Raw genomic sequence first — 121,265 nt, forward strand, 5'->3', positions numbered from 1 at the left:
ATACTGTTTTTCTCAACAGTTTCTTACTGTATAACCTATGTACAGTAAGTTACAGTAGATTTAGATGTTGTCACAGTATTATGTTGTATTTTCAACAGTTATGTACTGTGCACACAGTTGACAGTATGTTACTGTTGATTTTCAATGCATTCTGGGAAATTATCAGTTACTGTAAATCTAAATACAGCAGTGCAAATTGACCGCGAAAAAAACCACACACAATTCCGCAGGAAAAATTGGTATAGCAACGTTATTTTTAGGCTACATAAAACATTTTCAGGATCGGGTGAGCATGACAGTATTAATTTCTGTCAGTGGGGGGTGCATGAGAGCGCATTTGAGTTTGAACGAGTTTTTCTTCTGTGACTGTCATGTCAGTGCATCGATCGTGTCTGTTTCTGCCGACCTGGGGAACTTCGTCATCTGGTAAGTAATGAATCTTATTATTTGTATGCATACATGGATTCTAGCTAATTATTAACTTTACAGTTATTAGCTGACCACGTATACGGTCAGAATCATCTAAACATTTTGTTATTTACCATTTTAAGTCGGTGGAAGCGCCTGCGGGTAACGTAGCCTACATTTTCATAGGGTTGGGAATTGAAAATCGAGAAATGTATCCTGAAATCGGATACCCAAGGTTAGGATTCGGATTATTGTTATAAAAATTAACATTACGATTCCTCTTATCGATTTATTCGCGCTTATTTTCGTGTAAATCACTATTTTCTTTTACTCGTCTGTGAGGACCTGACTATCAGCCAGTAAACCTTGTGCAGTTGCGCGCTCATATTTACCTCAGTCTATCTGATGGAAGCGCTCAAAAGTGTGCATTTTTGTCCAAAGACAAAGCTAGGTATGTCATTTACAGTATTGTCAGCTATAATATCGTAATTGTTGTTTTAACTATGTGCAAACTGACTACTCATTTGAAGAGAAAAAAACGACGCCTTGAGAGTCAAGCTTGATAGTTCACTTCAAAATGAAAATTCTGTCATCATACTCACCCTCAAGTTGTTTCAAACCTGTATACATTTCTTTCTTCTGCTGAACACAAAGGGAGATATTTTCATAACCAAACAGTTAACTGGATCCATTGACTTCCATAGTAGGATAAAGAAAATACTAAGTCAATGGGCCCAGTTAACTGTTTGGTTACTGACATTCTTCAAAATATCTCCCTTTGTGTTCAGCAGAAGAAAGAAATGTATACAGGTTTGAAACAACTGGAGGGTGAGTATATGATGACAGAATTTTCATTTTGAAGTGAACTATCCATTTGGTCCGTAAGAGTTGTTGTTTTTTATTCAGTTGGAAAATATTTATATATTTACAGGTTTCAGGATAAATCCTGAAAATTCAAAATGCACATCACAGTTCCAGGGGAGCAGAAAGAGTGGGAAGGTTGTTCGGAGGAAGAACATGTCTTTGAATTCACACATCTTTCATCAGGGACTTTGCAGAATATGACTGGCAAAATCATTAAGGTAAGATATATTAGGGATGTGCAGCGGAGCCCATATCGGTAGAAATTATTTGTGTCTGAATCTGTATTTAGAAAAATCCAAAAAGGGCGGAAATGACTTAAACCATACATTTTCTATTCGATTCAAATAGATTCTTAGGGTCACGATTTGATTCAAAAATCAATTCTCTTTTGAATCAAATTAAAATTTGATATATGCATAGATTTACATTTGATCATAGATTTTAAATATATTCTATGCATATATCAAATTTAAATTTGATTCAAAATCGAACAGCATAGAAATAAACAGCAGCTACTGTTATTCCCAATCGAGTGGGAGTTATTTAGTTTAAATTATACACACCTCATATCTGGCCCGCTGCCGCTCAGCGTTCATACACGCATCTTTTTCATCATTCAAATTAGTGAGCATCAAGTCAACAGACATATCTATGAAAGGAACTGACTATCATCAGGATCTGGGTTGCGTTTACCAAAAGCATCGTAAGCCTAAATTGATTGTAGACCATTGGTGGTAATTGTTAATTTAAGGTTACAATGCTTTGGGGAAACGCAGCCCTCATCAGTGGCCGATTGTTTGGAGTCAGAGATATAGAATAAGGGCCATTGCATTCTCAATATTTATTACTTTAGCCTCTGATACAGGACATGTTCATGCTCTTTTATAGGCGGTATTTGTTCGTTACCACAGAAAACCGTTTGCGTGTCCATGTTGAACGTGTTTCTTGTATGTAAAAACTAAAGTAGCCTACCTGTACATGGAAAGATCGCAAGAAAAGTCTGAAGTGTGCTTGACTAACTAAACATTATTTAAGACTATTTTCTATTTGTTTAGATATTGATATGAACTTCTGTAGTCAAGTATAAGCTTCATTCATAATGCTTCCTCTGTTTCAAGCTTGTGCACTCTCTAAACTGTCCTTCTTTGAAACAACATCTTCACATTATTAAACATTTAGATAGATTTTTGAAATGTGTAAATCGGTTTGAATCCGCAGAAGATGGAATCGTAATTCATATGTGAATCGATTTTTCCCCCACCCCTAATATAGTCGATATATGTATATCCATGTATGCCACACAACATGCAAGCAGTATATCCACCTTATTTTTCAACTTCAAAAGTGAAGTAAGCTATTTTCTGTGAATGTGCGAGACTTCCGGTTCATTAGCCGCTATAAGGAAATAAGAGATGAATAACAAATGCTGTAAATGATAAAAATATTTGTGCCTCAAACTAGTGTTTACAATTATGACAAATTCAATACATTAAAATAATAGGGTAAGGAATACCAGTTTGCAATATCAAGAAGCATAACAAGCTTTTGTGTACAGTTAGAAATAACTGTAAGCGTATGAAACCGGCCCACTCTTCTGTGAAAAATAAGGTGGATACCATAGGCAAAAAAAAATCCCCTTAAAAGGTGTTGATAATGTGATTTAGTTTTTTTTATTTATTAGTTGAATGTTTAGCCTCTGATTGATTTGTGCTTATCATTTCTTGCAGGATTATCAGAAGTGCTGTCGCTGCTCTTCCACTTTTTTCCGCACCTGGCCTTCATCCTCACCTGTTCTGCTTTCAAGTTTCTATTTTACCTCTTCAGGATAATTTTTGCATGAATTGAAATACATGAATTGTTCACTGATTTTAATTATTAATGATAAATTGTTCATTAGTCTTTTTTTAAAACAGATTTTTATTGTTGTATTATATTACATTATTATTACTAATGTATTGTTTGAAAATACACAATAAACCTGGTTGTGCAGTTAAATCTTCAATTGTTCTTTTTTCTATTTCCCAGTAACAGTTAAAATAATATTTCTACGGATTTTCTACATATTCTACAGGTTACACAGTAGCACTATAAAATAAATAAAATAACATTTCATAACTGTATAATACTATACAGTATTATTAAAAATTAACGGTGTAATACTGTAGTTCAACATGATAAAAAAATTACAGTAAAATAATGTATTTAATTTTACAGTATGCTTAACACTACTGTAGTTAGTGTTACAGTAATTTTACTGTTGAATGAAATACAGCAACTACTGGATAATTGTTGCCAGTAAGTTACTGTTAATTTGACAAGAAATTTTTTACAGTGCAGAACAATATTGTGCGTTGGTGTGGACGATAATATAGTTATCGTTATAGATCATTCTTGGTGTAATTGGCAGAATGTGATTTCACCAAGTGCAACATGTTCCTGGATCAACATCTTTGTTGATCCTGGAACAACATTCCAATCATCCAATCAGATTTGAGGGACAATTTTACAATTTATGTCAAGTTTAGGCTTACACCCAGGGTTAGGTGCTTCTCCATCAGTGTTATTCACTTATCATTTCCCTCTGATTTTAGGGATAACTTATGGGTAGGGTTAGGTTTAAGGGTAGGGATATAGTTAGGATAAAATGTTCGGACAGGAAAATTTAGGATCAACGAAATATGTTGACCCAGGAACGCGTCTAACTCGCCAAAATGAACTTGCGTGTAATCGGGCCTTTAATCAGCAAAACTCAATCTTTAAAATTCTTATTTATATATTTCCACATGGTTCATCAACATTGTGACCTCTGCCACCTCTCAGTCCAAGCATTTGCAGTCTTTGTATGGCCACGTACAAATCACTTGTATTGCACAAATCACAAATGATTTCTATGTGTAGCTTCTCTTTTTCCTGCCAATTTGAGAAGCTTTTATTCCACTCAGTTGCAGTTGTCAGTCAGGTAGGTTTACTGAGGCCTGTCCCTGCTGATATCTGTACCTGTCGGTGTAAGGATGTGCGTGGGTTTCTTCGGTGAGCCATTAGCCAATGGAGCGGAAAAGCAAGACGAGGGCGACAGTGACCGCTTACGCTGAGCGTGCATGATGGACTGCTCTGCCTCTCGACTTACTCTCTCATGGTTCGATGGAAAAAGTAATCGGATCATGAAGTTTGATCGCAGCTCTGGCTGCGCCTGTAGTTCTGATATTGAGCCTCACCCGTTCTGTCTCCTCTCAGCCCCTTGTGGGTCTCAACTTTCCCCTCTGAAAGCTTCACTCGGTGAAGTCATGCATTCTCCATCCCCACCTCTTTACCACAGGGCCTCAATGCCCCCATGCATAATTCAATGGAGTTTTCTCAGGTCACAGGGAAGTTCACCTTGGTATGAGGTGTTGGCTGGATGAGGCTCTTCGTGGAAAGAACATCTAGTCTGAGATCAAACGTTATTGAGCCTGTCACTCTGCAGACAAAAACAGGAGCGGTTTCACATCAGAGCAAGCAAAAAGCACTGCAGATTCCCGAGGGGGTTACTTAAAAGGTAAAGCAAAAAGCAATGAAAGTGGATGACAACATGGACGTCACATAAGCGCTATGAGTCAACAGGGCACTTTGCTAATGGGAAACATTCTATTTTCGCACCGAAACGCTCAGGAAGTACAAAGACAAAATCTTCATTTTGCAAGGATGGAGGGACGGCCTTTGTGACATCAAGAAATAGACACCCACTGTTTTGGCTCTTTCACTTTCTTTAATTTGCAGCAAATCGTTTCATTTGTTGGGGAATTACCGATGGCATGTAGGAAACTGAGTGGACAGACTCATTAAATGCTGACTGTGAATGAAGCGATTGATTTGCATTAATCTGTTGGGAGTGAAATTTAATGGAGCTCTGTTCTTTCATTTGGGAAATGACAAACACGACAGTTTAACTAATGGGAAATATAATCTGTTGTTTGATGATATCAGCCTTTTTCTACTGTTCTTCGTCCTGCATCATGCACTTAATAGCCAAAATATCCTTTTCAGTTTTTGGATACAAATAATGAAATCTATATCCATGTTGCTGTAAGCACATAAGCTGTTTGGGATCCTATTCCACCTAAATGTCTAATATATTTTAGCCGCATGGTGGAAGATCAACTTTAAGACTATATGTCACACAACATTTTTATGGACACTGCAACTGTTGTAATATGACTTCACATTCTGTGGCATCTCTTTCCAAAACATAATTCAACATATATCCAACATGTAAAAATATGCAATCTATTCCACTTTACTGCAGTCCTGCAATATTGCAGATTTAACATTCTGTGTGAAATTGTTGTGACAAGGCGTCTAAAAAAGCGTCGTTCATGGCAAACGTTCAAATATGTACGTCTAGCATATTTGTAGAAAAACAATTCACAAGCAGAGCAATGGAACTCAATAAAGAACAAGTTTTGTGTGGACCGCCATCTTGATGACTAATTAAATATACACACCATATATCAAGCATTTATGAATAAAACTACTACCAGTTTGTGTTTTCTGTGGTGATTCTGAGACAATTAAAAATGGACATTTGGGCTAAAATGGAAGTCCTCATGCAATCCAAATGTATGACTTGCTTTCATATCAACAAACCATCAACGCAGGAATAGCACCTCAGAGTTCAGTCACTGAAGCACAAGTATTTAATTAACAAAGGCTTTATGGGCCATGTGCCTCCTCAGCATGTCAGTAAATTAGTGGAGAAGGGTGAGGTCCATTTTCAGAGTTCATTTGCAAATTTTTAGTTGCCTCATACAAAGAACTTCATATCCAACCTGATCTACTGAGAAAACATATTTTATGAGGTGGCAATTTTGTCAATTCCTACGATGTGATTTGTTTGGAAACAAAATGTTTTTAGAAAAAAAAAAGAGATTAAGATCCACCCCTAAACTCAAGCCATGGGGTGTGAGTAGTTCACAAGTTCTCACTTACATATAATCAGAAGGTTATGTGTATTTGGCATGCTGTCTGAGGGGGAGGCTCTGACCTAAGTATTTGGCCTGAACCATGGGATACCCCCCCTCATCCCAAGCTGGGATAGGAATAGTTTGGAGTGAGGGGATGGGGTGGTGGAGGGATGCTGGGACGGAGGTGGTCTGCTGTATATATTACCTCCTATCTGCTAATTGACTTGATTAACTGAACGTTCTCCTCCGGGGCTAATTTGCTTGATTATTTGAACACGCTCCCCCCGAACTTTGTTGATAAAACATAATTTTGTACAAAGACGTATGAATGAGATTGCACCAATTCACGAAAATCCCACGAATTGCTATAGTATTATAGTGTCACATCAGCTATAATTGTAATGTTAAATCACTGCTTGTGAAAAATCAAAGCTTTTTTAAAACAATTTCAATGTATAAATCTGTGTAAACTCAAGTCTGTCTCGTTGCAAACCGAAAGAATTAAATATGACTGGTCCATTTTTAGCATGATTTATTACCTTAAAGAGGATGTCTCAACATGTTATTTTATTTGGCAACATTGCCAAAGCTATAGGAAAAGACAATAATCAAGGGAATAGAAGCTTTTTACAAGGGTACAGGTCCACGGGTCACAGAACGCCATGTGCTAAAACCATGATGCTGCTAGGACATCACAGACTTGTCAACAGCAATCCGGCTGCTGTCACCGTCCAATAAAACCTCCATGAGGCTGACGAACGAGCGTGTCAGCGCAGCAAATTAAAGTGCTCTGACCTCATAGGAAGAATCCTTACCTAAAAATACCAGTGGACTGTAATTTAGAGGGATGGGTGAGGTATGTGTGTTATTGCTAAAGTAGACTGCGTATGGGGCATTCATCATCGTCACATTTGATGAGCTCCAGTGCTTGGGCTGCATTTGATGGATGGGAGCATGTAATGCCAGCAGGGCGGGAACAGGAAGTAAGCTTAGGTGTGTCACTTTGAGCTGAGATTATATTACTGTCAGTTTTAAAATGACTAATGAATCACAGCCTCTGTTTTAAAAAAAAAAAGAAAAGCTCCAAATCATGCAGTAACCTAAATATATAAACAGTGTTGGGGAAAGTTACTTTTTTAGTAATTCATTACAATATTGCGTTACTCCCTAAAAGGTTACTAATTGTGTTACTTAGTTACTTTGTTTTTATTAACAAAAAGAAAAAGGGTTGGACTTTATTTTACAATATGTGCACTTACATGTAGGCTACTTACCTAAGAAAGTGGGCAATACAAATGTTACTGCTATTTAATTAAAAAAATTATGGTAACAATATTACACATAATATTTTTGAGTACTTAAGGCTTTATTTCTTTCATGGAATCTACCTGAATAAATCATGTAAAATCCCCTTAATTATTTAGTCTATGATACAATGAATTTAATATTTTTAGTGAAATATGCCTTTTTATTTTAAGTTGACGCTCAAAAGTGTGAATTAGAGTGAATGGAAATAACCTGTTTATATTTGACTATGAGATATATTGTATTATCAAAAGACCTTCACACAGCACATACCCAATGTACTAGCATTATAGGAAGTTTTTACTTAATGTACAAAGCAACATGATTCAGTGTATCAATATATGTAGTAACCTTACTATAAGCCCTACTCTTCTGCACAATGGTAACGATCAAAACTTCAACATCATAGAAACTCTTTCAAATGTCAAACATAACTGACCATTAAACATTAACAGATGTTTCCCTTTACTCAAAAACACATAAAATAACACTTAATTTCACTAACAACTAACAATGGTGTCTCTAAATAAAACCACATAATTGAGCTAATTCTCTTAAAATAAATTGGTAGCCCTTTTTCCTTAATTTTATCAGCTTAATCGGTTCCTCAATTCAAGCCTCAAAATTGTGTGTTTCCTTAAAAAAATTACGAAAATGCATCTCTTGGTTTTATTAGGGAAATGTTCTCAATATTTTCTATACAACACTGAACCACAATTTTCTTAATATATAATATAAACAATATTTTTAATTATCACCTTCATTTTTTTAATGAAAATTACAAGACCCATGATTAATTTTTTACAGTGTACATGGTTTAAGGTTAGGTTTAGGGGTAAGTTCAGGGTTAGTACCTAGTTATTACTCAGTTGTTATCATTACTATAATAAGTACATACATGCGAAACAGGACTGTAAAATAAAGTGCAACCAAAATAAGTTCTATTTCTGGCAAATGTAAAGGCACTTTCACACCAAAAGTGAAATGAATAAGCCTCAGGCTGAAGGAAATGCACAGTCACGGCTGTACAGTAGAGGGCGCAGCTCAAACACACCACCTGTGATGTTTATCTAAAGTCATTTTTGCTTATGGTTGAATTAAATCATCGAAGGTCAGCAGCAAAGCGAAGGTCAGCAGAGCCCTCGCTCTGTGTGTGTATGAGTGTGTGAGCGGGCGCGACTCATTATCGCTGCTGATGAGCTGATCAGCGGCGCCTGATTCTCATGTTAGCGTCCTATTTATTGTCTGTGATTTCGTCCTGTCTTTGTCAGATCGTTTGAGGCTTTCCTGGGATTCACATGGGAGATTTGTGCTTCTCTGGTTCAGCGTTTCCTTGTTCGTGTTGTTTCTCGTTTCCCGTGTTCCTGGAGTTTCCACTGGATCCGCGTTACCAGTTTTGTCCCGACGAGTATGACCTGTATCTTCTATCTGTTTTCTGAACTGTTTACAATAAACTGTTTCATTCACTCGCATTTGGATCCTATTGCCTTCTTACGTTATAGACACTGACACAAAGTCATTGCTTAATAAAGTGAGATTAGGTAGGCTACATACAGTATATTTGTATTTTTTTTGTATTAAATATTGCAGGTTGGAGTAATATTCTGATTTTGCATTTCACAGTTTTTATTAATTTTGAGGAGTACTGAATCTGTTTTTGTGCAAGTGAGATGAGTAGATGCTCACATTTAGTCTAGAACTACAATATCCATCATGTTCACACAGCACACAGGAGTATTTGCATTAAGGTAACAAGATTAAATTATAATGGTGAGATACACAGATCCTTTCCATGCAGAAATATCATCTCTCATTCTAAATTTAAAACATCCCCAGAGCTTAAAACCACAATCAAAGTCAATCCAATTCCTCACAAACCCACCTGAGGCTCCATTGTGGGACTCGTGACTGCGCTCAGAGACGGAGAGGCTGAAAGGTTTGGGGTTTTTTAATGAGATGATAGGTACTAGTAAGAACTGGCAGGACCGACTGCTGCAGACACACACCTGTGCCCCGCACGGCTGGTCTCATCAGTTTCTATTGACCCAGTTTAATTGGCTCAAGCAGGAGTTAGTGAGAGAAAGGGACTTCTGCATGTATTGATCCTGCAACTTCAAAATTCTCACACTAGCTTACAGCCCAATGGGTTTTAAGAAGGTCATGTGTAATGTCTGTGTCATGGGTTTATTTATTCGGACAACAACAGCAACAGTGGCGAAGGATATAGAGGGTTAACTCCAGTAACAGCTGGTTTCATTACACACCTGATCATAAAAATTCTCACAACTCTGCTACTCCAATATATTGAAGATTTTGATTCATTCCATCTACTCAAATCCTCAAGTCCAAAAAGTATGAACATGGTTAAAAATATGGCTGTGGGAATATTCAATTCAAATGTATGAGATTGAAACAAATTGGATTTATTGATGATAAATGTACATGGTTACTGTAATTAAAACACATTCAGTTTATAAATACTAAATGACCTGTTTCAGTTATGTATGACTGACAAATATGCATCACATCAAGTTTATTAGTTTGTTAAAACAGCGTAATCCAAACAAATGGAATTTTTTTTGTGTAATGCAAATACATAAATCTTACATTTGTTCCCAAATATTCTTTTAGAGGTCAGTGTCATTTTACTATTATTTATTTATTGTTATAGTAGTTTTTAATATTTTGAATTAGCTGGCAAAAAGAGAACGGGACAGAGCTTATAATAAAGGAGAATCAACATTGGCATGGTTTTCGGAGATGGCAAGAACAGAGATGTTGTAAAAGCAACGCCGAAATGGCGTTTTCATTGCTCAACAGGTGATTAAGGTATTTTATTGAGCATATCAATTGCCATATGGCGCTCTTCATTGTAAAGCATTATCTAATGTGTAGGTTTAAATTCTTCCGCAGAGTCACGCAGAGCCAAAGCACAACCAAAACAATGTTCTTCCACAAAATGCTTTTTTTTTTACCGCTAGATGGTCAAAAGTTACATAGTGCACCTTCAACAATAACAACGGTGGTGTTTTTTTTAGCTATGTAGGCTCTTTTGAATATAGATTGAAAAATCCGGACATCTTTGGGGACGTCTGGTCGTTCTATCAGTTGAAGAACAGTTCATAAAGACACATCCCTTGACAAATGACCAAGATTTGTTTAAAAACATTGATTAATTCTGTAACTAACTAAGCAAAGCTTCACCAGTACATGCATTTCCTATAATCGGTTTCCCATTTTAGCCTTTGAATCCAGCAGAACTCTCTGTAAGATGAACTCAAACCAGATCTAAGTGATAATGCTTTACTTTATCACAGAACCCAAGTTATGAAATAACATTTAATTTCCAGGGAAATATCTTATCTTCCCACTCTTTTTGGTTATATAAGTTGAGATAAGTCGACTTTGGGTGGCTAAACAGTATTCTGCTGGCATTGCACTCTGGACAGAACGACAAGCGCACAATGATAATGTGCCAGAGGATGAAGAGAGAGAGTTAATTGGGTTTGCCCTCTCTCTTAGGGTGCATAGATTAAGAGGAATCATAAATTAACAGACCCATTGAGTCTTAATTGTGGCTGGTGAGTGGAAATCTCACCCTCATTATGGCCTCTGTGCCTTTACCCTGGTGATCATCATTCAGGCTTCACACAGAGATGGCTAAAGGTCATGTATTTCTGCCAAACAATAAAGAAATTCATGAGGGTGAAGAAACTGCCTATGCTTTAATATGCAAAACTTGATGACAAATTGCTGTATTATTTATATCTGATCATTCTACTTTCCATTAATCAGTTAATAAAGGTGACTTGTGACTTTGGAACAGCATTTTCATATGCACAGATGATATTTAACTATCATCTGTTTAGTAGACATAAGAGTCACATATTACTGAACATATTCTTTTAAATTTTAGTAGCTCATCATGTTTAGTTGAATTTAAATAAGGTGTGTAACTGAGTAATTTGTTTGTACAAGGCTGCCCTCTGGTGTATATTTCTCTGGTGAGGGATCACAGTTTTTTATTGAATACACAGTTTTTTATTGAATACACAATTTCGACAAATGCCTTAAATTAACATATGACAATTACAACTTATTAGAAATTATTAGCAGCCCTGATTAAAACAATTACATTTTAAGATTCATATTTATTTTTAATTAATTGAGAAAAATATCCATGCATGATTTCCCAAACGATTTCTTCACCATCACAGCATTATTTTAAACATTAAATTTAAAACCGTTAAAAGAAAATTCTTTAAATAAATTTCATGTAGTTTTTCCACCAAAGTCAAAATTAATAATTAATTAGTGTTTCATAAAATTGTTGTCTGAACAACAGCAAATTCTGTCCTGCTCCATCTGAGACTTGGCCATTTTTCTCAGCAGTAGGATGTGTTCGGCGAACTCTCGCACGACCCCGCGACCCGCCGCGCACTTGCATGAGTATTTGGCAGCATTGAGCGCCACCACTGGGGCCTCCAGGGTACTGCGCTCAGCCCTGGGTACTGCACTCAGCCCTGCCCGGCTCAGGCACTTTACATCTGGCTCATCGTTCCCTGATACAAAGATGTTGGGACACAGATTTTGAGAAATATACTCATTTTCAGGAATATGTTTAAAGGGGCTATATGTAAGAATTTGAATGTATTAATCGCTATTTATATTGCCGATGTGTGAACAGATTCTAACGAAATGAGACCTTCCCTGACTTTCTAGGTTGTCTATGAAAGACTGATTTTTATGTGAAGGACTCTGGACGTTTTTACCGGGAAAATCAAAAGGTTGTGATGTTAATGCGCCCTTCCGAGAGCCTCATTCAATGACAAATAAAATGAATGCTTATACAACAATCAGGATAATGCAGAAAGAGCTATTCTGTAATGTCAGTGTGTCATGCAAAGAAAAGGGATTAATTCAAACTATAGTTTCACTATAGACTATACAGTCTCAATAAAATATACTTTATAATCAAACTCTCATAACAGTCAAACATATCCACATTGCCCTGTCGTTTTTGTTATGTGTTTATTTTGTTATTAAAAGCGTGCAGCATATATTTACATATTCATCTAAACGCCGCTCTCAGCAGTGTTGGATATTCGTTAATAGTATTACGCTGCAAAGGTGTTTCCAACTTTTCACTTCTTATCGAGGAACGAAAAAGAACTTTGTCGTGAGTATATAGGGGCCTTGAATCATGTTGAATAAGTCGCTTGTATGTCTTACGTGTGCGAGCATGAGCAATAAGTTGCTAGCTGCAGTTCTCTTAACGGCCACCGGTGTAGTTAATAACAAGAGTTTCTGAATTCTACATATAGCCCCTTTATGACATTATTAAAAGATAAAAGGCTTCAGTATTCATAGTTAATATAATCTTTTGATTCTGTATTATGCACACCGATTTTTCCGAGACACCGTGTTGTTACTGATTATGGCATTCAGCTGATGTAACTGGGAGAAACGGAGAGCTCGACTCACCCAAGTACGCCACCTCTTTCCACTCAAGCCTATCCTTCTTCATGAATTTCTCCACCTCTTTCAGTATGTCCACATTCTGCAGGACGCGGCAGCCCATCCTCTGGGAGATTTTTTTAGCTAAGGTTTTTGTTATTGGGTTTTGTTCTATCAAAATAACCTAAAGGAGACGAGGGGGGGGGGGGGGGGGGGAACACACACACATATACATTATTTATAAAACATAAATAATTGACAAATGTAATGGTTAATAATTTAATAATAACTGAAATATACATGTATTAATTTCCTTTATTTAATATTACACTTTAATCTTAGTCACTGTTTTTTGTACATGTACAGTATTGTGTACTGCTGCTAAAATAGAATCAATGTATTTAATTGTGCATAAATATTTTTATTTTTCAATTCACTTCAATTTATCGTTTTCTCTTCATTTTCATTTATCATAGCATTTTAATCATTACTTTCTTAGTTTTTATTTTTGTGTACATGTACTGTTCCTAAAACAGAAACATTCACTGTATTTTAACTTTAGTTTTCATAATATAGAAGGCATTTTTATAAATGTCTTAAGCCTTGAATTTTTATTAATAAAGGCTTAGAACCAGTTTATTTGTAGTGCACTGACAATAGTTTTATACAATTAGTTTATTAATTAAATTAATAAAAAGACAAAAAGACCTTGAGATATGTTTGGTAATTGTACCTGAATGAATTTAAAATTAATTTGCTATATTTCAGATCAATATATTTGTTTTCCTTAATTTTAATTAACCCTAACTTTATTCTCATCTTAATTATAAATAATTGATTTCCGTATAAAATAATACTACCATCAAAAACATCTTTTTTAATCAATGTAGAATGTGCAACTTAAAAATAAACAGATTGGAGCTCTGCTTGAGGACAAGAATTAAAAACCAATGCGATATGATGAATGTCCAAAAAATGGAACCCACAGACTGTTTTGAAATGGGGTTGGATAAATATGTTTTGCTTTTAAAACTGTGTGTGTGTGTGGTTGGGTGACAGTTGTAGGTTACAGTTTGACAAGAGTTTATAGTTTGACAAAAGCACAATGTTGTATTTTATTGCGAGTGTACACAAATAAGTAAACACTTTGCAGTTTGAATGATGTCCTGTATTAACAAAATTACGGATTATGTTTTTATGTTTCCACTTTTTATGTTTCCACATCGCGCCCTCGCCTCTCACACTCACACATAGCCTGACTTCGTCATACTCATATTCTAGTCAGAATTTGAGTCTGATACTGCTTTATAAGGCTTTGATTATGAGGCGTGTCTTAACCGAACCAGGAAAAAAAAAAAAATCTGCACTCAATTGGATAGACCTACAACCAATGAGAGCAACGCAGTAAGTCAACTACTTTGCATAGCACAGTTGTCAACTACAGAACTCAAATGCACGCACGCTGGAAGAAGTAAAATAATGAGTGTTGCTTCTTTTACTTGGTCCTCTGAGTGCGACCAAAGGAGAAACCACAACGACCACAGGGTTTTCATTGCGTCCCATCTTCTTAGTTACCATCGGAGCCAGCTGATAAATTAAACTTTTGCCGAATCCCGTAGGAAGGACGGCAAACACATCTTTCCGATCAACAAATGCCTTGATTGCAGTTCTATGTTCGTCTTTTAAAATGAATGCGCTGTCGATTTCTTTTACAACGGACGCGATAGCGGAATCTCTACATCTCAGTTCTCCAGCTGCAGTCATCTCTGAGGGAAACCAGTTCAACCCAAGCGCTCTTTGATAACGTGATGATTACGTCCCTGCAGATCATCTGTCCATCATCGTATAAAGCCCGCCCTGGCAATTTGATTGGCCCGACGATTTCTGAACCGATCATAATTACTCTAGATCGGGAAGTTCGGTCTGGACTTGCTCCATTGAGGAGTAATTATGATCGGTTTAGTAATTATGAATGGCGAGCTCAGTAGACGCTGACGCTGTGTGCTCAAGATTCCGATTGGCCAAGAGAAAAAGTGCTAAGATTCCGATTGGCCCAGAGAAATGTCAATTATAAGAATTGTCCAGGCCATGAAGGGCAGCCTCCCCACAATTTTGCAGGTCTGATATTAACATTGAATAATTTAACAATTTTAATCTACCCTTCAGCATAGATTTGTAAGTGACTGTGTTTTGATGTTAAAATACTCAATGCATTTCCATGTTTCATATTATCACTGAGTTAAGTCTGTCTTTTACAAGTATATCAGTTTCCATAGAAACTGTCAAAAATTGCCAGTGCCGACTGTATTTCAAGTCGTCACGGCGGGGTATTGGGTAAAGTTTTCAATTAGCAATAATCGCGCCTCGGATTAACCTCATAGGCTACGATACTGCCACTGCGCAAGGATAACTATTTAGAGGAGACATCTGAGCACTTGTGCATCTGAGCCCTTGTGATCATGAATGGTAAGACCAGCAAAACTCACTAAACATTGTCAAACTGCACTACACTACACACAAACTGTTCAAAAATCGCTGTTTTAAAAGTGAAATATCAAGTTGTGCATTTTATAACAAAGTTTTGTTATATTAAAAGGCAAAAACAAGAGGCATCCCAGATGCATGATGGGATACGATGGGGCAAAGACAAAGGAGGGGGTGTATTGTTGTGTGGGGGTTGGTTGAGGTCGGGGGTGGGTAACAAATTGTTGCCAAACAAGAATCACCTTCACTCCTTCTTTCATCAGCATGTTGATGCCGGCCTGGTCTCTAGTGTTGATGGACACCAAGTCATCTCCATTTGCTGAGATGTAGATCTGCCCATCTGTCAAACATCCTGACACGTCACACAGCAGGAGCTTCACAACTTCAGGTTTGTCCTTACCGAAGTAACCGAACCTTTATCACATATACACACCCACACACAGTTTGCTTAAGTTACTCTGTGCATTGTGGTTGTTTGCTAACAAGTTGCTTGGGAACTTGAAACACAAGCCTATTATTGGCAAGGCTTCACATTAGAGAGACAGCTACACATTACGGGTTTATTTAATTACTTAATAATGTAATTATATGTCATTTATAGGCAGCTGCAGGCAATAAAGTATTGTTTTTGTTTTGTTTCTTCACCTCAGCACTCTCTGTTCAGCTACGGGCCAGTCTATGTCAACATCAATATCCACACTGTACTCTGGGGGCATCTCAAAGCAACTCGTTTTTCCACCCTGTGAAACGCAACACAACACAATCACAATCTGATGATTAAGGATACGGATAATATACTTTCTTGCCTATGGATTTTTATGTCAGGCTTTTAAAACCCCAAATTTTACCTGAAGAAGCCCATTTTCTATGAGATCTTTGGTTGCGAAGTAAAAGGAGCCATTTTCACACAGCTCTCCGGCCCAGGCCTGACGGCAAGGCCTGCAAGCTGGGTCCAGGTTCAGCGGTTTAGTAAAGACTTCCCCTGAAAAGAAAGAATTGGCGGTCTGTAATTTAAATATATGGTTAGAGTCCCCAACATGCAATAAATTCAACCTTAACTACAAGTACACTACCGTTCAAAAGATTTAGTTAATTTTTAACTAAAGTCTCCTATGTTAATAAATGTAGCGTATATTCAATTAAAATACAGTAAAACAGTAATGTTGTGAAATGTATTTGCAATTTAAAAGAACTGTTTTCTATTTTTATATATTTTAAAATGTAATTATTCCTGTGATGGCAAAGCTGAATTTTCAGCATCATTACTCAAGTCTTCAGCATCACATGATCATTCAGAAATCATTCTAATATGCTGATTTGCTGCTCAAGAAACATTTTATTATAATCAATGTTGCTTTCAGGATTCTTTGAAGAATAGAAAGAACAAAAGAACAGCATTAATTTGAAATAGTGATCTTTTGTAACATTATAAATGTCTTTCCTTTTGATCAATGTCTTGAATCCTGGCTGAATAATAGTACATTAGATCTGTGAACATTCACAGATTGCACTTTAACAAACCTCCTTCCTTGACCTCTTCCCATCGAAAATTGTGTCGCCGGACCACAGAGAAGACAGAATCACAGCCTTGTTTGGTTATGAGCTCCAGAGCCTTTTGGAGATGTTCAGGGTGCAGACATGGAGACGTGGCCTGGATGTTACAGATGACATCCACATCTGTGCAAGAACATTCAATTTCACTTAACCACTCTCCCATTTATAGCCATTTAGTGGATTTCTGAGATCCAACATTTACTTTTTACACACTTCAGACAATCAGACGTTAAAGGAGAATATTGCTCTAAGGTCTAACTGTGAGAATGTTCCCTTTCTCTCTAGATTTTGGAAAACAGGCAGAATCTAGCAAGGTTTTGAAGCTTGCAACCTTGAGGAACAAGCTGTGCGTACTCTTGATAAAGTCCTGGGAATAAATATATTGAATCAGACTCGTAACATGGTAAATATCACAAACAGGTTCTTTTACTATAAACATTCTTCTGCATCATTGCACGAAAATGTATCAGCCGCAGAGTCTGTTTTTCTGGTTTCATTCACAATGCAAATAAAGACATTGTGGGTGAAACCGTCCTGGTATGCAGCGAGAAGTATGATCAACATTTAAACTGGGTTACGTGGCAACTTTCCTGTTTCTATCTTTGTTGCTTGACGAGTGGACACACTTGTTCTACAAGCTCTAGATACACCCCGTTTACAGAACTGAGTCATTAGCCATGCAATGGAATTTAACTGCAACAGAACCTGCCTGATTTCTAACCTGGGTGTTTACTGCTGAACTCCTGAATGGTCTCCAGTGAGCTCGTACAGTCTTTGGACACACATGGACTCCTCGTGTGCACTTCAGCACCCCAGGCCTTGGCCACTTTCGCAATATCTTTATGATCAGTGGACACCCAAACACTGCAAAAGCATGCATAGGACACATATAGTAAGAAGCACTGCTATACAGTACAGCCAATCGCTGAGTAACGTCACGTCACAATCAATAGTCTCACCTATTGAAGACACCAGAGTCCCGCGCGGCTCTGATCACCCATCCGATCAGAGGAACGCCTGCCAACATCTTGATGTTCTTCAGAGGGATGCCTTTGCTTCCTCCACGGGCGAGAATAAGAGCAGCGATGTGTTTTGAATCGTCCAAATGGACTTTTCTTCGTTTTGAGCTGGAATTGTTCTCATGGCTGTCTTTTTGCCGCTTTCTCTTAACGTTAGCGCTAACGTTACCGTTTTCCTTTGCCCTGGCCATTTGTGTTGAAAATCAATTGATATTTCCCTGTTGTAACGTTACAGACAATCAAGCAGTTAAAGCCTCAATTTAATCCAAACGGGAGCTGCATGGCGTTACTTCAATTCCGATGAAGTTATCTTATCTACTCTTCTTCTTCTTGTTGTTATTTTACGGCGGTTGGCATCCAACTTATTGGTGCATTTCCGCCACCTTCTGCTCCGGAGTGTGGAACAGAAAATAGGTTTGCATCCTGCGGTGGACATCCAACCCAACCACATCCAAGTGTGACGTCAGAAGCCACCACGCCCATGCCCAAATTGGACGCATTCTCATTAACATTTAAAAACAGGAAGAAGCATCGAGAAGAGAAGACTAGAAGACGAAGGTAACTGCGAAACAAAATGCACAAAACACACTTGCGGTTTTAGTATTTTAGTAAACACTGTTCAACATAATACGGATGAGTTGTATGAGAATGAGATGTTACCTGTTGAAAGCAGCTCTTATCACTTTAATAATAGTTTGTAATGAGGTCAGTGCGGTGCGGCTAATCACTTGACTAGCATTGTCAAAATATCGATGTAATTCGAATCAATAAGGTTTGATGATGTTGTTTTAGAGCTATGATTTATCTTCAACTTACATATTTGGTCATTTAACTCCCCTGTAATGTCTCAACTGAGTTGTGTGTTACATTTGGCTGAGTGAATTTCGTATCAGTAACTACGTTAGATTCTCAACTGAGAATTTTGTTTTGTATACTATTACTATTATACTATACCAACTAACTGCATTATTATATCACCAATGTCATGTTGTTATTTGGATTAAGGGTAAATATGAAAAATATATTATTTCAGTGCTTATGTGTGACGTTACATCCTGTAAATCTTATTCTGCTTGTAAAGAATATGAGATTTGATTGTCACTCTGTCAGTTGTAAATACTCCATATTGAAAAAGTTTGAAGTTGTTCTGTCATTGCTTATATGCAAAGAAGTTATACATGTTTAGATAATGTAATGTGATGATAAACTGTTGTAATATGAATAAGTTTTATTATTGATTCATAGTAAATACAGTGACAGCAAGCCAGCCATCACATCAGCAGACTTTCCTAACTATATTATACTTCTTTTCAGGAGTACTACAATTTTGAAAGCAAGTGATTGTTTGCCATGTCGGTAAGTAAAAATAAACTTTGGTTTGTATCCTAATCAAGTTAGCGTACTGTTAACTGTCGGGCCAAAGGTTTGTCTGAATTGGAATTAACAACTTAACGATAGCTAGGTTAAAACGTTTTGGTCTGATCACTTATCACTTACAACCCTAACTTATCACTTCAAAGTAACTTGGTTGAGCAACCGAATCATTTCACTACATCTTACTTGATAACTCTGTGTATGTGCCAAATTATCTATCTATTCTAGATTAATGGAAAGATCACATAATTATTGTCATTGTCATGTTTTACAGCATCCTACACATTTTCAGTTCAAGCCTGATGCAGATCAATTCTGCCTGGATGGGTGGTTCCAATGTCCCTGCTGCAGTTTTATGACTAAAGAGAAATTCTCATTTTCTATTCATCCATTGCAGGTCAGAGTAGATTATTAATTATTTTTGCACAATGCCCAGTGCACCCTTTTGTTACTGATATTTCTGTTAACACAACAGTGACTGTTCTCTGAAAACTATTTCAGTGAAGTGGAAGATTTTAACCGACAAATTGACAAACAATTGAGGAAAGAAGGGAGACCATTCAATTGATAGGTGTTGCTCTTACATTTACACATTTGGAGTTTGGAATTAGACGTCAGTAACATGAATATTCTATTTGACTTTCTCTCTCTACAACTCCAACATTTCATAAGTGTTAAGTGTTAAATCAGAAATAGACATTTGTTTAACATGTTCAACTGAAATATATATTTCTCTCTCTCTCTCTCTCTCTCTCTCTCTCTCTCTCTCTCTCTCTCTCTCTCTCTCTCTCTCTCTCTCTCTCTCTCTCTCTCTCTCTCTCTCTCTCAGAGTTGAAGCCATTCTTGCAGCAACTGGTGGAAAAGGGGATCTTTTTGGTGCTTTTGTTCTAGCACAAATAATTTTGTTCTTTCATATAATATAAATAAATACATGTGTATATATAAATAAATTCATGCTTGAATCATTCTCGAGTTTTGCCTTCTGATATCTGGCCATATCATTTAGTGACTGCATATGCTGATTCCATCGTTATTTTACCTGATAATGAGCAAATTAGTTAAACTTAAGGAGGTTTAACAATATACAGTATAATTCAAGAAACTAAGACTCACTCAACTTTTTCAGTTGTTTAAGGATTGATATACATTTTTTATTTGTTTTGTGTAAATTAAATTTTTTCAAAATGCCTCTGATACATTTTGAATAAAAAAAACACATTTTATAAAAATACTCCTGAGATTAAATGTCTTTCGAACTATGTATGCACAAACTAAAAAACTAGGGTCCTGTAACCGGGGTCCTAAAGCTGCAGCCTCCGATTGTGCAGGAATATACTATTGATTTTAAGTAGTATAGTGAATGTGTTGCTATGAACAACTGTGACATTGGTTATTTTAACAAAAAGTTATCACACTTGCATAGATGGGTCATTTTAGACCCATGTGATGTATTAACTTGATGTATTAACACAAAATATTAAATAAAAAATTAATTTGTGACCAAGATATTTTGAACTATGATGATATTTTGATATGTTAAACTCATAAAACCTGTACAGAAGGTGAAGCGAGAGATTAACTGTTTTTTATGTATTAGAATATTGTGCAAAAGTTCATTTATTTCAGTAATTCAACATAGCTGTAAGCCATAATCATCAAATTTATAACACATAAAGGCTTGAAATATCTCACTTTGCATGTAATGAGTCTATATTATATATTAGTATCACCTTTTAGTTGAATTACTGAAATGAACTTTTGCACGATATTCAAATTTTTCAAGTTTCACCATATTGGTTCTTTAAGGTTTACATAAATTCCATTCTGCTGTTTTATTATTTGATTTCAAAGTCATTTGCTATAACAGGCATTAACTAATAAGTGAATTCTTAATTTGGTTGTAAAAATGCAATATTTCTATAACCACATAGAAAGAAATGTAAAAAAAGTTTACATTTATTTTTTTTATTTAGAAGGGGTAACTATAAGTGCAGTTTGGATCCCATATAATTAAGAAAGTGACAAAAACTCGTTTTAGTTTAAGTATAGATGCTCCCTTATACGTTTATAATAGCAAAACCATGATTATTTATTACCATTTGTGTAACAGAAATACAAGAGAAATACAAAAATATCGTTTTAAGGTACATTGTTTACTTGTACTACCATGTCATTAACTTACAAAACCAGTGAGCAATGCTCACTGTTAAGGGAGTGATTGTGATTTAGACCATTCCAAGCCTGCCAAAGCGTCACAATTTAACTGCACCAATAATAGCGTCACACTTCTATCCAAATAACCTCATCTTTAAATCGAGTCACGTGCCGTATTTGGACATGGGCGAGGCTTCCGACGTCACACTTGGATGGGCGTGGCTTCTGACGTCACACTTGGATGTGGGCCGGGTTGGATATCCACCGCAGGATGCAGCGAGCTGTACTTGACTAAATCCCCCTCTCCCACTCACACACACACCTCCTCCCATTCATTCTGCATGTTAATAATTTTAATAGTAATAACAACAATTATTATTACCACCATAATTACAACATCAAAATTTATACTTTAACCCTCATCCATACTACCTTTATTTATATTCTATTAAAAACCCCTATTTCTCTTAAGAAAGTCATACGAATTCTAGTCTGAACCCTATCACTACTCAATAACCCTTTTAATGTGATGTTCTGAACTCCCATCTCCCTCAGCTTATTCCTCATCATCTCTCTCTGTGCTCCATACCTACTACATCTCAAAATTATATGCTCTACAGACTCCTCTTCCTGGCATCCTTCACACAATCCAGTATTATGTTTCCCTATTAACTTAAGCGTTTTATTTAATAAACAATGTCCCATTCTTAACCTAGAGATCACAATTTCTTCTCTCCTATTTCCACTTCCAACCCTTGTTTCTTTAACTTCCCTTTGAATTTGATATAAGTGTCTCCCTGTCCTCTCTCTATCCCACATTTCTTGCCACTTTTGATTTATTTTCTCCCATATCACACTTTTAACTTCTGCTTTACTAATACTAACTTGCATTTCTATATTTCCTTTTGTTAATGCCCTTTTTGCTAATTGATCAGCCATTTCATTCCCCCTTATCCCTACATGTCCTGGTACCCATATAAACGTTACTTGTCCACCTTGGTTAACTATTCTTGTTACTGACTGAAGTACTTCCCACAGAATATCTTGACGACTTTTGGATTTGAATGACCGAAGACTTGTTAAAACTGCTGATGAATCTGAGCATAACAATACTTTTTCCTGTGCCGTCCTTTCTACCCATCGTAATGCAATTAATATAGCCAACATTTCCACTGTATAAACCCCTAATTGATTAGATGTTTTCCTATTGATTCCTGTTCCTTTATCTGGTATCACCACCCCTAATCCTGTTGCTTCCGTCTCTGGATTCTTAGCTCCATCAGTATAAATCTGTATATATGTATTATATTTTTCCAACAACCGATTATTGAACAGTCTTTCTAAATTAATTTCCTCCTGAGCCTTCCTTTTTTCCTGTAACACAAACCAGTCTACCTCTGGCCAAACTATCTTCCATGGCGCAATCTCTGGATAAACTATCGTGGGACTCATCCTCAAATTATACACTTGTAGTTCCTTGGCTATTTCATTTCCAATCCGTCCAAAATTTTCCTTTAAATTTTTCCCATACTCCCAGCTTTCCTGCAATACTGCCTTAGTGATATGTGAATTATTATGTCCTTTTAAACCAGCCCAATAGTTAGCCATTAACTGTTTCCTCCTTAAATCTAGTGGTAATTCTCCCATTTCTACCTGAATGGCTGCTACAGGAGTTGTTTTGACCGCTCCACAGCATATTCTCAGGGCCTGAGCCTGGATTACATCTAACTTTTTTAACTGAGACTTAGCTGCCGATCCAATTACTACACTTACATAATCTATCACTGATCTTCCCCTCAGACATCTCATCACATTTATCACTTTTTTCCCTTTTTCCTCCATTTTTCTGATATGATCTGCAAATGTCAATCGTGAATCCAAACTTACTCCTAAAAATTTAAAAGTTCCAGTCCTCTCTAAATCTCTTCCATACATTCTTAACTTTATGCCTTCCTGAACTCTTTTCCTAGTAAAAAAGACAGACTGCGTCTTTTCTACAGAAAATCTAAATCCCCAATCAAAACCCCACTCCACAACTTTATCAATTGCTTCCTGTATTTTTCTGACTACATAATCTATATTCCTTCCTCTCTTCCACAACGCCCCGTCATCTGCAAACAAAGACCTTCCAATATCTTCTGGAACTTTTTCAAATATATCATTGATCATAATTATGAAGAGTAATGGGCTTATCACACTCCCTTGTGGTGTACCATTTCCAACTATGTATTGATTTGACATGTCTGTCCCTATCCTCACTTGTATTTTCCATCCAAAAAGAAAATCCTTTACCCAGTTAAATATTTTCCCTCCAACACCCATCTTATTCATTTTGATTAATAACCCCTCCTTCCACATCATGTCGTACGCTTTTTCAATATCAAAAAATACCGCTATTAAAGTCTCTTTATTCGCTTGTGCCTTTCTTATTTCCGTCTCAATTCTTACCACAGAGTCTATTGTGCTTCTTCCCTTCCTAAAACCACTCTGACAACTAGCCAATAATCCTCTTTTTTCTATGGCATGGGTCAGTCTATCTACTATCATCCTTTCCATAATTTTACATAGATTAGAAGTTAAAGCTATCGGTCTGTAACTAGTGGGTTTTGTCGGATCCTTACCAGGTTTTCTTATCGGAATCACTACCGCTTCTTTCCAGGCATTTGGTAATTTTCCTTCCTTCCATACTTTATTATATACCTCAAGCAACTTCAACTTTGATTTTTCTCCCAAATGTTTTAACATGATATAACAAACTTGATCTTTCCCTGGAGATGAAGGTTTTGCTGTTGTTATTGCTCTTACCATCTCTGCCAAAGTAAATGATTCGTCTAATTCATTTTTGGTATCTTCCTTCCTATTTAATGTATGAATATGCTGATTAAACGTAATCAATCTTCTCCTTCTTCCTTCTTCTTCCAAATTTTTTGAACTATGTACCTTTATAAATGATTTTGCCATAATTTCTGCTTTCTCTTTGTTGGAAACTGCTGTTACCTCTTCATATGACATAACTGGGTAATCCCACTGTCTCCTGTCTCCCCCCATCCTTTTAATCATTCTCCAGACTTCTCCCACTGGAGTAGATCTTATCTACTCAAATGAACCATAAAGCTAAAAGGCTGCTACCCACGTCATCAGTGACGTTACCGTAATGACAGTGAAATAACGAACACTTCATATTTTAACTGTTTGTTTATTGAAATATGTAATTGTATGGTCATTACATTATACAGTCCTGATCCGAATAACTTGGAATAGGGAATAAACATTAAACAATTAATATGCCTTCATTGAAAACGTATTGATTCGGATAATATAAATTGCGCGAAATTCCGATTAATTACGGTACTTTCGTTTACAACAAGAAAATCGTGTTCTAAATCAAACATAATAAAACGAATCATTTTATTGTCAATAAAGTGATTCCATTCAGAGAGGAGCTCATTTGGTTATTTCATTAGTTTATTAGCAATTTCCTGGATTTTATTAAACATTTAAAATTCAATTTGTTTGGTCAAGTAGTTGAAGTAGGAATACTTTTTAAAATAAAAGCTATCTTTTACGCAATCCTATGTTACATTTAATTTATTCTACACAATTATCAAACACCTTAAAAAACGGTCACTTTCAGTTAAAATAGTAAAGTAGGGATAATTATTTTTTTAAATTACGTTTTCTATCTTTTATTCACACATGTTTCACTTTATTTATTAATTTTCTTATTTTCCACATTTTTCACAATATGAAATAGCTTTAAACAGTAATAAATAGACTTCAATATTTTAGTATAGTCAAGTGGGGATCATTATTTGTTTAATAGTAAATACAGACCTTAATTAATTAGTGGAGTAGAAAATCATGTTAAACTAATTCGAAACCACAACAATACCGTCTATTAAAATGATAGTTCATCCAAAAATGAAAATTTACTCTCCCTAATGGTGTTCCAAACCTGTATGAGTTTCTTTCTTCTGTTGAACACAAAATATATAAAAGAACAAAGTCAAGCAGTTTGATAGGCTTGGCAGTATTGACTAGCCTGGCTCCGCCCTCCTACGCACTTCCGCTCAATTTTATTTTCCTTCAGTACTACGTCTGGGATTGTGCTGTAGACTTTGGTTTCCAGAAATAATTTTTTTACCGGTCCAATCAGCGAACAGAGGGAGTGGCTGAGAACGATGACGTTGATGTAGCGCGTCAGTTTGAGTTGGAGTTCAGTAATGGCAGCGGAGAAAGACGTGAGAAAATCTATTCGGTCCGTTGTTGCAAAACTGCCGAATATCCAGAAGTTAAAGCCCGAGCAAGATCAATGTTTGCTAAGTGTTGTTGGTGGCCATGATTCGGGAAAAGTTTAATTTTCCAGCTCACTCCGCTAGTGGTGAATGAGTTAGCTAAGGCGAACGATAGGATGCAAAGCCGATAGTTGTTGTCGTCTCTTCTTGTTGCACTAATGGAGGACCAAGTGAGGGAGGCAGAAAGGTTAGGAGTTGGTGCTGGGCAGCTCGGCGTGCACGATGATCACTGTAACGTTACAGCATTTGCGGCAGATCCGAAACGACCGCAGCGGCGTATTGTTAATGATTACACCCAGCTTCGACAGTTGATTGAATACATCACTGTCATTAGTGTCAAATATACATTTAGAATTTAGAATTGTTCCTTGAACTCTTAAATTCGATGAACAAAACATGCAGCTCTCGTTGACAGACATCTTATTCTAAACATAATCCTCTGATCATTCGGACTTGTTTTTTTTTATTGCTTAAAACAATACACAAGTAATAACAGAAAACATTATACAAAAACAAACAAAAAATAATAATAAAAACAAAACAAAAATAAAACAGTAGGGGGATAATATAAAATAAACATGAACAAGTTAAGAGAATTACATGACACTGAAAAAAGGAAAATAATTACAAACAGATAATGTTTTTAAGGCTTTTTTTGTTCTCAGACAACTTAATTGAAAAGAGGTATTTTTAAAATTCTTTCACAAATATAAGAAAGAGAGGTTTAGCATTTAGATATTTAGATTTATGAATATGGAATTCGGACTTGTTCTTTCCAGCCGGTTTCGGCGCATGACATACGTCACGACCACACGTTAGCGATTGGCTATGGCAGATCCTGAGTGACGCTGGGCAGATCCAATAGTTTTGAACTTTAACAGAGAACCCGCCTACAAGGAAGTAAACGTTTCTCAATGGAGCGAGGCCAGACTCTCTGTACAAATGAAATGTACGAGAGTCTGGTAGAACCAGGCTAAGTATTGACTTCCAGAATAGGAAAAAAATACTATGAAAGTCATGCCCACCGTCAACTGTCTGGTTACCGGCTATTTAAGAATATATTATCTTTTGTGTTTAACAGATGAAGTAAACTCATATAAGTTAGCTTTGAAGGAGGTTGAGTAGAAGATGACAACATGTTCACATTTAGGATAAAAAACTTTACCTAATAAAATAAAAAACACTCGTGCATTTTTAAAACATTTCTCATTGATTCATTTTAGTAAAGTCTGTTTTTCACCAATTTAATCAGTCTCCGTAGAGACCGTCAAAAATTGCCAGTGCCGACTATATTTCAAGTCGTCACGGCGGGGTATTGGGTAAAGTTTTCAATTAGCAATAATCGCGCCTCGGATAAACCTCATAGGCTACGATACTGCCACTGCGCAAAGCTGACGTTTTAACTGCCAGAGAGGGCAACTCATCGAACAACACAGGAGTTTCATCAACGGTAAGTGTGTTTACTGTTCCCTATCGCGCGAACAGGGTCGCAGTGGACTGGGATATGTAATCGAAATGCTGCAACAAAAGTAAGTCATAAAAAATATGCGTTTTTATTTACGTTTTGAACAAAAATATAGACTATTGGTTACTCTCGCGCAGTGCATGATGGGATATACAGCAGTTTTTAAGCACACGCGGAATAAAGTGCCTCACATTCTTTACGAACATACGTTTTGACATACATGCACAAGCGTACATAAGTCATTTTTCTCTGCAGTCAGTGGTAGTGCAATGCAGTGATCCCTCGTTTCTTTATCACATTTATAATGTGCAACCTTGCTTTTATTGTCAAAACTGCAAGTGACCACCAGAGGGCGGTATTTACTCTCTTAAAACAATTATTCCCCATTGACTATAACAAAGCTGGCAAAGCTGAGCAAATTTTATAAACAATAGTTAAAAGCGAATTTAACATCAAATTCGCCGGTAAAGTGGGACAAATTGTCCTTCGAGTTGTTGCAGATGATGATCCATTAGCTTGCAATTGGAATTTCATGCCTAACGTTAACTTACCTATATAAAAATGTTGGGTACAATATAAAACCTGGTTGTATGTATCTTCATATCGTGTGATTATTCTAACAATATTATACTGAACGTACGTTATAACACGTTTAAGCAGTTCAGAGCGTTAACTTTTGGTCCATCATCCTCACTAAACATTCGACTTAGCCAGTTGTTCTTAATTATACACAACACAAACATCAAGCAAATTAACATCAACAGTCGTCTGATGTTTACCCGCCTTACTCTTAGATAATCGACGTTTGAGATGCTCTTGCTAAACGCAGTGAGGAAGTTTGAGGAAAGTCGTCTACCGTTTACGTCTGTAATTCCACAGTACACGCACACCACCAGAGGTCGCCACACATGCAGTTTTACCAGTTCACCACCAGAGGCCGCCACACATGCAGTTTTACCAGTTCACCACCAGAGGCCGCCACACATGCAGTTTTACCAGTTCACCACCAGAGGCCGCCACACATGCAGTTTTACCAGTTCACCACCAGAGGCCGCCACACATGCAGTTTTACCAGTTCACCACCAGAGGCCGCCACACATGCAGTTTTACCAGTTCACCACCAGAGGCCGCCACACATGCAGTTTTACCAGTTCACCACCAGAGGCCGCCACACATGCAGTTTTACCAGTTCACCACCAGAGGCCGCCACACATGCAGTTTTACCAGTTCACCACCAGAGGCCGCCACACATGCAGTTTTACTTGTTCACCACCAGAGGTCACCACGAACACTTTAAAGTTTCACCAGCAGGAATCAGCATCACAATCATTCTTACATGCAAGTTTCACCTAATAGTCAGTTGGTCACAGTTTCAGTAACTCTACATGTTCACTGTTTTGCTCTTGATTATTTTCTTGTATCATTTCAGCTTTATTGATAAACTTAATTCATGCATTAGGTTACATTCAAACTAATTGAAATAAAAATCCCAGAGGAAACCAGATGATTTATTGAGCACGTACCATTTATTACAGAACAAATGAAAAACTGTCAAGTTTAATTAAGTGCGAACCATATTGTCATCGTCCATAGTACAATGGTGTGATTATTAGCTACTTAATATGCTCTTTGAAATAACACATTATTTGAAGATCAACAATTATAGAAAACCATCCATTATAGTGTCATAAATGCCTCACGTTGCAACATCATATATGATCAAAGAACAGAAGAGAACATAGAAAAGAGCATGACAAGGACTTAAAGAAAGACAGATGAAAAGTGCTAGCAAGGCCATTTGTCATGTGACAGCCAGATTTGGTCCACCCTCGGGGGTGAGGAACTGCACTTTGGGCACGGCGAGTGCCGAATTGTTGCGGCGCATGGAGTTGCCCTTGCGCATGGAGTTGTTCCGCCGCATGGAGTTCCTCTTGCGCAAGGAGTTCTGGTGCGACAGCTCGCTCTTCTGGAGCGTCTGGATCAGGATGGAGGGCTTCTCGTCCAGCTCGCGGGCGCTGCACTGCGGCGTGGCCACTTTGACCGTGTTCCCGAACTTCGAGTAGTCCACCGAGTACACGCCCTCTTCCTCGGTCACTATAGGCAAGAAGCGGTGGCCCCACTGGATCTCCTCGGTCACGTACGAGGTGCGAGCCTGAGTGGTGATGCCCGTGGTTTCCACAACACCTTCCAGGATTACGATGACCTCCAGGTCGCTACACTGAAGCTCCATCGCTGAGAGATCGTACAGGGGACTGTCCTTATCGATGACGTGACAGATGATGAGAGGCGCTAACAGGAAGATGCTGTTGCTGGCCACCACGCTCTCGGTCTGGACGTCGATCTGGTGGATGGGTATGATCTCGCCCTCCGGCGTGGTGGTCTTTCGGACCACCTGGAGGCGCACGGCGGCATTGATGATCATGCTTTTGCGCAGGTCTCCCACCCGGATCATGAAGCACAGGCGGTTGTTGCGTACGGCGATGACGGCATACCGGCTGAAGATGAGGGTCTCGGCGCGCCGGTGGGACTGGGCCGTCTTCATGAAGATGCAGCCCAGCATGACGGCGTTTATTATCAGGCCGATGATGTTCTGTAATATGAGCATGGTGATGGCTGCCGTACACTGCTCCGTTATCATACGCCCTCCGAAACCTATCGTCACCTGCACCTCGATGGAGAAGAGGAAGGCAGAGGTGAAAGAGCTGGAAAAGATGAAGAGGAGTCACAGTTTAGGCTCCTAAAATGATTCAAATACGTTTCTATCTACATAGAACAAAACAACCTATAGTCATTTTTTTCTCTAACAATACCGTCCAATATCAGCACAACACACATCAATTGTCAATTTGAAATTTTGATTATTATTTTTGAATGTGTTTCTTTTTTTATAACTACATAATTTGACAAAGGAAATAAAGAATGACTGTCTAAACGTTGTAGTAGTAATATGTGTATATGTATGTATATATATATATATATATATATATATATATATATATATATATACATACATAATACATAGATTTAATAAACAGATGTATCTCAGTTTTATATTTTCAAAAACTTTCAAAAATGTATAAATGTAATAACATTTATGCAAGAATGAAGAAGAACGATTTCTTATATAATTCTTTATTCTTTTCATATTTCCTTTTCAACAAGATCTGCTTTATGCTGTACTTTTAAACTTTTAAACTTACTGCATTTACTAGAATGAACTTACAATACATCTGATTCCAGTCGTAAGTTTGCCATGATAAATCTGATAAGAGTTTTGATACATAGACATGTTTGGAAAGTCTGAACATCATTATAGTCTCCATCTGCACACACGTCAAGTCAGACTCTTCTGATGTCTGTCACTTAACATCATTTTGCCATTGACCAAAATGACTTGAGCACACTTACTTGACATTGGTGACACATTGGTCTACGACAGGTTTACTGTTTGTGTTCAGATCCCCGTGCGCAAACGCCACCAGCCACCAACCCATAGCGAACAGCAGCCAGCTGCACAGGAACGTCATGGTGAAAATAACCAGCGTGAAACGCCATTTGAGATCCACCAGAGTAGTGAAGACGTCCTGCAGGAATCTGCCCTGCTCGCGGATGTTCTTGTGGGCCAGGTTACACGCGCCACTCTTGGCGATGAAGCGCGCTTTGTTCACCCGGTCCCTGAACACGGGCTTGCGGGGAATCCGCGAGACGAGCGCCGGTAGCGCGAACTCCTCAGGAATGATGCTTTTACGCGGCAACATTATTTGGGCATGTCACTGCAGACGCTCAGGAATAAAGCCTCTCCAACGACTGTCAAACGCGCAGTTCCAGTTTAATAACCATCCTGCCCTCTAACTCTACTGAAGTAGCACAAACTAAAGTAAAGACCGTTTTTACGTCTATCAGTGTTCTTGTGTGAGTTCATACAATAAACTACATAAAGAGCAGAACACACCTCATGTACCGCTAAAAGTCTTCAAAAAAGTATCTTTATGATGATTGTGCAGCGCTCTTGACGCACATGGGCGGTACATGATGACTGTCCTGCTGCCTCCGAGAAACATTCACTCTGCAGAGGAGAGTCTTTTAAAACTTCTTTAAAAGATTGCATTATTTATATCCGCCCTTATTGTATAGACTGGAAAAAAGGAATATACTAAATCATACAAATCGAAGTAAAACGGAGTTCATACAGTAGGCCTAATAACATATTAACAAATATGATATAGGCCTATGCCAGTCACAAAATAATTGCAGGTCAGGACATTTAAAAAATGTGTAAATTTGTACAATTTGAATGTGTGTATCTACATAGTTCTGCAATGTGATGTAATGTTATTGTAAGAATGCAAGGGGTTTCAAACTGGGGCCCGGAGACTCCTAGAGGGCCGCAAGAGGGCGCTAGAGAGCAAATATATTTTACTTAATAAAAATATATATATTTTACCTTAAACTTTTAAACTTTTGTTTTAGGGTTAACAACTCGACACACATTTACTGAAATTCTTATTATTGTTTTATTCTGCTTTTCTGAGGACAGGTCGAAAACCATCAGATTAATCTTGAATGTGTTATACTGAAAGCCCTAGTAGAAAGCCCTTTTAACAGTAAGAAATAATAATAATAATAAAAATAATTATAAACAAATGCACATAGTTTGCAAAAATAATGATAATATTTTCTTCTATGAGACGCGCATCTTTTTAAGAATAGTTGAATCTGTCTATCTATAGTTTTCTTTGGCTTCAGTGCGTTTTCACAATTTAAAAGGCAGTTATTTAAATGTTATATTTAGCCTTTATTATGTTTCTCACACATTATACATGGGTTTCTGTATATAAGAATATATAGCTGCCTATATAATAAGAATGGGGCAAGATACCATATTTAGGAGCCTTTGGCATCAAAACGGAAAGTTCAATGAAATAGCGAAAATGTGAACAGAAGGGGGCGCTGTGTAGCAAACGATTTTCCTCTAAACAAGGGACTGAAAGGTAATACAAGATCTTTATGTGTGAGGGATAGGGTTGGGTATCGTTTGGGTTTTATCCGATTCCAGTACCTACTCGGTATTTTTTAAACGGTTCCGGTGCTTAAACGGTTCTTAAATCGGTACTTAAGAAAATGAAACCGCACACACTTTATCAAAAAATAATACCCTTTAATTTACAGGGCCAAACTGGACACAATATTAACTTAAATCTTTAAACAATATAAATACAAGTAACATATGGTAATAATAAAACCAATATAAAATAAAAATTCATATTTACATAATATCAAATGAAACAATATTGTATCAAACAATGTAATAATACTGGAGATTAATAGAGATTACTAGCAGGCAGAGCTGCCAACTCTCACGCATTGACCGTGAGACTCACGCAAATGACCCTTTTCACACAGAAAAATCGCGGACAAAGAGGACACGGACAGACAAGACCGAGAAGGTTACTTTTGATATGGAACAAATCCACAGCTGTCAGATTCTGTCAATATTTTTACGAGATTCACACAATAAATAACGTTTTGGCTCTTTGAAATGTGACAGATCGCTGTAGCGCGTCAGTTCAAACGGCACGTGATACAGCAGCCTACTTAGCTACGCAGCGTTGAGTGAACCTATGAAAGAGAACATCTCTGGTTACTGGTGTAACATATCTCTCAATAGGGAACGAGACGCTGCCAAGCTCCTCGCGCTGCCGACCAGCTTCCTTTTTCGGCAAAGAAATCTGAGGAGCAGATGGCGCGCGCGCGCCAACATAGTATGACGACGTAAGTGCGTCGATGCGGCGCCCGCGCCATCAGCCAATGAATTGGCTTGATTCTATATGGGATTCAGACTATCGGCACACCCAGAGGGCGTTCTGACACGTAATTTTACACGTGAAATGCAGCCAAACCTTGCGAGAAAGAGCGCGCTTGCGAGACAGAAGAGACTGTGCTCCAAACTGTGTAGCACACGCACGGCGGAGAGAGAGAGAGAGCGAGAGACCTTTTGTGTGTGCGTGTGTGCCTAATGAAGTTAGGCACCGAAATCAGGCACCGAAATTTTCGTTCTTATTCGGTCTGGTTACTACCGTTTACGTCGGAACCGGTTCCCTATTGGCACCGAGTTTCGGTACCCAACCCTAGTGAGGGATCTCATTAGTTTAATAATAAATCAATTTAATTATTTACATGTAGGCTTTTCAGTATGACCATCTATTGCTTGTTTGTAAAATTGAGCACCATGAACGTTAACTATTTTTGTAGGCCTATATGTTCCTTTTTACATTTTTGCTATTTGATGAATAGTTTTCTGTTTAGTAATTGTTTTACATTTTGCTTAAAAGTATGCAATGGCACTCAATAGAGATAAGTAAACACACAAAGCAAATTTTATTTTCATTTCATGTGTAAAAAAAGAAGTTAGGCACACATTATAATGCAGTTAAATGCTTATGGTACAAAAGCCATTTTAATTACATATGTACATTTAAAGCATTCCATCATCATGACTAGCATGCAAATACCTGAAATTGCAATAAACTTAGAGTGTTTTTGATATAACAGACTGAAATGTGTTGCTGTTGGCTTCGCAGTGAAGTTTGACGTGGTGTTTACACATCACCGGATTGTGTAAAGCGTGTCAGCTGCTGTTTTACGCACATGGTTGGATTCACAAGATACTGAAATATCACTGCTGAAGTGTGACATCACAGCTCACCGCAAATATTCATCAAATCACTGGCCCTGACAGTTAGTGTGCAATGAACGGAAAGATTTCCCACAGTGGTTACAGCAAACACAGCAATGCATCATTTCACTGCTGGGACAAAGAGTCACTTGCAGGCTGTTGTTTAGATCATCTTTGGCTGTGACTTCCAGAAAGCAGAGCGTTCAAATAAAGAAAGCTGAAGGTTAAAAGGCAAAAGTAATGTGAGGGTAGAGACTGGCACTCCATTAAAGGGAGATGAGGGAAACAAATGACGGTGTGTGTGTGTGTGTGTACAATATATCGCTTGGCTGTACAGAGACTGCAGGCTCATTTTGACATCCTCATAATAAAACGTTAGGAGAGAAAAATCACATTTGAAATGATATTTGAACTTTTAGTGTAGGCCTACTTGAAAAAGTGTAGGCCTATATATCTTAAAACGACAATGTACCTTTTATAGTGTGTGTTTTTAAATTGGGTTATAGGGTGAGCCTCATGAGAAAAATGGCCAAATCATAATTTCACATCAATATGTATTGCATGAAGTAAAAGCACAAGTGTCCTAAAAATTACATTTTAATTTTAAAATCATAAAAATCATATTTCAAATAAAAGTGGAATGGTCCATATTTTTTCATTGAATTTAATTTGAAAAATGACCTGCGCATTTCTTGATAGTTTTCATGAAATTCACCCTATTTGTCTTTTTGTTTAGGAGCAAATGTTTAAAATGTTAAAACCCCTGAAAATAAACTTTTGGTTAAGTAATTTGCATAAAAGGAATACACTAAATATAAAATATGATCAGTTTTGTATATAGGGTGTGAATATCACATTAGGGTTGATCTGGTGGACATTGCAGGACTCCCAAGAAAGTGAGGGCTCGCGATTCTCTCAAGAGTGCTTTGGGGAGCCAGCTATATTTGTCCTCCTTCCCTTAAATCTGTATCAGCAATGCACTTCAGACAGACAGACAAGAGCGTCAGGCCTCAACAGGACAGACATGCTCTGTACAGTGTTTGTACTAATCAAAACACAGTAGATAAATACTTATTGCTTAAACATTTCAGAGTACACACATCATTACTTAGAAAAAGACCGGTAAGGTAACAAAATGCTAAAAAAAGAGTCCAATATACTGTGATAGGGATTCATATAAAAAGATAACAGTTCAGAGTCCGTGTGAAGTTGAGTCCTTTCCGATGCCTGCGCGGCTGCGCCAATGCATTGGCAAAACAATGGCTGCTATTTTTGTTTATAAGGCCAAATGTGGTATAAACTGATGTGGTGATGGAGATGAGTGGATCTACATGTCGGCTTTGACAAAGGATGCAAACAAGCTGTCCTCTTGTTCCATGAGAATCTCTGGTTTTCCGTACTCCATGATGCTTCCCCTTTTCATCACAATAACTAGATCAGCCGTCAGGATAGTGTGGACACGATGCTGTGGAAAACAGGCACACTCAAGCAGATGTGTGCAAATGCATTTTGATTAAAACAACACCTTAGCTGTTGAAATTACGTTTAACTTATCCATTTTTGTTGCTCAAGTCACTGCAGGTTTCTGTAATCAGAGTAAAACATCAAGCTAAAAAAGCATCCCGACTTAATATATATATATTTTTTTATTATTTACAGACCCTGCTGTTAATAAGCCAGAGTGTTTTCTTAGGAGACCTATTTCATTGATATCTCTCAGGTGAGAGAATTTTATGTAATTTTCCCCCAAAAAAGGCTTGCATCTTATCTTTATTGTGGCTATTTATACTTTAAAAAAATATTTTTCATACCACAAGACTGTGTTGTAAGTGAACAGCAAAAGAGCTAAAAGGTTACTAAATATTGTGAAAAATAAATGACGACAAAATTACAATCTACACACTTTCATATACATTTTAACTTAAATTTAACCTTCATGTTAAAAAAATGCTAGTCAAATACTAGTCTGTCACATCTGTTTTAGGTTTTATTTCATGTTCATGTTTTCATGTCTTTTATTTTGAAATTCATCATAGTTGTGTTTCTTGTCATGTGATTCCCTGCTCCCTCATGTGTCTTGTTCTCATTGGTTTATGGTCTTGTCATGTGGTAGTTGTGTCTTTCCATTGGTTCATTGTCCTGATTGCTTTACAGTGTGTCTTGTTCGTCATTAGTCCATATAGACTTTATGACATCTTTAGAATTGTGTCTTTGAAATTCCGTTTTTGGGGTAACTGTATAATTCTATGGCATTGCTGTCGAAGAGTAATTGGCTGGTGAAGAGGATTTACTAGTAGAGTTAACTAGAGTCATGAGCATTGTAATGTTTAAAGTAGATGTCATAACAAATGTCAGTAGACTGGGAAGATTTTAAAACTCGCGGTTCATTCATAAATCCTTAAGATTTTACCTTCATGCTGTGGAAAATTGCTGTAACATTAAGTACCCAGCAGTAGCATTGCTACGTCTACTTTAGGCTACACGTTCCAGAAAGCTAGACAACAGACTATGGAAACAAGACACATGAGGTAAAAGGAACCAATCGGGACATGACATGTGAAGCAAAGGAAGCACATGAATATAATACATTTCAAATAAAAGTCATGAAAGTTTGAACATTGTTGTGATGTGACATAGTCAACCTGCTTTAGAATAGGGTTAGTGGCTGTGAGCTAAAATGTTCTAATAGGGCGCACACATAGGAAGCTCTTGGTTACCAACCAATGAACCAGTGCGTAGGTGCCAAGGGGGCGGAGCCTAATCACGGTTACTTGTGCGTCCGGACTAAGATGCTGAAGAGGCTGTCCTCCTGCGCCAAGAGGTTAGGAGCGCTGTCGCACTCTACCAGAATCCCAGAGGAAAACACCAGCACCTGCTCCGCCTCCAAGATGGAGGAAACCAGGTGCTGTGTCAGAGGAAGAGAGATGGGTGGACAAAGGAGAAGAAAGAGAGGGAAAAGGGGATGAGGGTGAGGAGAAGAAAATGTGAGGAAAGCGTAGCAAAAACAGCAGCAGAGAAGATCATGCATTTATTCAAAGCTCAATGTCGTTCTGTGGCACTTTAAAAACACTTTTTGCATTTTTTTACTGGATGCATTTTAAGTGACACAAACAGAGGCAGAAATACTTGTTTGTGTATCTGTGGCTCTGAATGACAGTTTAAAGTACAAATGTCAGACTACAGTGGCTGCAGGCTTATACTTATGATGCAATATGTTAATAGCAAGAGATTGATAGTAAACTGATTGTTAGAAGTAGAAGTCGAGACCAGAGAAAGGAGTTAATATGTCAAAGCCTGGCAAGCATTAACAGTCCTTATCCCTTTAAAGGTGTATTTCTGTATTGTTTTGAATATTTCTGTGTTTTCATATAGACCAGAAAACACCCCCCCCCCCCCCCCAAAAAAAAAAACAGGTTGATAAAGGGTAACTTACCGCTATGGTGACAACTGTCCGATCAGCAAATGCAGTCATCACCACTTTCTGAAGAATATTTTCCTGTTGAATTAGCCACAAAATAATTTTTAGTACCAAAAATGTGTTTTTTCAACGATATTCATGGATTCAAAATGTCTTAGAGTCAAGATGAAATCAAAATTGACCTTATTTACTTTGATACAATCCAATCAACTCACAATATTGTACTTGTGTTGAGATTTAAAAAAAAAATTATATATATATATATATATATATATATATAAATCCAAGTTAAACAAAACTCTATGGGGCGGTTTCCCAGATAGAGATTAAGCCTAGTCCTAGACTAAAATGGCCCTTTAAACCAGATTAACAGAAATCTGCTTTCTCTGTCATGGTTTTAAATAGTCCTAGATTTAGTTTAGTCCAGAGTTTAATAAACTGATTTCCTGGAGGAAGACTAGAGTTACTCCAGGACTAAATTGAGGCTTAAATTAAACCTACCAGGAGGCAGGTTTAACTTTAGATGAACTGTTTTAAAGAAGACGCATGGATTACTTGGACACACACGCACGCACACTAATATATCATTTAAACATTTAATTTGGTTTTAAAACCATTGTATCGGGTTTCTAGTTCAAATGTGATTGGTTCATGTTAAACTAACTCGAAATGGACGCTCTTTGACTTCACTTGATGTTTTCATTTTGAAAGATGTTTCAATCTAATAACTTGGGCTGCGTTCCAGTCCACTTTTAGACACGCACTTGCGAACTTCCCTAAGCACTTCCCCTCGGGGTAATCCCTGCCGCCATTTTGAAGTGCGTTCCACTTCGTGAAGTGGACGAGGGAAGATTTTTTTTTTTTTTTAATTTTGACCGAGGGAGCGAGTCTACTTCATATGTACACTTCAGGCAGCTCCTTAAACCACAATGCAACACGATTGTGACATCAACGCATATTGCGTTTAATTTACCCCACCACAAACAACTCTATGATATATTAATTATAAAAAAATAAAATAATTTGCAACGTAAGCAATGACGTACATCCGAGTGAACGAGGCGGAGGGAAGTTAGCGAGTGACGGGCATGACAATTTTGGACTGGAACGCAGCCCCAGTCATACAGGACTTTCACTTCCCATCATGCTTTGCACAGGGCTGAATTGGGAGAGTAAAATTTGAAATAAAGGGATATTTTATGCATTTTTTTTAGCAAGATTAGAAAACGGAGAGACTTATTAATGTTTAATGTTCTATTATGTTGGTATTTAAAAGTTTCTGTAATGTTAGTATTTTTGGGGGTTACCATTGTGGTGAAGTGTTGAGCCTGTGCTTGGATGAAGGACCTGCTACCAATGATTCTGATAATATTAATAATAAAGCAAAAACAATGGTAGTACTCTAGTTGAAATCAGTATTGCTTCTAGACTGCCAACACTGAACACCAGATGTATAAAGAAAAGTTAGAGTAAGTTTGTTATGTAAATCACAGGAATTAACAAGAAGCATTAATCATAGAGTTATTTGAATAATTCATTTTAAATCAAAACCATTCATTGTTAATGAACACCATTGACTCTGGTTGTACATCGTTGATTTTATATACCGTATATATATATATATATAGGAATAAAAGAAAGAAATGCTAGGAAATCTGTTTGTAATGATTATATATATATATATATATATATATATATAATGATTATATTTATATATATATATATATAAAAGTATATATATTAAGTAAAAATTATATATATATATTAAGTAAAAACAATAGCACTGACATATTTTAAGATATGTCAGTGCAAGTTCTTTCATTTAAAACGCCTCAAACATGCATTTTAGTCTGGGACTAGGCTTAACCCTTGTCTGTGAAACCGGGGGACAATTTTATAATTATGATGTAGTATATAATATAATTATGATTTATTAAAGCATGATTTTTTTCTTGTGTGGCAGAAACAGGCTTCCATAGATGTGGTTGTACCGTGGCCATGTCTATAGAAGCTGTCGCCTCGTCCATAATTAGGATGCTGCTTTTGCGAACAAAGGCCCGGGCAAGACAGAAAAGCTGTCTCTGTCCCACGCTGAAGTTCTCCCCTCCTTCTGTTACCACAGCATCTGGGAGAAGACATACAGATAGCATGATGCTTTACAGCTGTTTAGATTGACAAAATATCACTTTTCACTGAATAAAACTAAATGAAAAGGTCAGAATACTCCAGCTTTTCAATTTAACGAATTTCCAGTCAGCGTCAAAATTACGAGGTGACTGACATTATGATGTCAACCAATCCTGATAAGCATTGAACAGTTGGAAAGTATCATTCTTACCCAATCCTCCTGGGAGTGCTTTCACCATGTTCTTTAACTGGGCGATTTCAAGCGCTTCCCAAAGCCTGTCATCACTGCAAGTGCACTCGGGGTCAAGATTTAACCTAAAAATGCACATATGCACACATTCACATTTAGTTAACTCAAAATGAAATGAAAACTATCATCATATATTCATCCTCAGTAGCGGTTCGTTTTTACGTTTCGTTACTGAATGAACCCATGTTTTTGAATCGTTCTAATGAATGATGACTCACTCACTTCATTTGTAGTGTTATTAAGCAAGCAAGCTAAGGATGCATTAAACTGATCAAAAGTGACAGTAAATACATTTAGTGTTATTTTTTGTATTAATAAATAGAATAGAAATCTAATAAATTCTGTTGTTTTGAAATTTCTATACATCAATGAACCCTGGAAAAAAATTGATTATGGTTTTCATAAAAATATTAAGCATCACAACTGTTTTGAACATTGGTAATAATCAGAAATGTTTCCTGAGCATCAAATCAGCAGATTTCTGAAGGATCATGTGACTGGAGTAATGATGCTGAAAATTTAGCTTCGCCATCACAGGAATAAATTACATTTTAAGAATGTTCAAACATAGAAAACAGTTACTTTAAATTGTAATAATATCAAATAAAAAAAAATTTGGTTCAACTAAATGCAGCATTGGTGAGTATAAGAGATTGAGCCCAAGTTTTGAACAGTAGTGTACATGAACATGAATGAGATTGGAGAGCTTTTTAGGCACTCAACAACCCCAGTCACCATTCACTTTCATTGTATGGAAAAAAAAAAAGCAGCTTGAACATTCTTCAAAATATCTCTTTCCTTGTTCCACGTAAGAAAGATGTGGGATTGGAGCATCATCAGGTTGACTAAAATGTGACAGAATTAAATTTTTTGGATGAACTATCCCTTTAAATCAACAACAAACTCAGGGGTCATTGTGTTAATGCTCCCAAATGACCATAAGAGGCAATACTAATGAACCCATGTTCACATCCGTTTTAACACACTGGGAAATGGCTTCCAACCACAGCTTCTTCTTTTATGGCCTGCCTGTGTTTTCCAAAATTAAAATAAAGAAAAGATTTGCTGTACCAATAACTCGTACGCTCTGTCTCCTGGGCCCAATGATCCATTAGGCCTGCTTCATATAAACATTGTCATGACAACAGCTTGCCCAAAACCATTCCCAGATGACTTGTGATGGTGGTTCAGTTTTATTTTCTTTCTTATCCCATGGCGGCCTATTTAAACAAACCCCATATGCTCACTGTCTTCAGAAACAAACATGACACTTAGTATCCGTGAGAAGTTCAAACTAGCTTGGAGCTGAGGACTCACTGGTTGAATATCCAGTGATAGAAATACTTAACAGTGTTTAAAAAGAAACAAAATACTAAATGTATAAGAATGTATAGCTTATCCTGAAAACAGCATAATTATGCAATGCCAATAAAGTGGAATGGCCCCTATGTCACATTCCAGGGTTCCCTGTGTTTTGTAAATGATCTGTGTTTATACAGAACTTCTGATTAAAAATGTCAGGCAGGAAGTGAGTGTTTATTGTCCCTGGTCTTGTCTGTTTGGGTCAGTTTAGCCTCAGTGAGTGTGTGAGGTGCATGCGTTACGCAGATACAAATGTATCTGTGTGTCTGTTTGTATGTTTGAGCGAGCATGTTTGCGTGTGTTTACCGGATGGAGCCGCTAAACAGCACTGGATCCTGTAGGATGATTGACAGACGGGATCTCAGGGTTTGTAGTGGAAGCTTGCAGATGTCAATGCCATCAATAACAATCTTTCCTAATGCAAAAAACAAAACAAAAAAGATGATATACACAGGTTTTGAATTAGCTTATTTATTTATTATAATTTTAGTTTAGGTTTTAGTCATTTTTGTAACATGCTTGTAAAACTATTTTTAAACTAACTTTAATTTATTTTTATTGCAGTTTTAGTTTTAGTAATTTTTATTTTATATTGTTTTATTTTATTGCAGCCTTATTTTAATTAACAGAAATTATTTTTAATAGTTTTAGTTAACCATAACCACACTGGTTTATATTTTATATTTAGCTCATATGAATTAAGATATATTGAACATTTGTAAAATAAATTTGTTAAACGATCTAAAATGAATTTAAAAAGGGGGGGGGGGGGGGGGGGGGGGGGTGTGTGTGTGTGTGTGTGTGTGTTTAAAATTGTAAAAAGACATGGCGATCAGTTACAGCACATTAAACACTTTCCATTAAATATCAATATTAAGTGTTAGTCTATCTATATCCTTCAACAACCTAGATATTTAACACATCTAGCTTTATAAGATATAGCTATATTTAGCTCCTCACAAAATCTCAAACTAATCTCTAAATCTTTTTTCCTCTTCGCCTAATAAAGGATTGTTTTTTTATTAGTTTTGGGTGTTCAGGTCAGTTTACAGTAACTTGACTTTAATACATAGTGGTCTGTGAATATCCGAAGACCAAACAAGCTATTAAGATTTTCATTTTAGCTTTATATGGACACGGTGAAGAGAGGGTCTGTGTTCATGTGGACAAAGCTGCAAGAACTGTTTGATTTGGCTAAAGATTTATTTTGGCCAAGAGAAATATAAAGTTAATGCTGTGCACACTGGATAATATGATAAAACTCTTGGAGAAAATAACTGTGACTGTTAAATCTTGTGTTTTTGTTTTTCTTTATAATAAAAACAATACCCTAAAACTGATTCAATTAAAAATAAAACTAACTTTTTAGTCCTTTATCATTTTTTAATGTAGATGGAAAAACAATATTTTGCATTTACAAATGCATCAGTGAACATTGTACTAAATATACATAGCATGATTTATATAAAGTATTTTTTAAACACATTCTGTTTCATATTTTACAACAGATAAAGCAATCAACCAGGTTAGAAAAAAATACATCTGTCAATAATGACAGTAAGACTCAACAGATCTCTATGGTTAATGTCTAAATATGACATCATGGCTGCTTGTCAAAGTGACAGTAACCATATGGTAACAGAACAAACAACACGGGCAAAGAAAGAAATGTCTCTGGGCTTAGCAGCTGAGGACATTAAAATAGCTTTATCATAAAAGTCCATGGCTTTTCTTTCATATTTTCCTAACTCCTTTTTTATTCTCTCTTTTATCCTTATTTAGTCTCCCCAGCGGCGAGCTTGACATACATCTGAGCGCTGTAATTCTCAGTGAACCATAATATTGTATTAAATGGAGACTTGGAAGAAGACCTACCTTCGAAAACATCCACCATGTTGAAGAAGGCCAGAGACAGCGAAGACTTTCCACTGCCCGTTCTACCACAGATGCCCACCTGCGACAGTAAGAACAACATGTGAGAGCTTTATACAGCGTGACATTTTCAGATTGCTTTTGTATAAACACATTCAGGGCTGCTTCTCTCTGAAATTACACAAACTAGTGAGGACAATTTACAATTCCCATGTCACAATTAGAAGCCATCTGTGCTGTCGTACTCGTGTATTGTGAGCCAGGGCACCTCTAAAAAACAAGCTAGACTAATAAAGATATAAGCTGAGGAGGGAATTCTGAAAGATTCTGAATTCTGATGAGCTGAAAGATTTTGCTGCACCGTATAGTCGGTATTCAGGCAGAAAATAACTGTGCTTTGACAGCGCAACGAGAAAATTAACGCCACTGTGACACAACCACAACTGAGTGGTACAGTATGTGCTACAGCAGGTCGATCGGTATCAGGACCGCCGAGTGCTCTTTGACAGCTTCGGTTGGAGGAATAATTTCACTGTGACTTATTGGACCAATTAGCTTTTAGTTTTCATTTTAATTTTAGTTTAAGATGTAGTCAGTTTGTTCTGTGCTTTTGTCTTTTTTATTTATTAGTTTTGATATTTCTATTTAGCTTTCATTTATTCATGTTACGTTTTAGTAATGTTAGTAGTCTTTTTTAATAGCTTTAGTTTTAGTTAACAATAACAACACTGAATTATTGCTTGTTTCACCATCCTTGCCGATTCATTAAAGATGAATGACAAGATTAATGGAAATTAAAGAAAAAATTGCACAAAGTAATAAAAGGGGGGAAAGAATAACTTTTTTTTAGAGAGTTGTAAGTTGGTGTGTACCTTCTGCCCAGGGTTGATATGGGCATTGACGTGTTTGAGGACAGGTTTTAACAAGCAGTCGTAACGGACACACAGATCATGGATCTTTATTTCGCCATGCTGTGGCCAGTCTTCCGGTACCTGTGAGACATCTGAAATCACATAAAAACCAGAAGGAGAAGGATTGTGAGGTGGCCAACAATTTAAAGTGAATGAAAGGATTGGATCTGGATTTAGGTTACCATTCCATATATGCAATATTGATACCAGTCTCCTCATGCTATAACCATTAGAAGATCAAATATAGCAAAACTGACATATCTGACAGGTCATGTGATCTTGACATGGTGGCCATCATAAAGGATCCCCCTATATTGACCCCAACATTATGTAAACTAAAATAGCTTATCTGGGCCACCGAATGTGGCATAACTTTATGTTATGGGGGTACTTAAAGGACAAGTTCGGTATTTTACACTTAAAGCCCTGTTTTAAGATGGTTTCTGATGAAATAGAACGGTTAAGATTAAAATTTGGACACATGCTGCTGTCCCGAGAATTTTCGGTTTCTGTGGTTGCACCCCCCCCACCTCCACAATGGTTGCATAGGTGCACTGGAACAATCCTTCCTCAAACGCATTACAATTTAGTTTACAAAGACGTTAAACTCACTGAGTGGTCTGGGGTGTTCACTGATAAGCTCACACAAAAATCGCTGCAAAAGATGCTTTCCAACAGGTTTTATCGTAACGTTTTTGTCCAAGTTAAGTCAATGGAGTTGGACAAAAACTACGATAAAACCTGTAAATTCTCGGGACAGCAGCAGGTGTCCAAATTTTAATCTTAACCGTTCTATTTCATCAGAAACAATCTTAAAACAGGGCTTTAAGTGTAAAATACCGAACTTGTCCTTTAATGTAAACTTTATGTTAAAAGTACTGGGCTATTTATGTCTTTCGGAGTAACACCTTTTTAAGTGGGAAAAAATAAAACTTTATTGTGGTAACGCATGTTTTTGGATAGAATTTGGTTTACAGAAAGGTTAGCTACAGAATGTTCTTTTCTGCCCAGTCAGTGGATTAAGTGCCGCCACACATGACTTTATCTGAGGAGAGTGAAAGTAGACATAACACTGATACAGCAATGGCAACAAAAAACCCAGAACACTACAAGTGAGCACTTTAACAAGCTGCAATTAACACAGCTATATATGGTGTCCAAATGTCAAAGTTTTGTCACGTGACGACTACTATCCAACTCAGTTTTCCATTATGTCACTGACAAAGAGATGGAGAATGAGCTATTGTTTGCGGCTAACAGCGGCGCTAATGGGCTATTGCTAAAACTCATTTTTCTCAGGTCTTTCCTGCTTCGAGTGTTTTGATGTACTAAACATCTTTTCATGATGCTCTCAGTGGTTTGTGTCAGGTCACTCTGTCCTAATGCACTAAAATGTGAGGAAATGCACATGTAGCAGCGATCTGGCTGCCAGGAAGCCGTAAATATGTGCTTTGATCTAGTAGGTCTTCATTTAGAGACTAAATAAAACTCTGGATTATCATAAAAGTATTTCTAGTACAAAACTACTAAATGAGTCAGAAAAGGATTAATTACCCATGGATCCCTCATAGTTCTCAGATTCTGTGCTCAGGAAGCTGTTGACCTTCTTTACTGCAGCCATCTGGACCTCCAGGTCTGCCAGATTCCTCACCACCCAGTTCAGGTAGTTTGTCACCTTAACAAAAAGCACGTTGAGGACATTGACTGTTTTTTTTTTGTTTTTTTTTTTATCACTGAGATAAACCTGATGACCACTGTTGCATTCTAGAAATTCAGTAAAGCTGTGTTTAAACTCACAGTGAGGGCATAGGTTAGACCCAGTCCAACCAGACCAGACTGAGATGAGGTCCAGATAGCTGCCACTGCTGCAGTGAGGACAATCACAGCACCCAGATAATCCTGAGACGAAAATACAAATGGTATTATTTAGGTTTTTAAGATACCACAGATTTACTTGTTGATAGCAATATACTGTTAATTAGGGCTGTCAAGCGATTTACATTTTTTAATCAAATTAATTACACGATGTGGCAATTAATTCATCTAATTAATGGAAATTACCCCCAAAAGATAATTCAAAGTCATTATTGTGTAAAATGAGAAAATCGTCAAATAGACATTACAATAAGTAGCTTAAAAAAAAAACTTTTTCAACAAGGGTACTTCCAACCCGATCTCATGAGAAAACGTAACTATTTTATAAGATGGTGATTTCGCGTGGAATTCATATGATGCAATTCGTACGATTTAAAAAAAAAAAAGTATGCATGAAGCTCTGCCCCAAAACCTAACCCTCAGTGGGTGTAAGCAGATTGTACGAAAACCTAAGAATGGGATCATATGAATTCATTCGAATTATCTCGCCAACATGTAAAATAGTTACGAATTGTCTTGATATTGTTAATATTTCTACATCACGTAAACACTGCTTAAAGTTTTTTCAAGTTATAATTATTCAAGTAGTCTTTTTGTGTTGTGGTTTTTGTGTTCCGTTTTGTAATTTCCTTTCAGTTAAGACATGTTGAATGTGATTTAATTAATATAATTAACATAAATATATCGACAAGATGATGCAATATGACTGGTAGTGTTTTACTATCAACTTGCTACTTTTGACATTCCTAATATTTCTATCTTCATATCCACCACCTCTGAAATCTAAAAACTCAAGGCGATCATCAGCATGTGGCACATTACTTACAGTTCTGACCTCCAGCCACCGGTTGGCAGCAGAGAGAAATAGGTAGGCTGTGTTGTTGGTGTCAGTTAGCTCCAACATCCGCTGCTTAAAGCGAGCCTCATGCCTGGAAACAGAGACCTTTTACAATGTGAGTCAAAACCATTTAGTGCATGATAAAGAACCGTGACCTACTACAGCTAAACAGCAACTCAGCTGTGAAGGATGAGGTGTTCAATTAATTCATGTAAACACTCTGTAGACTTAACAGAGGAGATAAAAGCTTAATATTTGAATGTTTCTTTTCGGATTACTTTAAGTCAAGGATGGTTGAATGTTCACCATGTGTTTATAAGAAATGTCCTGGAGCCACTGAGACTGCATCAATTCTGCACGGCTGATATTGCACAAAAATGGTTTTGTATCATAAAGCCTCATTTAATTCTATTTTCACTCATATGCAACTGCTTAGTTCTGCATCCAGTCAGGGGAACAGAGAAAAAGAGAAAATGTGGGTTATTCAAACAGTGTGTGCTGTCAGAAAAGTCTAGATTCACTGACCTGAATGCTCGGATGGTGGTGAGGCCTTCTGCAGTCTCAGAGAAATGACAGAGAAGAGGCAGTTGAGTGGAGTCATCGAGATCTTGCAGATCTCTGAAGAGATATAGAGAGAGAGCCAATAGAGCTTAGTCGGGTTTTGGAAGTAAAAATGTCTTTCAAAATCTTCATAGAAAAACAAATTTTAGCGATTACTGTATAAACATTGCAAGACAGAACTATTATTATAACAGTTTCTAATATACTGGTGTTTATGAAGGGGTTTCCATTAGCCGCGTTTCCACTGCCAGGCTAGGGCCGGGCCAGGGCTAACAGCGAGCCGAGCCGAGCCAGTGGCCTCGGGCCTCAAGCACCGGGCTTGGGTTTCCACTGCCGGGCCAGTAGCCCAGCAGCGCTGCCCTAAACCCCGCCCCTAACACGCCTTTCTGGATCAAACGTCATACCAACCCAACCCATTTCAGCGGGTATTATGAATTTATTTATTTTTTAAGTTAGGAAGATAGTATGTAACGTTATATTAACTCACCGACCGTGGCTGCAATAGTGTCCCGATTGTCTCGCGAGTCGCCACTAACAGAGGGACGCAGCACACCGTCCATCAAGTCGATCCATGGAAAATCCCTTCTCTGAGCTCCGCTTTGTTCATTGTGCGTTTTAATCGCCTTGTACAATACTGCGCCCGCAATTTTTTTTTATTTTTTCCTGAACTTGAAGCGTTGCTCGCTGAACGCTTAGCTTAGAAAGTTCAGCATCGATGTATTTTATAACGTCCTCGTTTCTTCACACGCCGTCAAATTGACGTTGTACCCTTTCTTCTGCCCAAATGCTCAGAAGAGCTTTGGTATCTTCGACAGACCAGTACAGGCGATTCTCCATTTCGAGCATTGATTATTTTGCGCGATATAAAAAAGTGAAATGTGCATCTTGCTTCAAATCATAACATTCCATAACACTGATAAACTCCGCCTTTTACCTTGAGCACGCCTCTAGCCCGAGCTGGCCCGCTTTGGCCTAAGGTATTCGACGGGCCAGAAATCCTGGCCGTTGGCCCCGAGTAAGCCCCGATCAAGCCCCAGAAGTGACAGTGGAAACGCGACTGGCCCTGGCACGCACTAGCACGGCTCGGCCCTGGCCCGGCAGTGGAAACGCGGCTATTGTGGTGAAGTGTAGAGGATGTGCTTGGGTTGAGAGAACATGCTAACAAGAACGCAAGTTGCTTTAAAGATCTGTAGCGAAAGCCATTTTTTCCCATCTTGTGATGAACATCGGAGTGTAAAAAGGAAAAATTTGGAGCAGGGTTCTATATTAATAGATTGGATTTTGAGATGTGGGCGTTGCACTCAAAAAACGAATATGAGCTTGCTGTCGATTGTAAGAAAAGGACAGGGTTTAAATTAACTAAAGGATTGGAGAAGTCCATCATTCGTCACCAGAGAGAAGTCTGTCATTTTTGCCAGACCAAGTTATGACATTTTGATTAATGAACTTTATTCAATCAAGTTATTTTGACATGTCTAAGTTGAGTTGGGTTTAGTCAATTCAAGTTTATTCTATACAAAGTAGAGATAACATGTTTCCAACCTTTGGAACCACTGTCCATGACTGAATCAAAAGTATTCTTTTGAGTTAATTCATTGTTCAGTGAACTACTTACTTGGAAGCAACCCGAAAGTACTTCTGGATGAAGTAGAAGGCTACAGCGAGGGGCACCAGTGCGATGAGGAAAGCAGGGGTGACGAAAGCAATGACCCCAATTGCAGAGAGACAGAGTAGAGTGGAGCGAGTGAGAGACTCTAGTGTCGGGGGAATGTGCTGTGGAGATAGAACGAAAACGTCGCACATTAGCACACATACGCCATATTCCTCATCTCATTAATACAATAATGTTGACTACAGTAGCACGGAGATCACAAGTTTGTGTGGAAACCCAAGGCTCGTCTCAATAGGCTTAAAAATAAAGAGACGTACTTGACACTTCAAACAGATCTCTTTCTGTCCGTCTTTCTCTCACCTGATCGATGATGTTGGTGTCCGCTGAGAAACGGTTCAGGATTTGTCCAAGCGGGGTGACATCAAAGAATCTAACAATGGTGTAAAAGAACAATTTATAATGACATTCCTGGTTGAGTAGATATAAGATATTGTGTTCCCTTCAAATAACAGTAGGATTCATAATATTGAGTACCTGATGGGAGCATGAATGATCTTGTTGAGGAGGTCATGATGGAGGTTCGTAGCTGCAGCTACTCCAAGAAACTCTACAGTTAAGGAAGTGATAAGGCAGAGTGCTATCGCAGCCCCGCACAGGATAATAAACACTGGCACGTAGGAACGATGCTGTAAAACATGCAAAGAACTCCACTTTAGTATAACTACAAAGTAGTATATGAAAGACAACATTTCAAAGAGGAAACAGCAGTTGTGCGTCACCTCTGCGATCTGCGTGGCATCATAGTTCTTTGTGTAATTGGTTCCGTTGACAAAATAATCTGCAGGAATTTGGTTTGAGGACGTCCAAGCTGCTAGCCAATAGTCAATGGCCACCATAACTGAGTGCTTGGCCAACTTGGATGACACCATCAGGAAGACCATGAGGAAGCCACCTGAGGAAAGGTAACGGCAGCACATCTTCCATGGGATCTTAGAACGGCGGCTGGTGGTGGTGGACATGTTGTCGTCTTCATCCTCCTCCACCTCCTCCTCTATGGAATGGAAAAAGAAGGTGTCCAAGACAGGTTTTTCCAAATGGAAAAAGGTTGTGCTGAAATGTAAACATTTACCTTCATCCTCATCGTCAATCTGGTTCTTCGCCTCTCTGGAATAGAACGCTCTCCTCAGGGTCTTCCTCTCCAGAGTTGTCTGACTCTCCAGTTCGGTGTCCTAAAACAATGCAACAGAAATGCAACTTTTTCAAAACTGGTGTCTATTCAGTATTCATTTTTTACAGAATCTTTTGCCCAGATTTGTGCCCCAATTTGTAGTCTGAACAGTAGTCAACGGTGAAACTCTTAGCCAGTCTGCAGATTTTTGGATTTTGGGCAGCAGATTTAACCCAGCCTCTGTTGCTATTAAACACTGGTAGCAGAGCTGGGATTTAACGGTGAAGGACCTTTTCAAGCTCTTGGTCATGTCTGTTCATCAGGGTCTTCCAGTGCTCGTAGAGTTCCACATCATGAGTCTGGATATCCTTTAATGTCCCCTCTCTCAGCACTGAACCGTCCTTCATGGCTATTATCTACCAAACAGAGAAAGTAAGATAGAGTCTAAAGCCATTTGTTTTTGGTTATTGTCTTTACTCTAAAAGTAGGATGAAGTAATTCATATTTAATTCATTAAGCCATTCATTAAGTATCGTGAAGAACCAGCCTCAAAATATTCAAGATCATCAATCAGCAAAGCAGTTACCCAGTCAGCATGGATGAGGTACTGCAGCTTATGAGTGACCAAGACCAATGTCCGTTTGTCATCCTGAAGGAACTTGAGTATCCCCTCCTGCATCAGATGATCACTGAGGTGGATGTCCAGGGCAGAGAACGGGTCGTCCTATATGTAAGCAAACCCAAAACCAGGTTAACTCAAATTCAATTCAATATGAGACTGCAGAAACAGATCTAGACATTTAGGAACCCCTATTTAATGTAAGAAACCAGGGTTAATTCAGCTTTGCTTGATGTTTGTTTCAACTTGAGACAACATTACACTCTTAAAAATAAAGGTTCCAAAAGGGAATTTTCACAGCGATGCTATGGAAGAACTATTTTGAGTTCCCCAAAGAAGCTAAAGAGTTTTTTTTTTCCATAATAAAGAACCTTTCCATGGTCCCAAGGATGTTAAAGGTTCTTTATGGAACCATAGAGGCCAAAAAAGAACCTTTTTTAAGAGCGTAAATACTGAATTACCATCTCTGAAAATGATCAGTTCAGAAAGCCATTCAAAAGCAGAGAGCAACTATTTCAATAGTAATTAAATGCGCTTTATATTTGCTTAAATCACTTCCCGATTGACCCAAAATGACACTAAATCAACCCTATTGACTTTCTAGGATGTGAGACATAACGTCATTCCGAGGAATGGTAATTGGAATGGAATGAATTCATGATCCTGTCCAGAAGGGTGTGTAGTTATGTACAGTAATCCAATAACAGCCCTTACACTTAACTGTGTTTTCTGCTATTGCTGCCACAACGTACCCTGTGCTATCATGTGTCAATTAAGAATTCTCTTCTGGGAGTACCTCTGAAATTGAATTAAAAGCTGCGGTCATTCATAACATCTCAGACGTGTGACATATCACTTGTGGAGGGTGGAGGTAAGAAACTATCGGGAAGTTATCTGTATTGGAAAAGTTGGTTCCTACCAGGAAAACTATGTTGGTGTTCTGGTACAGAGCTCTGGCCACACAGATCCGTTGTCTCTGACCACCACTGAGATTAATACCCTGTAGGATTACAACACACAAGCACAATTTAAACACTTTTGATTCTGATCTGATGACATAGTGTAACATCATGGTAGTCTCAATAACAAGTTTTTATTTGATTAGTATCACAGCAGCTGAGGTCAGAGAGCTGGTCTCAAGCCCAGACACAGTGAGCTGTCCTTTCTTACCCGCTCTCCGATTTCAGTCTGGTCTCCAAAAGGAAGGAGGTCGATATCTGGTTGAAGCGAGCAGGCATCAATCACCGCTTTGTATCTGTTCGAGAGATTTAGAGTTAAAAAATATAAGAATGTTTCCTCAAAAACCAAAGGGTAGGAATCTTGAACATTAGATCTCGAGGGAGTGAAAATGAACAATGTCATGACCCGGAGTTTCCACAGAGAGTTTTATTATAGTTGAGGTCTAGCCCTGAACGCTGTAAAAAAACTAAAAATCAACAAAACGTCAGTGTAAGTGCTGACTGATTTAAAATCAAAGTGCTGTTAAGGCTAGAAGCCACAATGGCAAATTCACAAAAAAATTTCCGATCATTTTGACTTTAAAGCTTTGAAGTACTAGGCTTCCCTTGTATGTTTCTGATTAAAAAGGGATATTCGATGAGAAAAAAGAAAAATAGGACTTGATTTGATCTATTGGAGGTTAATTGGATGGTGAAAAGGAGGCATGCTGTATCAGAATGCTAAAACAGTTATGTAATGTTAGAGCATGGTTGCAGAATGGTTAAGGGGACATAAGAGGAATGTTGTGTCGTGCACAACTTAAAACAAATGTTCTAGTGATGCAAACAATGAAACTAATATCCCACATGGCCTAAGTGATGTAATTTAAAAGGAAAAGCAAGCTATTATTTTGATTAAAGAATTTATGACAGTTTGGGGAGAAATTTTGAGCCAAAATATGCACCAATGAATCATTCAAAATAAGACCATGCATTAAACAGTGTCAATTTCGATTTTATGCTGACTTTAATTTGAATGAATTTAGTCCTGATTAAATAGAGATGACAGAAATTATTGTAGCAAGTTAAATAGATAACAAAGAAGTTGTTCTAACATAATGGCATTTTCTACAGTGACATTTAGAGATTTTTGAGCTCACCTCTGTTTATTAAAAGGACTTCCAAACGTGATGTTTTCCTCTACGGTTGCGTTCAGCAGCCATGACTTCTGCGTTGCATAGGCCACGGAGTACCTGTTTTTACTGAGCCATGATAGGTCGAGAAAGAGAGGAAGAAGGAAAGAATTGATAAGCTGGAAATGTGGAAAAACACCCATCACAGCAAACACTAATGTTTCTGCTATGAAATGAAGGAAAAAACCTGGTTAATGATGAGATTAAAGCTTAAATGCAGGGAGACCTTCACTGTGAAAGCTGATGTGTGTTTTACAACATTTTCTCCTGTCCTTTCTTATTCAGAGACTGCAGTTTTAATCGCTACAAAACCAAAAAAGTAAAACACATGATCTCGAGAACAGCCTCTTATTTGACAAAACAGATCTGTTGTTCTTTCCATTGGAGGGGTCCAGCTTTAACTTACCCAAATATTGAATACAAAATCAATATCTGTACAAGAAACCCCCCAGTGTGTCCAAGAGAGGTGAAGACTCCCGACATTTTTAAACACTTTGCACTGCACATCTCACAAAAACAAACAACACCACCCATTTTATCGAAGCCAGAGAAATGTAAAGGAAGGGATTTGTAAATGAATGCATGGGGGGGGGGGGGGGGGGATGAGGGCACATCTGCTGAAAAAGTTCGCAAACAGGTGTACCTCCGATCTTCATGAGACAGCTCTGTATCGTGCCCGCTGCAAGTCGACATTATAGAACATCAACACTGCTAGTTAGCAGTTGGCAAACCAAGAATCTTTAGACTAGGCCATTTGAATTTGACTTTGGGTTATAGAGGTCACTGTGTGGCATGTAAGCATGTGAAGACCTCTGGTGAAATACCTTATGTTCCCATCGAAGAGTATCTCACAATCAGGCATCCTGATTTAGCGCACCATTGGGGAAGAGGACACAGAGAAACAAACACACACACACACGTGACCAGCGTTAGTTGTGCATCAGGACACATGCCGTTCTGTAAGAACACTGACAGACTCTCCTCATGACGTGGATAGCGAAGAGTGATATTTTGAACTATAACTGCTCTCCACAAACTTTAAGTTTTAGTAATATATAAGTATTATATTTTAAATGGAGAGCAATGTCATTGTCATTACAGAACCTGAAACTGGAAAACTCATTCATTGCACTGTTAGCAAAGACAGCAGCGCCTGACATACTGAGACTGAATTCACAACTTTGATCAAAACACAGTTTAATTCAATATTGTAAATTGTCTTAAAGTGCTCTTATTATACTTTTTTCAGTTATTACCTTTTATGTAGTGTGCTATATAGCTGTTTGTGAATGTAAAAGATCTGCAAAGTTAAAAGAAAGAACTGATTCTGAATGTCCTGAAACGAGTTGTCAGTAACTGCACGAACCTACGTAGGTTTGTAACAAATTTGCATAATGCCCGCAAATAGTATTCATTGGCTGCCCTCGAACAACGCCTACTTTGACCAGCCCTCAAACACTGTAGTTGTAGCTGAGGCCTGGAAGAGTTTGTTTTGTGCTGTCGACATGTCAAGAAGACGCTGTTTACTGCACTGCGAAATCAAAACCGCTTTCCATGCACTTCCAAAGGATGAGGAATAGGGCTCGAATTGATACAGTAAAACCAACTCCATCATTACTGTTCGTATAATTGTGTATACAAATCTCTGGAAGCCTCAGAGCTGAAATTCAGATACGGTAATGGCCGTTCTATTTCTGACATGCATGCTAAGCGACAGACTGTTCAATCTGACCAATCAGAGCAGAGTATCTCTCTGAAAGGAGGGGTTTAGGGAGACTGGATCCTTTGAACCGTTCGAAAAGAGGTGATGCTGCAATGTAAATATGAGAAAATTACAGGGTTGTGTTTTTTTTATTGTTTTTTTTTTACCTTGGATACATATAAACATATTGCACTAAATTAGGAACCTTTAAAATAGCATAATAGGGGCACTTTAACAAATTAGTTTTCCTCCATAGTATTGTGAACTGAATGCAATATAAACTGTACAATTACAGTGGCCCTGAAAAATAATTTTGTAATTGTCCATACAATAAAAGTCACTGGGGTTCAAAACAACTCTGGGCCCCATTAACTTTCATTGTATGGACATTTTTTAAAATATCTTCTTTTGTGTTCCACAGAAGAAATTTAAAAATGTTTGGATTGGAATGACATGAGGGTGAGTAAATGCTGACCGAATTCTCATTATTATAGAGAATTGTCATAATTATTTTACTGTAAGCCACACTTAAAATGTATGAATGACAAAAAAAATACAAGGACTACAAACTTAGGAATTTAAACAACTAAGATTTCCTCTGGTATTTTTGCTGTAATTATGACAACGCCTATTGTTTTCAAACTTTTTATTAACAGAAACCAATAGTGCTGATATATTAAATTAAATTTATCAACCACAATTCATATTGTGACTGCCAAGATTCTGATTCTGTATTTTCTTCAATAAAAACAATAGTTATCGAGAGGGGGAAAAATAATCTGATTTCAGTTTGCATCCTGGTTTTTATCATTTAAATTAAGTTGAAAACCACTGCATTAGTACCACCTATTTTATCCACTAAAAATAATATTTGGACCAGCTGGTTAAAAGTAATCGCAAAACAAAATGGCTCTGAAAACTTTGGTTAGTTATGAGAAAATGTTTTCAGATGCAAAAGCATTTAGATAGCATTTAGTTATCTAATGCAGTTCACATTTTAAAATGTGACTTACGTTAATATAATTTCGGAGCCACTGTAAATGTATATAAATATTTAGCATGTGGATCTGCTTGGCTTTGCTAACAAATGCTAATCAGAGACCATCCCCAGCATGGAGATGGAGATATTCACAGAAAGAAAAGCATTTCCCTTGTGTGCTGATAACGCAGAGGACAGAATGACACGTGGGAGAAAAAGACAGAAGAAAGATAGAAAAAATACACAGAGCCAGTGTAATGAGTAATGCATAGAGTAAGACACACATACACTAACACACAAGAGTAAGACGGTCCTCACACACAATCTGTGTATGTACACCATGGTACATACATCATAATGATAGCGGACGCGATTCACAGTGGGATATTTTTGTGCATGTGTGTTTGTACAGATGAAGACTTTGATTAGCATCAGATGAGTCTGGCATGCAGATGTCCTCCCCTGTTTTCTGCTACATAAACACAAACTTTCAACTGCTTTAGGGTGTCACAACAGGCAGGAATTTGGCCCTGTGAGTTTTAATGCCAGTCCATAATGTTCATAAACACTTCTGCAAAATAATACATGATAGTATTTTCAACAATAATTATGCAAATATTTTAATTCTCACTTGCTCCAGAAGACTTTTCCACTGATCGTCTGCATCTCCCCCAGCATAGCCAATAGCAGGGAGGATTTCCCACAACCCACCTGGCCCACAATCATGGTCAGCTGACCTGAAGAGGGAAACGAGATGAAGGTTAATCGAAGTTTTATATGAACAGGTTTTGCCCCTACGGACAGGTTTTATTGATGTTCACTGTCATTGGTAGATGCCCATCTGTTTTGTTGGAAAGCTAGTTAGTGCTCAGCTCAATATAACGAGGCTATAAAACCACTAAACCTGAGCCAATACATTATGTACTGAAAATTAGTATATTCAATAATTTGATTTATTTTTAGTTGGTGTAGGGCTACCTTTTAAACAAAAACCTATATAATAATATACAATAATAATATACCAATAATAATGAGCCATGTTGGATCATTTTAGTTTATATCACATTTTTATCACATTGTGATCTTCATTAATAGATCTAGTTCCTGGTAGATAAATAAGCAAATTAATAAACTATGTTAAACTTTAAGTGATAAATAAACAAATAAAGAAATAAATAAGCATTTTGAAGCTTTTGATATCTACGGTATGTATTTTTATATCACATTTTTATCACATTGTGATCTTCATTAATAGATCTAGTTCCTGGTAGATAAATAAGCAAATTAATAAACTATGTTAAACTTTAAGTGATAAATAAACAAATAAAGAAATAAATAAGCATTTTGAAGCTTTTGATATCTACGGTATGTATTTATGACATTTATATATTATTTGTTAAATAAATAAATAACACACTTTAGATATTTAAGAGTATTTATTTATATATGTATTATATTTACAGGTTATTTATTATAAATAAATAAATAAATAAATAAGCACTCTTGATATCTATGATATTTATTTATGATATTTATATATTATTTATTTAATAAATACATGCATAAATAAATGACAAGCACTTTAGATATTTAAGATTTTTTATATATGTATTTATTATATTTACAGGTGATTTATTATAAAAAACTAACAAGCACTCTAGATATCTAAGAGTATTTAAATGTATGTATTTATTTATTTATTATATTTATGTATGATTCGTTATAATATAACATAACATAACATAAAACATAATAAAAAAAGACAAAGCATTGATTGTAAATTAGTAGTAAATTAGTTGTAAACTGTGTGTACCTGTAGGGATTCGGATGTTGATATCCGACAACGTCGACAAGTTGCTTCCCCATGTGAAGAAACCATCATTTACCTGAATGAGACATGTGACAATAACAAATATAAACAGAGACCAAGGGGGTTAGCATGATGGAAAGAAACCAGCACAAAGCAGAACTCATGTGATATGATCTTTTCATCTCTGCGTGTACAAGCTACTTCTGTCTGAAGACATTTACATCTTCTGGATGTTTTCTGAATTCTATTTTCCAAATGTTTATTTATAATAATGATAACACTCCCATCCATCAGAGAAGCACAGAAGACCAGAACAGCATACTGGGAAATGGGAGAACGCCGAACAATCAAAAACATCTGTGAGAACAAGAGAGCGAGAGAGAGAAAGGGTAAAATGGGAGTAATGGTTGAGAATGACTGAAGTGAAGGAGTGTAAATGTCAGAGTAGATTAGGCCATATTCATAACAAAGTGAGTGGATGTGACAGTAGGTCACTGTGGGAGAATCCATGAGGATATGTGTTTATGTGTGTTTACTAGACTCGTTAGATAAGAACCAGCGACAAAAAAAAATACGGACACCAAATGATTCCATTACTTATTCATCCCAAAATCTGAACCGTTTAACACTTTTACAAAGCCCTCATTCTTACCTCATAAATATATGCATCAGAACTACTTTAGACTTAGAAGTCGTCATGGCATTCGCCGTCAGCCATGTATAAGAATCATCAATTAACTTTCAAATGTGATTTTATGTTATTATTTTTTAAGTGTAGTTACTAAGTTTAGGGTTATAAGAACTCTCTCCAGTTTTCCAGTCATTGTCCATTAATTGTTTATCAAAATTACAAAAAGAATCATTAATGCAGTTGTTAAGGAATCCGAATCATTAAGTCCAATCAGAATTACAACCAGAATCATTACATTCACAATTCCCACCGCTAGTCCAGAGGGATGGTGAAGGAAGTGGACCCTCCGGGGACCGAGAGACAGAGGCGAAACCAAAAAAAATAAACACTTAAATTAATGTTCTTCTGATTTTTTGTCCTGGTTTTTCTTCTCGTGAGAATCCCAAACTGCACTCAGAGGGAAGCTGAACCCAAACCACCATGTCTGAGAAACTGTCGCAAACCCCATATGGGGGGTTTTAAACCAGCTGAGAAAGGAAAGAAAATGCTCAGGAAAAAAAAACTGTGTCTGTGTGTGTGTTAAAAAAATGGGGTTTGAACACTTCCTCTAGCAGAGTAGGAGTAAAACAACCTATTGGCCGTGACTTAAAGGTTACTGGCATCTGGATGAGAACATGCAGACCCCGAGCTCTCTTAATGAACTTTCGCACGTGCTCTGCGAGCGAGAAGTGCCTGAGAATCAGTGCTGATGGGGTCTTTGGCGAGGAGAGTGACATCTGACCTGTACAGCGACATCTTCTGTCTCCGTGGGCCGCAGCTGCCTGCGCATGGGCTGCTCGTAGTTATCCATGCGATAGCGCCCCTTCCTGTTGATCGCCTTTGTCTATACCATGATAAAGAGAAAAAGAGAGATTAAGGGAAATCTTAAGGAAAAAGATTCACAAATATTTTTCATCTAAATTCCTTTTTAGGAGTCTGACAGCTCCTGGTCACTAGGAACTCCTGAACAGATTCTTCATTTGTGACGTGCATGCTGTATCATTTTGGATCAGAAAAAAAAATATTTTATTCTAAAATTCAAACAGTAAATGTCTTTTCAGAGCTCTTTAATGTGACAGATCGCCAGAAACATATAGTGCCATAATAAAACACATCACTAAAATGATAAATATAACAGTAAGTATATGCACTATAATATAATGAATTATATAAATTATTAATAATTAGGTTTATATTGTCTTTTTTTGTAATAGTCAATATATTCTCAACCTATTATTTATGTCTTAATTATTTAATGTATATTTAAATAAATGTCCTAATTCTGTCCAAAAAAAAAAAAGTTTGAGAATTGTTTAAAATCTTTTCCATTTTTTCCAAAATAAGATTCTATGACAGCCACCATTTAAATGATTATATCTTGAGAACGGTTCGGAGTAGAAACATAATAATTAAATAATTAGAAAGCATAAAACTCAAATGTGTTTTCTGGGTCAAAACGACCCATTTCTACTTCTGTGTTCCAGTGAAAAACTAACAGCGCACGGGTTTGCAAAAACATGAGGGTGGGTAAATAATGACAGAATTGTCATTTCGGGTCAGCAAACATCATATGACTATCAAAAGCTGCTGTCATGACCTAAAACTAGGACCATGAGTTCACGCTTGCATCTAGCCAAGTCATTTTCCCAGCTTAACACCATTTTCTCTCCTGGACCCCCTTCCTTCTTCTTCCTGTCACAGTATATATTTCCATCCTTAGACTTAATCTCTCGTTCCCTCCCTTTCCTTCACCCCTTGCTCCAGCTCTCCTCCTCTCAGGGGACGGGTAGTTATAGTCCTGTCTTATATTTGTCCTTCTCTCAGACTCAGAGAACAGCTGAGGGCCACTGCACTGACCAAAAAGAGAAGCTTCTCTTCAATGGTTTTATGAGATCTTAGCTATGCTGGCTGAGGAATGACCAGCTCCCGTTTCAGCCCTCTAAACGTGGGAAGTTGTCTCTTGAGACATGACCATGTGGAGTCTCATGTTTGATGTTATTGGAGGTCATAAAGAGTGTGATTATCTCAGTTTTTATCTATACTTTACAGACACAAATACAAGAAAATATTTGATGCCACAGTTGCTCTATTAAGAAAACCACCCCTGGTTAGTGAGAATCTCAACTGTTGAAATGATGTAATGGAATGTCAAAAATGGTGTTAAATTGTGTAGCTTGTTGAGGAGAAATGTACTATTATTTTTCTGAGCTTTAAAATTGAGGATTTTCAGCTGGCAGACAATAAAACGTGTAAAAAAAAATCCCCACAAACTTAAATTAAACCATTATTCAACCACACAGAAATGCCCTGGCAACTGCATTGCAACATGCTTAAACCACTGAAAACACCCCTGCATTTTCATCAGAAATTGTGAAAAAATTCAATTAAAGTATTCTACATTAAAATACATTGTAACATAATTTTAATTATTTTATTTTATTTGACTTTACTTTACTTTATTTTACTTTTAGCTCTTGCTAACCCAAATTGAGAACTTTGGCCACTTATTTTGTATGTTCTCAGTGTTTGGTGAAAAAAATCCAGTGAGATAATAAGTTATAAACATTAATATTAATTTGTTTCTCTTGTTCAGTTACAGGGCAGGGAAAGTCCCAGTTAATCAACATATCATTTTTCTCCCCTAAAACTGATCCAAGAACATTCTATCCATTTAGAAACTTCAGAAAAAGATATTCTGATGCCAAATATGTTCCAAAACGCTAAAGAATATAAAAATGAGATTATCACATTTGCAACCCAGCAAGTTTAGGTGCTCCTTCTTCTTGAAATTACTGGATTTCGCCCATAAATGTTGCTGAACAATGTTGCCGAACAAATGTGACCACACTTTTAAGGTGCAAATTTGCATGTGAACACTCACATCCCCTTGGTATTTGTATTTCTTTCCGACCTCTAGAGGCATGGACATATCTCCGTTTCTCCAGCTGTCATCTCCAATCTCGTCACTTTGCAGGAACTCGCTGAGCTTCTGTACACTGCAGATACAAATCAGATGATCATATCCTTACAGAGAAGCCAATATGAAGTAATGTTGGAGTTAGCAACATACCTAACAAGGGCCTTGACGGCAAACCTGACCACCGTGGACAACAGGAAGAGTGGCGTGACCAGAATGTGGAATAGAGCCAAAGAGGCAAACGCCTTAGCTGGACTGAGCCTGACCTCTTCAATATAGGCGTGTGTGACAAAGGTCTACAAAAACAAGATACAAGATAACGTATGGTCTACATGTTGGATAAAATACAACGGATTGAAGCCTGTAATGATGAATATCTTACCGCCAAAACTGCAGCAATGGGGATGGCGGCATTCAAAAATACTGTGGAGATAAAGAGGGACAGAACTATTTTTGCAGTCGTGAACAACAAACCAAAGAACCAAATTAGAACCAAATAGCCCTGATTCAGAAAGTTAAACAAATGAGAATATGGGTTGGGGTGGGGTAATAACAAGGGGAGGGGTTTATGCATGTGGGCGGGGCATATGATGGAAGGAGGAGCTTGTCATACTGGACATTGATGTGTAGAGGGCGAAAGTCTTGAGACTGGTCAGCTCTTTTCCACGGGTCTCTTCCACACGGTCACAGAAGATGTTCTCCCATGCATAGAGCTTCAGGAGCTTTATTCCTTTCAAGATCTCCGTCGTCTTTTTAAGACGGTCTGTCGAGTAGTCCTGAGGAAATATTTAGAAGTCACAGACATGAGCTTGTTGGTGTGTTGACAACACGCACATGCACAAAGGTGTAGGTGAAGCTCACCAGCGTGCTCTTCTGTGTGTCTGCCAACTTGGTAGCGATGAGGTACTGAACCGGGGCAAGCAGCAAAATGACACCGGCCCCTATCAACGCGCTGTCACCCAACAGATAATATAGCAGGATCACCCCCATAATGATCTAAGAACAGAAATTAGATGTTTTTTTTTTGTTTGGGGACAGAGATGCTCTTGATTTATCTGCTTCAGAAGTGTTTTCGCTATGAAATACCTGAACTGGCATGGCCCACAGGTTGGGGCATAAGAAGAGAAACCACATGAGCTGATTGGTTTCTATGGCAACAAGATTGTTGATCTGGCCGAGCGTCATCTCTCCCATGGACATGTTTGATGTAGAGAGACGCAGTATTTTATTGTAGATCATCGCCTAGAGGATGAGATCCAACGCGTGAATCGCAAAAAACTTTAATGTCATTTTTCTTGTTATTTTATCTTTATGTGATCATTTTTGTTAGCTTTTGGTTTGTTAGCTTAATTTTTTTTGAGTTTTAGTTTAAGTAATTTAAGTACTTCAACTTAAACTTCAAATAGAACTTTGAATAGTAATTTTTTTTTATCAATTTCAATTTATAATTTTTTACCAATTTCAATTTATTTGATTTCAACTTCATTCCAATTAACAAAAACTTTTAGTAGTTTTAGTTTTAGTTAACAATAACAACGCTGCCAGTAATAGAATAAGATAGAATAGGACAAAGTAGAATAGAATAGAATAGGACAAAGCCTAATAGAATAGAACAGAATAGAATAATTGGAAATATAATAGAAATGAACAGAATGATGTAGAATAGAATAGAATGAACTGAATAAAATTCAATAGAAGCTAGTAGAAAGAATAAAACAGACAAAATATTGGAATATTGAGTAGAAAAGAATAATGGGACAAAGAAGAGTAGATTTGACCAGGAAAATGCTAAATAAAATAGAATATAATTCACTTTCCTAGTAAGGTAATAATTTGTTTTATACAATATTTTTGTATTACACAATACAAATTGACATGAGCAGTACAGGCTGATGAATATGAAATAAATATAAATCTCTCTGACAGATCTCTCCATGTTTGACTTCCAGTAAACTCTACAAAACTTACAAGCAGTGCCCCGCGCAGGTTAATGCCGGTTTCTATTGTGACGTAGTAGGAGGCCTGCAGGAATGTTCTCTGCAGCACGAGTGCCAGGAACAGCAGAACAGCTAGAACCGACGTATTCTGCAGCAGCTCAGTGGAAGACATGAAGTAAACCCCGAAAGTCATGTTCCCTGTCTGACAGGATATAAACAGAGTATGAACACACACACATAATATACAACAACACTTTGGCATGTCAGCCCTCATGATGTCATACACAAGCACACACTAAAATAAAGAGAAGGAGTCACTTAAACAGTGTCGCTGGCAGCAACATGTGTGTGAGACAGTGTGATGTGAGTGGGGAATTTTCCATGTCACACAGATATGCACGTCTGTTTTGGCTTCATTTTGTCACTCACACACATATACAGTGACTCCAAAAAGTTTTTGGACATTTAAGACACACTGCATAAATGGCATTGCATTGAACACAAAATTTCGAAGCATCAGCATTTTTTTTCAAGAAAGATAGCAAAAAAAATTTTTTATCACAAAAATAGGCTTGTTAGGGTTCAAATTATAATTATATATTATGTATTTTAATTACAAATTATAATTATACATTATAAAATAACACATACACGGCTGTTCAAAATTTTGCGGCAGGTAAGATTATTAAATGTCTTTGAAGGAACTCTCGCTTACCAAATCTGCATTTATTTGTGTACAGTAAAACGGCAATTTTGTGAAATATTATTACAATTTAAAATAACTGTTTTCTATATTAATATATTAAAAATGTCAAATATTCCAGTGATGGCAAAGTGGAATTTTCAGAGGGCTTCAGTTACATGATCCTACAGAAATCATTCATTTGCTGATTTGGTGCTCAAGAAACATTTCTTATTATTATCAATGTTGAAAATGGTTGTACTGCTTAATATTTTTATAAATAGAAAAATCAATAGAACATAATTTTTTCAAATATACTTTTTTGTAAGAGTGTCTTTTTATCGGTTCAATGCGCCCTTGATTAATGATTTTTTTTCCCTTTTTTTTTTTTTTTTTGAACAGTAGTGTATGTATTGTTCAAAATTAAAACAAAAAGTATCTGGACACTTGTTTGCAGACACCATGACAAGACAAATGCAGTGATATCATCCATATGTAAACCTCATGAGAGTGTATTTTCAGGCGCACATGACATCATGGTCATCTGAGCAGGGAGAACACACTATGTGAAATCTAATAATTACTGACATCTCAAGGCGATAACATACAGTTCTCTCATTAATAGCACTGACGCCTCTGTGACATCACACAGGAAGTGATAAATGGCAAGGCAAAACAGAAGACATCAGACTGTAGATCATTCTCTACAATACTGTCACGTTGCACTCAGAAAAAATAAATACAGTCTAATTAGTAGCATAACCCATAGCCCAATATCTGCAGCAAATCATTTAATTGACAGTTATTTGAACAACATCCTAAATGATTTAACAAGGCACGTTACGAATGGCCTCCAAAGTAAATAAGTAAAGATAATATCATAGTGCTGTGAGACATATGATATATTTCCATTACATTAGTTGCGTAGTTGTCTTTTTCACTCCATTTCCCAGTTTTATCATCACTCCGGTATGTATTTGGGATTGACCATCGTTTTTACTCTCGAATTGCCCTGTTCGTATACAACAGCTTAAATGACTTGTATACTATCTGTGTGAAAAAATAACCAAAGCAAAAAATATTTTCTTTCTTAGTATTTTTGTCTTGTTTTCCAGTGCAAATGAAGATTGAGAGGCAAAATGACTTAAGATATTAAGCCGTGTTTTCTTAATTTTTTGGTAACACTTTTCTATGAAGCCCCATTAGTTTATAGATCAACTAACATTAACTGAGAAATACATTTGTTACAGTATGTATTCGTCTTTGTTAACGACCGTTACTTAATAAAAATACTGCATTGTTAGTTTATGCTTAACTCAGGTCCATTAAATATATTCACTTTAATTTAACTAAGATATAAATAAAAATAAAACTTCTTTGGCAAATTTATTGTTGTTGTTGTTTAGTTTTAACAGAAAACAAGACTGAATATCGTATCTATTTTTGCTTCTCGGGTAAATGTACAGTATTTTGAAATGGACCTTAGAATGTTTAGAAATTTGTACTGGAAAACAAGACAAAAGTTTTTTGACAAGAGTTTTCTATTCTCACTATACCTTGAATAGCGACAAGCACTCCAGAGTGGGACGAAACACACACCTTATTCGTCTTGTCAATCTCTGTTGAGTTATTCAGGTGTTCCACAATCCCAGAGATGCAGAGTGGCCCGGCAAAGCCCAGCAGGTCTGCCATGTACCGGAAGGTGCTGCTGAGGAGGATTGACCCCCCAAAGGCCCGGTACATGGATTTCCAGATGGATGGGGATTTTTCTGGGTCCTCTGTGTTCTGCTGTCAAAATTTGATAAGCAACGAGGTACTGGTTAACCAAGACTTCATTACTTCTGTATGTCATCAGATTATAAATGATAATATTTGCTGTTAAACCTGTGATCGTCTGCACATACCCTCTGTTCCTCATAGGAATCCTTCAGACGCAGATAGTTGGTCAAGGCCCTCATTGCGATAGGAAGTTTGCCAATCTTCTTCAGCTCAATGGGTCTCTTATGGGCTCCAATGATGAGCGGGTTCATCCACCAATATGTTGCCTTGGAGAGGAGGTTGACGAATGGCTGGAGGAATCGGACGCCCAAGTCCTGCAAGTCTTCTGGGGGCTTCACCCTCTGGGGGTTTGCAAAGAACACGTACTTCTGCAGGTAAGACAAAAATGAAAATACGAGTGGCTTGTTAGTACAATGTACAATTACTCACCTGTGTTTTGGATGTTGGATTTTGATTCCATGTTCACTTTTACTACTTTAACAGCTAGACTAACTTGGTCAACCAGAAAGGATGTTGGTCAAGCAGATTTGATGGTGAACAGCATGGCTAGACCAGCACAAACCAACTTGGACCAGTATACAAATCTGTGCCAGTCCAAGCTGTTTTTTTCAGCAGGTTAGCAACTCTTTTTACAATTATAAAACGGTCTACAATACACTTTTTTTGAACAATAATCTGCTTTAAATAAGTGGATCAAATTAGAGGCATATAGAAAAAAATAATTAATCTGCCTTAAATTAGTGGATAAAAAAGAAAAGAAAAGAAAATAATCTGCCTTAAATTAGTGGATCAAATAAAAGTAATATAGAAAAAATAATAAATTAAAATTAGTGGATCAAATAAGAGGCATATAGATATATAAATAAAATAAAATAAATTAAAATTCTGCCTTAAGTTAGTGGATGACAATTTAAATGAAATTAAATGAAATTAAATTAAATTAAATCAGTGAATTTTTTTTACATTTTTTTTAAAATTTAATATAATATAAAATTAAATTGAATTCTGCCCAAATTAGTGGATCAAATAAAAAATAAAATGAAATAAAATAAATATAAATAAAATAAAATAATGGATAGGGATATCAATAATAATGGAATAATGGAAATTAGTGGATAAAATAAAGGGAATATAGAAAAAAACAATAGAAATAAAATAAAATTTGTGGATCAAATTAGAGGCAAAAAAATACAATTAATAAAAAATAAGAAATAAATCAATTTGCCATGTGACCCTAGATGAACTCACTCTGACTCTGATAACGTTGATCTCGACAGCCATGAGCAGGCCGTACAGGACCACGAGCAAAGCTGTGATACAGAAACGGAGATGTTGCACCCCCAAGCTCGCCTCTGCAAACTTCCATAACTTTATCATCTTGGTGATGAAAGCCAGAATCCAGTAAATAAATAAAGCTGTGAAAGTATTTCTGAGGTTAGGTCTCATTCTCATACAGAATCCCACGGAAAAAAACTAAATTTGATAATAGCTAAAAATATGGATCGACCATTACATGTTGCCAAGCAACAGACAGAATGAAAGTGTTTTATGTAAATTAGAGGACCCGGACCAACTGTTGTAAGTTATGTAAATAATGAAACAACCACACTCAAAGAACAATTTAGTATTAACTGCCAGCATCACATTTGAATAGTGAAATGGCCATTGACTTACCAAGCAGCAGTTTGGGGAAATTGGCTGTTTCTATATTGTGATAATATACGACTGATGTCGTGGCCGCTATGAAGCCCATCAGCGCTGGCATGAAGAGGTGCAAGTGATTGGACTCCATCTGCCTGAAATACACATTCATACACAAAGACATAAACCTAAATGCATAGCGGTCGGTCATAAACACACAAATAAACGGAAACCCACGTATTGGAGACGATTCCCTCTGCGATCTCGCACACGTGCACAAACAGCAGTGTGAAGGTGAGGATCCAGCGCAGGTTGTGGCCTGGGAAGTGCAGCCAGGTGTTATGGTGGATCTGCACTTTTGAACTCTGGCTACCCCAGCCTGGACACAAAAACATGCTTTACATCACTTCAACATATCTTTATTTTCAAATGTATTATCTGAACCACATGTTGAGAGGCTGGCAGACATCAGAGACTTGTGAACATGTCTGGCAGCATGAAACTTGTTTTATAATTGTATCATTTTATTATTCCCGTGTGTATCTAATATAATATACAGTTAATAATTACTTTTTCCTAGACGTTTGTTAATCGGCACTTTGTATCCGTCTCCGCCTGTCTCGTTCATTCGTTGTTTTCCTTTCTTTGGCTAATAGTGTTATAATTCTTCTATAGGAAACATTTTTTCATTATGAGATAGGGTATAATGCTTACAGACCGAATGAGGAATGGCAGTGACACCATTACGGCGTCAGCGTAAAGCATTTTGCCAAGGTTTTAAGTAAAGGCTCTTAAGGGAACCGATACAGATAATGAATTGGCCCAAGTAGGTCTGATACCGTGTCTAGGTCCCACAGCTTCTGATGACATGACGGCTGTCATAAACAACCAGGGCGTCACAATTTAAGAATCGACTTCCTTGCAATTTGTGAGTTGGAATTGGAACTGAATTGGCTACACTCCAGAGGAAGTTGAATTGGAATGACAAGAACAGGATTTCTTATTACTGAACTGTAATACAAAGAAATTCACACATCACACAACAGGTGCTCAGTTTAAGCTTAATATTGTGTGGCTCTATATATACACCCACATTTACACACACATATGCACACACACACACACACACAATATTTTCCCCCCTGTTTAACCACACCTATATCTTACAATCCTTCTTAACGTCTTTAAGGATAATTTATTTGAAAATATAGTCTGTATTAAATTCTGAATGGAACCAAAAAATTCAGTTTCACAAACTGCAAAGCATGTGCATGGAAAAAGACAAGGGCATTCATACCAATGAAGAGGATAGGGAAGGTGATGAAGAGAAGAAATACATGAGGGACGAGGTTGAGGGCATCCACGAAGCAGCCGTTGTCCAGGACTCCATTGTCCACACTGTAGGCATTACTACCCCTGTCGTTCCCACAGAAAGACAAGGCCATGTCACCTGTGTCTAAATTAAAAAAAATAATAAGAAGAAAAAGTTGATTTCAAAAATTTTGATTTTCATTCAAAGAAGTTAAATGTAACCCCAAAAATAAGACATGTAATAAAAACAAATCAAGTGTGCATTTAACCTTACTTAGCTTTGAGCCCACTGACAGCACTGAAAGCTATATTATTGATTATGAGGTCTGGCATAGTATTTGATTACATTGATCCACTGCTACCAATCAGTTTAAGAGCAAGATTAACAAACACTGCAGTGCCTGTACCCATCAGCCATCTCATTTACCAAAAAAAGTTTCATTTCTCATTCAGGAGAGCTGCATTATACAACACAACAACCAGTAATGTTTGCTTGTGCGGAATATACTCTGGTAGATTGAAGATTGTATGCTGTATGTCCTCCGGTGACCCATCACAGTGTGTTTTTTTTCTGCAAAGGATTATTTTTGACAAACCTATTTTAATTATTTTAACATTTTTAAATTATATTAAAATATCTATATTCTGTTTACATTATATCATCATGATATCACATATATATGTATCACCACATTAGAGGAAATATATATTTTTTATTTATGTATATGTGGCTGAAATGATAGTTGTCTTTCATTTTAAATTGACACTTATCGGCATGTACGTGATCATTTTTTTATGGATATATTTATCAATATTAGAGGCATATAATGCTATATGCTGTGAAAGCATTCAATAATGCATAATTGTTTCTGCAACCAAAAGTATCCGATAAAAGGGGCTACCAAGAAAGAGAGTAGCATTCGGCTGGTCACGTGATCACAACACCAAGAGGCGAACCTCCATGTAAAATAAAAATGATTTTATTAAGCTACTGATATGTCAGGGCTCTTCACACCATAGTTTTATAACAATTACTTAGTGCAGATTTAATATACTCTAGGACTTAAAACTCATGTATGGTCTTCTATTATTATTATCTATTAATATTAACAAACTGTGCTACAGTGAGCAAATATGCATTGCTAGGTCTTGTTTGAGATGAAATGATGTGAATTACAAAGTAAATACCCATGGCAAGTGCATCAAATAGAATAGTCTCCTGTAACAAACTCATTCATACCCATCGCTTTACATCGCTTTCAAATCCTTCCACATGCTCATTGACAGCCTGACGTTGTCTTTTCTCAACTTTTAATTGGCATGAATATACATAAAATAGTAAAACCCACAGTGACAGTCATATATGATTATTAAACAATCACTTACCGGAGTTATTGCTCTGCTTTAGCAGCTTTTCATGCCCGTTGCCTGGTGTTAGAGAGAGTAATTCACAGGGAATATTATTTTTAGCAGCGGAGTATCAGCTGCTCATGGTCTCGCTCTCCCTCTTGCTCTTGGATCGTATTTCCAAACTTGAACAGGAATGTTGGCATGAATATGGACCGTCCTGAGAAAATAGAGATCGACTGTGACACTGTGGCTGCGTCTCAAAACCTTGCGAGATGCCTGCCTACACAGGGGTGATGCCCAAACGTGATGTCCAGGTAAGCAGAGGGAGAGGGGAAAACACAAGAGTTGAGACAGATAGTAATGTTTCAATTAGTGGCCGACCAAAAAGCGTTTTTTTTAAGAAAGAAAATGTATATTATATAAATGATAACAAATAAGATACAAAATTGATTGAATAAATAAATACTTATTTTACATTTTCAATATTTACTTAAAATTCTAATTATTCTGTGCATCTGTAGATGTCATGATGTAATTTAATAGGTTTAATATCAATTATTTAACAGAATTATTTTATTGTTGTTTTTTTTACACATAGGCTAATTTAAAAATGTAACAAAAAACATTAACATAAAAACAATTTATTAAGTTAAAAGAAAAACGTTTAATTTCTGATTAATTCCTAATGAATATTTTATTAAGTGAGTCCAACATGTCCATAAACAGTTACATTTTACAACCACATCCTGGCCAAGTACACCTTTTGCTCACTCTGTTTCCGGAATAGTGCTTCAGTCCCAGTTGTTTTCCCAGCATGCACAGGGGCATGAATGGTTATGGTAGCATCTTTGAATGTTTGCCAGTTTCTCATCATGTTTAGAATTTTCTTTTCTTGTGGATGTCATTGTTCTATTAATTTTTGACCCCAGGAGTGTTTATGTGCACATGCATTCTCCTATCCGTGAACATTATATAAAAAAGAGATACTTATTAATAAACAGTCAAAACATAAACAATAGCATAACTCTTTAAGATGATACAGTCTAATGTTTAGTTACTTTATTACAATTACAAATTGTTATAGTATCCTTTTTGCTCATTTTACATGATTCAATTTTAAGGAACTCAATTGATGTTACTTGCTCAATTATAGACATGTGTAATATCGTTCATAATTACCACGTTTTTGAGTAGGCTAAATACTGTACAGTGTCGTCTACTGTAATAGCTACACCGAAGTCACATGGCTGTTGCCTCGATAAAACAAGTTTACCTGACAAAGAAACTAAAGGAAATTTAATCTCGATTTAACCTTGTTCGGATGTTTTACAAAACGGCATATCTCTACATGAGCCCAGTGACAAATTCATGCAATTCGGTTAATGAAAACGACCGAGCGTCAAAATACAATTATAATGCAACGTAACAATAACATATCCATAAAAGGCCATTGCAAATAAGACCCAAGCAGTCAGCGTTATTCATCAACCTTTGAGATTTGAATGAATGAATTTAAGATGTAGGCTAATGCACCAAGGCTGCGGACACACTCACCTAGATGCCTCCGATTGTAGTTTTTGTCATCGACACTTGCCGTAAACCCTCTCCGACATCAGATAGACACTGAACCCGATGGTTGTTGTATCTCCGTGTCCTTTCGGTATTGAAGAAAGCGCGCATCAGGGCTTCGGCATAGCGTTGCTATGGCGTCAGATATAAAGGAGGGATGCCCGTGCACGAGCGTGTCTCCTCCTGATGTAGGTCACATTAAGAATAACGGGACCATACCTAAGATTCAGTGGCAGGTGCATAGCCTACTACTCAATAAACTAAAGAGGGTTTACTGGTGGCTTGGTAGCTAAAAGAAAGAGAAAATGTGGTACATTACGCCACATAATGATACGATGCATAATAATGATTTCATTCACTAGGGCCTGGGGGTGTGTAGATTTCGTGTATGGACCCAGGACCCAGTGGCAATAAAATCTAAAAACAGTCGTTCTGCATTGTATTCTCAAGGCAGTTTCCTCTTAGTTTGCTGCTTGCATTTATTTTAATGACCCTCCAAAATAGTAACCATATCAGCTCATGCGGTTTCTATTCCTCAGGGAAGAACAGTCTCGTGGGAGTTGTAGTTTTTTTATTCACGTTTGTAGTTTTACTACAAATTCTATCTATCTATCTATCTATCTATCTATCTATCTATCTATCTATCTATCTATCTATCTATCTATCTATCTATCTATCTATCTATCTATCTATCTATCTATCTATCTATCTATCTATCTATCTATCTATCTATCTATCTATCCATCTATCCATCTATCCATCTATCTATCTTCTTAAACATCCAACTATCACAAATAAAACAGCAACTAACTAATGAAAATATCTGATCAGAATCAGGGCAGTGAGAACTTTAACTGATTTGACTGGTTTCATATTTTATAATTCATTATTTTTTTGTCTCATTTACTTCCACAGCCACATTATTAATACCAAACCATATGGTTTGTGTTAATTTTAGAAAATAAGATGTGCGAAGTAAGTAGCACATGTGACAAATGTCACACAGATTTATAAACGTTGGTTTACTTTCCTTATAAATGAACTGAAAATATCATTAGATTAATCACAATAGTCTGTTACTTTTTTTAGGCTTTAGCAAAGCAAAATGAAAATGTTGACCACTGGGGTATGCCACTAGGTTGCATGTGCAAAATGTTAAGGATCTTCAAAGCCAATGATTGACTGATGTTGGGACTTCATGGGAAGCAGGACCTCTATTCCAGAGGGGCCGAACTCAAAGGTCACAGATGGTTTGGAGACGGAAGTGTGATGAGAACTGCTGCAGGGTGAATGTGCATGTATATGACTGAGGGAAGTGAGGGTGTGTGAGAGGTTGAAGAAGCGCTGGGTTTGTATGGGGATTATGGAAAGTGTTTGTGTGTGAGCGTGTGTGTGCAAACAGTCACTTCCCCTGTGTTTCCCTAGAGACCAGAAGGGATCAGTCCTAACCCAGCCTCTCCCCCACAGGAAGTAGTACAGGATGCAGCCCATGTGTGAGCCATCAAAGGCCCTGTGGTGACACCCAGAGCCTGGGACGAGGTGCTGTGACTGGGGACAGAGTGGTGCATTTGAGGCTGAAGGATTCTGGAGGCCAGGGGGTCAAACACAACTTCTTTGAGAAAGATTCAGTTTCCCATAACTAAGCTGAGAATCGGCAGTTTCCACACGTATGTGGTGTGCGTCATCAAATGAGACATTAAGCATAGAGACAATGAAGTTATTCCTATTTTCCACTTGAATCTGTGATCATTTCACTATAGCCTATCTAAAAAAGTATGTAGCCTATCGCAATGTTCAATTTGTGTTGTAAGAGTATGTCTTCTATTACAAATGTATTTAAATGTATTTTAGTTGAGCATCTTAGACCATGCATCAATAGACCAGCTTGGACCCACTAATTTTATGCTTGAACCAGTTAATTACCAGCTTGGAATAAACGGAGGAGCAGCATAGATCAGCTAATGACCAGATTAAACCAGCTAATGACCAGCTTGAACCAGCTTTAACCAGCTAATGACCAGCTTTAACCAACTAATGACCAGCTTGGACAAGCTGAGGACCAGCTTGGACCAGCTAATTACCAGCGTGGACTAGCTAATAAAGCTACTAATAATAACTAGCTTGAACTTGCTAATGACGAGTTTCAACCAGCTAGAAACCAGCTTCTATGTTCCAAAACAGCAAGATGGATTTTCCAACAGGCTTGACATTTTAAAAAAAATATTTCTGGGGAGAACCTATAACAGCACATGGAGAATCATAACCTCGGTGCTGACATTAATTCTGGACTGGGACATTGGGAGACCTTTATGAGAGGGACATCCACAGGAAATGAAGCTTATCTTTTATGTCTTAACTAAATACATGGAAAATGATGTCTTTCCTTGAGTTGCTTGTGAAATCAAAAAAAGAAAGTGTGGGTTTACTTCAGCTCTGTAACGCTTGAGCTGACTCAGTGTTGTTGTCACTTGGCTCAGTGTGCTGCGTTCCTTGAGGTGGCTAGAAAAGGACAGGAAGTCTTTTGCACGTCCCAACTAAGCATCATGCGTATTTATTAACTCAATAATCAACATAAATACAGAGAGACAGATGAAGGGGGAAGCTGAGAAAATGACAAGTGAAAGAGTAGGAACATGAAACTGCACCTCCATTAAATAAACAGTCTCTCTCCCTCGCTCTATGTGTAAACTGTCACGGTACCGTTAAGATACTTTCACATAAACAGCTCTATACAATAAACAGACCCAGACTGCAATGTTAGTTTAAACCATGATTAAACACTTGCACTTGCTAACATAGATACTTTCCTTTACTGTGTGTTAGCATGGGGGCTAAATGCTAGCATTTTCCTCAAACTGCACCTTTTGGTTTTCTGAGACAGAATTGTGGAAAAGAGAATGGATAGTCCATAGAAATAGAAGGGAAGACCAATGTGTTTGTTTGTATCTGCCAGATGCTAGACCACTCAGGTGCACCTATGCTAGCCTAAGGTACCCTACACTGTAAACCCGAATAAGTTGGCACAACTCAAAAAATTTAAGGCAATAAATTGCCTCAAATTTTTTAAGTTAAGAAATTCAAAAAGTTTAAGTAAGCAGAACTGACATATTTTTATTTTGTGTTTGTACATTTGAATTGTTCTTAACTTGAAATGTTTGAGTACACTAATTCATACATTTAACTTAAAATTTCATGTAATCTCAATTTGAACACTTTTATTAGTATAAACTTAGCTAGCTTTAACAAGCTAGTTTGCTAACATACTATTTTGTTAACTTCTTAACAATAGTATGCTATACAGTAACACTTGCAGCAATATAAAGGTTTTATTTGCTCTCAAATCAAGCTCATGCACCACTTGTCACCATGATGGTAACTATCCTAAAACCAACATTAACAGAAATTCTTCTAAATTAGCATAACGAAACATTAATCATTACTAAATCACCCGTTTAACATTAATATTGCACAAAAAAACATTGTATTACACTTAATTTTAGCATTTACTCTCCCTTTCGAGTGCCATCGGCAAAGCATGCTGGGAAATATACATCCCAGCCGTTTCAGTTAAACTTAAGTTCGTCTAAATTAAAAGAAATAATTTCATAAAACTCAAAACAATGAAACAGTTCAGTTTACTTCAAATATATCCATTCTGTGAACTTGAAAGAAAAAGAAAGTGCTAAATACTCATAAAAGTTAATTTGACTGAACTAATTAGTTTAATTTAAGTTTGTCCTACTCAAACCAATTAAGTATTTTGAGCGTTAGGGTTTACAGTGTAATTGTAGGCAGCTCAAGTGCTTCATGTAGCCTAATTCATTGGATTTTGGAAGTTTTGTTTTATTTTTAAGATTTTTTGTTCAAAGACTTACAGAATGACATTAATGATTATAGACTAGATCTCCTTTTCTTTGGCATTCATGACAAATTAAAAATTACAATATACTGTCACCTAGTGGTTTGACACTCAAAGTACACTTTGTTGCAAACAACATATTTAAGGCAATAATCAAGTAAAAATATATAAATATAATACAAACTATAGTTACATAAGTATAAGTAAGTAATTATAATTATTAAAATCTATGCAATCTGTTAGCAAAAAAATACCCCAAGTTTAAGTAACAAGTTTTAAGTTTATGTTGTTCATCTAATAATTATATTTTATTTTATTTAAGCTTAATTTCAAATTTAAGTGATTTAAAGTGATTGAATAACTTTAAATGATTTTGTTTAGTTTTAGTGAACAAAAACAACACTAATTCCAAACCCTTCTCTGCTTACTCGGCTCATGGACTCAAGTGCTTCTAGAGTGATGGATACACCAAGGTTGCTTTTAATTAGCAGCGAGACAAAAAAGTGAGTTTCAAAAAGTGCAATCATTTCCTCTCAAATAAACAATGTTCTTGTTAGCTGGTTATTCCACAGCCAAAGCAATTTGTTATCCTGGGGACAGCAGCACAACCCCATTATGATTTTTTATATATATATTTATTTTCAACTTCTGAAGGTTATCTGGAAGAGCATTGCCCCAATTACAATTTCAGAACTTCCTATTGAATTGTTCTGCTCTATGAAGCCTATTATTTGATACCAACCAGCCATAAACCACAGAAATGGATGAATCTGATGTAATCACATGCTGATGCAATAGATTATAGAAATCAAGTTTCAATCCTTAGAACAAACAAAGAGATTCCTGTTGTGTTGTGTGTGTGTGCGTGTGTGTGTGTGTGTGTGTGTGTGTGTGTGTGAGCAACACTCCAGGCAATTAATCAATCAAAGCTTAATTTTTGAAAGCCAAGAATGGATCTGGCTCCTGAAAGAGCTGCAAAGGAATTCTTTTAATAATTGTCTTTTGAAGATTTGCATTGTTTGCATTGGGAATAATCTTGGAATCTGATCAACCACACTGGACACACTGGCACAGTGTCTCTCTTCAAAAAGCTGCTCTCAGTCTTCATTAGTGGCTTCATTAGCGTTCTCACATCTCTGAGCACTTGTAATCAGGTTGATGATTTGAACTGGGTATTTCACGGCTCAAGTTGCCAACTGAAAGAATGATCGATTGAGTTGTATTTATTTTTTGAAGAAAAAAAAATCGATTATGTTGTCTTTATTTTTAGTAAAATATTTAAACAAGATATAAAATAATTGTCTGTAAAAGCACAATTTGTCAAACATTTTACAATTTGTTTTACTTATTTTAATTAACCAATTGCCAATTTTTCAATTCCCTTTTCTTCTTTTAGGCATTTCATGGGCCAATGGTTATTTGATCATATATATATAACTATATATATATATATATACATACGTATATATTTATTTATCTAGGCCTAAGTGTGTGTGTGTTAAGCTTATACGTGTGTGCTTATTTTAAATTAACACTTGTATTATTTTATATCAAATCTATAAATATATGCTAACTAAAATATGATACGCTACAATAATTTTAAAAAGGACTTATTTTTTTGTACTTCTGAAGTGAACAAACTTTAAACACTTGAGAAGCAAGTGTGTATTAGCTATTTTATATCGGTATTTTCTTTTTATTCATAAATAGGCTAAATATATTAATATAAATATAATATAAACAATACATTTTTCTTAATAAATCCGTAGTATTTTATATTATACATAAAATCTATTAATTTGATCGAATCATAGTTAAATATGATAAATATTTAATACATTTTATGCAAATATTTTTATATGCAAATTTGTACAAAACTTTTTCCATTGATCATGTTCCCTACAGAGGCCTCGTCATTTGGCTGAACACAGGGGTGCAGAATTCTGGGTGATGGTCCCAGGACTTGTGGGATTGATGGTGAGAGCACCAGATGGCTCATTAGTGGCACTACACCAAACTGGGACTGTAGGGAATACCGGATTCACCAAGCTAAACCAACATCTCCAGACGCTAAAGGAGTTTATGCAATTTAGGCCTAAACACAGACACACAAACACGCATATTATACATGCATGGACCTCTCACTCATTTAACACACACACTCGACAATTTCACTCATACAAAGGCACACACATTTTTGATTAGAGCGAGGTACAGTATATAACTCATATTGACAGCCGCCTGAGCAACTTGGCTCGGTGCAACAGGAAAGCAAATCTAATCATTGCACGGTCTAAAAATAACTCCTTTCTCGCTCTCGCTCACTTTTGTTCATGTTTATCTCCCCCTCCCTCTACACGGCTCCTTCTGTTTGCTGTCTCACAGCATATTGTCTTTCTCTGCCAACTGACAGCGTAACTGTTTCTGCTCATCTGTCTTTGCCGCCGTTCTGAATGTGCCAAATCCAGCAGCACACGGACGAATGCAAGTAACGTCTGCTTCTTGTTTTACGAACACGGCGAGAGTGTTATTGTCGTTAAATGGCACTTTACGGGTGTGGCAGTCTCGTGGAGGGGGTTATAGCCTACAGCTCCAAAGTCCCCTTGAGATTTGTATTGAGTATTTGAGCTGATACAACAAATTTAAACACTAGAGGGCGCCACAAGAATATGATCAGGTTTTTAAAAAAGGTATTATTAAAGACGGTATGCGAAACCATTTCATTCTTTCCCATGATATTTATTTCTCTCTCTCAATGTCTAGATGTCAAACTCAACTTATTAAGAGTCAATACAAGAGACAAAATATCTTGAAATTACTTATTCACTGGAATCTGATGAAACTATGTGAGCCAATCAATATCTGTCATAGAGCCACTCAAAACATGACCAGTGAAGTATAAAATGACCTGCTCTGTCTGCTACTGTCTTGTTTTTGATTTGTCAGATGGTTCAGTCATCTATTTCTTATCATTTACTGAAAGAGGTGTGACATTCTGAGCAACGGGGCTATTTGAGAGAAAATAGAACAATGGTTGTAGATGACAGCCAGCATTGTGTGTGCCACGCTCGGGCACAATGCCATCTCATTCTACCTGACAGCTATCATTATTCTCATTTTTTTCTCTGATTTTCTGTCTCATTCCATCGCGGCTCCTGTTATATTTCTTGTGTTTTGATCATCTTCAAATTTTCGCTGCATTTTACACACTAACATATTTGAGAAAAAGGCATTTAGGAGGGTAGAGAGAGAGAGAGAGAGAATATATGGGGAAAAAAGCAAAGCATCTCTGTCCCTACAGGCCTTGGGGCAAAGACCGCACTCTTTTCCTTCAGACAGACTAATTTCCATAGTCATGAATTATTCAAATCATTCAGCCTTGACACTCGGGTCCAACTACAACATACACACACTTTTGCTGCAATAACACACAGGGGTCCAAAACAATATTTTTAAAGAGACACTGCATTAATGATGTTTCTCATGTTACCCAGAGTGTCCTCTGAAGGCAAAGCTTTTCTTACTTCAAAGACCTCGGCTACCTGTGGATGACAGAAGAATTTGGTGGGTTTATGAAGGTCAATTGGTTAAATAACTCAAAGCCTGCCAAATTAAAGCATCAGGAAGGTTCAATAGTCAAGAATTATGATGGTGGAAGTTTTCTGAGTTGATCGTTTTATGCAAATTTTTACATTTTTAATGTTATTATTAATATTATTATTTTTATAACTAATATTTACAACACTGACATCATTTTGTTTATTATTATGTTCTCTTTTTCGTCACTGTTTTTGTGTAGCCTATTCATGCTTTGGCAATATCACATGCAAAATAAAATACCTTGAATTTGAAAATTTCATAATTATACATTTAATTAAAATGTTACATTTATTCATTTTAAATTTGATTGTAGCCTACTTTATTTGATCAATTAAATACTATTTTATTACAATTATCGACCCCTATTTGTTTTGTTTATTTATTCATTGTTCTGTTTTGATGTATTCTTTTTTTGGGGGAAACATTGCTTGTCAAACTGTTAAACTGTGTTATTCTCAATTCTCCTGCTCCTATCAGCTGAATATTAATCTTCAAAAGAGCACCAAAAACATTGGACTAATGAAAGAGCGAAGAGGTGAGCTTAAATATGTTGTCGCAACACCATTTTCTGCGTCCATCCTTAATATCTGTCCTTTGATTATGATTTACAATTGGTTTGGCCTTAATCTCAGTCTCAGCATGAGCCAGATTACCGCAAATCTCAGATTTAGTGTATAGGTGGGAGAGGAAAGGATCATTCTTTGATTCCAGCTCAGGCTTCACAGGGGGCCCGTGGGGGACCTCAAGGATGTTTGAAGCAAGGTTGGAGCAAAGAACTATTTCGGATTCCTACTTCCACTTTGGAAAATACTTTTTTCAAGCACTTTTGTAGACTGATACAGGCAGAATGGATATGATCTGATAAGGAAAGAGAGACTTCAAACAGACCGGGACCTAAACATCTTGAAGAATGTCTCATCACCATCAGAATTAAAAAGTAGATAAAACCTTACCAAATGACTCAGTGATCAGTAGCCATAGTTATTAAAGTATTAAATGAGACAATCACTTGTAAAGGAACAACCATTGAAGTTGGCTGTTGTATATTGCAATTTCTTTATGTATTAACTTTACTGAAACTAATATTTCTGGTAGGCCTACCATGCATATTTTGGTTTATTTTGTGATAGTTTTTTTATTTTTATAAATTAATCATTTAGCATAGGCTAACATTGAAATTAATCTCAGTTATCTGTTATATTTTATTATTGTATAGGCCTAACATTTATTTGAATTCATCTTATTTTATAATGTCATTGTACTGAAACGTTGGCAATATTACATGCAAAATTATGCCATTGACATCTTGAAATTGATAAAGAGGTAGATAGAGACCAATAGAGAGAGAGGGGGAGAGAGTGCGCGCGCGCGTGTTTGCTGGTGGGTGAGAGAGCGCGCGAGTGCTCCCTCTGGTCAGTCGGGCAGGTCCAGATGAGTTCTGTGTGTGTCCTCATCCATCAGCTGTGGGGACTTTTGCTTCACCGATTTTCCTTCAAAACTCACACAGGTATATCAGTGAACATTCAGACTTCACGCGCACCTGGCGGTTGATCTGAAGCTCAGCCTACAGGGCGTGGAAAAGCCGGGAATTGTTTTCGACGCTGGATTCCCAACATCGCCCATAGTTCTTCGGATTTCCCTAACAAAGTGTACAGCCTCCCCGGCTCTTTTTTCTAAGGAATACTGTTTTTTTCTACTAGCTTCAGTGACCTATTTGGGAGACGAATAATGTAAATCTTTCCTCGCGATCGGTCTCTGGCAGTTTACGAACAGAAATCTTGATCTGCCTTCGTGAGTTGTTTCTCCAGAAAGGTGAGTGTTGAACTTTCTGTTTGTTTCAACTGTATGGTTTACATTTTTCAGTCGCGCGTGTTTGTAAACGTTTAAAAACAACGTCTGTTCGCTGTATTTCCTTGAGTCTCGCGCGTTACTTACGGCTTTAACTGTTATCGTTACGTTTGCGAAATTCTTGTTAATTAAATCAGAAGATTTATGGGATTTTAAGTGGATTCACAGTCACCGCTTTTGAAGCTTTGTAACACTTACAACTGAAACATCGAGTCTCATTGACATGCAACTTTGTAGCGTATTGTTTCAGTTTTACGTTGATTGTTTAAATATGTAAATAAGCGATAAAGCACGCTCTGGTGTCGAGAGAATGTGGAAAGATATGCGACGTTGATTAGCCCATGTTCCTTACAAAAAGTACCATGGTACTGATTCTGTACCATTGTGTTTACGTGTATTCCAGTGTACTTCCTAGAATACCATGGTACTATGTCCAAAACACCATGGTATCCAGAAAAAAACAGGATAGGCTATATGGTTATGCTTACATGTCAAAAAAACATAGTAGTACCATGATACTTTTGTTAAGTGTCACAATTTGGCTTCTATTCACTCGTTTTTTTGCCTTCAAATCTTTGAGGTCTTACAGAAATACGATTTTCGGGATTTAGCCTACACATATTTGCATGTTGTTGATCGTCTAACACAAACTGCTCTCCTTTACTCATCCTGTTGGTTTTTTGTAGCCGGATGTTTGTTCCTGTAACACTGTGATGATGCTTGACATATGTTTTCTTAACAGTGCATCTGGCACATTCCCACCTAATATGCTCTTTAGTAATTTGAAACAAGGTTTAATGATGGGATATTTAGTTCTACATGTTGTGTTTGATTGGCCGTGAACCATTTGTCACAACCCGAAGAAAGCACAGCTATCTCTGTTCCTGTCGTCATCATCTGAAGAGTTTCACTTACCTTCATTTCATTTTCTCCTGACTTGTTTATTCTCCCAATTACACCCAGCTCTCATATTATACAAGCTGTTGTGATAAAATCAACTGTAATGAGGTAATCAAATTTCCCTTTGCTCTGTAATTGGATGGCTCCGTTGCTGTTTGTATTGCAGTGAAGTTCATTGCTGACAATGTTACACAACTGATCACTTGAATGTTTATTTATGAGTTAAAGGCATATTATGTTAAAGCGTTGCTCATCTGTTGAACCTTTTACTTGAAAGTTCAAGTCCAAGTGTAGTGGTGGTGTACAATTTGAAAAGCTCACCTGGATGGTTATTCCAGATTGACTCTCAATCTCAATCTTTGACATTGTCAGTAGACGGCATCTAATACTAATACACAATGTTACTCGGAAATATCTGCATTCTGTGTGCTTAATCCTTATTCATAAAACCCCATCCCAACCACAATCCCAACTACCTCTTATAAAATAAAGAGTGTTTTTGATTTCATTAATTTTAGTGGGCTTGCATGAATGTGATGACATTATTGGAATATTAGCTCCATTAATGGTGTTATTAACAATTAACATTGCATACGACTTTTGTTCTTCAAATCATAAAAGATATTTTTTTATGAAATCTGAGAGATTTCTGTCCCTCCATTGAAAGTCTATTCACCCAAAACTCTGATGGTTCAAAGCGTTCATCAGACGACTTGGATTAAACCGCTTGATTCATATGGATTTCTTTTGCGATCTCTTTATGAACGTTTTGAAGTGTCCGAATTTTGGGTGAACAAACTTTCAATCAGCTTGTTAAGTCTGACATCACGCGTCACTGTTCCAGATGCCAAAAGCAAACTACTGAAAAATCATAATCCTAACCTTTATCTCCATACTGAAATCCCAGATGGCCAGCAGACAGTGATTTATCTTTTATAAATCGTTTAAATATTGGTGTCCGTGAGACCAGAGACTCTAGCGTACACTGAATTTATAAAAGCTAAGCTTAAATGTGCACTATGAATATTGCTCATGGCTTTTGAGATGGTATTCTCACTTGAGTGGAGGCTTGGACCAAACGGTATTCTGTTTCCTGGAATACAGTATTCACGACTTAACAAGTGGATGGAGGGACAGAAATCTCTCAGATTTCATTAAAAAAGTATTTTCATTTGTCTTCTGAATATGAGCAAAGTCTTGTGGGTTTTTGAACAACATGAAGGTGAATAAATAATAACAGATTTAAATACTATGTGGAAATATTCAGAAACTTGAAACCCAATTTGCCCTAATTATTATATAAATAAGTTGTTAATTTTTAAAGTCATTTGAATATACATAAACAGGGTGCAAAACTTTATTTGGATTCTTCCGTATGAGAAGGATCCTGTAGCTTGAGTGATTCAGAGCAGGAAGTCATTCGGCCCCCTCAAGGTCAAAGATCAATGGTCAAAAACAGAGAGCGTGGAGAGAGAGAGAGAGCGCTCTTTTTACCCCTCTTTCTTCCTCCATTCTTCTTCTCTTATGAGCAATGACTGTGTTTATTTGTGTTTCTTGTTGAGGAACAAGCACGCAGTACACAGTGGCCTCATTCATGCACTTCCTGAGGACTTTGTGCGTTTGTATTTGTTCATGTTGGCCATAAAACATGGAGCTGGCTTCTGTGAGTCTTGATTAAAGAATCATGATAATCACGTGAAACCCTCATCTTCCTGTTTTGAGTCACTGACTTGTCTCTAAAGGTCCTTTGGACTGATATCAGTGTTGATTGTTATGAGAGTGATAGTGCTGAATAATTGCCATTAAAGATAGACGAAGCTGCTGACAGTGCGTACGGTATGTTGCTGTGTTTGTGGTTTCATTGTCCTTTTTCGTACATCTTCGCGGGGCCTCCTGGATAAGCCCATCTGTGGTCTGGATGTTCTCACGTCCTGAGCAACCCACTCATTTATGAGCTAATCATAAAGGCTTTTTTCTCTGGTATTCTGTATTATGATTGTCAAGAACACATTTGGTGCTGGAATAGTAAGAGTAGAACTGTTTTTGCATGGTATAGGTACGTTTAATGTTGCTTATAATTATGTACTCCTCCAATTTATTTTCTCTTTGTGCTGTGGACATGAGTTTTGCATAATATAAAATAGTTTTAGACATTATGCTGAAATGGATCTCAGAACAGGGATTGTTCACCTAAAAATAAATATTTGTCATTTTATTCACTCTCATGTTGTTTTCAAACCTGTATGACTTACTTCCATGGAACTTTAGAAACATTTGAAACATTTGAAGGATGTAGTTGTTGCTCAAAAGCACCATTAATTTATCATAAAAGTGGTCCATATGACTTGTTGTTTTATTTTAAATCTTCTGAAGCCATAGATACTTTGGATTTTGAGTCAGTGTGTTGATCTTGAGAATCAGTTCAGTCTGTTTCAACAAGTCATTCAGGCTGGTTTATGAACTGGATCAACCAATACATTAAAAAGATTTGACTTAAAAGAATGATTCATTCATAAACTCTGATGTCAAGGTATTGTATGGCTTCAAAAGACTTGGAATATATTGCACAAATCATACAAACTGCTTTTATGGTGGTTTAAACTTTAATGTTCTTTTTGGTATTTAACAACCCTAGTCCTCATTTGCTGTTTTATATTAAACATACTGTATTGGTCAGGTTGTTCTTTAAAAAAAAAAGACCATTTTCATTTTGAGGCAAACTATCCCTTTAAGTTTTTTTTCCCTTTTTTTTCCCCACAGAGAATCTTAATCCCCAGTGGGCTGTTAACTGCTGTGATAGGATCATTAGCTCAGTTGAACTTGAGAAATGGATCAGTTTGATTCATGGACACATCATTTAGGCTGGTTTTGAGAACTTTCTGGATCAACCAATTCATTAAAAAGATTTGACTCAGAAGAGCGATTCATTCATGAACTCTCATAAAGGCTGATGTCAAGGCTTAACATCATATACTATATGTTGTATTCTAACTTTTTTTAAAACTTTTATGGTGACTCCAGGGTGTTTCGGTCAGAATATTCTATAAAATTCAGCTTTTGTGTTGAACTTGCACAGAATAAAGAAAGTAAAGAGCAAATGGGGGTGAGTTAATAATTACAGTTTTCATTTGGAATTGATTCTTTATTATCGATTTTCATGGACATTTGTCTTTGGCCCACATATATTATTTTATGTACATATAAAAACATAATACGCACGTAACACTAATACTAATAAAAGTTTGGTGTTGAACTATGCCTTTTAGGTCAGCTAACTTTGTAGGCCCGAATGCCCCTGAAAATCCTTCCGCAGGTTGCCCTTCTGTCAGCTTTTGCAATTGAAGAAAGCATCTTGTCAATCTGAGAAAATCACTTCAGCTCCGAGTCTTCATTTTCTGTGACGCTAATGGATTTCTATGGCCACTAATTTAGGCCTATGTCACACTAATGGATCTGCACTGGTAGATTGTGCTGAGAATAATGAAAAAGCTGCACAAAGGCCGATGCCTATGGAGAAGCCGCCACTTTGCCATAATGCCTGATACAACCTCCCCCACCCCCCAATCAGCTGTATTTAATACAGAATGTGGCTTTCGGCATCATATTTAATTATTGGGAATGAGGTGGAGAGGAAGTGTTAGATAAAGACATGCCAGGGCATGTCCTAGAGAGCACAGGTCTTCTGGGGCTGGAGCAGGCAGATTAGTTTGCTCACACCACCCTTCTTGTGCATTATAAGGGGACAAAGGTTATGTTTATTTCAGACTCCCGCCTGGACTGCCTGGTGCATTAATGTTTGTGATGAGAGATATCTTTTTGTTGGATCATTGTTTTTTTTGTGCCTATGCTTCTACTAAACTTTGTTTGTATTCAGTCACATGCTTCAACGGTCATTGATTTGTGTATGGATAACATCACAGGCGCTGTTCCCTACTGAGAAGTCATAGGCCTGCTTTTTTGAGAGTTGTATGAGCTGTTTCGCTCCGAGTTAGTGCTCAATAAATATGTTTTTTTCAACAGCTGATACCTTGAGAGAAGGTAGCTGGTAATGCTAATGCTAATATACAGTAGTAATTGTAACTTGAAATGTAAGTGCAAAATCGATTATTTATTTGCAGACATTCATGATTTTATTTAATTCTTGGTGTTTTGGATATATATCAGCTGATATTGGCATCATAGTTAATGCTTAAAAAACAATTTAATAATAATTAATGTTAAATATAATAGATTTGTGATGCCTAAATTAACATTTACCATTTAAAATGATTGAATTTGGTTTTTAGTGTTTTATTTATTTATATTTATTTAGACCACCGTATAGTAGAAATTAAATTATGGTGCATCCCTAGCTGCAATTTTTACTCTAGTATTTACTTAGATTATTTATTATTAATATTAATTGACAAGGATGTTGGCAGGTTGACCGACTCATTTTTAGTGTTTTATTTATTTTGACAATAGAGTATAGCATTGTAATAATTTAATTGCAGGGCATTGTAGGGTATCTAAAAATGTTTGAAAATAAATATATTATCGTCTTGTTGAAATTTTACACTATTTACTCAATTTATGTTTATTATTAATTGACAGCTTTTGGTATAGATTGACTGACTAGCTAGTTCATAGTGTTTTTGAATTTTATTGGTAATTTATCGGTTATCGAAAAATGTTTGAAAAAATATTATTAGCTGTTTGATATCGATTACATTTTTAATTGTGGTCCTATCCTAGCTTAAATTCAAAACAATTTACTCTGTATTAAAAGGCTGTATTAAAAAAATTGCAGATTTTTAAAATTGATGCATATTGGCTGATAAACTGGCCTGGCAGAAAAATCAATTTACAGGGCTGGTGAAAGAATGAAATAAAAGGTTACTCAAGGTCACTATAGCTGATGTCTTAAAGGAACTTCAGTTGGTTCACAGAAATCACGACATTGTCTCATTCACCTTCATCCTAAAGTGAATTTTTAGACTAGAAAGAGTCCTGAATAGAAAAACTCATGATGTTTGGACTTTGTGTAAATGTCAGTGTCATCAACACTTCTTCGTTTTTGTTTGTGCAAGTTTCTGACAAACTGGATCTGTATAGGCCTCCGTCCCCTGTACCATGACTCAATGAATAGGCATGTCAGCTCTGCGTTTTTTGACCGTACTTGTCATGTCCGTGGGTGTGACTTTAGTGCGTGTGTGAGGGTGAGCATTGTCTCTTTATAGTTGATCGTATTAATTAGTAACTCTGTATCAGCATCATGCCGAGAGCGATCGAGTGATTTGTCACAGTAATGTCTCTAGTGTATTTCGGGGTTCACGCGAGACAGGCCTCTCAGCTTTTAAACGGTTTGTTTAGAAACCTGTCACCAACCGCAGATCCATTAGCTGCCCTTGTGGGGTGTTTTGGCAGGTTGTGTACATTATCTGTCAGGCTGGGAAAAGTGTGTGTGTGGCCAAACACGTGGGTGGTGTCAAAGAGTGCGAGGTGAGATCACACTTCTTCTCCTGCATGTAAGTGACAGCTGTAAGTCTCCTGGGGACACACACATGATGCCACAACCCACAATCTCCTACTGTGTCTCACAACACATATGGAGCCTCCCACAAACCCGCAACCTGTCACCCTGTCTGGCTGTCTCTTTTTCCGTAGCTAGCGTCTGACAAAAGCTAATAATGAACTCAAGTGGTCATTAGGATGATTGATTGCTTCATTCATTCATCTATTCACCACCTTTATTATGCTAGAAATGGTATTTAGCATCATGACATGATGATCTGTTCCTCAAAAGGCCGGTTTTAACGTAATCACGATCGCCATTTGGGTTTATTGTTTGTTCGGGAATAAAATGACCTGCGTCTTTTACTCTGAATTCAGTTTGCAAGCTCTCTGGGGTCAGGTTACGCTTCCATGAACGCTAAATCTCTTTCAACCAGAAACATGAGGACTTTGACCCGGGTTTTACAACGTTACACAATCCTAACAAAAGTCCATTGACTGAGCAGTTATTGAACAAGGTGCTTGTCCTTACAGACTCGCTCTGTGTTCTCACTGTTTAAGGAGCCTTCCAAGATTGAAACTATTGCTGTTTTGAAGACCCTCCAACTGAGTTCTCCCTTACAGCTTGCTTTTTATTCAGGGTCCTGAAAAAACAAAAACAAGAACATGGTCTACTCCCTGCTTGCCAGGAGACAGAGAGAGGGAGAGAGGTGGCAACATCTATTCGTCTCTGCCCTAATGTCAGTCAAGTGCTTCTCATTTGCAGAACTTCAAAGCAGACGCTGCTTTTCTGCATTTAGCTCCATCTAATTTGGATGATGAATGCACTTGCGTAACGGTGCGACTTGATGAACCGCGCAGGAACTCAACAGGAGCCGCAGCCGTGCAAAAATGGCATGCACCACGGTTTATATTAACCCATCCCATTGAGTCATGTAGGTCTAAATCTTGAATACACAAAAACACTTGGAACCGTCCCATGGTCTTCAGCCCTGGCCAAAAACGAGGCCCATGTGAAATGACATATGGCTGATTCATGCGGTCTTTGTATAAAAGGCTGGCTTTTCCAGTTTTATCAAATCATTTTTAACATTGTCAGATGAATTTGTGCTATTTCATGTGTTATGGCTTCAGAAAGGTAAACGAGTTGATATTGTACAGTTTAATTTGACAATTGCAAGCCTTGTAGGTAGTGAACCTACAAGTGGTTCTTAGAGAATATAATGATGATATTTCTACAAATATCCCCTTTATCAGATGCTAATTATACAAATATCCCTATCCATCCATCTTCCAGACTATCTTCATGATTTTTCTTCCATGAAATTAGTGGTGTAGTTGTTACTGTTTCTCACACGAGCGACCCCATGACCTCTTTTGAATACATTTATTTGTCCACCTACTGCTGTATTTTAACTTTTTAAGGTTTTTTTTTTTGCTTTTTTTCAGGTTAATTGTTTTCATGGAAAAGCTGCTTAAAAGACCTGCTAGTTGGCCTTTTGTGTCTGTGATCTGTACCGGTGAATTACTCCTCGATAACATTGACACAGCGGGAATTAATTCCTCCACGGGCATCAGCGGTGGTGCCGTTAATCCTCAAACAGTCCAATTTCCTCACACTGAGCTTTAATTTTAATTATCATCTTTAAAATACTGCTAATATTTTCTCCTGCTGCGCTGTGCCAGTAGCCCTGAGCTGTAGGATATTTCCTCTTCCCTTTTTTCCCGGGATCAGTAATATTAATTACGGAGACAGCCTGCTTCTGGGGCTTAAGGCATGATGATATGTGTGTGTATTGAAAAGATTTCATAAGTTTACATTCTTTGTCCTGTTGACTATGAGAGACGCTAAGAACCACAAGCAGGTTGCGGGCATGAAATGTTGGGATTAGTGTTTGTTTAAATGTGTGTTCTTACATGTGTTTATCCTTGGGAATGTGGAGGAAGGAGGGCACTTGAATAACAACTGGAGTCGAAGGTCATTTAATCATCAACTGTCAGATCGTGATGTATTGAGGAGGTGGAGTCACAGCAGAACTGATTGTCATGGTCACAGATTATTCTATCACTGTATGCTGACAGAAGGGAAACTCCCACCTAGATTCCTGACTGGAATGCCTCACTTCGGAAGTTCTGGAAGTTTAGGAAAGGAACTGATGCAGTAATACCTGTCCCAGCAGTCACTGTTTAGCAGTGAGTCATAGGACTGTCATCTGCCTGATTGGGATCTCTTAAACCTTAAATGTGCAGTCTTTAAGAATGACAGCTAGTGTTTGAAATGGGTACTGCAGTCCAAATTAAAAATATCGGAGACCCCTCCTCCTCAGACTCGACGCTCATGCAACAGGAACGAGCGCAATTGACAATGTAAGCCGAGGAGACTTACATAGGCCTACTTATGTAAGTTGATAAGTTGATTTATCCGCGTTTTAATATGCTCTCGTTCATAGAGATTTTTAGATGGATACCAAGGCTTTTTAGGTTGGGTAGAATCTGCAATCTCTAACCCAGTTTGTTTGCTTGCTGCTATACGCTGTGTTTCCTGCCAACTGGCATCCCGGGGTGTCAAAATACTATTGGAGGAACTGGCAATGGGCGAGATCACATAGACCAAAAACAAAAACAGACATTCCAACACGGAACACACATTTCAAAGTAAAATAACTGGCTGTAGAAGTGTTTTTCAGAGAAACTCGGCATGTTTCCTAAATATCTGCAAACATATTATGGTATTTTTATGCTTTAATAGAGTGAAAAAGTTACATACAGCACCTTTAATGATAAGCATGGCTTCTTTAAGACCAACTAGTCTTTGAAAAAGCTATCAACTAGCCAATATTGAAAATATGTTGTATTACATGACCCTTACTTTGAAGCTTCATTGATTGTCTATAAACTTTGTCGATTTCTAAAGGGACATAGGAAGAGAGAGAGAGACAGAGTGCTGCTAACTTGGGAAGTGAACGACCTGTTAACTGATTGACCTTCACTTGCCTCCAGTTGCATTTAATGGGCAGTAAATCACCTTGTTCTTTCTGCAGAGTGACCTAGCACCGGTTATGGACTTCCCAGAGTGTGTGATAAGTATGTGCTACAGTGTTCATTTTGACAAATCAATGCAGCACGTGCACATAGAGCGGTTATGTACAGGTCAGATATGATAATGCATGAGACAAAGTTATATATATAAAATAGCTATGGTAGTGTTGTTGAGTGGTTTCTTACTGGCCAAGTCTTGATGGCTTTGTTCTCTCTGCACACAAATCCGGTTTGCTTTTCATACCCGATCTTTCGATTGACTGAATGCCCAGTAATTTGGCAAGTGATGAAATCATTTCATTGTTCGTGTAATTAATATCTGATGTATTTTCATTAGTTGCTATACAGCAACTCAGGGCTTTTTGTTCGATGTTACATACATACATAGAAAAAAAATGCTGCCTGAACAAAAATGTTTTTTAGATATGGTTAGTTAAACAAGTAATAGTACACACCTTCTCAACAAGCCATGTGATTGTGTATTGTAAAATTGTACAGTTCATTGTTTGAAGCACAAATGGTGCAGGATGAGTTACGTTCCTAAGTTTAATACTTGGGTTTGAAGTTCGTCAAATCCCTAACCCTAAGTATGAGTAATATTAGTAGTGATGCATTTATGTTTGAGCTCTGAATCTACTCTGGCATTTCCAAGTTGAACTGGGTGGGAAAATTCATTCTTAACACACACACATACACACTGTGTTTTTTCCCCCCATTGGCTTCAGAGATCCAGTGAACAGATAATGTTGAGTGTCCACATATGTCTGTGTGAGAAAGAGAAATATGAGTATACGCGTAAAATGGAGATTTAACCAATTTCACGTATAGATTCTGATACATAAACAGCCTAATTTTGTTCTGTGTATGTGTTCTGTGTATGTTTGTGTGTGTCGGAGTCTCTGTTTCAGCTCATGAGCTTAATTTCCTGTGCGCTGGCTTGCTGCCCGCCTAATGTTGGCTGCATGCCTTTCTATTTCCTTCTCTTCCTCTCCCTCTCTTCTGCTCTCTGTCATTCCCTTTCTCTTTCTCTTTGCTTAGTTCCAGCTCTGACCACAGCAGCTTTCCCAGAATTCCCTGACAGTGTCCCAGCATTCATCAAAGTGACCCACTGCATCAATCTCTAGCTGTTAAACAGAAACAAATGTCACAGTGCTGCTCTCGGAGGCCTGACCTCATCTCTTCCTTCATGCCTGCACACGCACCAAAAGATGAGATTCTGTTTGACTGACTGACTTCAGCAAAAGCACAGCAACATTGTGGCCTGTAAAGTGTAAAGTTCTGTTTTTACATACAAAGCTTGATGCTACTGACCCTCCTACTTGCTTCATTACAGATAGTTTAAAAAGCTAGATAGCAATTCTCTATAGCTTCCTTCCTTATCAGTGTTTTCTCCATAGTACAGTACGTACCTCACGCCACTTGTGGGGTAAAACACTTTGTTAGTTTTGGCTGCCCTCTCTCGCTCTCTCCCTCTCCCTCTCCCTCTCTCTCGCTCTCGCTCTCGCTCTCGCTCTCGCTCTCGCTCTCGCTCTCGCTCTCACTTGATCTTGCTTTCAGAGCAGCATTTTACCAAAGCCAACTATGGTTGCAAGTTCCGTCATTATGAACACAATTTAACTAAACTTGCAACCATAGTTGGCTAATGGTGCTTTTGAGTAACGCACCTAAGTGTAGCTCATAACGCTTCATGGTTAAAGAAACAATACAGCAGGCATTAGTGTAAAATGTCGTCTTCTGTGGTTACTTTTCTCTTTCAATCATAAAAAGAGATGGAAGTTTGTTAAAGTTAGTTAGATTGTCAGTATGTTTATAACTAGTTTCCATATAAAGCCAAGCTATCTTTGTTTTCTATAAAGACAATATGCGTACACGCACAGCACATATCTATTTGAATGGGGAATGTCTAAAATCTCAATCTTTTTGTCAGGATTGATTTAGTAATATATTTCAAATCAGCAATAAGTTAATTAAATCATATTGTGTTTTGTTAGCTTAAAGAGGCTATATGTAACTTTTTCCCAAAAATAAACGTAACAATAGCCTTTTCATTTGACCATTTATGACTCAAACATCTCCTGATGAGTATACTGACACCTTGTCCGCTCACATTGGGTGCACCTATAAGCCTGTATTCTATTTTTCCTATTTTCGGTCGGGTCGGATTTCCCCTCGCTGTCTGCGGATGTGACGTCAGGCGCGTTCATGTTAAACGTTTCAGACCACTCTGCCACCACCGCTAGTCAGCAAGTAGCCTACACTCGCAAGCAGTGCAATGGATTTTGCGATTTTGTGACTGTTCTTACCTCTGTAAACATAATGTTGACCTCGTTGCAGCAGATGACTTGTGGAGTGCACGTACGAGCGCTGCGAGAGCGAGCAGAAAGGAAGAGCAGTTCTGTTTTTTGGCCACAGGTGTCAGTCGCGAGTTTAAATTTCAGAAAAACGCATATAGCCTCTTTAAGTTATGTTAAAAGGCTAGTTTTTCACACTGTTCTAGCTAATACGCTAGTGCATTTAAGTGTAAACAAACCGCCGATGCCTTTACCATAAAAGAGATTGGCTCTTTTAACTGAAAGGTGGGATTTTCACATTAATTGTTATGGTTTCTTTCTACCAAATATTTTTGTGCAAGTTGTCCGCCTTGTTTATAGCCTGCTGTTTCTAAAAATAGCATATCTGGTTTAATGGAACATTTTATGAATGCTCTATGAAGAATGAGATTGGTTACCATCACAGTAAGAGAAGAATGCATGTTAAACTTGTAAACAGGACCTGTTGTCTCTATTAGCATTACATTCACATCTTCACGCAAAGTGTTTCTGTCTTTAAAGTGTTTACTAGTTGGAATGTCCCATGTTTCCCAACCCCCCTCTCTTGTTCTCGCTCTGCTGTCTTTCTTCTCACCATGCTGTCTCACTATTGAGCCATACAGAGCAGAGCTGACTGTAAATTCCTCAGTTTAATATGTGTAATTAGTCCTACTCAGTTGCATAGTCTAAGTAATGGAAAGTACCTTACGGAAAAAATGCCCGAGTGTTCTTGTCAGGTTTTGCTTTCATTTTTTGACATCATAACATTTTGATGATGCACTAACTGTGACCTGGGATCAGGGCCAGAAGATCTAATGCATCTCTCATGTCCTGAGCCTCCTTTAGGAGAGACATCCCTCAGATGTCAAACAAACCTCAACAGCTACTTCTGGCGATACAACAAGCTACGCCAGTGGTCTCAAACTCGCGGCCCGCGGGCCATTTGCGGCCCGCGGGGTGATATTTTGTGGCCCCCTACTTGACATTAAAGTTTAATGTTAGTGCGGCCCGTCGTTGCCTGTGCCGCGTTTTAAAATATATATATATTTTTTTATGCCTTATGGGCTACCATAGATAGTTTCGTGACAGCTTACAGTGGGTTTGTTGTCAATAGTTGTCAATGACAACCGCGAAGTACAAACAATACTGCGCCTGGAAAAAATGAGCGCGTCGCTTCGATTATGAGCGCGCTTGCCGCGCGCCTACATTTGAAATAACGAACTTGAGCGCGCAAAATATGTGAGCGCGATATGTGAACGGCCCCTTGGCGAGCTAACACCAATCAGGCCACGAGCTACTGGTAGCAGCACTAACTCGCGAGCGACGTGTTGGAGAGAGACCCTGCTCAGCTCTAAAACAATGTGAGAATAATCATTTTGAGCTTGTAATATGTGTCCAACAGGTTGATAAGACGGTTTGCTTTGATTTGTGCAAAGTCAGTCATTTGCCTGAGACACTATACATGTGTAGAAAGAATTCAATAAGACGGGCAGACATGACTGCAAATATTTGTATTTCAAAAGCAATAATTGTTTTTCTAAGTATAATAAAAGGAAATGTGCCTTCCAAAAAAAAAAAACATTCAATATCATTAATGTGTTGTATAAAGAAAATAAAAAGGACATAAGCAAATATAAATATCACAAATATGTGTTATATAGACAAAGAAAATTTGTAAAATGAACTTCAACTGTCAGAAGGACAGCTCATGAAGAATCAATGATGTACAGAAAGGAATGTTCAAATTCAGAGGAACAGTTCAGAAGAAACGTTAATAATAAATATTGAGAAGATTGGATCAGTTGTGCTCCTTTTTTGGAATACTTGAATACTATTTTTTGTGGAATACTTGATGCGGCCCAGCCTGACCCCGACTCTACCTCCAGCGGCCCCCAGTTAAGTTGAGTTTGAGACCCCTGAGCTACGCTATCACCTGCGCACGCGCTTGAACAGACAAACAAACCACGAGATAGTGAGCTGGTTTGCTTTGCAGCGCCATTCCTCCTTTCCGCCTGGCCATTGCCTAAGCGTTTGAACGACCTCTGGAACATCGGCTCTTATCAGGCAGCGGCCGCTGTGCATTCCACCGAGATAAGAGCTCCAGCCGGCTTCTGTCAACATGAAGTGCAAGCGAGTGTGTCCGCGATCACTTCTTTTCGTTTGCAGCGTGGCCTAGTTAACCTTCCTGTGAAACCAATGCGCTGGCCACTGTGTTTCTCTCTTCGTCTCCAAGGAAAGGACTGATGGGAGATTATCATAAGGAGTGTTTCAGTGCAACTCGGGCACAGATTGGGAATTATGCATGAGGGTCGGCACACCAGTTGCCCTCTCAGCCAGTTTTAATCAATTATAGAGCCACACTGTGTTTGTGTGTGTGTGTTATGAATTGTCCGACAGAGGACCCCATGCTCTCTTGGGACTCACAGATACTCTTGCTTCTCAGATTGGATACTGGCGCAGCCCCCATTGCTCTTTCATAACCTTTCTGTCTTGTGATCAATAATGTAATTCAGTGTGTTTGCTATGAGTCTGAATCCAATCTTACCTGCTCCGCCCAGCTTAACATGATTCTTCTGTGCTGTCCTTGAGCCATGATGTGTATATGTATATGTATATGTATATGTATATGTGTGTGTGTATATATATATATATATATATACATACACACACACACATATACATTATATATGTATACACACACATATACATATATATATATATATATATATATATACATATATATATATATATATATATATGTATATGTGTGTGTGTGTGTGGGGGAAAACTAGAGTGGGATTGGGAGAACGAGAGCAGGGCAGACTCTCATTAATACTTGTGTTGTTGTAGGTGGTAATAATCGCAGGCTTGTGAAATGGCAAACCATGTAAGGGAGGAACAGTCACCCATAACATAAAGGCTTGGATATTCTTAATGCATTTTCCATTAGCTTGGGTGTGCAGACACAGAACTGGTCGCTACATTACAGGTGGTTGGAGGTGAGTGATTGAATAAGTGCAAATTGTTTTGACACAATAGCTCACTAAATGCATTTATTTTCTTATGATTTTAAGAAATTTTGTTTAAAACACATGCCAAGTTCTTAGAAATTAATTTTTTTGTATTCATATAAGTTTTATAAATGTATTTCTTATTTAACTTTCAGGAAAAGATCAAATGTAATGATTAAATGTAATGTTGTATAACTATCAACTAAAAAGCAATAACATAATTATTACATAGTTATTACATCCAGAATACATGTTAGTGTACACATCTTAATCATTATTTTAGGTTTAATTATTTAAGTGTTTATTTAATTATTAATTATTAAAGTGTTTTTCCAGGGTAAAAAGTATTTTCAATCATACATATCATGAATTATAAATAAATACAGGTTATACAATATTAAGCATTGAATGCAGTTTTGCTAATATAAATTAATATTTTTCTAAGAAATTTCTAAGAAGGTTTTTGCCAAAATACATAATGAAGTATTTTATTATATTAACGATGCTTCAACAGAAATAAAAACACATGGTCATCATAGAAGAGGTTTTTCAAGTCATTGTATGAATGAAGAATTTACTAGATCTACAAAAAAAGTTTTGAGGGAAGGTTACAGAAGACAGATTCTTTTTTTTTTTGTAATAAATTTGTACTATTGAATCGTTTGCAATATGATCAAGAACATGCATTTAGGAAGAAACACTCAGAGGGAACTTATTGTTTAATAGGAATGTTGTTCCAAGACTAACAAAAATGTTGATCCAGGAACACATACTTACCTCTACTGTTTGGTTTTATTTTAAGCTGGTGTGCAGTGCATTGTGGGTGGAGAAAGTCTATGCAGCCTTACCATATCTGCTTCTCATGTTCTCACACTGTGACATAAGTAATATGCAGTTAGTCTCAACTTTATTAACTCAGAGTGTCTGAGCCAGAGTCTCCATCTCTAGAATTGCTGAGATAAGAGCATCTGCAGGTATGATGTGTGTGTGTGTGTGTGTGTTTGGAGGACGCGAGTGCTGAAGTGATTAGAGCCTGATGTACCCTGTCTGTTCCATTATACACACTGACCTCACACACACACACACACACACACGCACACACGCACACACACACGCACAAATCAATTCTCCTCACACAAACTGGAGCCTTAACCGGATTTGTGATGATGGTGTCTGTCTCATCACACCACGGAGCAGCATTTTCTCCGCTCGAGTTCTTTCCCCATGCCTTTCAAAAGCTTCGTCATCATCATCATCCTCCTCCTCTGACCCATACCAGCATTTTGGTTAGACCTCTCAGAGATTAGTCTGCAGTAGCCGATGCTGTTGTAATAAGAAAGTTCTTGTTACCATTGATTTTTTTTTTAAAGAAACTCGCTAGACTGTTTTTTCTTCTCCAGACGCATTTAAATGTCTCCTGCACTCAAGAAATTTCAATAAATTGTGTACCTGGAACAAGTGGGCAGTGAGATTAGACTCCACGCCTGTCAGAGCTGTCAGCTTTCAAACTTCTCCATTAGACCAGCAGTTATGGAACGAGCGTGCTTCCATCTCCATGACCACTGTCTGTTCCGAAACTCTCAGCATGCTTCTGGCTCCGCCTCCCCCTGTTCGACAGGCTTGACCCTTCACCTCTCGGTCTCTTTTTGTTGTTTTGATAGTCACAATTGTGGTGTGTTCTCCTCCTGTAATTGCAGGGGTTGTCTTTTTCTATCCAAACGGAGCAGAAGGTTTTCTTATAGACATCTGAGGAATGCGATCAGCACGGATCACTCCCTCTTGCTATTGTGTATTCTGTGCGTACCAGTCCAGTTATGAAGAGATACACAGACAGAGGTGTGTTTAGGGACAGTGAACCTCTGCTGAAAGGCGTGTGTTCACTGGCTGCATTCCACAGTTCCACTTGTCATTTCCTGTAATTATGCTGCTTTACAGAGTGGCTGCGTTTCACAGCTTTTAACTCTCCTCTCCGGTGTCATTGAAGCTTCATGTACTCAAACACGCACCTTCCATCTCTCTCATTAAAGCCAGCCCATTCCCTTTTATACATTCACACTCATGCACTTCAATCTTTTATGTTCAGTTATGAACTTGTTTTACAATGGAAGTGGAAAGTGTCAGACAATGGAAGTTACCATATTACCATTCAAAAGTAATCGCCAAGGCTGCATTTATTTGATCAAAAATAGAGTAAAGACCGTAATATTGTGAGATATTATTATAAGTAAAAAATTACACTTTTCTCTTTTAATATATTTTAAAATGTAATTTATTCCTGTGATGACAAATATATATTAGTAATATAAAAAGGCACCAAAATACCATCCCATAATGGCAAAAATTGTCACCATATTTTTCTACAGTGAATTTCTGGCAATCTGTATTTTACAGCATGGGCCCACTATTATTTTCTGTCTGTCTGTGTTGAATTCAAACAGCAGTCACAGTTTTGCACATTGTGGAAAGAGTTCTGTGTCTAAAAATGACTAACAGAACCGGCTGAACGGCACGCCACAAAAGTTGCTTTTGTCTACTCGACACGCTGCCAAATCCATCCGACATGCCTGACACTGAATTCTGTGTTATATTTCTATTCTGTATAATACTTGTGCTTACATAGTAGATTATTGAAAGAAAAAAAAAACTGTTGAGGGACTTGATATCAAGTACATGGTGTTCAGTTCTGGCCTGGACAGGCCGAAACCACAGAACGTCTCGCTTAATGTCTTTCTTCTCATACCACGAAAAGCAATTCAATTTCTTTCTTGTTTATCTTTCAAAGTTAACATAAAACACAATGGCTAGGAAAGAGGTAAGGGCCAGCAACTGTTTAGTTCATACATAATTATAAAATAAATCTTTCACTCGGAGCACAATTCCATTTTACGAATTCAAGTGTAACTTGGCACTGATGATCATGTTGAGAACGGACGAGCGCACGTAGACGAATCAACACGTGTGTGTTGGTGGGGGCAGACAGTGTGTGAGGTCTTAACCGTTCACCTGCAGAGCTAATCATGTATCACAATAACAAGATTCACAGCACACACACACTCTTAAGAGGGGACGTGCTGAGCCCCGGCCCTCTGTCAGATATCACAACTGATAAATACGGTTAGGTGTGCTGCTCTACTGTACATCTGATTGAGGTTGATGCATGTCAGTGTCATTAATGACCTCGTGAATCATGTTTCCCCCAGGCTATAATAGCTCGCTTGATTGCACTCTAATGTGTGCATATCTGCGTGTGTGTGTGTGTGTGTGTATGCGCGTGTGTGGGTGGAAGCCATTAGCAGGTGTGACTATGCCTTACTGCTTTAATGGACCATTGAGGAATAAATGACAGTCTGTTTTCTTTGTGTGCATATATTTATGGATGTTTTAACATTACCAAGTATCACTCGGAGCATCATCTAAAAGGCCAATATATTTTCCAAATGATGTTTTTGTGACACCTTCTCATTTCTTTCCTTATGTTTTTCTTTTATTTATTGTTATATTTATACTTTAACATTTTTAAAAAATATTGTTAAAATAAAAATGAAGTCTGGACCATTTTTATATTTAGCTTAAAATATGGATCTACTACAAAAACAAACAAACAAACAATTTACATGGTAATAAAAACGCTCTCATCATGAGCAGAAAATTCTACAAATAATTTCCCCAATTATAACATTGTATATTATGAAGTGCTCTCAACATACTGATTAATAATGAGCGCTTGTGGTGTGTACTGCTCACTTTAAACTGTAGAACCGGTTAAATGGTGCTACTGTGTCATGTCTCGAGGTCCGGTTGGAACCAAGCTAGGGACCGCTATTTGAGGACCCATCACAAACAGAAATATGACCTGGACTTTTTCTTGACCAATTTTGTGGGAGTCACCCTCATATTTTCTGTGCAGTGCAATTGTTAAAATGATATACACACGAGTGCATGTGGTCACATGTTGTTTTGACCTGAATTCACACTAACCTCCTCTCACACAAACACACACCCTACACACAAAGACACAAGGCACGTTTCCCCGCTTTGTGCAACGATTTTTCGACATTCATGTCCCAGCATGCTGATGCTCCCCATGGCCATTAGTGTTACAGCAACAAAACTGAGCTTCACAGAATCGTATCTGCTTAACCGCCTCATTTTAACGCTTTACTCGGTTGCTACCACCATATGTGTCTTACAGCCAGAGGCCAAAACAATCTGTATTATTTCAGAGAGGCTAAATGTTGTCTGCCAGCCATACTTAACCCTGAATTGAGTGCACATGCTATAAAATGTTTGTGTAGATGATAACTAAATATAGGTAAGGATTGAGAATTACCACAAAGTTAGTACCGTTGTATATCAAAGAAATGCACATGTATAAAAAGCACTGAGGATAACAAGATATGTTCTTGTGTGAGTCAATGTGTGTGTGTTCTTTCCTCCAATGTCTCGGGCTTAATTAGTTAGTGGCCGGCTCTCAGCCCAGGACGGAATGTGAGATATTTAATAAGAACCCAACAATGGAATGTCGCTTGTGGCAGGCAGCCGGCCAGGAGGCCAAATTATTAAACTGGCTTCGTGAACTTGATTATGGAAATTAACTCTGAGTGTTCGTGTCGAGAGTGAGAGACTTGGAGGAGGAGAGAGACTGGACGAGTAGTGTAATGCATGACATTGCATTTCTGAATCCAATAAATTGAATTTCCCTAGTGTGATACACCACTGTAAGTCACTCTATAATTTGGTATTTATGCCATAAATGATCAGCTGGCCACCTTATGTCTGTACAGCACTTCATCTCACATCATATACTGTAGTATTATTCGTACAGTATCCGCACTTAAAGTATGCTAAGAATGAGTGCATCCCAAATCGCAGAAAACACAGTAATATTGTGAAATATTCTTACGATTTAAAATAACATTTCTATTTTTATATATTTGAGATGTCATTTATTCTTTTGAATGGCAAAGCGGAATTTTCAGCATCATTACTCCAGTCTTCAGTGCCACATGTTTTTGTGGAGAAACTGTGATTTATTTCAGGATTATTTGAAGAATAAAATATTGAAAAGACTTTTGTTACATTATAAATGTTTTTACTGTCACTTTTGATCAATTGAATGCATCATTGCTGAATAAAATGTATACAGTGCACTAAAATCATGTACGATTGTTTAAGTATGTGAAGTGGAGCGCACATATCTCTTTTCAGAATCAGAGCTGCTGCTTCTTTTGTGAACTACTCAATCTCAGACAGACAGATCATAGGCCGACAAGTAATATGCAGCTAAACTAATGGGCCTTTTTGATGAGGTCGCACGTTGAGGTATGTAACTGAACACGTGCACATATTTGCTCTGCTCACCTGATTGCTGTTGAAGGTCGGGTAAATGATAAATGGTGTGTTGACACGTTGGCAAAGCAACCAAAGCCGTGGGAGATCACATGGCCACTGCTAGCTAGAGCAAATCAGACGCCTTCATCCGTGTCTAATGCTGGGCACCTGTTTAATCAACAGAAGCGTCAGCTCTCATGAGACCTTACTTCAGGGGAAAAAACATAATATAGCCTATATTATAATATAGGATTATATGATGATTATAAATATATATTATAATCATCACCTTTTTTTTCTGCACCACTGTGATGGCAGACCCATTGTGACAATGTGGAGGAAACTGTTGAGTTAAATTCATGCTTGATTTATTCCTGCATGAGCGTGCATGTCTGAGTATATTATGTTGGTGAATTAAGCTCATTGTGTCAGTGATGTGGTTTTGTTTATTAACAATAGCCTCTGAGTATATGAATCTCTCGAGGTACCGGATTCAGTAGCCAAACAACGACTGTGATCTGAAAAGAGGACGGAATAGAGCGGAAACAGAAGTAAACACTGAAACTATGGACTGTCCTGGCTTACAGCCAAATCCACAAGTTTTGATATCCTCTGGAAGAAATCTCCTGAATTCCTCTGTCTGGCCATGTAAATGACTGGGAAATACCCTCTTCCTAATACCCAAATGTTCCCAATGCAAAAGAATGTAGGCTTATGTATCTTAGTGGGTGTTATTTATTGTTAATTGAACCTGTCAGTAATGATCATGTCTTGCTGCTAGTATGAACCCAATTACTCCTGGTATTTATTAACATCCGCCTGGGGTCCAATCACAAATGGGCAGCTAAATACAGGTGTAAACTAGGGATGTTCGCATGACTAATTTAATGACAACTATAAATTATCTAAGTGTATTCACTTTGTTAGGATGTTTATATAGCAACTGTTCAATTGTCAAGTAAGTTTCATTCATAATGTTTCTCCTTTTAATCCGATATAAAATTTCATACCGTATTATAACCGGTTGTATAATAAGCCTAAAAAGCAAGCTTAATTGTTATTTACTAGTTTGACATGGCATTAGAAGAAAGCTGAAAATTGTGTAGGCTTTCAAAGTACTCCCTCACCTTGCTCATCTTCCGAGTGGACATTTCTCTAAACCCGCCGCGAGCGCCACAGAGAAAACGAACGCATGCTATATCTGATGTAAAATAAAATGGTTTTGTTTTCCGCTCCAGGCATGCACTTTTCAAAATAATATTTTAATTTGAAAATGTAACATTAACATGACGGTAATTTAAACGTAGCCTAAAATTAAAGTGCTTATTATTAAAGTATTGCATTGTTCCTGTTGCTTTGCCTGTATATAAATCAACTGTGTACTTTATGAATGCAGCATTATTTGTATGATTTGTAGTTCCTGCCAATGTGGACCATTCCAAGGCACTCCAAATCAGTCAATTATGAGGCTCCATTTCAGTCATGATGCTCTCATAGAAGAAAGGGAGGCAGCTCAATATGTTTAGGAACAAAGCTTGAGTCTCCATGTTGAACCAATCCACTACTTTCCATGACCCTGCCTTAAGAATGACCTGCTGGATCAACAGCAGCTTTTAATTGGCTTGAGGACAGGAGTCCTGTAGTTTGAGTGACGGGGCTTTGAAGAGTTTTCCTGTTTAAGCACAATGCTTAATGTGCAGAAAAGACAACACTTGGACCGTTCCTTGGTGCAATCTAAGGTCCAGACAGCAGACATAATGGAAGAAGGAGAGGGATGGAGAGGGCAAAGTTAAGTCAGAGAAAGGTCAAAGAAACGGATTTTGGGAAGTGAGAATTGGGAGAAAGAGAAATTAAAGGGATATTGTGGGCAATACAGAAAGTGAAAGGAAATTAAATGGGGAGAGGTAGACTGGAGTGAGCAACCCAAAAAAAAGAAAGAAAAAGAGAAGTGGTTCTTTTGGAAGTCCCCAGAGAAATCCAGTCAATCCTGGTTTCTACGAGAGAGGGCTTCTGGGGAATTTGATTGACAGTTCCAGAATAGTGTCCACATATCTTAATCATGCCCGCAGACCGAATACCAGAATATACTTCCTTTTGTGACATCACAGTGCACCACATGACCTGTTTGGATATTAATACATTCTGTTACTTTTCCTGGTTGTAGAGTTCTCAAGGCTTCTGACAGCTGGGCACAAACTTTTAGGGTCTGAATGTTCAAAAAAGTTTGTGAAGTGTGTGTGTGTTTTTTTTCCCTTTTTTTTGTTTTTTTTTGTTGAACATTTGCATTTTATGTTGTTTTTATAATTTGTCAACAAACCAATAGTTTATAGAATAAAATATATATATATATATATATATTTATTAATTTTCTTCTTTCTTTTCCCCTTTCCTATTTTCTATATACTATGCCACCGGGGAAAAGGGGAAAAACATATTTATAATAAATACAATAAATATGGGAAAGGCAAATAACTTAATAAAACCCTTAACTTTTCAGATTGTACGCAAGTTTAAATGATTAGCCTCAGCTAACCTTCATCCAATTTGACTCTTAAGATCAAGGCATTGTAGCTGATCTTTATTAGCTGGCTTTATTGTCCTGTAACCCAAGACGCACTGATTCAGTGCCCTGACAAAAAGCCCTGAATGAATGCAAACTGCTCGCAACCACACACCCAATAAAAAGTGGTTAAGGGTAAATATCCTTTATACACAGCCAAGTGTATTAAGTGTCCAATGATCTCGCATTTGAGCTCATTAAGTTTCTTAGGGCCAATTGGAAATCAATTTAGTCAGCCATGGCAGACAAACATTTCTTTTAAGTCCAATGTATGTCCTCTATCAGTTTCACAGACGTGCCTCTCACTAACCGGCTCCATTTTATAATGGAGTGAAATGAGTGCGCTCAGGTGCAGAAACAGAATGAACAAAGAGTTTCCTCCCAGAACTGAAATGCACACGTACGTTCGCTCACTCTCTTGCTCTCATTAGCGCTCTGTGGCGCTTTTGTCTTTTAATCAATGCAGAGAACATAACTACAATTAGCAGCTTTCCCATATCGATCCCAGCTGAATTAACAAGAGAGAGGGAGGAGACGCACGATGAAGTGTTCCTCACAGGTGTTCTCCATCATGTGTGTATGTTGTTTGTCAATTGAACGTCATACTGTAGTGCCAGCTTATAAGTGTGTGTTGTCATCGGTATGGCACACACTTCATCAGGGAGTCGTGTCTAAACAGTGATGAATGTGTGTATGCCTCTGCTTTGGTTTGATTGAATGCCCTGCTCTAAAACAGGGGCACACACACTCACGCACTTTATGAGAGCCAAGATGGAAAACTGCAGTTTGAGATGTATTGAGGAAATTCAGGCACAAACGCGCAACCGTACACCACAGACCATAGCAACACTATTAACTTAACCACATTTTCAATAGTGTGACAGTAGCTCTGATGGTTTCAAAGTGGTGTAACTTTTCCAATAACAAGCTACTTTTTCTAATACGTTGCGTAACAATATTCTTGATAAATTGCACAGCCTCGCAACCAAGCAAGATGAGGCAATAATCAAACGCGCTCTACTTGAGTGTCTTAGCATTTCAATCCAATGAATCATCACTCACTTTCTGTTTTCTATTTTGTAGCAAAATTAATATTCATTTAAGTACTGCTATTTAGATAACTACTTGACTGAAATATGTTATCAGTGAAAAGAAGTCTGATAGTTTGTGCTAATTTATGTCCTTGGCTCTTAGTAATTGAATCATATAATCTGACAATGATATAATTCAGAAGCTTCTGTCTCCTTTCATAGTTTTATTTTAGTTAGCTACTTTCTTGTTAGTAGTTAGGCTAACTATTAGAACAATTAGCCACTGAGTACTTGACTACTTTAAAAATCATTAGCTCTACTGTTTTCAAAGAGCTGTAGCTTTTTTCAGTAACAAGCTACTTTACCAACAAGTAGCGGTGTAGCGCGAAATAATGTTCATGTTACATTGCATTAGCAGTTTCGCAACCGAGCGAGATGAGGCTTAATCAAACATTTTAGCGTCTCATTCAATCCATTTGAATCATCACTCATTTTTGTCGTTGCAAAATAAAAATAGTTGAACACCGCTATTTAGCTAACTACTTGAATTCTATGACTGTTAACAGTGAAAATGTGGCTTTAGTTTGATGCTAGTTTATGCTAATTGATGAGCTCTGAAGCATATAACCTGACAAAGATGTCATTCGAAAAATCGCTTCATGTTTGTTAGATATTTGTTGTTAGCTTGTAGCTAACTACTTGTTCTAAAAGTAAAAGTTAGCCTGATTTGTATTTGAACTAATTTCTATTCAGTAGCTTTTCCAGGAACAAGCTACTTTTTCAAACAAGTGGTGTAGCACGATATATAACGTTCTTTTATATTGCGCAAGCAGCCTCGCTCCGTTTCAGTGTTTTTAATTACAAAATAAATATTTAGTTAAATACTACTAACTAACAATTTAACTGCCATCACTATGTTAGCAGTGGAAATGTGGCTTTATTTTGATGGTAGTTTATGCTAATAAATCCTTGACATCCGTGTATCTCTTTTTTTAAGCATATAATCTAACAATGATATAATTGTTAATAGCTTGTAGCTAACTTTTTAAAAGGTAGTTTGAAATGCATTTTAGAAAAGCAAGCTACAGTTTCAAAGTAGCTTCCTTAGCACTGTACACAACTAGCCAAATATTCTCAGATGCAGATAGTGTAACACACAAGATACATAAATACGTGTGTTTATAACACAGACACACATACACACAAAACACACTCAATTTGCTTTCTGTACACGTATAACCGGCTCATGCATTACCCACTTGTGTCATTGTTTTTCTGTTCTTCCCGAAACTCAAGTTAATAAAACAGAATTTTTTTCTAAAAAATAAAACGAAGTTGTTTGCACTTAATGTTAGACACGTCTGCACTGCTGTTTTTAATTAATAACCCCAGCCTTCCCAGCGAAGTGGAACACAAATGACACTAACACATGCAGAGAGAGAGATAGATGTATAGAGGCAAACCACTTCCTGTGTCTATGGGTTGTGTTTGAGGTTTTATCTGTCTAAGAAATCCCCATTTTTATCAGTCAATTCAGTCAGAGCGACAGATAACAGAGAGAGACAGGAATAGAGATAACCAGCGCTTGCGGTGCAGTGTGTGAATGGGTTGTGCTCTAAAAATTGAGGTAAAATGATACAGACAAAGCGATAAATGTGGTTTTGCCATTTTGTATTTGGTGAAGATGTTTCTTCTCAACTTGTGAAGTTGAGATTCATCGATTATTACAGTTCTGGATGATACTAATTATTAGGTTATCCAGTAATAGATTTTACTGGAATTTTTGTTTTGAATCAATTAAATATGAAATGCAATAATAGATTATAGTATCCAATTTTAAATATTTGAAAGTTTTAAGTAAAATGCCTTACTGCAGTGCTCAGATTGATTTATGCAAGTTTGTATCCAGCCTGCAACAAATTCCAATTTCATTATCACTCAGTCTCCAGTAATTTTCACTCCCTGTGGTGTCTATCCAAAAAAAGAGGCAAACATTTTCTCCAGAAAATGATTACATCTTAAACTGTGATGCCTGTACAGACTACGGAGAGTTGTTCAAGTGCATATGTATGCGTGTGTGTGCTTGAATACTTGAAAGCGAAAAGGATGTGTGTGTCGGAATCTCTCCCAGGCCTTTTTGTCGCAACCTTTTGCCCCCGGTCCTCAGGCAGTGGGGCGAATCTCTCTCTCACATTCTCTCTGTACTCTCAAACGAAACTGGGCTCTCTGGGTGGTTAATTGGGCAAGTTTTGCTTAAGGCTGCCTCATAGGTGGCTTTCCGAGATCTGCCTAGCACACACATTTGTTTTCTGTCATGGTGGGGACTTTCCATTGATTTCTGTTGATTTTCTACTGAGCTAATTATAATTTTCTAGATGCCAACCCTCATAAAAAGCCTTTTGCATTTTCATGAAGTCTTTATTTAGTATTTTTATGAAGCTGTTTTCCTCCTGGGGACCGTTGGTGTTTGTGAGGGACCAAGCAGTCAAGGAATGAGGGCCATAGAAATATTTCCCAAAAAACATATTTTACTAAATCAAAGAAATCATATACAAAGGATTCAACAGGAAACAAAGTCCAAATAATCAAATCAAATGTTTAGGCCTATAAAAGAGATCAACAAAAACAAACTAAACTCAAACAACTGAGTACGTGAGAAGACAAACTAAACTGATCTACAAGTTAAACAGCAGGGACACATTTATACAAACGGACTAGTCCATATTAACACATAAGGGAAGACAAAAACAACAAACTTCACAATACAATAACAAAATCAATACCGAGGCCGGTTACATAATTATCCTACAAATTAAGTGCATATCTTAACACCAATAATAAATCTAAGGAAAAGTACAAGCAATCGGAAAAGACAATACCAACACAAACCCTTCGACTCCCCCCCCCAGTCAATCTGCTGGTTGGTAGCGGCAAGTGGAACTAAAAATAGCAGATGAAGCGGTATGCCGGCCCTTAATTCGCACGGACCACAAACGAAACTGGTGATCATCATCTGAACGCGATCACCATCCGAACCCTCCAACCATCCACTCCTCAGCAACACAGCGGTAACTTAAACTCAAAGAAAGCAATATTAATAAATGTGTATACTGTAACTCAAATAAATCTTAATGATAAATAAACAATGTCTGCATCTTATTGCTAAATAAATATATGAACAGAAACCATTGAGGGAATGAGTGTTTGCATATATGTGTGCGACATCACCGTTCACTGATGTGTGGCTGCATCGGGGCCATCACATACTCCTCCCCTTCACCAATGTCACTGGCACAGCGGGAAAGGTAGTCCGCCATCAAGTTCTCTCTGCCAGGGACATGTTGAATAGAGAATCGAAAGGGCTGCATGGCCAGGTACCAACGGGTTATTCGACTGTTGGTGTCTTTCATTTGTTGAAGCCACTGCAGAGCCTTGTGGTCCGTCTCCAGGACAAATTCCCTTCCCATGAGGTAATATTTCAGGGAGTCCAACGCCCATTTCACAGCCAAACATTCCTTCTCCACGATGGAATAACGGACTTCCCTGGGGAAGAGTTTGCGACTGAGGAACGCAACGGGCCGCCGAGCATCAGGAGCCCCTTGCAACAATACCGCGCCCAGGCCTCTATCCGAAGCATCCGTCTGGAGAATGAAAGGCTGGTTAAAGTCAGGATTATGCAAGGAAGAATTCCTGCTTAAGGCGGTTCGGATGTCCTGAAATGCTGCTTCCGCTTCTTGCGTCCATCTGACCTGATTTGGACATTTTGAACCGACCATATCAGTCAAAGCTGCAGCTCTGCCAGAGAAATTGGTGATAAATTTGTTATAGAACCCAGCCATGCCCAGGAATGATCGCAACTCCTTGCGAGTCTGTGGCCGTGGACACATCTCAATGGCCCGGACTTTTTCCACCTGTGGCCTGATCACCCCACCACCAATGACAAATCCCAGGTATTGAGTCTCAGTCTTTGCCACAGCACATTTGTGTGGGTTAACGGTCAACCCAGCTCTCTGAAGACGCTGCATAACCTCCTGGATGTGTTGCAGATGTTGCTCCCACGTGTCGCTGTAAATCACAATGTCATCCAAATAAGCAGCTGTAAAGGTTAACCCCCGTAATACCTGGTCCATGAGTCTTTGGAAACTGGCAGGTGCCCCGTGCAATCCGAAAGGAAGGACCTTAAAATGAAATAAACCCAATGGGGACTTGAACGCGGTGAGCTCTCTGGACCGGCGAGTCAATGGAATCTGCCAGTAACCCTTTGAAAGGTCGATGGTAGTCAGGAATTTGGAGTTACCCAGGCGATCTGTAAGGTCACCTATCCGTGGAGTGGGGTAGGCATCAAATTTTGTCACAGAATTGAGGTAACGGAAATCTATACAAAATCTTATTGTGCCATCTTTTTTTGGAACAAGGACCACCGGATGGCACCACTCACTCTTGGATGGCTCTATGATCCCCAGCCTCAGCATCAACTCCACCTCCTCCTTTAGTGATTCTTGGAGACGCTCTGGGACCCTATAGCTCATTCTTCTCACAACCACATCAGGCTTCAACTCGATGTCGTGTTCAATTACAGTTGTGAACCCAGGATATTCCGAGAAAACCTCAGGTAAGCAAAGGGCCCTCACTTCAAGTTGCCGTTGGGGTGACAAGTGATCCAAACTAACATCTCCTACAACTGGCTGGGGTAAGTATTGGTCATCCAGTTCCTCTTCTTCCTCCACCTGCCTAATCATCAGGCTCTGTGCGGTCTGATCAGGACGAGGAACCCATTGCTTAAGGAGATTAATGTGCAGAATTCTTGCCGGACCGTCTTGGCCTGACATGGAAATTTCATAGGTGGTTGGCCCAAGTTTCCTTCTGACGTCAAACGGGCCTTGCCATCTCGCCAGCAGTTTACTTTCAGTACTGGGCAGCATAACCAGTACCTTCTGACCTGGGTCAAAACTTCGCTCACGTGCAGACTTATCATACCAGGTTTTCTGGCGGGTTTGCGCCTCAGCCAGGTGAGATTTTCTAGGTTTTGCCGAGTCAACAGGGTCTACCGCATGGTCAAAGAAAGGGAGGGCCCTAAGCAACTGTTCTTCTTCCCCTTTGATCGCTTTAGCTCGGGTGACAACCATATTACATGAGGGTACCGGCTGCAACAAGTCCCAGAGCACTGGCAGGTCGTGGCCCAAAACCACAGGAAAGGGTAAGTTATCTGCTACGCCCACGTCCAGAAGGTAAGTTTGTCCTTTCACCTTGATATATACATTGGAGGTAGGAAGTAGTTTTTCATCACCGTGGACACAGCGAATAGATTTCCTTTCACTGAAGTTAAGTAGGGCAGGTGGAACATACTTGTGATGCACTAGAGTCTGATCACTCCCAGTGTCCACCAGGGCCTGCAATTCCCTTCCATTCACCTCCACTGTTACCATCTGTGGTGCCCATTCAGTTTTTACTTGTGAACCCTGACGACCCCTGGGCACATAACATAAGTGAGTAGTTTTGGCTGTATTTTTAGGGCACATTGGTTTTGTATGGCCCTCCTGACCACACAGATAACAGATTGGCACTTTTCGAGGATTCTTCAGAGGAGTCGCAAATGCAGGTCCTCCAAGAGACTGACTGGCACTGGGAAAATTCCCCTGGCTTTGCTGGGGAAGGGTTAGTCGGCGATCATCCCTGCTGGCTTTCCAGACCCACGACTGACTCCTCCGTGCAGCCACGAACACATCGGCCAGTGTTGCTGCATGTGCAGCGGTCTTAGGATCATGCTCCCGGATCCAAACCTGGAGCTCAGGAGAAAGCATCCTCAAATATTGTTCAAGAATCAAAATTTCACCAACTTCTTCCACTGATCTACCCTTTGGCTGGATCCACTTCCCGTAAAGTTCCTTTAACCGCACATATAATTCTTTGGGGCTCTCAAGGGGTTCAACGTCCAACGAACGAAACTGTTGTCTGTACGTTTCTTGGTTGATGTCATATTTCCTTAAGATGGCCGATTTAACCTCCTCATACTCAAGAGAATCCTCAACATCCATATGCACGTAAGCAGCTCTGGCCTTACCCGTCAAAAGAGGAATTAAACGGAAGGCCCAATCCTCCTTCGGCCACCGGCAAACAGCTGCGATTCTCTCAAAAGTGATTAGGAAGTGTTCAATGTCATCTGACTCAGATAACTTCTCAAGTCTTGGCTCTTTAAACTGACCTACATCACGGGTTTCTGAGAGATCCTTCCGACGGGTACTGGACTGGGACAATGGACGGCCTGAGACAGCTTCCCCGTTATCAGAAACTTCCAAGGGGTCCCCAGCAGTCAGCAGAGGATTAGGAGTTGGAATTGTGCGAGCCTGCACCTCCAGCTGCAACAGACTAAACTGGTGTTGAAGACCTTTAAAGCGACGCTCCTGCTGGACATACTCTTGACTCCTGTGGCTTTCTTGAGCATCCATTTTTGCCATGTGTGCTCGGAACAGGCTTGTCAAGTCTGCCAGTGTGGGTTCTCGGCTTCCAGGCTCCAGCTCCTCCACCTCTCTTACTTCCTGCATTGCTCCATCTTCCACCAACTCCTGGAACACTTCCTCACTCTGCTCTGCTAGAGCAGGCTTTGAGACGGTTTTCCTTCCTCCCCGGTTCATGGCATATAGAGTATCTTGATCTCAGAAAAAAAAAAAAAAATAAAAATTATATATATATATATATATATATATATATATATTTTGGGAAACTGTGCCCCCTACTGGCTGATCCCACCGCTGCCACCACTTGTGAGGGACCAAGCAGTCAAGGAATGAGGGCCATAGAAATATTTCCCAAAAAACATATTTTACTAAATCAAAGAAATCATATACAAAGGATTCAACAGGAAACAAAGTCCAAATAATCAAATCAAATGTTTAGGCCTATAAAAGAGATCAACAAAAACAAACTAAACTCAAACAACTGAGTACGTGAGAAGACAAACTAAACTGATCTACAAGTTAAACAGCAGGGACACATTTATACAAACGGACTAGTCCATATTAACACATAAGGGAAGACAAAAACAACAAACTTCACAATACAATAACAAAATCAATACCGAGGCCGGTTACATAATTATCCTACAAATTAAGTGCATATCTTAACACCAATAATAAATCTAAGGAAAAGTACAAGCAATCGGAAAAGACAATACCAACACAAACCCTTCGACTCCCCCCCCCAGTCAATCTGCTGGTTGGTAGCGGCAAGTGGAACTAAAAATAGCAGATGAAGCGGTATGCCGGCCCTTAATTCGCACGGACCACAAACGAAACTGGTGATCATCATCTGAACGCGATCACCATCCGAACCCTCCAACCATCCACTCCTCAGCAACACAGCGGTAACTTAAACTCAAAGAAAGCAATATTAATAAATGTGTATACTGTAACTCAAATAAATCTTAATGATAAATAAACAATGTCTGCATCTTATTGCTAAATAAATATATGAACAGAAACCATTGAGGGAATGAGTGTTTGCATATATGTGTGCGACATCACCGTTCACTGATGTGTGGCTGCATCGGGGCCATCACAGTGTTGTTGATAATTTCATATTTTACAGTCCGTTTGGGGACAATTAGTCTTCTCATTGTGAGCTAATTTGACCTTCACACTCATGTTGGATTTCCATGTTTTTTGGGGACATTACATAGACGTAATGATTTTTATATTGTACAAACTGTATATATTCTATCCCACTACACTAACCCTACCCCTAAACCTATACCCATCACTGAAAACTTTCTACTATTTTAGATTTTCAAAAAAGATCCCCACAAGGTCAAAATTTACTGGTACTATGTTGAGACACACACAGAAAATGAGTGTTTAAGGGGCTCTATTGTATCTGCAGTTTACTAGTGTTTTGCTTCCATCATCTCAGTGACGACAGTAATAACCACCTCCTTCATTACAGGGTGCAATCAATGTTTAATTAAAAAAGAGCACTATTAAAGATTGTGCTTGCTTTCTGTGGCATGTATGAATGTGGTCATATAAGTCTCATGGTATGAAATGTTTTCTCAATGTTTTGTTGTTTTCTTTCTCGCTCTTTGTAGTCATTTGTTTTCCTCAGTCCTTACGCAGAATGTACAGACATGAGATCCGACAGAGGATGTGATTCCAGAGACTTCCAGCCATGGAGTCTATCCTGTTCTCTGTAATCAGACCCTCCTACTCAAACCTCGGCACAGCACAGTCACATTAAACCATCAGTCTTGAGTTCTGCTTTGTCCAAACCTGGAGTAATTGCTGAAGGAGTACATTTGCTTGTCATTTGATATGGATTGCATTCAAACTCAAAAAGCTCAAACCCACAAGCTGCTTTGTATATGGCCATGTGTACAACTCCACTTCCTTCAGTGAGAAGCACTTGAATGCTACATTTCATTATCTTAATGCTAGTGTATGTGTCCAATACCATAGTTTTTTGCCGTTTTATGAAAATTAGTGTTGAGAATTGTGAAATTTATAAAGCTTTGATATTGTGACAATCCGACATCACAGCCTTTTCTTTCTCTTCAAATTAAATGTGGCATCTACTCTGAAATCTGAAACGCACCCTTTTTCAAGTTGGCTTGCCCTCCGAGGTCTTCTTTCTTACCATAATAGCAGAAACGTCAAAGCTGGTCTGAGATCAGTGTTAAAGGGCAGCATCTTGCTATAGCAGGCTGTCAGGCTTGTTGTTTTAGCCTGAGGGAAACATGATCAGTGGTTTGCTCAGTCTGCATTGACTGCCCCAAAAATTTGAAGCTGACAGCTCGTTTTCACAAGCGTTTACACATGTGGCTAGTTAAGCGTGGGACTGGAGCATTTTTATAAGAAAAAGCTGTGAGTGTTGCCATAGCACCTCTTCCTGATGCAAGCTCTGGGTAGCTGGTCTTTTCATGCTTATCCAGGTCTTTTGAGTCTAATTCTTGATGTTAATTCTCAGAGCAATAATGCCATCATTGCTCTCACTATAGATTTAATACATGTGCCTGGTCTTATTCTGCATGATTAATCAGCGCACATCAATCAATCCAAAATAATTCTCCTTTCTTTGAATTCATGATTTCACTGGAAAAACCTCACATTATGATAGCAAAATGGGTTATGCATGCAGTTTCATGTTGACTTCAAAGGGATAGGTCACCCAAAAAAGAAAATTGACAATTTATTAACCCTCATGTTGATCCAAACCCGTATGACTGCTGTGGAACACAAAAATTCTGAAATTCTGATCACTGATTTTTTTGCATGCAAATATAATTGATGGGAAATGCATCGCACCCCCCCCCCCCCCCCCCCCACTTCAAGCACTCCATAAAATTTTTATTCAAGTTGTCCATACAACTTGCTCTCTACATCCTTCTTCTGACGTTATTCATTGTCAGTGAATAATGCACCTAATAATGTACTATCATTTTTTTTTTTTAAACTTAATACTTTCATCAGTATATTACAATGATTTCTTAACGATCATGTGACAGTGAAGACTGGAGTAATGGATGTTTCTGCACCTTTTTTCACATTCTAGTGTTTCAGGCTCTTTATGTAGGTCGGGGAGAGTTAATATGTTATATTCCATTACAACTTTTACATCATCTTTTACATCTCTGAAGCAGCAGATAAACGGACTAGACATGTTACATCTGCTACCTGCCTCCTGTTTACTAGAGATTTAATAAAGTGTAATGAAGTGTAAGATGAAAGAAATGCGCTTTCCAAAACGTTTCAATTTTTGTCTCTGCCGAGCAAACGAGCTGTTAATGGTGGATGGATGCTTTAATTTCCACACCTAAATCCTGCGGTTTTAAAGTGTGTGTGTGGTGTATTGTTACAGTCTAATCCGAGGCATGGGAGTTTGATTAGACTCCTGAGTGCAGATGGGATCTTCAGTGTGATTACAATGCTTTTCATTAGATTTCATCACATCTCTTCTTTTTCTCCTTTATTTCATGTATACCCCCTCCCCACCTCCATATCTTTCTTGCATCCCCTCTTGATTAATCACGGGAGATTGAAGGAAGGTAGATGTGACTGAAGTGAAGGGGTAAATGCATCGCAGGTGTGTTGATATGGGGACTGTTATAGATTTATTGATGTTGTTGTCTTAACCGGTAGATTGTTTTGTTTTGTTTTAGTTTGCTCAACAGCATTTTTCAATGTAAAGATATCTTAAAGGTGTATACTTCACCCAAAAATGAAAATGTCATAATTTACTCACTTACTTTCTTCACACAAAAGACGACATTTAGATGAATGTTGTTTGATGGATTGATGAACTGATGAACTGTTTTTTTTTCTATAAAATGATAGTCAATGGGGTCCAAAACAACATCAGACAACATTGACTTTCGTTGTAAGGGCAAAAGCAGCCTTTGGACAAGGCCGTGGTGAATTCCTGCTCACATGAAATTGGATAATGGACTGTTAACATGTAACGCTCATATTGAAGTGCATTTGGAGTGATCTTAGATCAAGAGAAACATATTTTTTCCTCGCTCCAGGCTAAATCATGCAACTTTGCTCTGCTTCAACTCTGTATCACTCATTTACTCTGATCTAATCAACACACGGATGGGTGCACAGACAAAAACATCTTCGAAAACAGTTGTTCACACATATGCTTATTGCTTGAAGGGCAAAGGTGGGTTGTTCATTGAAACATTGAAAAAAAATAAAAATAAAAGCGAGTTTTCTTTTGTCATCTGTATAACAAACACTGACAGCCTATTTCCTATTTTATTTGATGTCATTGCAAATGTTGCAACCGAGAACGACAGAACTATTTATGCTTTAATGCCATCGCCAAATAGAATTCAGATGTCTGTTTGTAAAGAAGCATTAGAGCATGTGTGAAATCCTCGACTGACAGGAAATCCATAACAGCACCATTCACAGTCCTCAATGCACGAAACAATGAGAAAAAAAGATCTTAATCTAATAGGAATCCGGCTTCAGATTTCTTGATCGGTTTTGTTACCGCAAGAAAATTATTCATCACAAATATCATATCCAGTGAGGCTCGTGAGGGGTTCTTCATGGTGGTTGCATGTCAATATCGAGTATTGTGTTTCTTGGCGGGTGTTGTGGCGCTTTTTCTTCCTCTCTAAGCTGTATCATAGACCCGTGGTTGTAACGTTCCTGCTCTGCGAGCCAATTTTTCTGGTCCATAAATGTCACTGATTAAAACTGCTGTTGAAATTGTTTCATGGATCACTGGGTGCATGATGACTCTAATCAGCTTGTTCAGTTCATTAGAAGGTGGAAACATAATAGTTACAAATCTGGGCCATCGGTAGGAGTTTCAGTGGTTTAGAGACTCCGGCTGAGTGTTCTTGAGACCCCAATTCTGCTCCATCACATTTATAATTTGATTCAAATGTGTGTTAATACAGTTGGGAACTGAGACCCAGCTCTTATTCAGAACCAGTTCAGTTTTATAAAAAAATATTGGATGCAGATTATTTTTTCGTGACTTGTTTTCATTAACATGAAATCTTATGCAGAAAGAACACATTACAAAAATACTGTTTTCTGCACCACTCTGCTATTATATACAGAGTGGGTCTATTATATGCCACAAAAAAATTCTGAATTAATTATTTTGATGCATTTCACTTAAATGTGAAAATATTAGAAAGACCAATCAACAGCTAATCTTTCTACTGAATGCAAAAACATGCATACAGTGCAACCAATGTAGTCTGATTCAAAAACAAATGACTCCTATGATCAGTTATTTTTAGTGAATCACTAATGAATCATTCAGAGTTACTCAAATATTCTGACTCAATCATCAAATGGTAATAAATCCTTATGATTCCCATCCTTGGTGTTAAATGACACATATTAGTTTCTCTGCCTGATCTTACCTAAAAATAGCTGTAAAGCTCAGAGTTTGTATTGTGTTCAGGTCCTCTGAGGAAGCCCAAGGTGTCTCAGTCCATGCCCCTTCCTTACTGTCAAGTGTTCTTGAGTTAAAATTTCTTTCTGTAAACAAGGTCAGAAAGACTGCATTTGTTTGCACAGGATGAATGAGTTTTATGCATGTGAATGGTCAGGAAGCAAGAGACCTTACAAATGTCTTGATGTTCGGCGCAGAAAGATATTGAGCTGTAAGGGTAAGTGAGGTCAGACGCTTGTAGATGGCCTTTACTTATTGTGGTGGAGCCAATCAGTAGAATCGGGATACAAATTATGAAAATTATTGACTAGTTCTGTCCTCTCTTCTTTTTCATTCTAATGAAAATGCTAACTCCTCAGCAGATTCCGTCCCGAAAGTGTCCTTAGCATAGTGGATGATGCTGATCTCAGCTGTCCTGCAAATTCACTTTTTTCTAGCCTATTTACACAGGACTGAATATATTAATAAAGTACATAACTGGTCTTCTTATTGACGTCCTCAGGGCGTTTGTGTCATTATTTTAGTACGTTCTCCTTCTGAGCTCAATGAAAAAATAAATCCAAACCACCTAGAGAAATGTTGTTTTATAAACACGTTTTTCCATTTCTAAATAGAATTTTATCATTTTACCCAGTACTTCTATGTTATGTATTTTTATGCCGGTGGGCAGGTGATGTAATCTGTGTGCGGCTGAACACCGCGTAACACCGTGTAACACTGATTATCGCAGCAAGCCTAGTGACAACCCTAGTTCGGATGCTGCCTTAAAAGGCGGCTGCCTATAGGCTGTAAGGCAACAATGCAGCTCGGGATATTTAGGTGTCAATGTCTTTGAACATGATTGAATATAGCCTTGCATTTCTTCCACAGACTCCACTTTTCTCTTTCAGGTGCTAATCTAAGATCAGTTTTAAAGTTTTTCTGACATGGAGATCGGGGTAGGCAGGATGTTGACTTGGCAAACCGGTTCTAGATCAGCACATCGTAGGGCATCTTGCAGCCCGTACAAGACACTTTTCACACTCTGAGATGGCGGAAAATTGCTTCCAGTGATTTCACGCCCTCCTCCCGCTCATCTGTTGTTTTCCGTGACATTATCAGGGTGATCAAGTTTGCAGCTAACATAACATCTGTCATATTCGTTCAGTACATTTACATTTCTCCTTTTGACACGTAACATGTTTATTTTATTTTATTATTATTATTTTTTATCTAACAGGGATGATAGGGTAAGTCACAGGCATGACACAAGACTTTTAGATTTATGGGAAAAATTCAGTTACAGGGTGTTCAGGTCTCCAGGGTTTAGGAGGGAGCTCTTTTTACAAGCCCGTTTAGTTAGTCCTATACAGCTGCGGTACTCCATTGAGATGTGATCGACACACATAGACATTAGAGGAAGAACTGGAGACAATATTAAAAACCAGACGCTTAATAGTTACACCTCCACATCCACATGCAGCTGTCTTTTGAGAACATATCATTTGGGACTGTTTAATCAAACGCACACCTACGTACAATCTCACACACCTACAGACCAACACACCTACTGCATACAAGCGCACACACACATATACAATACCTAACGCTCACTTACAGAAACAAATTGCTCTCCACCATGTACACCTGGCTGTCAGGTGGAATGTCAGAGGCATTCACAGGAAGACATTTGTATTCATTTAGGCAATGAGAAAAGCTCTATTATGAGTGAGGTGAATGAGGGAGGCAGCGTTTGACAGCTCAGGGTAATGACTACCCTCAGCCCTCTTTTCTAGCGACAGCACCATAGACAGGTTCATTACATTACCCCATGTCTCAAATCATCGTCTGATCTGCCACATTGTAATAAAGATGAATATCTCCCCATTTCAATTTGGTCTCATAATAAATTGTACATAGATAAAGCTGTAGGCTGTGATGGCAGCTGTTTTGGCTTTTCTTTAGCATCTTTTTTGACATTGTGGCCTCTTTTAGATCCAACAATGGCATTGAGCTCAGCTATCAAGAGCACCAGTGCTGAGGTATGACTGTTAAAGTTGTTATGCATGTGCATTGAAGGCAATGAAATGAATAGTAATATGAATAGATTGTCTTTGTTAAACAAGTACGTATTGAAAGGGTGCATGTAGGAACCGGATGCTTTGGTTTCGGAACTAAAGACCGGTTGTTATTTTTGGTGATTAAATTTTTGGCCTTTGAGGTAGAAGTGTGTGTGTGAGAGAGCCAGACGTTTATATAAGTTTACTCCCTGTTGCAGCCTTCAAAAAAAACACTTTCATAGCCAAGAAAGAGCTCCATTTGATGTTTATAATGTAGTACTCGGTCACATCTCTACGCACTAAGGAAAGTGGTCTTTTTTTGTGGAAAAACACTGTTAAATCTGACCTTTGTAGTCCCTGAGGTCCTTGTCTTTCTGCTGTAGATGAGCCAGACATAGCCTGTCAAATCTCTACCCTTTTTTTAAAGTTTTTGAATTTTATAAGAATGTTCTGGGCTCAGCAGATTGAGCAGAAGCTAAGCTTTGTTGTCTCAGAAAATAATTTCAGCTTCTATAGCTATTAGTTCTTAAAAAAATGAGTAAAAATAGTTCTTGCAGTGAAGCACCGGGGAAAGGCAATGCATCAGAATGACATTAAAACATAAACTCTTGTTAACATGAGACTAGTGTAATAGAATCACTATCCTTGTTTTACACCGTCTGTAATGTTTTGCCCCGTAGCCTTCCCTTTCAGGTGTATATTATTATAAACGTGATTTACACAGTATCTTAAGACATGCTTGGAATGCACATTAAATCACATATGTCCAGATAGGTGCTTGTTGTCATGATAGTACGGGTCGTAACCTGCTTTTAAACCTTTCGTATTGTCTTACCCCGTAGATTTCCATTGTGCATATATTATGGCTCGTTTCACTGAGCGGTACGGGTACGGTAAACCATGATGTAATGTAAACCGTAAATGTTTAAACCGGAAAGACATGTTTTGAATGAATGCTAAAACGCACATATCTACAAGACATTATACTTTTAACATGAGCCTAGTGTGATATAATCACATGCTAACCTGCTTTTAAACCCTCCATAATGTTTTGCCTATAGACTTCTTATTGCATGTGTTTTACTGTAAACATTTTAACATGGATTTCAAGACCTCTTTGGAATGACCCTTAAAGGAACACTCCGACTTTTTGGGACTTTAGCCTATTCACCTTATCCCCCAGAGTTAGATAAGTCCATGCATACCTTTTTCATCTCCGTGCGTGCTATAAGTCTGTTTGACGCACCCACCGCTAGCCTAGCTTAGCACAAAGACTGGATGTAAATGGTTGCAGCTAGCATACTAATCCAAATAAGTGACAAAATAACGCAAACATTTTCCTATTTACATGTGTGATTTGTTTAGTCACAGAGTGTACAAAAAACAAAGTCACATGAGACACAGACATATTTTAACGTATAAATACTGGGAACTATATTCTCAGAAGGCAGCACCTGAGACGCGCCGTGGTGAGGAGCAGAGAGAGCGCGTCTCAGGTGCTGCGGTTATCACTCCGCCCAAGTAGCAGTGCTTCGCCTTCTGAGAATATAGTTCCCAGTATTTATACGGTTAAAATATGTTATTATATAATTATATAATATCACTTATTTGGATTAGTATGCTAGCTGCAACCATTTACATCCAGTCTTTGTGCTAAGCTAGGCTAGCGGTGGGTGCGTCAAACAGACTTATAGCACGCACGGAGATGAAAAAGGTATGTATGGACTTATCTAACTCTGGGGATAAGGTGAATAGGCTAAAGTCCCAAAGAAGTCGGAGTGTTCCTTTAAAACGCACATATCCACGTGACTTAAACTTTATTCTTGTTAACATGAGACTTGGGTGGGTGAAATTTGTGAACCGGTAGAGATTTGGACTATCGTCTCTATCGCGGTTACTCTCAGGTGACGTTGCTGTGCTGCGCGGTCACGAAAGCTTATCATTTGCTTATGTTTTTAAGCACTGGGGTTTAAAAACAAGTGATTTTAAACTTCTGTGTCAAGTGACCATGTCTTGGCAAGTAAACAGACATTTATGTCTTAGTCGTCATGAAATCAAATTCTACCATTCGTATTTTTATATGTAATTTTGTAGTGTTTATTATAAATGATTTATGTGCACTTAATTTTTTTTTTTTTTATTCATGTACCCTTATAATCTTTAATCAAATACGTTACCCTTCCCTCCCCCCTCGAAATGACTTCTCTTCTCTTCCGGTCAAAAACTATTACTAGAGGGCGTGGCTATTGGGGTCTGTCTCGTTTCTGGTCCGCCTCTCAGAAACCTGTCAGTGTCACTGACAGCCAGCAAATATGGTGTTTAGGTGCATTTTTGGTTGCGCTCCTCACGTCCACTTTCCTATCCCTAAACAACCTCGTCTGCGTGCCCGCTGGCTCGAATTCCTGCATTTCAAAGGAGGAATAACGGCGAGTTCGCGTCTGTGTGCAAGGGTGAACTTGACTATCAGCCGCCTCATCTTGGTTTGCGGGAGGCTTATATAAATATGAGGTGATTCCTTCCGGAAAATCTGCTCGTCCTCGTTCTCATCGTCGGGTTCCTCAATTAAAAATTCTTCATGGGAGGGTAACGGTGGTGAGTCCGGTGGAGGGAAATCCTCCACAACTGACTGTAAACTGGCATTCAAGCAACGCCCAACCTCCAACGATCCAATCAATTCCCGAAGGACGAAATCAAGCCCCGCCCTACATTTTCTTTCTAATTTCAGAAGCCGTTTCACTCGGATACACGTCACAATAAGGAAAAAAGGACAATCTCAACTTCCGTTTCATGACGACTTTAATCGAATGTAAACAGCTGAAAAAGAAAACGCACAGGTATATTGGATCTTAAAGTGACAGCAGCATAAAGACATTTGCCTGCATTTGTGTATATATATATATTATATATATATATATGTATATATATATATATGTATATAGCAGTTAAACTATGCTGTCAGCATGCTAATTGAACTGCAGCAACTTAAAAATCTAAACTAAAAAAAAATTTGTTGAATGACTAGTCAACTACTCATCCAATCCCTAATGGTTGATGTCGATGTGTTTGAGAAATCAGACTGAGGGTTGCTTTAATTCGAAGTGTTCAGGCTGAATAGACCCGTCTTTTCACCCCTCCTCCCTTGGCACAGAGACCCCAAACAGACCACAGAGGAATCTCAAACATCCTGAACACAACCAGATGTGTAACCTCAACCCTCGTCTTCTCTCTCTCTCTCTCTCTCTCTTC

At 37.8% G+C, this 121,265-nt stretch overlaps 3 protein-coding genes and 2 non-coding genes across 10 annotated transcripts; all 5 read right to left on the reverse strand.

Annotated features, from left to right (window-relative positions):
- Positions 1–11,827: 11,827 nt before the first annotated feature.
- cmasa (cytidine monophosphate N-acetylneuraminic acid synthetase a) lies at positions 11,828–18,179 on the reverse strand. Its single transcript, XM_056235750.1, has 8 exons — positions 17,972–18,179; positions 17,734–17,876; positions 16,980–17,135; positions 16,307–16,440; positions 16,104–16,198; positions 15,701–15,872; positions 13,002–13,158; positions 11,828–12,079 (listed from the first exon to the last, which is right to left on the reverse strand). The coding sequence occupies exons 1-8, from the start codon at positions 18,037–18,039 to the stop codon at positions 11,829–11,831; spliced, it is 1,176 nt and encodes a 391-aa protein (XP_056091725.1). The 5' UTR covers positions 18,040–18,179; the 3' UTR covers position 11,828.
- LOC130071172 (U4 spliceosomal RNA) lies at positions 15,242–15,382 on the reverse strand. Its single transcript, XR_008803973.1, has one exon. It is a non-coding gene; the product is annotated as a U4 spliceosomal RNA (small nuclear RNA).
- Positions 18,180–27,106: 8,927 nt separating the features above from the next.
- On the reverse strand, positions 27,107–27,247 carry LOC130071173 (U4 spliceosomal RNA). The gene has a single exon (XR_008803974.1). It is a non-coding gene; the product is annotated as a U4 spliceosomal RNA (small nuclear RNA).
- A 1,713-nt stretch (positions 27,248–28,960) lies between these two features.
- On the reverse strand, positions 28,961–31,170 carry kcnj8 (potassium inwardly rectifying channel subfamily J member 8). The gene is made up of 2 exons (XM_056235773.1): positions 30,728–31,170; positions 28,961–30,021 (listed from the first exon to the last, which is right to left on the reverse strand). Exons 1-2 carry the CDS (start codon positions 31,075–31,077, stop codon positions 29,121–29,123), a joined length of 1,251 nt encoding a protein of 416 aa, XP_056091748.1. The 5' UTR covers positions 31,078–31,170; the 3' UTR covers positions 28,961–29,120.
- A 4,104-nt stretch (positions 31,171–35,274) lies between these two features.
- Positions 35,275–71,306, reverse strand: abcc9 (ATP-binding cassette, sub-family C (CFTR/MRP), member 9). 6 transcript variants are annotated; one of them, XM_056235723.1, is made up of 42 exons: positions 71,072–71,306; positions 69,554–69,734; positions 68,154–68,312; positions 67,094–67,235; positions 66,890–67,011; positions 66,464–66,630; positions 65,341–65,583; positions 65,036–65,224; positions 62,786–62,956; positions 61,904–62,059; positions 61,679–61,813; positions 61,431–61,593; positions 61,200–61,240; positions 60,971–61,113; positions 60,782–60,896; positions 58,643–58,744; positions 57,234–57,306; positions 56,052–56,157; positions 53,564–53,602; positions 53,383–53,418; positions 52,707–52,808; positions 51,779–51,863; positions 51,528–51,608; positions 50,576–50,713; positions 50,280–50,405; positions 49,951–50,050; positions 49,601–49,872; positions 49,356–49,507; positions 49,182–49,251; positions 48,825–48,982; positions 47,174–47,266; positions 46,637–46,739; positions 45,733–45,834; positions 45,490–45,610; positions 43,897–44,027; positions 43,028–43,106; positions 41,459–41,567; positions 39,752–39,855; positions 39,405–39,538; positions 37,429–37,491; positions 36,717–36,900; positions 35,371–35,460 (listed from the first exon to the last, which is right to left on the reverse strand). In XM_056235723.1, exons 3-41 carry the CDS (start codon positions 68,299–68,301, stop codon positions 36,763–36,765), a joined length of 4,752 nt encoding a protein of 1,583 aa, XP_056091698.1. In that variant the 5' UTR covers positions 68,302–68,312; positions 69,554–69,734; positions 71,072–71,306; the 3' UTR covers positions 35,371–35,460; positions 36,717–36,762. The 6 variants fall into 6 exon arrangements, with proteins under 6 accessions (XP_056091700.1, XP_056091699.1, XP_056091701.1 ...); XM_056235725.1 differs by lacking the exon at positions 36,717–36,900 and having other exon boundaries at positions 35,275–35,460; positions 65,036–65,221; XM_056235724.1 differs by lacking the exon at positions 36,717–36,900 and having other exon boundaries at positions 35,275–35,460.
- Between the last annotated feature and the right edge of the window lie 49,959 nt (positions 71,307–121,265).

The sequence above is a fragment of the Rhinichthys klamathensis genome, unplaced genomic scaffold, assembly GCF_029890125.1.
Source record: "Rhinichthys klamathensis goyatoka isolate OS25496 unplaced genomic scaffold, OSU_Roscu_1.1 h1tg000430l_1, whole genome shotgun sequence".
Classification (NCBI taxonomy): domain Eukaryota; kingdom Metazoa; phylum Chordata; class Actinopteri; order Cypriniformes; family Leuciscidae; genus Rhinichthys; species Rhinichthys klamathensis.

What these genes read in the sequence shown, in the direction of transcription:
- cmasa (XM_056235750.1), bottom strand. Translation starts at nt 18,039, where the DNA reads ATGTTGGCAGGCGTTCCTCTGATCGGATGGGTGATCAGAGCCGCGCGG. An exon ending in TGATGAAAGAAGGAGTGAAG is followed by an intron (nt 13,159 to 15,700) that starts GTGATTCTTGTT and finishes CGTCTCCTTTAG; the next exon opens with GTTATTTTGATAGAACAAAA. An exon ending in GAAAGAGGTGGCGTACTTGG is followed by an intron (nt 12,080 to 13,001) that starts GTGAGTCGAGCT and finishes TCTTTGTATCAG; the next exon opens with GGAACGATGAGCCAGATGTA.
- kcnj8 (XM_056235773.1), bottom strand. Translation starts at nt 31,077, where the DNA reads ATGTTGCCGCGTAAAAGCATCATTCCTGAGGAGTTCGCGCTACCGGCG. An exon ending in CAATGTGTCACCAATGTCAA is followed by an intron (nt 30,022 to 30,727) that starts GTAAGTGTGCTC and finishes CATCTTTTCCAG; the next exon opens with CTCTTTCACCTCTGCCTTCC.
- abcc9 (XM_056235724.1), bottom strand. Translation starts at nt 68,301, where the DNA reads ATGGCCTTGTCTTTCTGTGGGAACGACAGGGGTAGTAATGCCTACAGT. An exon ending in GGAAAAGTCTTCTGGAGCAA is followed by an intron (nt 53,603 to 56,051) that starts GTGAGAATTAAA and finishes GCGCTAAATCAG; the next exon opens with GATGCCTGATTGTGAGATAC. An exon ending in CTGTCTCATGAAGATCGGAG is followed by an intron (nt 52,809 to 53,382) that starts GTACACCTGTTT and finishes ATCATGGCTCAG; the next exon opens with TAAAAACAGGTACTCCGTGG.